Below are 137,307 nucleotides of genomic sequence, written 5' to 3'. Positions count from 1 at the left end.
AGCCCTCGAACGTTCTAACACGACACACGCGCAGATTTTCTTACTCGTCGATCGTGAGCCCGTCAGTTCGTAAAACGGCAGAGTCACCGCCCTGCTTCATCGCTCGGTAAATTCGTCGAATGAAGAACGAACTACAAGGGTGGGCGCGAGTCCCAGTGCGTCGGTAAAGGGCCGAACACGTGCCAAGGCGGACACACGCTACTTGGTCTAAATACAGTTTGTCCCTACAAAGGGGTTGCAGGAGGTATGTGTCCTGTATATTTAGACCCTCTCGGTGCTTCTCGAATGCTCATTTTAATACACAAATCGCATTATAATCCAGTTGTTACAAAGTACAGCGGACTGGACGAAACAAAAATGCAACCTCTCTACATGAGACTTCGCTGCCAGCAGAGCACGCGCTGCAGTCCAGCAGGTTTGGGCCCGCCGGTTTGGAAGTCGAGTGAGATGGCCGGCAGTTTTATTCCGCCTGTGTCCCTCGGGTCGAGTCACGAGAGATCTCGGCTCGGAGTGGTCGGGCGACTCCACTTGGAACTGAGCCCAACCCTCAATCTCCAAAAGACGAGACCAAGTTCTAACAAACTAACAAACAAACAAACAGAGCCCATGGTGCGCGTGGTGGCGTGTCGCTTCATGCGCATCAGCTGCAGCGAAGACGACCACCCGCTCTTTCGACGCTACTACGCCAGGTAGGACTCGTCCGCCCTGAGTCACCTGCGTGTTTTTAGGGACGAAGGGCAGACATTCTGACACGTTCCTCCCTCTCTAAAAGGAGCAACCGGGAGCGCGGCATCAAAGTACGTCGCCGGCACTTTAGTCCCTCGTCTTTTCCTTCTCTAGACACTTAAAAGGAGGAATTATGTGCGTCCGATGACTATCCTATCCTATCGCCAGCTTCTGCGCTGCTTCCCACATTGTTGTCCGGAGCACGTCCAGCGGTGCTACTGCGGCACCTCCATCCACGTGCTCGTGACGTTCGAGTCGGATCCGCCTCCGGCCGCCCAGGGGGAGGCTGCTGGTGTGCGCGAGATTCGAGCCGTCCCGCGTCGTCCCCCTCTGGCCCTCCAGCCTGGCAGACGCACCGGGACGCGAGGTCCAGGACGACACCAACGAGCGGAAGCTGCGTCCTGGGGAGGTTGTGTCGCTGCCTGAGAGTCTGCTCCCGTCTGGCAACCGGAAGACGAAGCCGGCGACATGGATCCGAGCGGACAGAGAAGGCGAGGCGAAGCAGAACACGCAGGTTTGGCTGCTGTACAATTGGTAGTTTTAGAAGGACTCTTGTATTAAGATTGTTGTGTGTTGCGTCATCAAGAACGCAACGCTGTACGTGCTCAACAACCACCGGTTCCCCAAGTGGCTCTACAGCTACGACAGCAGCGTGACCAGGACTCAGCGAGAAATGACCCACCACCTGGTCGTGTACGTCTGCCAAGTTACAGGAACCAGGTCGCAGCATGGAGAAATTGACGCCGTGGTGCTAGCGCGCCAGGAGTCACCTGGCTTCTCCCTCATTTCCTACCGGCGGTCTGGCAACAACGCCAGTGATGCCGGATGTGATCTACCAGCGATCGAAGGAGCATCTGGCAGCACCTTTGATGCTGTCGACGATGATATGTCTGATATGATTTCTTCAACAATGAACGATATGGAAATTGATTCGGGTTCTTCTGAACTGTACGAGACCAAGCCGCCGCATAGTACACACCAACCGCAGTACCAGGTCTTTTCCACCCAGCCGAAGCAGGAGGAAATGCGCCAACGCGTATTTAGTGGGGGGTTCCTCGGTTCTTACCGGCATCAACACGAGGCTGCTGCCAATCCGATTCGACAAGTACTACCTGGACCGAGTAGTCAAGACCGCTATGTGTGGCAGGTGGGGTCAAGTGCACGCACGTGTGGTTTCCTAGACAAGGGGCAGCATCTTCTTATTCTGTGGCGATTTATCCAACGTTTGTCGTTGCGCGATCTCGGATTTGATGCTGATGCCGTGCACAAAGAGGCCCGAACCTTTTGGCTGCGTGCAGCAGCTGCACAATGCGGCCAGTAAGCCACAGCTGCAAGAGCGTTTCGTGATACTGGTGTCGGATTTATACGACGTGCTTGGTGGCGTATTTGGAGAGGTGGCGGCGGATGTAGTCGCAGGGTTACAAGGAAACCAATCCGTCTCACTTCCGGGATTAGTGCATATGGTGCTGTCTGTCGTGTACAGCCTGGCATGTTTCACTGCGCTACGAGTCGAGATGTCGAAACTGCTTCTAAGCCGGGAGACAATAAGTTCCCAGTAAGTTGAGACAGTAAGTTTCTTGTCTGAGGCATTGAATTGTTCGTTCCAGACCTTTGTAGCCCTGGTGCGAGAGGCGATGATCATGCCGATAAACATGCAGCCTGCGATAAAACACGGTCAGCAACAACTTTTCGCGGCAAGCCCAGGATACGACGACTTGGAATGGAATCAGCGGTGGCTTCTGGAGCCCGGTTCGCTGGAAATGGCTCACGTCGCGCCGGGCGCAGCACGAGACTCTCCAGGTATTGCCGATTTCGCTCAAATTTTGTATCGGTACAAACTCAGCTGTATTGACATCGTCATTGCAGACGACATATCGAGTTTGACGCTGCAATCAGCGTACTCCCTTTCAGGCGGTGAAAATGCAACTCCGATGAATTCGTGAGCACGATGGCGCAGTGAGTATGACGTAGAAGCCACGTGTTAAACAGTCGTGTGGTTGATTGCAGTCGCACATGTAACGACTATCGATTAGTTGAAAAGGGTTGAGATGAAGTTAATACTTGTATTTCAAGTTACACAAGACGGTCGGGGAAATATACGAGCGGTGACCTTGTTGCCTTTTCACGCGAAAAGTTTTGGTGGGCCTGCCTACGGCTGGGAGGTTTACAGTGTGCGATGCGATCACAGTGTGATGCAAAAGTGACAGCCTGATGGTGGTGCAATGGCGTCGCACGGTAATGCGAGACAGCTATTTGTTCTATCGATGGGAGTCCGTCGTCAGAGAAGTACAACAGCTTGTTATGTAAGGACGAAGCGCAAAATAGTAGGTAAAGTGCAGTAATCTGCGTTTTCGAATGAATTGAAGCAAGTGAAGTGTTTCACAAATGTTAATAAGTACATGTACACATTCGGCGGGATTGGTGTCTGACGCGTGAGTGTCGGTTCGAATCGTTGCGTCTGGGTAAACGCAACCCAGCAATCTGGTAAACGATTTCGAGCGATATTGTTTGATGGAGCTGCTGGTGCTGCATTTAGTGCAGAAACGTCGAATGTATCGTTTGTGGTGAATGAGATGCATTGCCTTGTGGTTAGCTCAAGTCAAGAACGTGATGAAGCTCGCAGATGAGAAGTTGCTCGTGTGTAGCACGTTGTGGAGATTGCATGCTAAGGTTTGTCTTCCTGCTACTCCAAGACATGATAGACAGGATGCCTACAACGACCAGATTCGCCACCCAAAGGCGCAAGTAGTGCACTTTGTATTGTTGAGCACGACAAAGATTGCGTCTTGGTTCAGTTGAGAAGAGATCACGAGGCAGATACGCGATGGAGATACGAGGCTGTCCTCGTGGTGCTGGTCGCTGGAGCAATCCTCCTGCGGCGATCCTTCCTTTCCGTCTCAGCGGGAGGACGCAGGGTGACTGGGGTTGCTGCGATGCAGTCTGCGGTGTGTACTGTATGGTGCGGGTTGGGCTGCACGCAGAAGGCGGCGTGGCTGCCGAGATGTCTGGCGTTACACAAATGGTATCGTGTCCGTGGCATGAGACGATGGTAAGATCGTTGATGAAGTTAGCGTAAGGAGATGCATCTCATGGTATTTTGGTTGCTGTTCTCTGGATTTCAGATCCAGAGTTTAACTGAATTCTCGAGCACAATATCGAGGCTTGTCTCCTTGGGATTGCATACGCGTGATATCCCTCTATCTTCCTAGTTGGCACCATCCAGAAACGCCCCCTTAGTCAGAACATGTTCGTCTGTCCTGGCATATGATACTTCAATACTTAATAACTGCTGTACGACGGATGCGAACAAGGTGGATGTTGCTTGTGGCGGCCCAGTGCAACATCATCGGTAACTTGCGAATCTATTCGCGTGAATGTTGTCCGAAGAGATACACCAATGTATGCAGTGCATAGTAATGAACAGCATGATAACTGTTAGGCTAGTTGCAAGAAGCGACATTACATCTTGCATTGCTTATCGATCTGGCCTACGTCAAGATCACATGACCAAAACCCCCGATCATATCCGTAAACTACCCAGGAAAAAGTCTACAATTGTGTACACTTGTATCGCGGCTTGACACGGTGACTTTAGCATCTGCCTTTGAGTACTGGTAGGCAGGATGGGCTACGTTACACAACATACAGTGCTTGTTTTTTTCCCTTTTCGACGTATAAGTACTTCTAAGTATTCGACGAAAGATTTCCTACAAAATCCAGAGTTTCCCCGTGCAAGCACGGCATTAGTACAACTTTGATGCGGGTAGTTGGTGTGGTAAGGCGTGGATCCCACTGAAACCAATACTATCGCGTCGATCTTTTGCGGAACGCGTGCTGATACAGATGTGAATCGCAGATTCACGCAGACCAAGGTACTGTGGGGTGTACCGCAAACTGCGAGATAAAGTAAGCGTTTTGTTGAGAAAAGAAACGCATTGAAGATAAATCAGCGACATAAATCCAGCAGTAATTCCAGCAACGCCTGCGGCGAGTATGGTGGACATTCACGGCGAGCTGGCTCGAGTGTGATAGGATGGAGCGAATGGTGAAGAGCAAAACCGGGAGGTGTCGCTTCCACGGACCTCGAGTAGCAGCGGTGAACTGTCGTTGACAATAGGATCATACACCACGTCTTCGTGGCGTAGTGAGCGTAGCCGAATGCGACCGAAGCCAGAAGTCACCATCTCGAATAAGCTTATCACCATGTAAAACTGCGAGTGCAGTAGAAGAGTGACTTCCACGATTTTCCGGGCGATGTCAAGTGTACATGGACTTAAAACAACTTTCTTTTCCATGAGGGGCATCAGAATTTACGCGTGAAGTTGGGGAAAACTTAATCTATTGCACGTTAGCAGACGTATCCGACGCACACGCCGTTGTAAACGGTGTGAGCCCCTCGGGGATGCCGTGAGGTGGACTCATAATTGTTGTTGGCTTTCCAGTAAAAGGAAGAATGAGGCTTCGCAGATCGAGTTGACTCTGCCGTGGAATATGGCTGAGTACTCGTGATGGTTGGTCTCTGGAGCCGCTCGGCTGCTTCCATCGGAGTGTGATCAGCCCGGTGGTTGAATCGCCCGTACCTTTGGACCAGGTCAGCCAGGTAAGAAGCTGGATGTTGGATAGTACCATCGGGGTTGTGATCTGCCAGGTAGCTAACATCCATGCGGTAATTGGTGTGAAACCTTCTGCCACACAGGAAAACCCACTCTTTTGCTGCACACAAAAGCTAGCAAACAGGAAATCGACTGTGTGATGTCTCGCCTAGCGTAAGGGATTTGGTGCGGCGGAAATGAAGCTCGCCGGGAATGTAAAGTCTCTCGATGGAATCAATTGCTATACAGTGACGAAGAGTGCATGCAAAATTGGCTCCGAGTCTAGTAGGAAATGCGGAGCCTGCTATGAAGTCTTCGCTCCGCTGAAGTAAATGGCGCCAAAAGCACGTGAAAGTGTGTTGGGAAGTCGTGATATTTGTGCAACCTGCATGTGACATCGGGCGCCGTAGGAAGTGTCGAAACCGAAGACCAAGTGTGCACGATAAGCCTTCGGTTTAATGCTTCATTATCTGTTTTACCTTAATCGACTGACAAGGACAATATGCAAGTGATCTATCTACAGTGAATGTAGAGGAAGATCGTCGAGTTGATGGGAATTTTGCGTGCATGGATCCAATCGATGTTCCGGGCGTGTGTTTCTGCTCCAATGCAGCTCAACTCCGGCGAATCGTGCAGAAGTACGCGTGGCAGCCGTCACTCAGATCTTACACTGAACAAAGTAGGCCGATTGTTGGCAACCGAGTGACTACTGTGCAATACTAACCCGACTGCTGCAATAAATTTGTTTGGCCGATTCGAATCGGAAGAGCATACGTGTACGTGGTGTGAACCTAGAAATCAAAAAAGAGATATGATGGAGCAACGCTGCTGATTGAGAAAATAGGAGATGTGGCTTGTACGAAGATTTTTCTCTTCAATGCCTACTATTCGTCGGAGCTTTAAAGAATTCCAGTGCGTGGTGTGATAGCAGATGAGGCCACATTTTAAAACTGGTGTGTGAGGACGTACTGCCGAGGACATTTGTTGGTTTCTTGGTTCACTACCAACCTGCTGGGTCAGAGCCTGGCATACGGAAGAATATGTCTTCACTGCGTGAGCTGATAGGGACATCTGATCGACGGCGACTAGCGTTTCAAGAATTTTGAAAGCAAATTTGCGAATTTATGTCATTTTTAAGGCTACCAACGGCGCGGTTGAACTCTTCTCAGCCTTAATACGACTTGATATTAAACTGCTAATGTACTATGATTACCACGATCTCGATACTAGCGAGCGGCGTACGAGCAAGTGCTGTGGTGAAGCGCATGCGAATGTGATGGAAGATTATATCATGTGGAGTTGGGTTGCTGAAAGTCCAGAGGTCGTTCCAGATAACGGCGAGCGTCACGGCAAGGTAATTTTATTGTGAACATTTTCCATGGTGTTCATAGGGACAACGATCATTGGGCGAGGTGATCTGCACATTTCAATCGGACCGAGTACGTCGAGGCTGGTGGTGAGTGTCATGTAGCGAGTGCTCTGTCGGATCGGTTCACGAAGGACTATGCCGAGGATGGGCTGGGGTGGCTTTCAAAGCTGGTGACGATTGCCATCTAGCGAATGCCCTGGTGGCTATTGTGTCCTTGAACGGACTGTGCGACGGAATGCCATAACCGTGGGCAAGTGGTCCTACAAAAGCTGTTGGCGAGTGTCGACTAACAGGCTTGGATGAGTGTCAACAAGCTCGTACTGCTGGTGCGCGTCGACAAGTGTGATCATTGAATCTCCGAAGAGCGAGTTGCCGCGGTTTGGTTGCAATTTCGTTGGACTGTTACTGGCGAGTGTGAGTTGGTGCTATTCTCGTGACAAGCTTACACTGTAAGTGTGTTTCAGGAGAAGAAGTCGCTGTGTCACGGTAAATCAAGCCTGTGGAGTCAACGATGACAGATAGTGCTGTGGTAACTGTGCTCACTGGCAAAACTGCGTTGATGGCGCCGAGTGATACCAAGCATGTTATCAGTTTTAGAAGGACTCTTGTATTAAGATTGTTGTGTGTTGCGTCATCAAGAACGCAACGCTGTACGTGCTCAACAACCACCGGTTCCCCAAGTGGCTCTACAGCTACGACAGCAGCGTGACCAGGACTCAGCGAGAAATGACCCACCACCTGGTCGTGTACGTCTGCCAAGTTACAGGAACCAGGTCGCAGCATGGAGAAATTGACGCCGTGGTGCTAGCGCGCCAGGAGTCACCTGGCTTCTCCCTCGTTTCCTACCGGCGGTCTGGCAACAACGCCAGTGATGCCGGATGTGATCTACCAGCGATCGAAGGAGCATCTGGCAGCACCTTTGATGCTGTTGACGATGATATGTCTGATATGATTTCTTCAACAATGAACGATACGGAAATTGATTCGGGTTCTTCTGAACTGTACGAGACCAAGCCGCCGCATAGTACACACCAACCGCAGTACCAGGTCTTTTCCACCCAGCCGAAGCAGGAGAAAATGCGCCAACGCGTATTTAGTGGGGGGTTCCTCGGTTCTTACCGGCATCAACACGAGGCTGCTGCCAATCCGATTCGACAAGTACTACCTGGAGCGAGTAGTCAAGACCGCTATTTGTGGCAGGTGGGGTCAAGTGCACGCACGTGTGGTTTCCTAGACAAGGGGCAGCATCTTCTTATCCTGTGGCGATTTATCCAACGTTTGTCGTTGCGCGATCTCGGATTTGATGCTGATGCCGTGCACAAAGAGGCCCGAACCTTTTGGCTGCGTGCAGCAGCTGCACAATGCGGCCAGTAAGCCACAGCTGCAAGAGCGTTTCGTGATACTGGTGTCGGATTTATACGACGTGCTTGGTGGTGTATTTGGAGAGGTGGCGGCGGATGTCGTCGCAGGGTTACAAGGAAACCAATCCGTCTCACTTCCGGGATTAGTGGATGAGGTGCTGTCTGTCGTGTACAGGCTGGCATGTTTCACTGCGCTACGAGTCGAGATGTCGAAACAGCTTCTAAGCCGGGAGACAATAAGTTCCCAGTAAGTTGAGACAGTAAGTTTCTTGTCTAGGCATTGAATTGTTCGTTCCGGACGTTTGTAGCCCTGGTGCGAGAGGCGATGGTCATGCCGATAAACATGCAGCCTGCGATAAAATACGGTCAGCAACAACCGTTCGCGGCAAGACCCCAGGATACGACGACTTGGAATGGAATTAGCGGTGGCTTCTGGAGCCCGGTTCGCTGGAAATGGCTCACGTCGCGCCGGGCGCAGCACGAGACTCTCCAAGTATTGCCGATTTCGCTCAAATTTTGTATCGGTACAAACTCAGCTGTATTGGCATCGTCATTGCAGACGACATGTCGAGTTTGACGCTGCAATCAGCGTACTCCATTTCAGGCGGTGAAAATGCAACTCCGATGAATTCGTGAGCACGATGGCGCAGTGAGTATGACGTAGAAGCCACGTGTTAAACAGTCGTGTGGCTGATTGCAGTCGCACATGTAACGACTATCGATTAGTTGAAAAGGGTTGAGATGAAGTTAATACTTGTATTTCAAGTTACACAAGACGGTCGGGGAAATATACGAGCGGTGGCCTTGTTGCCTTTTCACGCGAAAAGTTTTGGTGGGCCTGCCGACGGCTGGGAGGTTTACAGTGTGCGATGCGATCACAGTGTGATGCAAAAGCGACGGCCTGAAGGTGGTGCAATGGCGTCGCACTGTACTCCGAGACAGATATTTGTTCTATCGATGTGTCAGGCCCACCTCTGGCCTGCTGAGCCAGCAAGCCAGAGCGATGCGGTGCAAAGGCTCTGGCTTGCTTGCTCGCGGCCAGAGGCTTGAAGTTCCTGTGGCAGCTACCCGAGAGGGTCAGCCGTCACAGTGAACATGCATTTTGTAGGAAAAACATGAAAAAGAAACATGGAACATGCATTTAGTAGAAAAGAAATGAAAAGAAAACAAAAAGACGCAGGGTAGCACATAGTCATGGAAAACCCCAGAAATACGCAAAGAGAGCCCTGTGCTCGCGTAGGAGCACAGCGAGGCATGCATGTTAGGCTAGCAGTAGCAATTCAGTATTAAATAAACCGTCTACCCCGCACATCGACCACAACTACCGCGCTTCTCGACAGGACCAACACTCGCACCCACTTCAACGACAAACACTCTTCGGGCCAACGCGACATCTGGTAGCACTTGCGGGGGGAAGGCTCGCTGCTGCACGGCACTCAAGGGGAGGCTTTTTCAGCTTGAGGTGTAAGTGTCACGTCAGCGTGACCAACCCAGCTGTTGGGGAGACTTTGGTACATTAATAGGGCAACCTATTATTGTACGCTGACCGTGGGAAATAACTGGAGGGCAGCCGTGGTGCAAATTTGTTTTGCATCTGGCCCCGGTGACAGCCCATTTGCCCAAGTAGCTACTGTTCTCAAAAGACTGCACCGCATATAAATCGAGCACTATAAGTCTCGAAGCCGGTTAGTCAGTTTTTGTTCTTGGTAGCCCGGCACAGCAAAATTTGGCGAAGCGAAGACCAGGACGACAACCGTCACCGCTCGACCTCTCACGCGTCATCGACCTCTCAAGTGTCATCGACCTCTTCAAAGGCATCGAAGAAGTCCAAGACCTCCCACAGCGCATAACTCGGCCAATTTTAGGAAGTAGCGTAGGCTATTTTCTTTAACAGGTTTTCTCTTTTACTTTCTTTTAGTCAGTGCCCCTAAAAGTAGATTGCTCCCACCGGTATCACGTTTTAAGGGTGAACACACAAAGTACGAAGTTTTCGCGTGTTCAAGATGGCGGATCCGGCCCAACTAATGCATAGTATGTTGGCGGCCATGGAGAAGCAGACAGAATTGATCGACGAGCTGCGCAAGTCAAGGCAGCTGTCGCAACTAAAGCTGGATGGGATAAAAATGCCCAGCTACGGGGGGACGCTCAAGGAATCGTTCCAACTATACCGGGAGCAGGTGGAGCAGTACTTTTTAGCTAAGGGCATAGACTGGAAGGATAGTAAGTTGAGTGGACGCATTTTGGCTGTGTTAGCGGGATCGCTGAAGTATGGAGCCGCGCAGTGGTACATCGTCAAGAAGGACGATGTGAAGAGTGTGGAAGACTTCTTTTTGAAGCTGGAGGAAGAGTTCGTGCCTCCGGATCTGCAAGAACGTCTTCGGGACCAGATGAATGACTTGAAGGAGCGTCAGTGTCGAGACTTGCCCGATTATATCAGCAAGTTCAGGCACTTGATTACTCAAGTCAAGGAGATGAGCGAACTGGACAAGATCATGTACTTCTTGCGTGGTCTGCCGTCAAGTATTCGGGAGGAAGTCCAGTATCGCAGGAGTGCAACGTTGACCGACGCTATTACCGTAGCGCTCGACTATGACCGGTCTCACGCGCATCGTGGACGCTCGGAAGGAGCACGCGACAGACCGAGGTACCGATCGTACGACAACAGACGATCGAAGAGCAACAACGATGGACCAGTGCCGATGGAGATCGACAACGTAAGGGTACCGTCGAAGGAGGAATGTATGCGCCGAAACCTGTGTTTCCGGTGCGGGAGTAGCGCCCATCGGGCTCGTCAATGTCCGATACAGCCGCAGCAGACGCAAATGGCTAAGCGGAATGCGCCGAAGTACAACAACTCGGGCAGTAATCAAGGGCGTAAGCCGAGGATGAACATGGTCCTCGAGGATGACGAACAGGTGGATACTGTCGTCATGGATCGCGTGACTATGAGTGTGGCTGACATCCAGGAACAAGCGGATGAGTTACAGGCATTCATGGACAAGGCACGTGCACAAGTGGAAGAGACTGTCACTGCAGCGTCAGAAATGACGGAAGATGCTGGCTCGTGTGGACTACAGCCAGTTGAAGAACCGAGTTTGCATGCGATGCAACCGGAATTGGAGTCTGGTGTGTGCGGATCGCCGCCAGAGCAGGAAGCTGAGTTGCATGAGAAGCAGCCAGTGAAGTTGGTTCAGCAAGGATCGCAACCAACAAGTACAACGGAGACCTTGAAGGTGAACGCAGTGAAGTCCGAACGTACGAGTAACCTTTTCATCAGGAAGGGTCGCATCAATGGCAGAGATGTCCGAATTCTGTTGGACACGGGTGCAAGCACGAACATGATTATGCCAGGTTTGGCTAGTAATGTGCTTCTGTCAAGACGACTTCAAGCTCAGCGCTTTGATGGCACGTTAACACCGGCGACGGATGTCAAACACGTGGAAGCGCCAGTGAGCATGGATGGGTACTTCTTTCCAGCGATCGAGTTCGTGGAATGGAAGTTGCCGGAGTCACACGACGTCATTTTGGGGAAACCGTGGTTTAAGGACTACAACCCTCAAGTGGATTGGCAAAAGGAGGAGGTTGTCATACCTGACCGGATGCAATTCATCGACGTCGATGCACCGTCGTTCTCGCACAACTTGAAGGAAGGCGAGTATGAGCAGGTGTTTCGGGTAAAGATACAACTTGTGCCCGAAATGGAAGGGAATTCCAGAACCGATCTTCAACGTAGTCGGTAAGGAGTTCAAGGATGTGTTTCCGGAGCAATTACCAGACGGATTGCCTCCGATGCGTGAAGTCAACTTTGAAGTGACGTTGAAGAAGGGGGCTCAACCAAGCTCTCGTGCACCGTTCCGCATGTCGAAGATGGAACAGGATGCTTTCGAAGAATTTGTCAAAGACAAGTTGAAGAAAGGATGGATTGAAGTGTCGAACTCGCCGTGGGTTTCGAACATTTTCGCTATCCCGAAGAAGGACCCAGTCACAGGTCAAATGCCGAAAAGGGCTGAATGGTTGCGTAGCGGCAATTTGAAGATTCCGTTGCGTTGGGTGTTCGACTACCGCTATCTCAACAGCGTGACTGTCATTGCCAAGATCCCGTTGCCATTAATCGAGGAGTTGTTCGATAAGATGGTAGGTTGTGTCATCTACACGTTGATCGACCTTGCACAGGGATATCATCAAATGCTGGTGGTGAAGTCAAGTCGTCCGTACACTGCGTTTCGAACACACAAGGAAACGTATCAGTGGTGTGTAGCGCCCATGGGAGTGGCTGGAATGCCAGGGACATGGTCCAGGCTCATGCACAAGCTGTTCGACAAGTACGAATTTGTCGTCGTGTATCTCGATGACATCTGCGTCTTCTCGAAGAGTATGGAGGAGCATGTGGAGCATCTGCGTGCAGTTTGTATGGTACTGCGTCGCGAGAAGCTTTTTGCGCACATGGCAAAGTGTTCGTTTGGTCAGTCCGAAGTGGCTTTCCTAGGACATGTTGTCTCGCAGGCAGGAGTAAGTGTTGACCCGCGTAAAACGGAAGCGATAGCCAAGTATCCGACTCCGACGAATCGAAAGGAGTTGTTGAGTTTCTTGGGTTTGGCAGGATATTATCGCAGATTTATCTGTGATTTTGCCGAGATTGCTCGTCCGTTGAGGGATTTGACGAAGGGAGATGCCCCATGGAATTGGACGAAGCCTGTGGAGGACGCGTATTTGCATCTCAAGCTCGCACTTCAGCAAGCGCCTACGCTGAAGTTGCCGGACTTTGAGCGACCGTTTATCGTGACGACGGACGCGTCAGGACATTGTATTGGTGGAGTTCTGTCACAGAAGTATGATGGAGCAGATCATCCGATTGCCTTCTATTCGAAGAAGTTGGATAAACATGAGCGTGGATGGCCTACGCATGAGAAGGAGCTACTAGCTATCAAAGTGGCTACGGAGAAGTGGAGACACTATCTGCATGGACGCCCATTCGACGTCTACACGGATAACGCAGCGTGTTCGTGGATGTTGCATCACCCACGAGTGTCACCAAAGATGGCTCGCTTTTTGACGCACTTTTCGCAATACACGTTTACTTTGCATCATGTGCGAGGTAAGATGAACGTTGTAGCGGATGCGCTCTCACGGCCTCCACCGGATGGACTGGAAGACGAAGAGGAGAAACAAGCACCTCTTCCGGATGTGACGTATACGGTTCATGACTGCGACGACGAATGCGCGAAGAATGCCGCACCAGTTCATGACCATCGTATTAAGTCTGCAGTGTTGCGCAACTTGTCAACGGATGATACTCACCTGTTACTCGACGATGTCGACTTACGGGGGGAGGGTCGCCCGATTGGCGTAGCACAGCAACAAGTCAACAGCGTCGACTATCATTTTGTAAGTCCGCACTTGGCACCTGAGACGAAAAGAGCGTTTCAGGAAGGATACGAATCAGACCCTGCTTTCAAGCAACAGTGGTCTAATGGAGCTGGAAAGGAGAAGTTCGTCAAGCACAATGGGCTTCTGTTTTTCAAACAGACGAAAGGCGAAACTGTCTACCGACTTTCTGTGCCGAAGGTAAAAGAGCTTCGCACAAATGTCATGATCGAATTTCATGATGGAAAGACGTCCGCGCATCCTGGAAGTCGACGTACGTACCTGAAAGCAGCGCAATGGTACTACTGGCCGACTATGGACCGCGACGTAAGGGAATACGTTCGCACATGTGAGACTTGTGCACGATGGAAGTCCAGTAGCCAGAAGAAGAAAGGACTACTGATGCCGATACCAGTGCCAAAAGAATGCTGGGAAGTGGTGTCAATGGATTTCATCACGGGTTTGCCAGTGTCGGAAGGGTTTGATGCAATACTAGTTGCAGTGGACAAGTTGTCCAAGCGGGCGAAGTATGCACCAACGTATTCGACAGCTGACGCGAAGGACACGGCTAAAGTGTTCTTTGATGCAGTTGTTCGGCATCACGGATTGCCGAAGGTCATCATCAGTGATCGCGACTCGAAGTTCATCTCGGACTTTTGGAAGTCATTGATGAAGTTGATGGGTATCAAACTCAGCATGACAACTGCGCACCGAGCTCAGGCAGATGGCCAGACAGAGCGCCAGAACCTCGTGCTCGAAGATGCATTGAGATGTATGATCTCGTATCACGGTGACGATTGGGTTAAGCACCTAGGGACTATCGAATATGCGCATTCGACCCTCGTCAACGCGTCTACGAAGTTCGCGCCATTCGAACTTGACACAGGACGTAAGGTGTCAAACATTATGGCAGAGGAGATGAAAGACCTGCTGCAATCGGAGAATGATGTGACGCTCGCGGAGTTCGCGAAGAACTTTGCGAAGGAGCGACAGGAGATCGTAGAACGTGCTCAGAACAATTTGGGAGAAGCTCAAGCAAGACAAAAGGAGTACTACGATCGCAAGCGCAGACAAGTTGTCTTTAAAAGAGGTGACTTAGTGCTGCTCGACACGAAGAACTTACCGCTGAAAACCGTAAACAAGAACACGGAATTGAAGAAAGCGAAATTAGCGGCTAAGAAGGTTGGACCGTTCGTGATTGAACGTATGGTGAACGACAACGTGGCGAAGTTGATACTTCCGCGCACGATGAAACGTCTTAATCCGACATTCAACGTGGAGTTACTGACCCATTACCAAACGAATCGTGAGGATTTTCCGAATCGACCGATTCCGAAGGCTGTACCTCTATTCGTGGACGAGGACACTGGAGAAGAACTCTACATTGTGGAGAAGCTGCTCAAGAAACGAACTAGACGTCGCAAACGTCAATGGCTCGTGAAGTGGCATGGGTTGCCGGAGCATGAGGCAACCTGGGAAAGCGAAGCGCAGATCAAGCACGTTTCGCATTGGCGTCAACTCCTGGATGAGTATCGACTCCGCCAACGCGAAGTCAACCAGGGGGAGATGTCAGGCCCACCTCTGGCCTGCTGAGCCAGCAAGCCAGAGCGATGCGGCGCAAAGGCTCTGGCTTGCTTGCTCGCGGCCAGAGGCTTGAAGTTCCTGTGGCAGCTACCCGAGAGGGTCAGCCGTCACAGTGAACATGCATTTTGTAGGAAAAACATGAAAAAGAAACATGGAACATGCATTTAGTAGAAAAGAAATGAAAAGAAAACAAAAAGACGCAGGGTAGCACATAGTCAAGGAAAACCCCAGAAATACGCAAAGAGAGCCCTGTGCTCGCGTAGGAGCACAGCGAGGCATGCATGTTAGGCTAGCAGTAGCAATTCAGTATTAAATAAACCGTCTACCCCGCACATCGACCACAACTACCGCGCTTCTCGACAGGACCAACACTCGCACCCACTTCAACGACAAACACTCTTCGGGCCAACGCGACACGATGGGAGTCCGTCGTCAGAGAAGTACGACAGCTTGTTATGTAAGGACGAAGCGCACAAATAGTGGGTAAAGTGCAGTAATCTGCGTTTCGTATGAATTGGAGCAAGTGAAGTGTTTCACAAATGTTAATAAGTACATGTGCACATTCGGCGGGATTGGTGTCTGACGCGTGAGTGTCGGTTCAAATCGTTGCGTCTGAGTAAACGCAACCCAGTAGTCTGGTAAATGATTTCGAGCGATATTGTTTGATGGAGCTGCTGGTGCTGCATTTAGTGCAGAGATGTCAAATGTTTTGTTTGTGGTGAATGAGATGCATTGCCTTGTGGTTAGTTCAAGTCAAGAACGTGATGAAGCTCGCAGATGAGAAGTTGCTCGTGTGTAGCACGTTGTCGAGATTGCATGCTAAGGTTTGTCTTCCTGCTACTCCAAGACATGATAGACAGGATGCCTACAACGACCAGATTCGCCACCCAAAGGCGCAAGTAGTGCACTTTGTATTGTTGAGCACGACAAAGATTGCGTCTTGGTTCAGTTGAGAAGAGATCACGAGGCAGATACGCGATGGAGATACGAGGCTGTCCTCGTGGTGCTGGTCGCTGGAGCAATCCTCCTGCGGCGATCCTTCCTTTCCGTCTCAGCGGGAGGACGCAGTGTGACTGGGGTTGCTGCGATGCAGTCTGCGGTGTGTGTTGTATGGTGCGGGTTGGGCTGCACGCAGAAGGCGGCGTGGCTGCCGAGATGTCTGGCGTTACACAAATGGTATCGTGTCCGTGGCATGAGACGATGGTAAGATCGTTGATGAAGTTAGCGTAAAGAGATGCATCTCATGGTATTTTGGTTGCTGTTCTCTGGATTTTAGTAAAGGAGGGAGTCACTCTGACCAAAACGACTCCAATTTCTTATACTCAGAACCCAAACAAACTTTGGAAACTTGAAACTAAATTATATTTACTTGAAAACGTGATACACGTGCTATATAAGAACATAACGGAATACTCGACCCCAGCGACTTTTCTCCTTGTTATTGCATACTCGTGATATCCGTTCGGTATCGAGAATAGATCTCTATCCCCCTAGCTGTCATACGATACTTCAATGCTTATTAACCGCTGTTGTGATTGTTGCTTGTGGCGGCCCAGTGCAACATCATCGAATCGTACGGAGATCCGAACTCGCCCGAAAGAACACACCAATGCATGCAGCTGCATACTACTAAAGCGGTTAGACTAATTGCAAGAAGCAGCATTGTATCTTGCATTGCTTATCGATCTGGCCTGATGTATCGGTCAGCAGAATCACACAACCAAAAACGCCGATCACGTCCGTATACAACCCAGGAAAAAGTCTACTTAGGTCATGGACAGAGCTGGACGTACATTTGGGAGACTCACCGTCCGTGCAACGTTCCTCTCTTCTGTCGTTTCCGAAATCAACCAGCTTCACTCAATTTCTCGAAGCTCTCAAACCGCCGCAGGTATCCGAAGTTTTCAGCCAGCCGAAGAACCCTACCTTGGCATTACATATAGTAGGACGTCCAATAGCTTGCGATTAGCGTGGTCTATCAGCACCAAAATGTCAAAGTAGTCGCCGTAAGGCTCTCCATCTTGTTGGGCAGAGCGACAAAAGCTTCGGAGGGGAGTATGTCTTGAACAGTGGAAATCGAGGAATGAGGAATATAATGCCATTCTGGTGCACACTCAAGCTGTGCTCACGCCAAGCTCACGTCGAGCTACAGTCGTAGATTCAGGCGTGAAGCATACTAGTGACGTCGGTAGAAGCGGTAGAAATGCTCTAGGTGGAAATGCAAGGCTACCTGCACGACGGCAAAATGAACCATTGGTTGGACGTGATTTGGGCTTTGAGAAAACAATAATTTCGCGTGTTTTAGTTGCAAGAATTGTTAGACAGCTTGCTTTTCGAGCAACCCTGGCTGTGGCTACTGCTGCACCAATCAATCGGCCAACAAAGCCCTCGAACGTTCTAACACGACACACGCGCAGATATTCTTACTCGTCGATCGTGAGCCCGTCAGTTCGTAAAACGGCAGAGTCACCGTCCTGCTTCATCGCTCGGTAAATTCGTCGAATGAAGAACGAACTACAAGGGTGGGCGCGAGTCCCAGTGCGTCGGTAAAGGGCCGAACACGTGCCAAGGCGGACACACGCTACTTGGTCTAAATACAGTTTGTCCCTACAAAGGGGTTGCAGGGGTTTGTGTCCTGTATATTTAGACCCTCTCGGTGCTTCTCGAATGCTCATTTTAATACACAAATCGCATTATAATCCAGTTGTTACAAAGTACAGCGGACTGGACGAAACAAAAATGCAACCTCTCTACATGAGACTTCGCTGCCAGCAGAGCACGCGCTGCAGTCCAGCAGGTTTGGGCCCGCCGGTTTGGAAGTCGAGTGAGATGGCCGGCAGTTTTATTCCGCCTGTGTCCCTCGGGTCGAGTCACGAGAGATCTCGGCTCGGAGTGGTCGGGCGACTCCACTTGGAACTGAGCCCAACCCTCAATCTCCAAAAGACGAGACCAAGTTCTAACAAACTAACAAACAAACAAACAGAGCCCATGGTGCGCGTGGTGGCGTGTCGCTTCATGCGCATCAGCTGCAGCGAAGACGACCACCCGCTCTTTCGACGCTACTACGCCAGGTAGGACTCGTCCGCCCTGAGTCACCTGCGTGTTTTTAGGGACGAAGGGCAGACATTCTGACACGTTCCTCCTCTCTAAAAGGAGCAACCGGGAGCGCGGCATCAAAGTACGTCGCCGGCACTTTAGTCCCTCGTCTTTTCCTTCTCTAGACACTTAAAAGGAGGAATTTTGTGCGTCCGATGACTATCCTATCCTATCGCCAGCTTCTGCGCTGCTTCCCACATTGTTGTCCGGAGCACGTCCAGCGGTGCTACTGCGGCACCTCCATCCACGTGCTCGTGACGTTCGAGTCGGATCCGCCTCCGGCCGCCCAGGGGAGGCTGCTGGTGTGCGCGAGATTCGAGCCGTCCCGCGTCGTCCCCCTCTGGCCCTCCAGCCTGGCAGACGCACCGGGACGCGAGGTCCAGGACGACACCAACGAGCGGAAGCTGCGTCCTGGGGAGGTTGTGTCGCTGCCTGAGAGTCTGCTCCCGTCTGGCAACCGGAAGACGAAGCCGGCGACATGGATCCGAGCGGACAGAGAAGGCGAGGCGAAGCAGAACGCGCAGGTTTGGCTGCTGTACAATTAGTAGTTTTAGAAGGACTCTTGTATTAAGATTGTTGTGTGTTGCGTCATCAAGAACGCAACGCTGTACGTGCTCAACAACCACCGGTTCCCCAAGTGGCTCTACAGCTACGACAGCAGCGTGACCAGGACTCAGCGAGAAATGACCCACCACCTGGTCGTGTACGTCTGCCAAGTTACAGGAACCAGGTCGCAGCATGGAGAAATTGACGCCGTGGTGCTAGCGCGCCAGGAGTCACTTGGCTTCTCCCTCGTTTCCTACCGGCGGTCTGGCAACAACGCCAGTGATGCCGGATGTGATCTACCAGCGATCGAAGGAGCATCTGGCAGCACCTTTGATGCTGTCGACGATGATATGTCTGATATGATTTCTTCAACAATGAACGATACGGAAATTGATTCGGGTTCTCCTGAACTGTACGAGACCAAGCCGCCGCATAGTACACACCAACTGCAGTACCAGGTCTTTTCCACCCAGCCGAAGCAGGAGGAAATGCGCCAACGCTTGTTCAGTGGGGCTTTCCTCGGTTCTTACCGGCATCAACACGAGGCTGCTGCCAATCCGACTCGACAAGTACTACCTGGACCGAGTAGTCAAGACCGCTATGTGTGGCAGGTGGGGTCAAGTGCACGCACGTGTGGTTTCCTAGACAAGGGGCAGCATCTTCTTATTCTGTGGCGATTTATCCAACGTTTGTCGTTGCGCGATCTCGGATTTGATGCTGATGCCGTGCACAAAGTGGCCCGAACCTTTTGGCTGCGTGCAGCAGCTGCACTTCGCGAGTCGACACCCGGTTCCAGTCGAGAGTTCGAGGGTGTGGTGCGCTTATTCGTCAGGGATATGTTCAAGAGTGGAGCATCGGTTCCGCCAGCACGCCAGCAGCGGATAGTGCCAAGGCACCTTTGAGTCGAAAATGCTCCGTCGTCCGAGTTGTTATTCATCTGTTCTTGCGCGCGCTGTCCTCGAGTACTATCCAACGGCTTCTATTTGCTGCGTGCATGGTGCAAAGTAATGCGGCCAGTAAGCCACAGCTGCAAGAGCGTTTCGTGATACTGGTGTCGGATTTATACGACGTGCTTGGTGGCGTGTTTGGAGAGGTGGCGGCGGATGTAGTCGCAGGGTTACAAGGAAACCAATCCGTCTCACTTCCGGGATAGGCGATGATCATGTCGATAAACATGCAGCCTGCGATAAAATACGGTCAGCAACAACCGTTCGCGGCAAGACCCCAGGATACGACGACTTGGAATGGAATCAGCGGTGGCTCCTGGAGCCCGGTTCGCTGGAAATGGCTCACGTCGCGCCGGGCGCAGCACAAGACTCTCCAGGTATTGCCGATTTCGCTCAAATTTTGTATCGGTACAAACTCAGCTGTATTGACATCGTCATTGCAGACGACATATCGAGTTTGACGCTGCAATCAGCGTACTCCCTTTCAGGCGGTGAAAATGCAACTCCGATGAATTCGTGAGCACGATGGCGCAGTGAGTATGACGTAGAAGCCACGTGTTAAACAGTCGTGTGGTTGATTGCAGTCGCACATGTAACGACTATCGATTAGTTGAAAAGGGTTGAGATGAAGTTAATACTTGTATTCCAAGTTACATAAGACGGTCGGGAAAATGTACGAGCGGTGGGCTTGTTGCCATTTCACGCGAAAAGTTTTGGTGGGCCTGCCTACGGCTGGGAGGTTTACAGTGTGCGATGCGATCACAGTGTGATGCAAAAGTGACAGCCTGAAGGTGGTGCAATGGCGTCGCACTGTAATGCGAGACAGATATTTGTTCTATCGATGGGAGTCCGTCGTCAGAGAAGTACAACAGCTTGTTATGTAAGGACGAAGCGCAAAATAGTGGGTAAAGTGCAGTAATCTGCGTTTCGTATGGATTGAAGCAAGTGAAGTGTTTCACAAATGTTAATAAGTACATGTGCACATTCGGCGGGATTGGTGTCTGACGCGTGAGTGTCGGTTCGAATCGATGCGTCTGGGTAAACGCAACCCAGCAGTCTGGTAAACGATTTCGAGCGATATTGTTTGATGGAGCTGCTGGTGCTGCATTTAGTGCAGAAACGTCGAATGTATCGTTTGTGGTGAATGAGATGCATTGCCTTGCGGTTAGTTCAAGTCAAGAACGTGATGAAGCTCGCAGATGAGAAGTTGCTCGTGTGTAGCACGTTGTGGAGATTGCATGCTAAGGTTTGTCTTCCTGCTACTCCAAGACATGATAGACAGGATGCCTACAACGACCAGATTCGCCACGCAAAGGCGCAAGTAGTGCACTTTGTATTGTTGAGCACGACAAAGATTGCGTCTTGGTTCAGTTGAGAAGAGATCACGAGGCAGATACGCGATGGAGCTACGAGGCTGTCCTCGTGGTGCTGGTCGCTGGAGCAATCCTCCTGCGGCGATCCTTCCTTTCCGTCTCAGCGGGAGGACGCAGGGTGACTGGGGTTGCTGCGATGCAGTCTGCGGTGTGTACTGTATGGTGCGGGTTGGGCTGCACGCAGAAGGCGGCGTGGCTGCCGAGATGTCTGGCGTTACACAAATGGTATCGTGTCCGTGGCATGAGACGATGGTAAGATCGTTGATGAAGTTAGCGTAAGGAGATGCATCTCATGGTATTTTGGTTGCTGTTCTCTGGATTTCAGATCCAGAGTTTAACTGAATTCTCGAGCACAATATCGAGGCTTGTCTCCTTGGGATTGCATACGCGTGATATCCCTCTATCTTCCTAGTTGGCACCATCCAGAAACGCCCCCTTAGTCAGAACATGTTCGTCTGTCCTGGCATATGATACTTCAATACTTAATAACTGCTGTACGACTGATGCGAACAAGGTGGATGTTGCTTGTGGCGGCCCAGTGCAACATCATCGGTAACTTGCGAATCTATTCGCGTGAATGTTGTCCGAAGAGATACACCAATGTATGCAGTGCATAGTAATGAACAGCATGATAACTGTTAGGCTAGTTGCAAGAAGCGACATTACATCTTGCATTGCTTATCGATCTGGCCTACGTCAAGATCACATGACCAAAACCCCCGATCATATCCGTAAACTACCCAGGAAAAAGTCTACAATTGTGTACACTTGTATCGCGGCTTGACACGGTGACTTTAGCATCTGCCTTTGAGTACTGGTAGGCAGGATGGGCTACGTTACACAACATACCGTGTTTTTTTTTCCTTTTCGACGTATAAGTACTTCTAAGTATTCGACGAAAGATTTCCTACAAAATCCAGAGTTTCCCCGTGCAAGCACGGCATTAGTACAACTTTGATGCGGGTAGTTGGTGTGGTAAGGCGTGGATCCCACTGAAACCAATACTATCGCGTCGATCTTTTGCGGAACGCGTGCTGATACAGATGTGAATCGCAGATTCACGCAGACCAAGGTACTGTGGGGTGTACCGCAAACTGCGAGATAAAGTAAGCGTTTTGTTGAGAAAAGAAACGCATTGAAGATAAATCAGCGACATAAATCCAGCAGTAATTCCAGCAACGCCTGCGGCGAGTATGGTGGACATTCACGGCGAGCTGGCTCGAGTGTGATAGGATGGAGCGAATGGTGAAGAGCAAAACCGGGAGGTGTCGCTTCCACGGACCTCGAGTAGCAGCGGTGAACTGTCGTTGACAATAGGATCATACACCACGTCTTCGTGGCGTAGTGAGCGTAGCCGAATGCGACCGAAGCCAGAAGTCACCATCTCGAATAAGCTTATCACCATGTAAAACTGCGAGTGCAGTAGAAGAGTGACTTCCACGATTTTCCGGGCGATGTCAAGTGTACATGGACTTAAAACAACTTTCTTTTCCATGAGGGGCATCAGAATTTACGCGTGAAGTTGGGGAAAACTTAATCTATTGCACGTTAGCAGACGTATCCGACGCACACGCCGTTGTAAACGGTGTGAGCCCCTCGGGGATGCCGTGAGGTGGACTCATAATTGTTGTTGGCTTTCCAGTAAAAGGAAGAATGAGGCTTCGCAGATCGAGTTGACTCTGCCGTGGAATATGGCTGAGTACTCGTGATGGTTGGTCTCTGGAGCCGCTCGGCTGCTTCCATCGGAGTGTGATCAGCCCGGTGGTTGAATCGCCCGTACCTTTGGACCAGGTCAGCCAGGTAAGAAGCTGGATGTTGGATAGTACCATCGGGGTTGTGATCTGCCAGGTAGCTAACTTCCATGCGGTAATTGATGTGAAACCTTCTGCCCCACAGGAAAACCCACTCTTTTGCTGCACACAAAAGCTAGCAAACAGGAAATCGACTGTGTGATGTCTCGCCTAGCGTAAAAGAGTTGGTGCGGCGGAAATGAAGCTCGCCGGGAATGTAAAGTCTCTCGATGGAATCAATTGCTATACAGGGACGAAGAGTGCATGCAAAATTGGCTCCGAGTCTAGTAGGAAATGCGGAGCCTGCTATGAAGTCTTCGCTCCGCTGAAGTAAATGGCACCAAATGCACGTGAAAGTGTGTTGGGAAGTCGTGATATTTGTGCAACCTGCATGTGACATCGGGCGCCGTAGGAAGTGTCGAAACCGAAGACCAAGTGTGCACGATAAGCCTTCGGTTTAATGCTTCATTATCTGTTTTACCTTAATCGACTGACAAGGACAATATGCAAGTGATCTATCTACAGTGAATGTAGAGGAAGATCGTCGAGTTGATGGGAATTTTGCGTGCATGGATCCAATCGATGTTCCGGGCGTGTGTTTCTGCTCCAATGCAGCTCAACTCCGGCGAATCGTGCAGAAGTACGCGTGGCAGCCGTCACTCAGATCTTACACTGAACAAAGTAGGCCGATTGTTGGCAACCGAGTGACTACTGTGCAATACTAACCCGACTGCTGCAATAAATTTGTTTGGCCGATTCGAATCGGAAGAGCATACGTGTACGTGGTGTGAACCTAGAAATCAAAAAAGAGATATGATGGAGCAACGCTGCTGATTGAGAAAAATAGGAGATGTGGCTTGTACGAAGATTTTTCTCTTCAATGCCTACTATTCATCGGAGCTTTAAAGAATTCCAGTGCGTGGTGTGATAGCAGATGAGGCCACATTTTAAAACTGGTGTGTGAGGACGTACTGCCGAGGACATTTGTTGGTTTGTTGGTTCGCTAACAACCTGCTGAGTCAGAGCCTGGCATACGGAAGAATATGTCTTCACTGCGTGAGCTGATAGGGACATCTGATCGACGGCGACTAGCGTTTCAAGAATTTTGAAAGCAAATTTGCGAATTTATGTCATTTTTAAGGCTACCAACGGCGCGTTGAACTCTTCTCAGTCTTAATACGACTCGATATCAAACTGCTAATGTACTATGATTACCACGATCTCGATACTAGCGAGCGGCGTACGAGCAAGTGCTGTGGTGAAGCGCATGCGAATGTGATGGAAGATTATATCATGTGGAGTTGGATTGCTGAAAGTCCAGAGGTCGTTCCAGGTAACGGCGAGCGTCACGGCAAGGTAATTTTATTGTGAACATTTTCCATGGTGTTCGTAGGGACAACGATCATTGGGCGAGGTGATCTGCACATTTCAATCGGACCGAGTACGTCGAGGCTGGTGGTGAGTGTCATGTAGCGAGTGCTCTGTCGGATCGGTCCACGAAGGACTATGCCGAGGATGGGCAGGGGTGGCTTTCAAAGCTGGTGACGATTGCCATCTAGTGAGTGCCCTGGTGGCTATTGTGTCCTTGAACGGACTGTGCGACGGAATGCCATAATCATGGGCAAGTGGTCCTACAAAAGCTGTTGTCGAGTGTCGACTAACAGGCTTTGATGAGTGTCAACAAGCTCGTACTGCTGGTGCGCGTCGACAAGTGCGATCATTGAATCTCCGAAGAGCGAGTTGCCGCGGTTTGGTTGCAATTTCGTTGGACTGTTACTGGCGAGTGTGAGTTGGTGCTATTCTCGTGACAAGCTTACACTGTAAGTGTGTTTCAGGAGAAGAAGTCGCTGTGTCACGGTAAATCAAGCCTGTGGAGTCAACGATGACAGATAGTGTTGTGGTAACTGTGCTCACTGGCAAAACTGCGTTGATGGTGCCGAGTGATACCAAGCATGTTATCAGTTTTAGAAGAACTCTTGTATTAAGATTGTTGTGTGTTGCGTCATCAAGAACGCAACGCTGTACGTGCTCAACAACCACCGGTTCCCCAAGTGGCTCTACAGCTACGACAGCAGCGTGACCAGGACTCAGCGAGAAATGACCCACCACCTGGTCGTGTACGTCTGCCAAGTTACAGGAACCAGGTCGCAGCATGGAGAAATTGACGCCGTGGTGCTAGCGCGCCAGGAGTCACCTGGCTTCTCCCTCATTTCCTACCGGCGGTCTGGCAACAACGCCAGTGATGCCGGATGTGATCTACCAGCGATCGAAGGAGCATCTGGCAGCACCTTTGATGCTGTCGACGATGATATGTCTGATATGATTTCTTCAACAATGAACGATATGGAAATTGATTCGGGTTCTTCTGAACTGTACGAGACCAAGCCGCCGCATAGTACACACCAACCGCAGTACCAGGTCTTTTCCACCCAGCCGAAGCAGGAGGAAATGCGCCAACGCGTATTTAGTGGGGGGTTCCTCGGTTCTTACCGGCATCAACACGAGGCTGCTGCCAATCCGATTCGACAAGTACTACCTGGACCGAGTAGTCAAGACCGCTATTTGTGGCAGGTGGGGTCAAGTGCACGCACGTGTGGTTTCCTAGACAAGGGGCAGCATCTTCTTATCCTGTGGCGATTTATCCAACGTTTGTCGTTGCGCGATCTCGGATTTGATGCTGATGCCGTGCACAAAGAGGCCCGAACCTTTTGGCTGCGTGCAGCAGCTGCACAATGCGGCCAGTAAGCCACAGCTGCAAGAGCGTTTCGTGATACTGGTGTCGGATTTATACGACGTGCTTGGTGGCGTATTTGGAGAGGTGGCGGCGGATGTAGTCGCAGGGTTACAAGGAAACCAATCCGTCTCACTTCCGGAATTAGTGGATGAGGTGCTGTCTGTCGTATACAGGCTGGCATGTTTCACTGCGCTACGAGTTGAGACGTCGAAACTGCTTCTAAGCCGGGAGACAATAAGTTCCCAGTAAGTTGAGACAGTGAGTTTCTTGTCTGAGGCATTGAATTGTTCGTTCCGGACCTTGTGCGAGAGGCGATGATCATGTCGATAAACATGCAGCCTGCGAAAAAACACGGTCAGCAACAACCTTTCGCGGCAAGCCCAGGATACGACGACTTGGAATGGAATCAGCGGTGGCTCCTGGAGCCCGGTTCGCTGTAAATGGCTCACGTCGCGCCGGGCGCAGCACGAGACTCTCCAGGTATTGCCGATTTCGCTCAAATTTTGTATCGGTACAAACTCAGCTGTATTGACATCGTCATTGCAGACGGCATGTCGAGTTTGACGCTGCAATCAGCGTACTCCCTTTCAGGCGGTGAAAATGCAACTCCGATGAATTCGTGAGCACGATGGCGCAGTGAGTATGACGTAGACGCTACGTGTTAAACAGTCGTGTGGTTGATTGCAGTCGCACATGTAACGACTATCGATTAGTTGAAAAGGGTTGAGATGAAGTTAATACTTGTATTTCAAGTTACACAAGACGGTCGGGAAAATGTACGAGCGGTGGGCTTGTTGCCATTTCACGCGAAAAATTTTGGTGGGCCTGCCTACGGCTGGGAGGTTTACAGTGTGCGATGCGATCACAGTGTGATGCAAAAGTGACAGCCTGAAGGTGGTGCAATGGCGTCGCACTGTAATGCGAGACAGATATTTGTTCTATCGATGGGAGTCCGTCGTCAGAGAAGTACAACAGCTTGTTATGTAAGGACGAAGCGCAAAATAGTGGGTAAAGTGCAGTAATCTGCGTTTTCGAATGGATTGAAGCAAGTGAAGTGTTTCACAAATGTTAATAAGTACATGTGCACATTCGGCGGGATTGGTGTCTGACGCGTGAGTGTCGGTTCGAATCGATGCGTCTGGGTAAACGCAACCCAGTAGTCTGGTAAATGATTTCGAGTGATATTGTTTGATGGAGCTGCTGGTGCTGCATTTAGTGCAGAAATGTCAAATGTTTCGTTTGTGGTGAATGAGATGCATTGCCTTGTGGTTAGTTCAAGTCAAGAACGTGATGAAGCTCGCACATGAGAAGTTACTTGTGTGTAGCACGTTGTGGAGATTGCATGCTAAGGTTTGTTTTCCTGCTACTCCAACTAAAACGACCAGATTCGCCACGCAAAGGCGCAAGTAGTGCACTTTGTATTGTTGAGCACGACAAAGACTGCGTCTTGGTTTAGTTGAGAAGAGATCACGAGGCAGATACGCGATGGAGCTACGAGGCTGTCCTCGTGGTGCTGGTCGCTGGAGCAATCCTCCTGCGGCGATCCTTCCTTTCCGTCTCAGCGGGAGGACGCAGGGTGACTGGGGTTGCTGCGATGCAGTCTGCGGTGTGTGTTGTATGGTGCGGGTTGGGCTGCACGCAGAAGGCGGCGTGGCTGCCGAGATGTCTGGCGTTACACAAATGGTATCGTGTCCGTGGCATGAGACGATGGTAAGATCGTTGATGAAGTTAGCGTAAGGAGATGCATCTCATGGTATTTTGGTTGCTGTTCTCTGGATTTCAGATCCAGAGTTTAACTGAATTCTCGAGCCCAATATCGAGGCTTGTCTCCTTGGGATTGCATACGCGTGATATCCCTCTGTCTTCCTAGCTGGTATACGATACTTCAATACTTAATAACTGCTGTACGACTGATGCGAACAAGGTGGATGTTGCTTGTGGCGGCCCAGTGCAACATCATCGGTAACTTGCGAATCTATTCGCGTGAATGTTGTCCGAAGAGATACATCAATGTATGCAGTGCATAGTAATGAACAGCATGATGACTGTTAGGCTAGTTGCAAGAAGCGACATTACATCTTGCATTGCTTATCGATCTGGCCTACGTCAAGATCACATGACCAAAACCCCCGATCATATCCGTAAACTACCCAGGAAAAAGTCTACAATTGTGTACACTTGTATCGCGGCTTGACACGGTGACTTTAGCATCTGCCTTTGAGTACTGGTAGGCAGGATGGGCTACGTTACACAACATACCGTGTTTTTTTTTTCCTTTTCGACGTATAAGTACTTCTAAGTATTCGACGAAAGATTTCCTACAAAATCCAGAGTTTCCCCGTGCAAGCACGGCATTAGTACAACTTTGATGCGGGTAGTTGGTGTGGTAAGGCGTGGATCCCACTGAAACCAATACTATCGCGTCGATCTTTTGCGGAACGCGTGCTGATACAGATGTGAATCGCAGATTCACGCAGACCAAGGTACTGTGGGGTGTACCGCAAACTGCGAGATAAAGTAAGCGTTTTGTTGAGAAAAGAAACGCATCGCAGATAAATCAGCGACATAATTCCAGCAATAATTCCAGCAACGCCTGCGGCGAGTATGGACATTCGCGGCGAGCTGGCTCGAGTGTGATAGGATGGAGCGAATGGTGAAGAGCAAAACCGGGAGGTGTCGCTTCCACGGACCTCGAGTAGCAGCGGTGAACTGTCGTTGACAATAGGATCATACACCACGTCTTCGTGGCGTAGTGAGCGTAGCCGAATGCGACCGAAGCCAGAAGTCACCATCTCGAATAAGCTTATCACCATGTAAAACTGCGAGTGCAGTAGAAGAGTGACTTCCACGATTTTCCGGGCGATGTCAAGTGTACATGGACTTAAAACAACTTTCTTTTCCATGAGGGGCATCGGAATTTACGCGTGAAGTTGGGGAAAACTTAATCTATTGCACGTTAGCAGACGTATCCGACGCGCACGCCGTTGTAAACGGTGTGAGCCCCTCGGGGATGCCGTGAGGTGGGCTCATAATTGTTGTTGGCTTTCCAGTAAAAGGAAGAATGAGGCTTCGCAGATCGAGTTGACTCTGCCGTGGAATATGGCAGCGTACTCGTGATGGTTGGTCTCTGGAGCCGTTCGGCTGCTACCATCGCAGTGTGATCAGCCCGGTAGTTGAATCGCCCGTACCTTTGGACCAGGTCAGCCAGGTAGGATGCTGGCTGCTATGAAGTCTTCGCTCCGCTGAAGTAAATGGCGCCAAAAGCACTGAAAGTGTGTTGGGAAGTCGTGATATTTGTGCAACCTGCATGTGACATCGGGCGCCGTAGGAAGTGTCGAAACCGAAGACCAAGTGTGCACGATAAGCCTTCGGTTTAATGCTTCATTATCTGTTTTACCTTAATCGACTGACAAGGACAATATGCAAGTGATCTATCTACAGTGAATGTAGAGGAAGATCGTCGAGTTGATGGGAATTTTGCGTGCATGGATCCAATCGATGTTCCGGGCGTGTGTTTCTGCTCCAATGCAGCTCAACTCCGGCGAATCGTGCAGAAGTACGCGTGGCAGCCGTCACTCAGATCTTACACTGAACAAAGTAGGCCGATTGTTGGCAACCGAGTGACTACTGTGCAATACTAACCCGACTGCTGCAATAAATTTGTTTGGCCGATTCGAATCGGAAGAGCATACGTGTACGTGGTGTGAACCTAGAAATCAAAAAAGAGATATGATGGAGCAACGCTGCTGATTGAGAAAATAGGAGATGTGGCTTGTACGAAGATTTTTCTCTTCAATGCCTACTATTCATCGGAGCTTTAAAGAATTCCAGTGCGTGGTGTGATAGCAGATGAGGCCACATTTTAAAACTGGTGTGTGAGGACGTACTGCCGAGGACATTTGTTGGTTTGTTGGTTCGCTACCAACCTGCTGAGTCAGAGCCTGGCATACGGAAGAATATGTCTTCACTGCGTGAGCTGATAGGGACATCTGATCGACGGCGACTAGCGTTTCAAGAATTTTGAAAGCAAATTTGCGAATTTATGTCATTTTTAAGGCTACCAACGGCGCGTTGAACTCTTCTCAGTCTTAATACGACTCGATATCAAACTGCTAATGTACTATGATTACCACGATCTCGATACTAGCGAGCGGCGTACGAGCAAGTGCTGTGGTGAAGCGCATGCGAATGTGATGGAAGATTATATCATGTGGAGTTGGATTGCTGAAAGTCCAGAGGTCGTTCCAGGTAACGGCGAGCGTCACGGCAAGGTAATTTTATTGTGAACATTTTCCATGGTGTTCATAGGGACAACGATCATTGGGCGAGGTGATCTGCACATTTCAATCGGACCGAGTACGTCGAGGCTGGTGGTGAGTGTCATGTAGCGAGTGCTCTGTCGGATCGGTTCACGAAGGACTATGCCGAGGATGGGCTGGGGTGGCTTTCAAAGCTGGTGACGATTGCCATCTAGCGAGTGCCCTGGTGGCTATTGTGTCCTTGAACGGACTGTGCGACGGAATGCCATAACCGTGGGCAAGTGGTCCTACAAAAGCTGTTGGCGAGTGTCGACTAACAGGCTTGGATGAGTGTCAACAAGCTCGTACTGCTGGTGCGCGTCGACAAGTGTGATCATTGAATCTCCGAAGAGCGAGTTGCCGCGGTTTGGTTGCAATTTCGTTGGACTGTTACTGGCGAGTGTGAGTTGGTGCTATTCTCGTGACAAGCTTACACTGTAAGTGTGTTTCAGGAGAAGAAGTCGCTGTGTCACGGTAAATCAAGCCTGTGGAGTCAACGATGACAGATAGTGTTGTGGTAACTGTGCTCACTGGCAAAACTGCGTTGATGGTGCCGAGTGATACCAAGCATGTTATCAGTTTTAGAAGAACTCTTGTATTAAGATTTTTGTGTGTTGCGTCATCAAGAACGCAACGCTGTACGTGCTCAACAACCACCGGTTCCCCAAGTGGCTCTACAGCTACGACAGCAGCGTGACCAGGACTCAGCGAGAAATGACCCACCACCTGGTCGTGTACGTCTGCCAAGTTACAGGAACCAGGTCGCAGCATGGAGAAATTGACGCCGTGGTGCTAGCGCGCCAGGAGTCACCTGGCTTCTCCCTCATTTCCTACCGGCGGTCTGGCAACAACGCCAGTGATGCCGGATGTGATCTACCAGCGATCGAAGGAGCATCTGGCAGCACCTTTGATGCTGTCGACGATGATATGTCTGATATGATTTCTTCAACAATGCACGATATGGAAATTGATTTGGGTTCTCCTGAACTGTACGAGACCAAGCCGCCGCATAGTACACACCAACCGCAGTACCAGGTCTTTTCCACCCAGCCGAAGCAGGAGGAAATGCGCCAACGCGTATTTAGTGGGGGGTTTCCTCGGTTCTTACCGGCATCAACACGAGGCTGCTGCCAATCCGATTCGACAAGTACTACCTGGACCGAGTAGTCAAGACCGCTATTTGTGGCAGGTGGGGTCAAGTGCACGTACGTGTGGTTTCCTAGTCAAGGGGCAGCATCTTCTTATTCTGTGGCGATTTATCCAACGTTTGTCGTTGCGCGATCTCGGATTTGATGCTGATGCCGTGCACAAAGAGGCCCGAACCTTTTGGCTGCGTGCAGCAGCTGCACAATGCGGCCAGTAAGCCACAGCTGCAAGAGCGTTTCGTGATACTGGTGTCGGATTTATACGACGTGCTTGGTGGCGTATTTGGAGAGGTGGCGGCGGATGTAGTCGCAGGGTTACAAGGAAACCAATCCGTCTCACTTCCGGGATTAGTGGATGAGGTGCTGTCTGTCGTGTACAGGCTGGCATGTTTCACTGCGCTACGAGTCAAGATGTCGAAACTGCTTCTAAGCCGGGAGACAATAAGTTCCCAGTAAGTTGAGACAGTATGTTTCCTGTCTGAGGCATTGAATTGTTCGTTCCGGACGTTTGTAGCCCTGGTGCGAGAGGCGATGATCATGCCGATAAACATGCAGCCTGCGAAAAAATACGGTCAGCAACAACCTTTCGCGGCAAGCCCAGGATACGACGACTTGGAATGGAATCAGCGGTGGCTCCTGGAGCCCGGTTCGCTGGAAATGGCTCACGTCGCGCCGGGCGCAGCACGAGACTCTCCAGGTATTGCCGATTTCGCTCAAATTTTGTATCGGTACAAACTCAGCTGTATTGACATCGTCATTGCAGACGACATATCGAGTTTGACGCTGCAATCAGCGTACTCCCTTTCAGGCGGTGAAAATGCAACTCCGATGAATTCGTGAGCACGATGGCGCAGTGAGTATGACGTAGAAGCCACGTGTTAAACAGTCGTGTGGTTGATTGCAGTCGCACATGTAACGACTATCGATTAGTTGAAAAGGGTTGAGATGAAGTTAATACTTGTATTTCAAGTTACATAAGACGGTCGGGAAAATGTACGAGCGGTGGGCTTGTTGCCATTTCACGCGAAAAGTTTTGGTGGGCCTGCCGACGGCTGGGAGGTTTACAGTGTGCGATGCGATCACAGTGTGATGCAAAAGTGACAGCCTGAAGGTGGTGCAATGGCGTCGCACTGTAATGCGAGACAGCTATTTGTTCTATCGATGGGAGTCCGTCGTCAGAGAAGTACAACAGCTTGTTATGTAAGGACGAAGCGCAAAATAGTGGGTAAAGTGCAGTAATCTGCGTTTTCGAATGGATTGAAGCAAGTGAAGTGTTTCACAAATGTTAATAAGTACATGTGCACATTCGGCGGGATTGGTGTCTGACGCGTGAGTGTCGGTTCGAATCGATGCGTCTGGGTAAACGCAACCCAGCAATCTGGTAAACGATTTCGAGCGATATTGTTTGATGGAGCTGCTGGTGCTGCATTTAGTGCAGAAACGTCGAATGTATCGTTTGTGGTGAATGAGATGCATTGCCTTGTGGTTAGTTCAAGTCAAGAACGTGATGAAGCTCGCAGATGAGAAGTTGCTCGTGTGTAGCACGTTGTGGAGATTGCATGCTAAGGTTTGTCTTCCTGCTACTCCAAGACATGATAGACAGGATGCCTACAACGACCAGATTCGCCACGCAAAGGCGCAAGTAGTGCACTTTGTATTGTTGAGCACGACAAAGACTGCGTCTAGGTTTGGCTGAGAAGCAGCCACGAGGCAGACGCGATGGAGATACGAGGCTGTCCTCGTGGTGCTGGTCGCTGGAGCAATCCTCCTGCGGCGATCCTTCCTTTCCGTCTCAGCGGGAGGACGCAGTGTGACTGGGGTTGCTGCGATGCAGTCTGCGGTGTGTGTTGTATGGTGCGGGTTGGGCTGCACGCAGAAGGCGGCGTGGCTGCCGAGATGGCTGGCGTTACAAAAAAAGGTATCGTGTCCGTGGCATGAGACGATGGTCAGATCGTTGATGAAGTTAGCGTAAGGAGATGCATCTCATGGTATTTTGGTTGCTGTTCTCTGGATTTTAGTAAAGGAGGGAGTCACTCTGACCAAAACGACTCCAATTTCTTATACTCAGAACCCAAACAAACTTTGGAAACTTGAAACTATGTTATATTTACTTGAAAACGTGATACATGTGCTATATAAGAACATAACGGAATACTCGACCCCAGCGACTTTTTCTCCTTGTTATTGCATACTCGTGATATCCGTTCGGTATCGAGAATAGATCTCTATCCCCCTAGCTGTCATACGATACTTCAATGCTCATTAACCGCTGTGGTGATTGTTGCTTGTGGCGGCCCAGTGCAACATCATCGAATCGTACGGAGATCCGAACTCGCCCGAAAGAACACACCAATGCATGCAGCTGCATACTACTAAAGCGGTTAGACTAATTGCAAGAAGCAGCATTGTATCTTGCATTGCTTATCGATCTGGCCTGATGTATCGGTCAGCAGAATCACACAACCAAAAACCCCGATCACGTCCGTATACAACCCAGGAAAAAGTCTACTTAGGTCATGGACAGAGCTGGACGTACATTTGGGAGACTCACCGTCCGTGCAACGTTCCTCTCTTCTGTCGTTTCCGAAATCAACCAGCTTCACTCAATTTCTCGAAGCTCTCAAACCGCCGCAGGTATCCGAAGTTTTCAGCCAGCCGAAGAACCCTACCTTGGCATTACATATAGTAGGACGTCCAATAGCTTGCGATTAGCGTGGTCTATCAGCACCAAAATGTCAAAGTAGTCGCCGTAAGGCTCTCCATCTTGTTGGGCAGAGCGACAAAAGCTTCGGAGGGGAGTACGTATGTCTTGAACAGTGGAAATCGAGGAATGAGGAATATAATGCCATTCTGGTGCACACTCAAGCTCTGCTCACGCCAAGCTCACGTCGAGCTACAGTCGTAGATTCAGGCGTGAAGCATACTAGTGACGTCGGTAGAAGCGGTAGAAATGCTCTAGGTGGAAATGCAAGGCTACCTGCACGACGGCAAAATGAACCATTGGTTGGACGTGATTTGGGCTTTGAGAAAACAATAATTTCGCGTGTTTTAGTTGCAAGAATTGTTAGACAGCTTGCTTTTCGAGCAACCCTGGCTGTGGCTACTGCTGCACCAATCAATCGGCCAACAAAGCCCTCGAACGTTCTAACACGACACACGCGCAGATTTTCTTACTAGTCGATCGTGAGCCCGTCAGTTAGTAAAACGGCAGAGTCACCGCCCTGCTTCATCGCTCGGTAAATTCGTCGAATGAAGAACGAACTACAAGGGTGCGCGCGAGTCCCAGTGCGTCGGTAAAGGGCCGAACACGTGCCAAGGCGGACACACGCTACTTGGTCTAAATACAGTTTGTCCCTACAAAGGGGTTGCAGGAGGTATGTGTCCTGTATATTTAGACCCTCTCGGTGCTTCTCGAATGCTCATTTTAATACACAAATCGCATTATAATCCAGTTGTTACAAAGTACAGCGGACTGGACGAAACAAAAATGCAACCTCTCTACATGAGACTTCGCTGCCAGCAGAGCACGCGCTGCAGTCCAGCAGGTTTGGGCCCGCCGGTTTGGAAGTCGAGTGAGATGGCCGGCAGTTTTATTCCGCCTGTGTCCCTCGGGTCGAGTCACGAGAGATCTCGGCTCGGAGTGGTCGGGCGACTCCACTTGGAACTGAGCCCAACCCTCAATCTCCAAAAGACGAGACCAAGTTCTAACAAACTAACAAACAAACAAACAGAGCCCATGGTGCGCGTGGTGGCGTGTCGCTTCATGCGCATCAGCTGCAGCGAAGACGACCACCCGCTCTTTCGACGCTACTACGCCAGGTAGGACTCGTCCGCCCTGAGTCACCTGCGTGTTTTTAGGGACGAAGGGCAGACATTCTGACACGTTCCTCCCTCTCTAAAAGGAGCAACCGGGAGCGCGGCATCAAAGTACGTCGCCGGCACTTTAGTCCCTCGTCTTTTCCTTCTCTAGACACTTAAAAGGAGGAATTATGTGCGTCCGATGACTATCCTATCCTATCGCCAGCTTCTGCGCTGCTTCCCACATTGTTGTCCGGAGCACGTCCAGCGGTGCTACTGCGGCACCTCCATCCACGTGCTCGTGACGTTCGAGTCGGATCCGCCTCCGGCCGCCCAGGGGAGGCTGCTGGTGTGCGCGAGATTCGAGCCGTCCCGCGTCGTCCCCCTCTGGCCCTCCAGCCTGGCAGACGCACCGGGACGCGAGGTCCAGGACGACACCAACGAGCGGAAGCTGCGTCCTGGGGAGGTTGTGTCGCTGCCTGAGAGTCTGCTCCCGTCTGGCAACCGGAAGACGAAGCCGGCGACATGGATCCGAGCGGACAGAGAAGGCGAGGCGAAGCAGAACACGCAGGTTTGGCTGCTGTACAATTGGTAGTTTTAGAAGGACTCTTGTATTAAGATTTTTGTGTGTTGCGTCATCAAGAACGCAACGCTGTACGTGCTCAACAACCACCGGTTCCCCAAGTGGCTCTACAGCTACGACAGCAGCGTGACCAGGACTCAGCGAGAAATGACCCACCACCTGGTCGTGTACGTCTGCCAAGTTACAGGAACCAGGTCGCAGCATGGAGAAATTGACGCCGTGGTGCTAGCGCGCCAGGAGTCACCTGGCTTCTCCCTCGTTTCCTACCGGCGGTCTGGCAACAACGCCAGTGATGCCGGATGTGATCTACCAGCGATCGAAGGAGCATCTGGCAGCACCTTTGATGCTGTTGACGATGATATGTCTGATATGATTTCTTCAACAATGAACGATATGGAAATTGATTTGGGTTCTTCTGAACTGTACGAGACCAAGCCGCCGCATAGTACACACCAACTGCAGTACCAGGTCTTTTCCACCCAGCCGAAGCAGGAGGAAATGCGCCAACGCGTATTTAGTGGGGGGTTCCTCGGTTCTTACCGGCATCAACACGAGGCTGCTGCCAATCCGATTCGACAAGTACTACCTGGACCGAGTAGTCAAGACCGCTATTTGTGGCAGGTGGGGTCAAGTGCACGCACGTGTGGTTTCCTAGACAAGGGGCAGCATCTTCTTATTCTGTGGCGGTTTATCCAACGTTTGTCGTTGCGCGATCTCGGATTTGATGCTGATGCCGTGCACAAAGAGGCCCGAACCTTTTGGCTGCGTGCAGCAGCTGCACTTCGCGAGTCGACACCCGGTTCCAGTCAAGAGTTCGAGGGTGTGGTGCGGTTATTCCTCAGGGATATGTTCAAGAGTGGAGCATCGGTTCCGCCAGCACGCCCAGCAGCGGATAGTGCCAAGGCACCTTTGAGTCGAAAATGCTCCGTCGTCCGAGTTGTTATTCATCTGTTCTTGCGCGCGCTGTCCTCGAGTACTATCCAACGGCTTCTATTTGCTGCGTGCATGGTGCAAAGTAATGCGGCCAGTAAGCCACAGCTGCAAGAGCGCTTCGTGATACTGGTGTCGGATTTATACGACGTGCTTGGCGACCTGTTGGGAGAGGTGACGGCGGATGTAGTCGCGGGGCTACAAGGAAACCAATCCGTCTCACTTCCGGGATTAGTGGATGAGGTGCTGTCTGTCGTGTACAGCCTGCCATGTTTCACTGCGCTACGAGTCGAGATGTCGGCGCTGCTTCTAAGCCGGGAGACAGTAAGCTCCCTGTCTGAGGCATTGAATTGTTCGTTCCAGACCTTTGTAGCCCTGGTGCGAGAGGCGATGATCATGCCGATAAACATGCAGCCTGCGAAAAAATACGGTCAGCAACAACCTTTCGCGACAAGCCCAGGATACGACGACTTGGAATGGAATCAGCGGTGGCTCCTGGAGCCTGGTTCGCTGCAAATGGCTCACGTCGCGCCGGGCGCAGCACGAGACTCTCCAAGTATTGCCGATTTCGCTCAAATTATCTACGAACTCGGCTGTATTGACATCATCATTGCAGACGACATGTCGAGTTTGACGGTGCAATCAGCGTACTCCTTTTCAGGCGGTGAAAATGCAACTCCGATGACGTTGGTGCTTGACGGCAGACTACGCGTGTTTCGCGTACTACCAAGCGGCATTTCGTCCATGGCCAGGACCGCCGGGGGCTGGTCTCTCGGTGATTACACGGCTACTTTTTCGGAAGATGCACACTTATTTAACGTGGATTTCTTCGTGTTTGCCGATGCCAAGACGAATAGACAGACGGACCGCCAAGCTAGCCACGGCGTGGTGCAAATGCGCCGCGTTAGTCTATCAATGAAGCTGGAGGAGAATGTCGGCGTCGGCGCAGGTTCCGCTGACCCCGGAGACTTGTTCGCGTTCGTGCATGGGACTGTGTATGGTTCAATCTACAAAATGCAAAGACTAAACCTATCGGAATCTTCAACAGTGGATCGCGCAGCAGTCTGGAGAGAGGCTGAGTGGCTTGCGCTGTGGAAATTGCAGGCAGGATACATCGCCTTGCCTCGAGTTGGATTTGTTTAAGGCCTGTTGAAGTGAAAGCACCCCGTAAAGTCATGTCCAGGGAGTATATCTCTTGACCAGTGTATTGCAGCTCCACAGTTGAACTAAGTACAGCAGAAGTAAAGCGTAACGTTGCTGAATTATTAGTATTATTTCTTGTTGTCGATCAGCTGCCACTAAAGGTCCATTCATCTGTCTTTCCACTGCGGTCCATTTGATCGCCATGGGGGGATTGGCTTTGTGTCAAGCACAAGGACACTTGCTTAACGCAACACATCCGCATGATTGGACGCAGATCACGTTGAGTTGACGAAGCGGACAGATTAACACTACTCAAATCGCGACGTAGCCTGCCTGAACTTCGCACAACGGTGTCCATTTTAACACGTTCCAAACCACGCTCCGGTCTGCACTCGACATCGAGCAAAGTTCCACGCCAGAGCTTGGGCGGGTGTAGGTCGAACCACACACAGTCCCCTGTAAAACGACGAATAAGTCCCTTGGGTGGGCAGGATCCATGGACTTGTCCGCGTCAAAATCCTGCTCCAGGATGAGTGACAGGCTGATCCGACGCACTATCGTCCCTGCGCTCTTTGTTGGGTTTGCTCGCGCGGCTTCAGGGGGTCCAGATGGAATATATGCGGTTTCCTCTTTGAAGGCGAAGAAGCAGAGGTCCAAGCACTGACCGTCATCGGAAGGCATGATCCGGTAGTCACCGATAGACCACCCTCCAGCCGTAGCAATCACTGTCGAGATGCCACTTGGAAGCACGTGAAACCCACGCAAACGGCCGTCCACTACCAGCTCCATGGGCGACATCGCCATGGCGCCGTCGAACGATAGCGCCGTGCGCAGCGACATGCTGCCTCTCTCTACTGTTATATCAACGCAGCCAAACTCACGGATGAGTTGCGCGACTGCAACCAGGTTTAAAGCTGCTCGCGCGTCGCGCTTTGTGCCGTTTTCGAGGGCGTTAAAGTGTAGTGACCCGGGGTCCAGAAGCCACCGATTGTTCCACAGGCTCTGAGATGCGCCACCATTTTCTACATCACCCCAACGCTGCGGCCGAGGGTCTTGCAGCTGCCGCGAAACCAACATTGTCTCGTGCGCTTGCGCTGCGAATACGTAAAAGACACGATTCAATGCATTGGACAGAGCATGCGGCGTCTGTCGATCCAGAAGCAGAGCCGAAACTTCTTCTCGGAGAACACTAAAATGTGACCCGCCGTAAATGAGAGACAAGACATTATCCACGAGCGCTGGTACGGGACTTGACTGCCCTCCTGCCACATCAGCACCAGCACTCGCAAACACCTCGCGCAGTACGACACTAAGGATGTCATACAAGTCCAGAACGAGTGACACAAACCGTTCCTGAAGCCACTGCTTATTTGACGCACCATCCCCCACTTGGCACGCTTCACGGAGAAGCCGCTGAACAGCGCGAGCTGAAATCGCGCGCAGGAACAGATGAACAGTCGCTCGAATGGTGGCTTGGTCGCGAACTGGTTGGGTATTTGTGTCAGGCGCTTGCGCTGCTCTGATATCGAAAACGTTGCTGAGAAACGACGCCACAACTCCCTCGAGATCGGTGCTGAAGCTGATCGACGGTCCGCGGAGTGCGGCTGCTGCACGAAGCCAGTGTGAGTGAATGTGGGTCTCCACCGTGTCAGCGCTGAACTTGACATCGCTTAGCGATACACGCTGGATGAAGCGCCACAGAATAAGTAATTGCTGAGCCTTTTCACGAAAGGAAGGCTCGCGAACGGCAGCCTCCTTCTGCCAGAGATATTCGTCCTTCAAAGCTTCAACTGCTGTGCCTGGATAGACGCCGTCGCGAACCCGACGCGTTGAACCGGTCAGTGGTTGGAGCATGGAATTTGTTCTTCGCGATGGATCTGGCTGCTCCAGCCGCAAATATTGATGTTGCTGCTGTTGACTTATCGCTTGTGGCTGCTGCAACCGCCACTGCTCGTCGTAGCGCTGCTTGACTCTAAGGGCCCGGGTTTTGCTGACGCGGAAGCGTTCACGGGACAGTTCAGGAGCCACGTGATCATATGTATCAACTTCCATGCCGCCGTCCGACATTGAAGAAGCCATTTCGGGCGCGTCAACCTCAACAGCAGCGAATTTGGCGTCCGAGGTCATCTCCACAGCCGGCAGATCGCAGCCCGCGTCGGTCGAGTTGTTTCCCGAGCGTCGATACGAGATGAGACTGAACCCTGGCGACTCGTGACGCGCGAGAACGGCGGCTCCTACCTCTCCGTGCTGGGACCTCTCGCCGGTGAGCTGAAAAACGTAGACGACCAGGTGGTGGGTCATCTCCCGCTGCGTCCTGGTGACGCTGCTGTCGTAGCTATAGAGCCACTTGGGGAACCGGTGGTTGTTGAGCACGTACAGTGTGGCGTTCTGAGTATATAGTGCGTCCGATCCGCCGTCACATGCACAAAAACACATTAGATGCTGTTCCTCCCGGGGTGCAGAGTGGCTTAATTCCGAGCCAAATGGGCACCTTGGTCGTCTGCTTGGACTCGCCCTCTCTGTCGGCTCGGATCCAGAGCGTCTGCTTGTGCTGGCGGCCGCTGGCCAGCAGACTGGCGGGCAGCGCCACCCTCTCGCCGGGCTGCAGTTTGCGCTCGTGGTCCTGATTGCCGTCCTCCTGCTGGGGCGAGTCCGGCAGGTTCGCGGGCCAGAGCGGCACGACCCGCGACGGCTCGAAGCGCGCGCAGACCAGCAGACTCGCCTGACTGGAGGGCGACAACTCTGCGGCGAACGTCACCATCACGTGGACGGAGGAGCCGCAGTAGCAACGCTGCACGTGCTCCGGACAGCAATGCGGGAAGCACCTCAAGAGCTGCGAACGACAGAGTAGAACAAGGTAGAACGGGGAGGTCACTCTGCCTATCAATCTACGCTGCGTCCATGTTAATTGGCGTGCAACAGCGGTGGACGCACCTTGACGCCGCGCTCGCGGTTGCTCCTGCAGAGAGAGAAGAGACCGGGAGATAGGAGGACGGGATCAGCAACATGGAGGTGGGATCTTTTTTTCGGGGCATGGGGTGGGGCGCCCTACCTGGCGTAGTAGCGGCGGAAGAGCGGGTGGTCCGCTTCGCTGCAGCTCAGGCGCATGAATCGGCACGACACGACGCGCACCATTACGCCAGGCGAAGAGGATTCCGAGATGGGACTGGAAGCTACGGGGGACTCGTGGGGCCAGTGGGCCCAGAATAGGCACTGACGGGGGACGTACGAGAAAAAAACTACCACCTCTTTGGCTCGCTGAGTCACGCATCTACCGTCCCACGCGCTGCGTCGCTCGGGCTGGCTGGGCTGGCTCTGCTGGTGAGGTCTCTTGTATGGAGGGAGTCCGTCCGTTGTCAAGCCTGCTCACCACCTATTACATGTACAGTACACTGGTCGGGCCCAAATAGAATCGGAACTGACGCCAGCAACGCCTCAGCTGGACTGTAACCATTCTGCTGTAGCCATTCGGCTGTAACCATAAACCAGACAGTTGCGAGGACCAAAACGGCCTGGGCAAGTCCGCCTGCGACCGAGGCGAGAGACGTTGAACGCAGTTTTGGTCGTTTTGGTCGCCATATGGGGCTCATGAGGGCGAATAAAGGTGGGGGATCCCGGCTGCAACTCATTTTTGTTTCAAACCCTGACCTCGCTATAAGGAACAGCGACTGGGCAGAATGAGAAGCGAGGGGTGCGTTCTAGGTGAAGCCAGTGCGCCAGCATTCCAGCTTCTTTCCCGTGTTCTGCGCTGGTAAGCAATCGGGGCTCGAGAGCATATCTCTGCAAATGAAACCTCGACCGCTACTAAAAACTTGGCCACAGAGCTACAGTAATACTTCTCTAAAGGCCGCTGTGCCGATGGTTGCAAACAAACGTCATCAATGGCGAGTGGAGAGTACAATGTAACGCACCTCAGTTGTAAGGAGACAAGCACGTTGAAGCTCCAAACAAAACGTAGCTATATTTATATAGCCTTCGCTGTTGACTACCAAATGTAGCTATTCCGTACCAAAGGTTCACGAGTTCAACCATAGTATTTGCACTCTCAACGCACGAAAGTAAGTCTTTTGGCATCGACGTTCACTCGATCTCAGACCTTCTCTATCGGCGTGGCCAATGGCTGGTACACTGGGCTATTGGTCGCGTTGTCCTTGGGCGACACGACGATCGAGAGCTGCTTGTCGGCGAGCGGGCACGGCTCCTCTTGGGCGATGACCGAGCGGGTCGGGCGGAAGCGCATGTACACCACGATCTGCGTGATGCTGAGCATGATACCTATGATGTTGATAGACATGATGATCATGTCGTTGTCCACGATCGAGAGCGAGACCCACAACACCGTGTTGAAGAGCATCATGACGCTGATGTTGACGGGCAGCGACGCCGCCGACTTGCTCCTGATCACGTGCCGAACCGTGCCCAGCGGAGACGCGTACATCCAGATATTGACCACCAGACCGGCGTAGCCCAGCGTCTTGCCCACTTGGTAGTCGCTCTGGTCTGTGACGCCGGTGACCCCAATAACGACATACACAGCGATGACGACGCAGAACAACAGTCCCCAAGCGAGAAGCCGGTGAAGCGAGCGGCGGTCGACGGCCCAGCGATAGTAAATAGCCATGAACACGATCGAAGCCACTTCACCGAAGAGCTGCGTCGCCATGAGCGGGAAAATGCTGTCGATCAGGTACCCATACACGACCCTGAACGAGCGACAGTTAGTTCGCTTCTCGAGGCGATCGAGGAGGTGACAGCTACTTACCACAGGTAGTTGTTGACGATCATTGCCACCAGAGGCAGGGCCGGCATTTCGCCCGTGCTCTTGTGCTTGTGGATGTTGATGATGTCGGGCCCCGGGCTCAGGATCATGCCGCACTGCGCAATGGAGGTCGCCACCCGTAGCAGAGTCACCCAGACCCCCATCGTCTCGCTCGAAGCAGGTTCGAAAATGAGGGCCGGCACTCGGCTTCACACACGGCGATGAGTCCATGGAGCAAGAGTCTAAACTCGTTGATGCGAAGGCCCAAGGACGCAAGTCGAGAATCGCGGTCTAAACTTGCTGATGCGAAGGCCCCATCCTCTTTCCCGGCGCGCCTGGGCCATCGGCGTGCGTCCCGCCGGTCGTAACGCTTGTGCACATCGCCCGAATCGATCCCGAGCGGCACGCTGACGTGGTACACGGTGCACAGTGCACCGATACATGCATGTTCAGCGACGCATCAAGCCATGCACAGAGCGAGTGGGCTAAGTCAAAAGTGTCATTAATGTATGTCATCGGAGACGCAGAGGATCTACTATTCGTCTCTGGGCCGCGTCGCCTCTATTGGGGAAGCTAGCGCCTGGTACATGGGGCTCTTGGAGGCCTCCAGCACCCCGTCCTTGGGCGAGATGACGATCGCGATCTCCTTGCCCGAGAACTCCAGCGCCTCCTCCTGAGCGATCGCTGGGTGCTTTGGTCGGAAGCGCATGTATAGCGAGATCTGGATGATGCTCAGCAGGAAGCCGGCGATGTTCAACGACATGATGAGCATGTCGTCGTCCACGATGGAGATGGCGACCCACAGCGCGGTGGTGACGAACATCATGACGCTCAAGTAAATGGGCAGCGAGGCTGCCGACCGCGTGCGCAGCACGTGTCGGACGGTGCCCAGCGGGGACGCGTACATCCAAACGTTGATCACGATGCCGACGTAGCCCAAACTTTTGCCCACTTCGTCGTTGCTTTGGTTCGTGAGGCCTGCGATGCCCAGCACCACGTACAGCGTGATGGCGGCGAATGCTGCAGACCCTGCGGCGAGCAGCTTGTGTAACGCCGGCCGGTCCGTCGCCCAGCGGTAGTAGACCGCCGTGAACACGAAGGCGGAAAGCTCACCGAAAAGCTGTGTCGCCATGAGCGGGAAGATGCTATTGGTGAGGTACCCGTACAATGCCCTGGAGGTAACGAGTCGGTTTAACTTTAATGTAGCTGTGGTGACGGTGCAAAGGGGACTTTCTAGTGGACGCACCACAGGTGGTTGTTGACGATCATCGCTACCAGCGGCAGCGCCGCCATCTCGCCGGTGGTTTTGTGCTTGTGGACGTTGATGATGTCGGGTCCCGGACTGAGGATCATGCCGATCTGCGCGATGGACGTCACGACGCGAAGCGCTGTCACCCAGACCGCCATGGTCGCTGGAAACGTGGTGAGGAGCTCGAAGTGGATTGAAAAGTGGGCAACATGGAATCGCTCAGGTTGGAATCGAGGTCAAGTGGCGTCAGGATTTGCGACCCGAGTAGAATATTGATTGGGCGAAAAGCACATTGAAGCGACTTGTAATCAGTTTTGATAGGACGAGAGCATCTCCAGTTCTAAGTTCACCAACTGAAAAATCCCAAGGAAGTTGTGTCTCAGCCTGCCCTGTGTGATGTTGGCGACGACAGCATCTTGTACACTGGGCTCTGGATGGACAGCAGGTCAGCTTCACACTTGGCGTTTGGCGTGACGACAACAATTGATACCTCACTGGTGTCGCCGTTTTCTAGGCTCTGAACCGAACCTTCGTCGCCTGTTGGGCGGTAGATCATGTAAAACACAATCTGGACGACGCTCAGCAACGATCCGATGGCGTTGAGACCAGCGACGAAGTAGTCGCTGTCCACGAGTCCCGAGACGACCCACAGTGACGTCGACACAAAGAGCATGAGGCTCAGATTGATCGGGATCGAGGCTGCGGACTTGGTCTCCATGACGTGCTTCAGCGTTCCCAGTGGGGACGTGAACATCCACACGTCAATAACGATGCCGACGTATCCGAGGTATGTCCCGACTTCCGAGTAGGACTGGCAGGTAGCTCCTAGCAGTCCGAGGACTGTGTACAGTGAGAGCGCACAATGCATAGCGAACGCCCACGCGTAGAGTTTTCGGAGCTCCTTGCGCTTCTCAGGTACACTCCAGCGGTAGTAGACGGCGTTGTACACGGTCGCAGCAAGCTGGCCGAAAACTTGCGTGGCGAAGAGCGGGAACATGCTGTCCGTCACGTATGCGTAGACCAACCTTCAGAGCGTCGTCAATCAATGCCCTGCTTCTTAATCGGAGCACAATGTATTAATACTGGAACGTACCAGAAATGGCAGTTGACCACCATGGCGACCAGCGGAAGCGCAGCCAGCTCTCCGATCTGCTTGCGTCGGTGGACCCGGGAGATGTCTGGAACAGGGCTCAAGTTGAGCACCACCTGAGCGACGGCGGTCGCCACACCGAGCAGCGTGTACCAGAAGCCCATGGGTGGAAATGAGCTAGCAAGATCGGAAATGAGCACGGTAGCGTTAAACAGCTCACGTAGTTGCGCAATGGGCACTATGACTGAAGTCGTTTGAGGATTTTGTCACCAACCGTAGCAAAGATGTAATCTGCTAAACAGTAAATAAAGCCTTGCTCACCCCTTCTTTTGTGTCCTGTTGTGTACTGAATAGTTTTGTAGCGGCAGTCTGATTGCGCTTTTTCATGATTAGTTGGCTACATTTCGCTAGTCGACCAATCACTGCTTGCGGCTCGTTCAGAAAGTCCGGCTATAAAGGCAATGCAGGGCGTTCAAAGTGCTCTGGTCGTTAGCTAACAGACATACAGCAAAATAAAACGTGTGTTGCCAGATGTGTATCTGTATATCTTCTTCTACTGTAGCGTCGTACATGTACCGGTATCTCTCACACGGTTTTGCCTAGAGCTGGTGACGCGATAGGTTTGTACGCGGGACTCTCAATAGTCACCACCACCCCGGCGTCTTTGGACGTGGGGGACACGACGACCGGCAGCTCCCCATTCGCGCCGTACTGCTGGTCCGGCAGCGCGTTCACACCTCGGCCGGGGTGGTAGATGTGGTATAGCACCATTTGACTGGCGCCGAACGCAACGCCAGCCAGGTTGAGGCTCGTGATGAAGTAGTCGCTGTCGAGCAAACCGGTGATGACCCATAGAACCGAGGACGCGAACATCATGATGCTGAGGTTGATCGGGATGGAGGCGGCCGACTTGGTCTCCACGACGCGCTTGAGAGTGGTCAGCGGGGAGACAAACAGGCAGAGGTTGATGGCGACGCCGGCGTATCCCATCAAGATGCTGCCGTCGTAGTTGGTCTGGCCTGTGACGCCGGCGAGGACCAGCACGAAGTAGAGTGTGACGATGCAGTAGATGACGATCCCAATGACGTACAGCTTGACATTGTCCTTGCGCGCCTGCGGCGGGCTCCACTTGAAGTATATGACGTTAAACACAATCGCAGCGAGCTGACCGAAGCCCTGCGTGGCTGCCACGGGGAAGAGACTGTCGCGCAGAATGCCATAGCACATCCACAAGTGGCAGTTGACCAGCATGGACACCAACGGCGCTACAGACAGCTCTCCTATGCTTTTTCGGCGATGGATCGAGTAGATGTCCGGTCCGAGGCTTAGGTTGAGCATGACTTGCCCGAGAGCAGTCACCACGTCGAGAAGAGTCATCCAGCCGCCCATAGTCGAGATAAAAACCTGTGCGCTGTTGTTCCTGTGGGACTAGAGGTAAAATGGGGAATGGGCAGTCGTTGCCAGCGTCTGCCACTCGAAGGTGGCGGTTGCTGGCCAAGCGTAGGCACGTCACGCTTGAAACCCAAGCATCTCGATTGGATGGAGTTTCGTGATTGGTTCGAACGTCAATTTGAAGGGCATTTTGGACCGGAACAGATGTAATCACAAAGCTTGGGTGGGGCTGTACCATCGATCTCACCGGCGCCGCCATGTTGGTTCTGTTGATGACGAAGGTCATCGACGATGTACAGCGCAAAGCACTAGCAAAATCAGTTCGAAAAGTACCAGAGTGCGGAGTTCATTCACTGAAATCGGAGTAGCAAGGCACCAGTAAGAGCAGAAATCTACTACAACTAACAGAGTATCCTGTATGTTTGTCTGTAAGTCCGTCCGTTCTCTATCTTGGGGGCTTAGCCTGCCGTAGAGCATCGTCGGGGGAGCGCCCTTCCCGCCTGGCGACAGTGTATTAGTAGCCTACCCTATGGCATCCCACCATCCTTTTGACTGGCTAATCTATGCCCGATATTACAAAAATAGCCTTGCGTTATATTTATTCGTGCTGTGATAGGCTGAAATTGCCACCCCGCTAAAATTTCCGTTTTGAATTCGAATTCGGGCGCGGCGGAGCGACGCAGGGCGCGGACGGCGGGCGCCGCTGCGAGCCCCACAGGACGCGAGCGCCGCACAGCGACGACGGTGCGCTGCGTGCGCGATATAGCAACCCGTATATGCGCCCTAAAGTCGATAAAGTTAATAGACGACGACCTTCTGGGCGTGAGCTAAATACATAATATATTATTACTGCTCTGTGATTGGCCGAAATCCTCTCTGTTAGAATATATTGCTATTCGGGGTGCCACACACATTTCGCGATACAGCGCGCGAAATACAAGACGTGCGCTGGACAGGGGTGATCCCGGACCTTCAAGCACCTTCCACAGGACCTTCAAGCACGCAGGATCTTCAAGCATGTTGGACATTCGTGCACCGAACGCGATCGCGTAGTAGTAGAGCGAGCTGGAACAGCGAGCGTAACGGGTTGGGACAAACGGTATATCCAGTAGTGAAGCGAGCTGGCACAGCGAGCGTAACGGGTTACGATGAATGGTCCTTCAAGCGCGACCTGCGGGACCTTCAAGCACCGACCTGGCACAGCGAGCGTAACGGGTTGGGACGAACAGTATGGTAAGTAGTGGAGCGAGCTGGGACAGCGAGCGCAACGGGTTGCAATGAACGGTATGGTAAGTAGTGGCCTAGCGAACTGGCACAGCGAGTGTAACGGGTTGCGATAAATTGTCGATGAAGTACGCCGGACCTTCAAGCACTTCGGACCTGCAAGGCCGCAGGACCTACAAGTACCGAGCGCTATCCGTTGTAGTGGCGCGAGCTGGCACAGCGAGCGTAACGGGTTGTGACGAACGGTATATTCAGTAGTGGAGCGGGTTGGGACGAACGGTATATTCAGTAGTGGAGCAAGCTGGCACAGCGAGCGGAACGGGTTGCGAGCAACGGTATGTTCAGTAGTGGAGCGAGCTGGCACAGCGAGCGTAACGGGTTGAGACGAAAGGATTGCCAAGTAGCGTAACGGGTTGCGCCGAACTGTAAACCCACCGGAGCGATGCGGAGGGGGCTATGACAAATAGTGGAGCGAGCTGGAACCGCGAGCGTAACCGCCTATGACTAACCACACACACCGCCGCGAAGCGGCGGCGATCGGCTAGTCTACCACAACTAACCGAGTATCCTGTAAGTTTGTCTGTAAGTTCGTCGTGTTCCGCCCTTGGGGCATCAGCCTGCCGTAGCGCATTGTCCTACCGCCCTGCATTAGCGCATTAGTAACCTGCCCTATGGCATCTCACCATCTTCCGGACTGGCTTATGTTTGCCCGATATTACAACATAGCCATGCGTGATAATTATAACGCGCTGTGATTGGCCGATTTTGCCTCAGCGCTCACATTTCCTTTTTGAATTCCGCGCGCGGCGGAGCGAGGAAGCGCTCGGACGTCGGGCGCTGCAGCGAGCCCCACAGGACGCGAGCGCCGCACAGGGACTAAGGTACGCTTAGCTACATAGTTTCCTAACTGTAATAGAAGTGTCGGTTTCGGGAGTTCCGCCTGTTGGGATAACTGGTACCTTCAGGGCAGTCGAGGTATTATAGTGTGGGATTAAGGGCGGCCTGGTGCCTACTCCGGTGGGGCCACGGGGAGTTGCAGTGGGTTCCACGACACGGCCATGTAGTCGAGACTCCCCGTTGGCGCACAGATGCCAGGCAGGCCGTCCCGAATCTGCAACATTGCTCTCTTGCTTGCATCCCGGGTTTAATTACCTTGGAGAATGGCATTTGGGTACTGCAGCTCTCCACTATACTGACCGTTACTTTCTCTAAAGTGGGTAGCAATACCCATTTTAAGATGATAAGAAAGACTGCAGCTGGCACCCGCCGCCGACGTAGGATTGCGCGTGCCCTTGCCGCAGCGACCGCTCTTGGGAGCCGCGACCCTGAGGTGCCCACGTCCGCCCGCCAGCGGCGTGGGAAATCTCATACCAATCCGGGGTAAATGGGGCAGATCTCGGCGAAGCCGGTGACCTGCCTCATCTCCGGGCCAGTGGTCGTGTATGGGACCGGCGCTTTAGGTGGACGCACCTATTTGCGCTTCTGTGTCCGCGGCGGGGCGCGTGTATAGGACCCTGGAAATGGCGACGGTGTTCTTAGACTTTATGTCTAACGCGTCATGTGACTCTGTTGCGTGTACGCAGCCCAGAATGGCTCGAACGAAAAGGAAATGGACGCGCGAGGAGATCGAGCAGGCCTTGCGGGACAACGAGCGTATCAACGCAACCCCGGCTGCTCCAGAGGAGCCTGCCGCTAAAAGGCGCCGCCAAGCGCGTCGGAGGGCTAAACGATACAACTTAAACAAGGAATTTCAATCGCTTATCGTGACAGACACGGCCGCTACTGTCACGGCTGTCGAGAGTCATGTTGCGGCCGGAAACACGTCTGTTGGGCCTCCACCAATCCGCAGAGAAGAACCTCCGGTCCAGGCAGCGGCGCCTGTTGATTCTACAGTTGTAGCAACTGATGTCAGCACAACGGAGCAAGTTCCTGGCTCGACCCCGGCGGAGGCAGCGCGTAGGAGGCGCGCTGCAATGACGGCGTCTCAAACAGAACGACGCCGCGCGCGAGACAGAGAGAGAGCCCGAATTAGAAGGGCGAACATGACGGGATCCCAACGCGAGCGTCAAAGACGTAGAGATGCAGAACGCCAAAGGACACGTAGGGCTCTATTAACAGAGGCCGAACGAAGCACAGCGCGCGAGCAAAGCCGTTTACTACAGGCCGCTAGAAGAGCTAACCAAACCGAGCAACAACGGGAGATCATGCAGGAGACCGATCGTCTACAACACGCCCAACAACGCCAGCAAGAAACGCCAGATGAACGTGAAGAACGCCAGGAACGCGAACGCGTTCGCCAGGAAGAACGTCGGGCTAATCTGACGCAAGAAGAAGCGGAAGCAGAGCGAGTGGCTCTTCGGGAGTATCAAGCCACGGTTCGAGACGCTCAAGAGGAGGAGGTGAGAGAGGAACGACGACAACAGGAGCGTATACGGCGCAGCACTCTTCGCAGAGGTCATGCACTCGCAAACCAGGAGGATTTCAGAGTCTCCATGCTCAGCGGCGACAACATCGTTAATGGGCGCCACAGACTGCCTCCAACTACGATCTGCCCTCATTGCAACGCGTGGAAATGGCCTGCAGAGTCCAAAAAGGCTGTTGTTTGGAGGGAGCGGTGCAGCTACCTTCACTACGAGCTGCGCCTCCGCGACTGCACCAGTTGTACACGGATGCCGAGTTTCGGCGCCGCATTCGTGCCTACAACCAAGTTTTGCCTTCACGTCGATTGGGGCTTCCTGTAGCAACCGGTCCAACTTCAGGGACGTGAACCAAGACGAGAGCGTTGCTGGACAACGTGGTGTATACACGTATCGTATTCAAGGAGCCATGGGGCACTACTTGGGCTCTCTACTTCCGCGTATCGATACGTTCACAAACGAGCCCATGCCCCCAAGTTTGCCCAGATCTACATCGTCGATCCAGACATGCAACAGCGAGCGGAGCGTCGCCGAGGTATTTTCGCTGACCTCCACGCCGGGACGCTGCTGGAGATGGAGCAGATGATGGAGGAGTGCAATCCGTTCGCGCAACAATATCTCAACTTCGCGGAGAAGCTGCGCGCCGACCAGGCGGCGGGAAAGGAGGTGGTTGATATGGTGTTCCGGCTGCACGAGAAGAGGTCAAACCCACGAACCCACAACCTACCAACGGTCTCGGAAGTTGGGGCGACTCTTATCGAGGATGGCAACTTGGACAGCCCGCGCGACATCCTTCTGCGTACTAAAGATCACTCGCTGCTTCGGCTCTTCGAGACGCACTCTGTGTATGACCCGTTGCAGTACCCACTACTTCTTCCGCATGGAGAACTGGGTTGGACCTACACAGACGTGTATGCGAACAACGTGGTGCGCAGAAAGAAGCGTGAAATGTCCCTCCGAGAGCATGTAGCCTACCGGTTATTCCAGAAAGTCGGTGACGAGTCGGTACTGCACCAAGGTGGGCGATTATTCCAGCAGTACTGCGTAGATCAACGAGCCAAGTGCGAGCAAGAGCAACTGCGTTGGGTGGCATCCCATCAAGCTGAACTTCGCGCCGATCAGTACAGCGGGGTTCGAGACGCGCTTCTAAGTGAAAACACGGCGGTTCTGCGCGAGGGCGAAGCCCTATTGACGGAGTACAACCGCGAAACTGGGGCGCTCCAGCACCCCGATGAACCGCAGCGTCGCTCGGGACACTTCCTGGACCAAATCGGCAAGCGCATCGTTCTACCAGCTACGCATTCGGGGAGTCCGCGGGCCATGTACAAGTCTTACCAAGATTCCATGGCTATCGTGCGGGAGTACGGGAAACCGGACGTCTTCGTTACTATGACGTGCAACCCTACGTGGGACGAGATCCAGGAAAAGATACCGGAGCCAAACCAAAGCGCACAAGACCGCCCGGACATTGTAGCCCGCGTTTGGCAGCAGAAATTGGCGGCGATGCTGAAAGACTTGGATGAAGGCGTACTGGGACGTGTTCTGGCGAGGATCTACGTGGTGGAGTTCCAGAAGAGGGGCCTCCCACACGCACACATTCTGATTATTCTCGCAGACGAAGACAAGCCGCGTACAAGACAAATCATCGACAAGTTGTGCTCTTCGGAGCTCCCGGACGCCGAGATCAACCCCAGCTGTACGAGACCATCCTCACTTGCATGATGCATGGTCCATGTGGCGCGGCGAACCCCTCCAGCCCCTGCATGAAGGACGGAAAGTGCACGAAGGGATACCCGAAGCCGTTGGTAGAGGTTACCCAAGGAAACGTGAACGGGTTTCCTGTCTGCAGACGTCGCCGCCGGCCACCGGGAGTACTCAAGTTCAAGGGAAGGGAGTACGACAACGCCACCATTAACCAATGGGTGGTCCCGTACAATCCCTACCTTTCGCAGAAGTACAACTGCCATATCAACGTGGAGGTTTGTACGGCCCTCACGGCGGTCAAATATCTGTACAAGTACGTCTACAAGGGGTCCGACAAGGCTGTAATAACTGTGGAAACGGTTGGCGGGGAGTCGAACGGTGCAAGGATGGATCCCAACGAGATTCTTCGGTACCTGAACGCAAGGTATATATCTCCGATAGAGGCATGTATGCGGCTTCTCGACTTCTCCGTTCAAGGCAAGACGCACTCCATCGTACAGCTGACGATCCACCTGGAGAACGAGCAATTTGTGACCTTCCGTTCGAGCGACAACCCGGATCGAGTTCTCACGCGTGGTCGCCACTCGATGTTGACCCGCTTCTTCGAACTGTGCGCGAGTGAGGCCCCGGAGAACCAAGTTGCAAAGACCATGGTGTACCAAGACATTCCGAAGCTATTCCGATGGGATGACAAGGCAAAGAGATGGGTTCGTCGCAAACAATACCAAGCGGCGCTTGGGCGGATGGTTCATGTGACCCCTCGGGACATGGAGAGGTTCTACATGCGTGTACTGCTGTGTCACCGCAGGGACCTCAGTCCTTTGCCAAGCTTCGGACAGTGGATGGTGTTACGTATGCGTCGTACCGCCAGGCCGCACTCAAACTGGGCTACCTTGAAGACGACGCAGAATGGATTGCGTGTATGGAAGAAGCCGCTGCCTTCAAGATGCCGTACCAACTCCGCCAGCTCTTCGCGACGATCATTGTTTATTCTCAAGTTTCGGAGGTTCGCGTACTGTGGAATCGATTCTACGACGTTCTTTCTGAAGACTTCGCGCACACATACCGGGGCTTGGAAGGACAGGAGAAGGAAGACATGATCAGGTTCCACACACTCAAGGACCTTAACGACCTGCTCCAAATCAATGGCTACGTAGTGGCGGACTTTGACCTCCCTCAGCTGGATGACTACCCGCGGCTGGTGCTGGATTCGCTGCTGCGGAACAACCTCATTCGACGCGAACTGGAGGGGTACCAGCACTCTACCCTTCAAGCCATTGTGGACCAAGAAAGCCAGCTGAACGACGGCCAACGAGCTATTTACGACGAAATCATCCAGGCGGCCGAAGCACCAGTTCAAGGCAACAAGCTGTTCTTTATTGACGGCCCGGGAGGTACAGGAAAGTCAACTCTGCTGCGGCATATCCTGGCGAAGGTGCGACTGTCCGGGAAGATCGCGATTGCTGTGGCTTCGAGTGGAATTGCTTCGCTGTTGCTCATGGGTGGGCGCACAGCGCATTCGACGTTCAAGATACCTCTCAAGCTGAACGACAAGTCGACGTGTGCGATTTACAAACAATCGCGCCTCAAGATGTTGATCGAGCGAGCCAGTTTGGTTATCTGGGACGAAGCTCCAATGACTCACAGGCACGCCTTCGAAGCGGTGGACAGGTCTTTGCGTGACATCATGGGTAACGACCAGGAGCCTTTTGGAGGGAAAGTATTTGTACTTTCCGGTGACTTCCGCCAGATTTTGCCGGTGGTAGTGCGCGGCACACCAGCGGAGACCATCGGCGCGTGTCTGAAGTCATCTACGCTATGGCGACACTTCAAGCAGCTGCATCTCACGGAAAACATGCGTGTACAATCGGCAAGTAACGAAAGCACCGCCGCAGAGCTCGCAGCTTTCTCGGAGTTTCTCCTACAAGTGGGAGAGGGTAGACACGAGGTCAACAGGTCCCTGGGCAGGGACTTTGTGAAGATTCCGCGCGATATGCTGATCGACAACATCTACGAAGAAGGAGACGACATTGAAGACGAAGAAATCACACCTGGAGCTGTTCCACGGGGTTTGAAGAACATTATTGATAAGATGTACGCCGACATCAACGATCCCGAGGTTGCTACGGACGAGTACTTCGCCAACAGGACCATCTTGACGACTACCAACGCCGTGGTGCACCGCATCAACCAAGCTGTCTCTGAACGACTCTCCGGGGAGGCCCGCGAGTATCTATCGGTGGATTCAGTGGATGACGACAACGAAGGAAACTTCTTCGAGCCGGAGGTGTTGCATTCGGTGACTATCAACGGTATTCCTCCACACAAACTTACATTGAAGGAAGGCGCCCCAATTATGATGATGAGAAACCTGAACCCCGACTTGGGCCTCTGCAACGGAACGCGACTACGGGTTGTCCAGCTCAAGCCCCACGTTATTCATGCTACCATCATGACTGGCGAGCGCATAGGCCAAAACGTTCTAATTCCAAGGATCGTCTTCGTCAGCGATGGGGACGCGCGCGAGTTCCCCTTCCGCTTGCGACGCAAGCAGTTTCCAGTTGTACCAGCTTTCGCCATGACCATCAACAAAGCCCAAGGCCAAACCGTCCAGAACCTAGGTTTGTATCTGGCGACACCCTGCTTCTCCCACGGACAGCTCTACGTGGCGCTGTCGAGAGTTACATCCAGGTCCAAGTTCAAGGCTTTGATCGAGTATCCGGAGCTGGAGGAAGACGACGGTGCATACACTGACAACATTGTGTACAGGCAGATATTCGAAGATGCTTAGGCGGAGTAGGCATTCAGCAGTACACACTTCATAATTACATAAATACATGTCTTTTGGAAGTGCGTTTCACATTAGCAATGCATCCCTTTGACGAAACCATCGCCCGCCGGAGCGAAGCGGAGGCGGGCATACCATACCCCAACGTCAAGCGTTGTATAAGCAAACCAACCAGCCCGCCGGAGCGGAGGCGGGCGGCCCACACTACTGTGGCCAAACCCACCCACCGCCGCGAAGCGGCGGCGCTCGGCTAGTCTACCACAACTAACCGAGTATCCTGTAAGTTTGTCTGTAAGTTCGTCGTGTTCCGCCCTTGGGGCATCAGCCTGCCGTAGCGCATTGTCCTACCGCCCTGCATTAGCGCATTAGTAACCTGCCCTATGGCATCTCACCATCTTCCGGACTGGCTTATGTTTGCCCGATATTACAACATAGCCATGCGTGATAATTATAACGCGCTGTGATTGGCCGATTTTGCCTCAGCGCTCACATTTCCTTTTGAATTCCGCGCGCGGCGGAGCGAGGAAGCGCTCGGACGTCGGGCGCTGCAGCGAGCCCCACAGGACGCGAGCGCCGCACAGGGACTAAGGTACGCTTAGCTACATAGTTTCCTAACTGTAATAGAAGTGTCGGTTTCGGGAGTTCCGCCTGTTGGGATAACTGGTACCTTCAGGGCAGTCGAGGTATTATAGTGTGGGATTAAGGGCGGCCTGGTGCCTACTCCGGTGGGGCCACGGGGAGTTGCAGTGGGTTCCACGACACGGCCATGTAGTCGAGACTCCCCGTTGGCGCACAGATGCCAGGCAGGCCGTCCCGAATCTGCAACATTGCTCTCTTGCTTGCATCCCGGGTTTAATTACCTTGGAGAATGGCATTTGGGTACTGCAGCTCTCCACTATACTGACCGTTACTTTCTCTAAAGTGGGTAGCAATACCCATTTTAAGATGATAAGAAAGACTGCAGCTGGCACCCGCCGCCGACGTAGGATTGCGCGTGCCCTTGCCGCAGCGACCGCTCTTGGGAGCCGCGACCCTGAGGTGCCCACGTCCGCCCGCCAGCGGCGTGGGAAATCTCATACCAATCCGGGGTAAATGGGGCAGATCTCGGCGAAGCCGGGTGACCTGCCTCATCTCCGGGCCAGTGGTCGTGTATGGGACCGGCGCTTTAGGTGGACGCACCTATTTGCGCTTCTGTGTCCGCGGCGGGGCGCGTGTATAGGACCCTGGAAATGGCGACGGTGTTCTTAGACTTTATGTCTAACGCGTCATGTGACTCTGTTGCGTGTACGCAGCCCAGAATGGCTCGAACGAAAAGGAAATGGACGCGCGAGGAGATCGAGCAGGCCTTGCGGGACAACGAGCGTATCAACGCAACCCCGGCTGCTCCAGAGGAGCCTGCCGCTAAAAGGCGCCGCCAAGCGCGTCGGAGGGCTAAACGATACAACTTAAACAAGGAATTTCAATCGCTTATCGTGACAGACACGGCCGCTACTGTCACGGCTGTCGAGAGTCATGTTGCGGCCGGAAACACGTCTGTTGGGCCTCCACCAATCCGCAGAGAAGAACCTCCGGTCCAGGCAGCGGCGCCTGTTGATTCTACAGTTGTAGCAACTGATGTCAGCACAACGGAGCAAGTTCCTGGCTCGACCCCGGCGGAGGCAGCGCGTAGGAGGCGCGCTGCAATGACGGCGTCTCAAACAGAACGACGCCGCGCGCGAGACAGAGAGAGCCCGAATTAGAAGGGCGAACATGACGGGATCCCAACGCGAGCGTCAAAGACGTAGAGATGCAGAACGCCAAAGGACACGTAGGGCTCTATTAACAGAGGCCGAACGAAGCACAGCGCGCGAGCAAAGCCGTTTACTACAGGCCGCTAGAAGAGCTAACCAAACCGAGCAACAACGGGAGATCATGCAGGAGACCGATCGTCTACAACACGCCCAACAACGCCAGCAAGAAACGCCAGATGAACGTGAAGAACGCCAGGAACGCGAACGCGTTCGCCAGGAAGAACGTCGGGCTAATCTGACGCAAGAAGAAGCGGAAGCAGAGCGAGTGGCTCTTCGGGAGTATCAAGCCACGGTTCGAGACGCTCAAGAGGAGGAGGTGAGAGAGGAACGACGACAACAGGAGCGTATACGGCGCAGCACTCTTCGCAGAGGTCATGCACTCGCAAACCAGGAGGATTTCAGAGTCTCCATGCTCAGCGGCGACAACATCGTTAATGGGCGCCACAGACTGCCTCCAACTACGATCTGCCCTCATTGCAACGCGTGGAAATGGCCTGCAGAGTCCAAAAAAGGCTGTTGTTTGGAGGGAGCGGTGCAGCTACCTTCACTACGAGCTGCGCCTCCGCGACTGCACCAGTTGTACACGGATGCCGAGTTTCGGCGCCGCATTCGTGCCTACAACCAAGTTTTGCCTTCACGTCGATTGGGGCTTCCTGTAGCAACCGGTCCAACTTCAGGGACGTGAACCAAGACGAGAGCGTTGCTGGACAACGTGGTGTATACACGTATCGTATTCAAGGAGCCATGGGGCACTACTTGGGCTCTCTACTTCCGCGTATCGATACGTTCACAAACGAGCCCATGCCCCCCAAGTTTGCCCAGATCTACATCGTCGATCCAGACATGCAACAGCGAGCGGAGCGTCGCCGAGGTATTTTCGCTGACCTCCACGCCGGGACGCTGCTGGAGATGGAGCAGATGATGGAGGAGTGCAATCCGTTCGCGCAACAATATCTCAACTTCGCGGAGAAGCTGCGCGCCGACCAGGCGGCGGGAAAGGAGGTGGTTGATATGGTGTTCCGGCTGCACGAGAAGAGGTCAAACCCACGAACCCACAACCTACCAACGGTCTCGGAAGTTGGGGCGACTCTTATCGAGGATGGCAACTTGGACAGCCCGCGCGACATCCTTCTGCGTACTAAAGATCACTCGCTGCTTCGGCTCTTCGAGACGCACTCTGTGTATGACCCGTTGCAGTACCCACTACTTCTTCCGCATGGAGAACTGGGTTGGACCTACACAGACGTGTATGCGAACAACGTGGTGCGCAGAAAGAAGCGTGAAATGTCCCTCCGAGAGCATGTAGCCTACCGGTTATTCCAGAAAGTCGGTGACGAGTCGGTACTGCACCAAGGTGGGCGATTATTCCAGCAGTACTGCGTAGATCAACGAGCCAAGTGCGAGCAAGAGCAACTGCGTTGGGTGGCATCCCATCAAGCTGAACTTCGCGCCGATCAGTACAGCGGGGTTCGAGACGCGCTTCTAAGTGAAAACACGGCGGTTCTGCGCGAGGGCGAAGCCCTATTGACGGAGTACAACCGCGAAACTGGGGCGCTCCAGCACCCCGATGAACCGCAGCGTCGCTCGGGACACTTCCTGGACCAAATCGGCAAGCGCATCGTTCTACCAGCTACGCATTCGGGGAGTCCGCGGGCCATGTACAAGTCTTACCAAGATTCCATGGCTATCGTGCGGGAGTACGGGAAACCGGACGTCTTCGTTACTATGACGTGCAACCCTACGTGGGACGAGATCCAGGAAAAGATACCGGAGCCAAACCAAAGCGCACAAGACCGCCCGGACATTGTAGCCCGCGTTTGGCAGCAGAAATTGGCGGCGATGCTGAAAGACTTGGATGAAGGCGTACTGGGACGTGTTCTGGCGAGGATCTACGTGGTGGAGTTCCAGAAGAGGGGCCTCCCACACGCACACATTCTGATTATTCTCGCAGACGAAGACAAGCCGCGTACAAGACAAATCATCGACAAGTTGTGCTCTTCGGAGCTCCCGGACGCCGAGATCAACCCCCAGCTGTACGAGACCATCCTCACTTGCATGATGCATGGTCCATGTGGCGCGGCGAACCCCTCCAGCCCCTGCATGAAGGACGGAAAGTGCACGAAGGGATACCCGAAGCCGTTGGTAGAGGTTACCCAAGGAAACGTGAACGGGTTTCCTGTCTGCAGACGTCGCCGCCGGCCACCGGGAGTACTCAAGTTCAAGGGAAGGGAGTACGACAACGCCACCATTAACCAATGGGTGGTCCCGTACAATCCCTACCTTTCGCAGAAGTACAACTGCCATATCAACGTGGAGGTTTGTACGGCCCTCACGGCGGTCAAATATCTGTACAAGTACGTCTACAAGGGGTCCGACAAGGCTGTAATAACTGTGGAAACGGTTGGCGGGGAGTCGAACGGTGCAAGGATGGATCCCAACGAGATTCTTCGGTACCTGAACGCAAGGTATATATCTCCGATAGAGGCATGTATGCGGCTTCTCGACTTCTCCGTTCAAGGCAAGACGCACTCCATCGTACAGCTGACGATCCACCTGGAGAACGAGCAATTTGTGACCTTCCGTTCGAGCGACAACCCGGATCGAGTTCTCACGCGTGGTCGCCACTCGATGTTGACCCGCTTCTTCGAACTGTGCGCGAGTGAGGCCCCGGAGAACCAAGTTGCAAAGACCATGGTGTACCAAGACATTCCGAAGCTATTCCGATGGGATGACAAGGCAAAGAGATGGGTTCGTCGCAAACAATACCAAGCGGCGCTTGGGCGGATGGTTCATGTGACCCCTCGGGACATGGAGAGGTTCTACATGCGTGTACTGCTGTGTCACCGCAGGGACCTCAGTCCTTTGCCAAGCTTCGGACAGTGGATGGTGTTACGTATGCGTCGTACCGCCAGGCCGCACTCAAACTGGGCTACCTTGAAGACGACGCAGAATGGATTGCGTGTATGGAAGAAGCCGCTGCCTTCAATATGCCGTACCAACTCCGCCAGCTCTTCGCGACGATCATTGTTTATTCTCAAGTTTCGGAGGTTCGCGTACTGTGGAATCGATTCTACGACGTTCTTTCTGAAGACTTCGCGCACACATACCGGGGCTTGGAAGGACAGGAGAAGGAAGACATGATCAGGTTCCACACACTCAAGGACCTTAACGACCTGCTCCAAATCAATGGCTACGTAGTGGCGGACTTTGACCTCCCTCAGCTGGATGACTACCCGCGGCTGGTGCTGGATTCGCTGCTGCGGAACAACCTCATTCGACGCGAACTGGAGGGGTACCAGCACTCTACCCTTCAAGCCATTGTGGACCAAGAAAGCCAGCTGAACGACGGCCAACGAGCTATTTACGACGAAATCATCCAGGCGGCCGAAGCACCAGTTCAAGGCAACAAGCTGTTCTTTATTGACGGCCCGGGAGGTACAGGAAAGTCAACTCTGCTGCGGCATATCCTGGCGAAGGTGCGACTGTCCGGGAAGATCGCGATTGCTGTGGCTTCGAGTGGAATTGCTTCGCTGTTGCTCATGGGTGGGCGCACAGCGCATTCGACGTTCAAGATACCTCTCAAGCTGAACGACAAGTCGACGTGTGCGATTTACAAACAATCGCGCCTCAAGATGTTGATCGAGCGAGCCAGTTTGGTTATCTGGGACGAAGCTCCAATGACTCACAGGCACGCCTTCGAAGCGGTGGACAGGTCTTTGCGTGACATCATGGGTAACGACCAGGAGCCTTTTGGAGGAAAGTATTTGTACTTTCCGGTGACTTCCGCCAGATTTTGCCGGTGGTAGTGCGCGGCACACCAGCGGAGACCATCGGCGCGTGTCTGAAGTCATCTACGCTATGGCGACACTTCAAGCAGCTGCATCTCACGGAAAACATGCGTGTACAATCGGCAAGTAACGAAAGCACCGCCGCAGAGCTCGCAGCTTTCTCGGAGTTTCTCCTACAAGTGGGAGAGGGTAGACACGAGGTCAACAGGTCCCTGGGCAGGGACTTTGTGAAGATTCCGCGCGATATGCTGATCGACAACATCTACGAAGAAGGAGACGACATTGAAGACGAAGAAATCACACCTGGAGCTGTTCCACGGGGTTTGAAGAACATTATTGATAAGATGTACGCCGACATCAACGATCCCGAGGTTGCTACGGACGAGTACTTCGCCAACAGGACCATCTTGACGACTACCAACGCCGTGGTGCACCGCATCAACCAAGCTGTCTCTGAACGACTCTCCGGGGAGGCCCGCGAGTATCTATCGGTGGATTCAGTGGATGACGACAACGAAGGAAACTTCTTCGAGCCGGAGGTGTTGCATTCGGTGACTATCAACGGTATTCCTCCACACAAACTTACATTGAAGGAAGGCGCCCCAATTATGATGATGAGAAACCTGAACCCCGACTTGGGCCTCTGCAACGGAACGCGACTACGGGTTGTCCAGCTCAAGCCCCACGTTATTCATGCTACCATCATGACTGGCGAGCGCATAGGCCAAAACGTTCTAATTCCAAGGATCGTCTTCGTCAGCGATGGGGACGCGCGCGAGTTCCCCTTCCGCTTGCGACGCAAGCAGTTTCCAGTTGTACCAGCTTTCGCCATGACCATCAACAAAGCCCAAGGCCAAACCGTCCAGAACCTAGGTTTGTATCTGGCGACACCCTGCTTCTCCCACGGACAGCTCTACGTGGCGCTGTCGAGAGTTACATCCAGGTCCAAGTTCAAGGCTTTGATCGAGTATCCGGAGCTGGAGGAAGACGACGGTGCATACACTGACAACATTGTGTACAGGCAGATATTCGAAGATGCTTAGGCGGAGTAGGCATTCAGCAGTACACACTTCATAATTACATAAATACATGTCTTTTTTGGAAGTGCGTTTCACATTAGCAATGCATCCCTTTGACGAAACCATCGCCCGCCGGAGCGAAGCGGAGGCGGCATACCATACCCCAACGTCAAGCGTTGTATAAGCAAACCAACCAGCCCGCCGGAGCGAAGCGGAGGCGGGCGGCCCACACTACTGTGGCCAAACCCACACCCACCGCCGCGAAGCGGCGGCGCTCGGCTAGTCTACTACAACTAACCGAGTCTCCGGTGTGTTTGTCTGGTGTCCGTCGTATTCCGCCCTTGCGGCATCAGCCTGCCATAGAGCATCGTCCTACCGCCCTGCATTAGCGCATTAGTAGCCTGCCCTATGGCATCTCACCATCTTCCCGACTGCCTTATCTTTGCCCGAAATTACAACGCATAGCCATGCGTGATAATTATAACGCGCTGTGATTGGCCGATTTTGCCTCAGCGCTCACATTTCCTTTTTTGAATCCCGCGCGCGGCGGAGCGAGGAAGCGCTCGGACGTCGGGCGCCGCTGCGAGCCCCACAGGACGCGAGCGCCGCACAGCGACGACGGTGCGCTGCGTACAAGGTATAGCAACCCGTACATGCGCCCTAACCTAAATAGAGGACGACCTTCTGGGCGTGAGCTAAATACATAATATATTATTACTGCTCTGTGATTGGCCGAAACCCTCTCTGTTAGAATACATTGTTATTCGGGGGTGTCACACACATTTCGCGATACAGCGCGCGAAATACAAGACGTGCGCTGGACAGGGGTGAGTCCGGACCTTCAAACGCGACTTGCAGGACCTTCAAGCACATCCCGCCCGACGTTCAAGCATGCTGGACATTCAAGCACCGAACGCGATCGCGTAGTAGTGGAGCGAGCTGGCACAGCGAGCGTAACGGGTTGGGACGAACAGGAAGTCAAGTAGTGAAGCGAGCTGGCACAGCGAGCGTAACGGGTTGGGACGAACAGGAAGTCAAGTAGTGGAGCGAGCTGGCACAGCGAGCGGAACGGGTTGGGACGAACGGTATATCCAGTAGTGAAGCGAGCTGGAACAGCGAGCGTAACGGGTTGCGACCAACATGAAGTCCAGTAGTGGAGCGAGGTGGCACAGCGAGTGTAACGGGCTGTGACAAACGGTATGCCAAGTAGTGAAGCGAGCTGGAACAGCGAGCGGAACAGGTGTTGAGACGAACCGTATGTTCAGTAGTGGAGCGAGCTGGAACAGCGGGCAGAACGGGTTGAGACGAACGGTATGTTCAGTCATAGAGCGAGCAGGAACTGTGAGCGTAACGGGTTGGGGCGAACAATAGGCAACGTAGTGGAGCGAGCTGGAACAGCGAGCATAACGGGTTGGGACGAACGGTATATTCAATAGTGAAGCGAGCTGGAACAGCGAGCGTAACGGGTTGCGACCAACAGGAAGTCAAGTAGTGAAGCGAGCTGGCACAGCGAGCGTAACGGGTTGGGACGAACAGGAAGTCAAGTAGTGAAGCGAGCTGGAACAGAGAGCGGAACGGGTTGAGACGAACGGTATGTTCAGTAGTGGAGCGAGCTGGCACAGCGAGCGCGACGCGTTATGATGAATGGTCCTACAAGCGCGACCTGCCGGACCTTCAAGCACTCCGGAACTTCAACAACGCTGGATCTACAAGCCCGCAGGACCTTCAAGCACCGTGCGCGATCGCGTAGTAGTGGAGCGAGCTGGAACAGCGAGCGTAACGGGTTGGGACGAACGGTATGTCGAGTAGTGGAGCGAGCTGGCACAGCGAGCGTAACGGGTTGCGACCAACAGTAAGTGAAGTAGTGGAGCGAGCTGGCACAGCGAGTGTAACGGGTTACGATGAATGGTCCTTCAAGCGCGACCTGCCGGACCGCCAAGCACGCTCGACCTATCAGCACGTTGAATCTTCAAGCCCGCAGGACCTTCGAGCACGCTGGACCTTCAAGCACCGAACGCGATCGCGTAGTAGTGGAGCGAGCTGGCACAGCGAGCGTAACGGGTTGGGACGAACGGTATATTCAGTAGTGGAGCGAGCTGGAACAGCGAGAGTAACGGGTTGGGACGAACGGTATATTCAGTAGTGGAGCGAGCTGGCACAGCGAGCGTAACGGGTTAGGTCGAAGGGTATATTCAGTAGTGGAGCGAGCTGGCACAGCGAGCGTAACGGGTTGCAACGAACTGTACACCCTCCGGGGCGAAGCGGAGAGGGGCTATGGCAAATAGTGGAGCGAGCTGGAACAGCGAGCGTAACCGGCTCCGACTAACCACACACACACCGCCGCGAAGCGGCGGCGATCGGCTAGTAAATTCTGATTCTAATCGGAATAGAAAAGATCAACAAGATCGGATTAGCTGAAACGCGTTTGTTTGAAGGATAGATCGCTACCACGACTACAAGGTATCAAGTCTACGTGTACTCCGGTATACTCTCCTAATCGATGAGTCACAGCTTAGTTCTCGAGCACGACGCGGTAGCGAGCGTCTCCCGCGCGAACGCGCGCAATTCCCTCGTTTACTTGAGCCATGGGCATCGATTCAACGATCGGGCGCACGTTCTTCTCGGCCGCGAGTTTCAAAGTGTCAGCGACGTCTTCGATGCTGCCGACCAGATTACCGATGATGCGGACGCCAGTTCCGACAAGCAGCATGGGTTTGAAGCGAATGTCGTCGGGAGGGACTCCCAGCACAACGAGGGTGCCGAGCTTGCGCACCAAGCTGATGTAGGTGTTGTATGGGAGGTTTGGCGACGCGACGGTCACCAGAAGCATGTCGACCGACTGAGCAGCCTTCTTCACGTCATCGGGATCACTCAGATTGTAGTACTCAGCGGCACCAAGATCAAGAGCCTCTTGCTTCTTCGTGGAGGATCTCGAAAACGCGACGGGAGTCGCGTCTAGTGCTCGGATGAACTGCAGCGCAAGGTGGCCCAACCCGCCAATTCCCACAACACCAACGCGGTCACCAGCCTTCACGCCTTCGCGCTTCATCGGTGAGTAGACCGCTGCTCCGGCGCACATGAGCGGTGCAGCCACGTCCGACGGCAAGTTCTTCGGAATCGGGAAGGTATAGTTGCTCGACACGCGAACGTAGTCGGCAAATCCTCCGTACGATTGCGTGCCATCCTCGTACTTTGAATTGCTCGTGAAAACAGCACGATTGCAGTAGGCATCAGCTCCCAACGCGCACTCGCGGCATGCTCGGGCTGGGTCCTTGTTCAGGCACGCCCAAGCATTGAAGCCCACGCCGACGCGGTCTCCAGCAACAAGGTGTTTGACAGCAGAGCCAGCTTGAGTCACTTCGCCGACAATTTCGTGCCCGACGACACAAGGGTGCGGGGCGGTGCTGCTGTCGAGCGCCATAATGTCTCCCCCGCAGATGCCGCAGTGTGAGATCTTGATTTCGACGTCATCGTCGCCGATAGGTCGCGAATTGTACTGCCATGGCCTCAGCAGGCCGGACTGCTCGAACGCAGCGTACGCGTTGATGGTACGCGGGCCGAATGTCGTCGACATTCCCCGCTTGGCTAGCGACGCGATGTTGGCCATCTTCAGTTTGGACTCCGTTGGGCGGTGCGAATTGAAAAGTGAGGCAGTTCAGCCTATGCTTTTTGCCAGAGTATCGTTAGAGAAGTCACGCATCTAATCACTTCTGCTGGCACCCGGATGAATGACTGTGTCAATGCCTTGAGCAGGCAGACATCGACTGGATAACTTTGGTGTTTACGGTTGAAGATAACCAGACCTCGGTCGTTAGGCTCTTGATTAGAGGAGGAAACTCCCGGTTTTGCCCACCCTCATCTCAACATCCGCGCATCTACGTTAATTTTTACAATCTCCAAACAAATGAACCCTTTACTCAGCCGGTCAACGCATCAACACAGTGTTCACTCCGTCGCCGTCCATTACACCTCGGACATGCATCTGCATGTTTTGTGTCATCCAGCAAAGAAGAACGGGTTGCCACGCTGCTAGTAACACCGTCGCTTGAGACGAGGTTGCTTTGCGTTATCAATCGCACTACCACCTTCGAGACCTCAGTTTTCAATCGACACCGTCCACTTCAAGGTAAAACCAACTCGTCTCACGAAAAGGCAGCTCAAGATGGTCGACTTCGGCGTCATGGTAGTGGTGCGCATCTGGGTTTGGTGCGGCACGCTGGCTTCGGTTTACTTGCCGTCTCTTGCTGTGCATCGCATTTACCGAGAGCGGAGCGTCGGCACCACGCCCATTGACCCAATTCTCTCAACGCTCGCCAACTCACACGTGTGGAGCCTCTACGGCTTCCTGGATAGAGCGTGGTTCCCGAACTTCCCCGCGTTTGTCATTGGTGATATCGCCTCGCTGTGCTACTTGTTCGTGTACTGGCGGTACGCCGAGGATCGTCGTCGGGTGGGTTCCATCATCGCTGTAGTGCTGGCTTTGTTAGGTGTGCCCACGCTGTTTGTGATCCTCGGTCTCTCGGGTTACACTGGCCAAACGCGAGAGGACGTGTGGAGGACCCATGGATTGTGCTTTTGCGATGTCACCGTTATCTCTATCAACGTCCTCGTGCTCAACAACCTCATCCGCGCGTGCAAACAGAGATCTGCAGCGTCGATCAACGTACTCAACCTCTGTGTGGGAACCTTCTACTCGTTTGGCTGGCTCACATTCGGCCAACTGACTTCGAACTGGATCATTGCTGGGCCCCAAGTGTTTGTTCTTGCGCTTCACTTCTCGGCGTGGACAATGCACATCGTCTTCACTCGCGAAACGAGCTCAGCAACAGCCTCTATCACCACGGACGATGATCCTGTCGTTCTGTCCATTGAGTTCTCTCCTAGACCTAGCAAGAGTTTTCCAGTGTATGAAGCACTACAGTCTCCGCTAGCCCCACTGCGTTAAAAAGATGAAACACAATAATTACAGTGCAGCATGTTGTGCATCAGATCAGCCAAACTTCAATTGACGAACTTCGAGACAGTGCCTCTGCCCACCATTCGATGGAACAGACAACTTGTGCATCAAAAATGGCATCAGGGTAATCTGTATCTGGTGCTATTATAGAAACCTTAGTACTCACTTTCGCGTCGATTTCTCCACCAAACGTCCTGGTCCTCGTACTGCAGCTTTGACCCACGATGGCCGACGGTATTGCTTTCGAATGCCAAGATCTTGGCCTATCACCAAGCTGTGACCTAACAAGGGGCAGCGTATTCCACGAACAAAAATGTGGATTATCAGTTTATGGTCTTTACTACTTCGCCGGGGTCAACGGTGACGCCAGTGCCTTGTACGCGGGGCTCTCGACGACTGCTGCAGGGCTGCCATTAACGATGACAACACTTAAATCCGCGTTGTCTGTGTTCTTCTCCTCGTTTCTTTGATGGGTCGGCTTGTAGACGTTGTACACCACAATCTGGATGAAACTCAGCAGCGTGCCAATAGCGTTGATGCCCCAGACGAAGATGTCGTCGTCCACAATGCCCGACGCGAGCCACAGCGAGGCCGATACGAAGATCATCATGCTCAAGTTGATCGGGATCGACGCCGAGTTCTTGGTCGCGATCACGTGTTTGAGCGTGCCCAGCGGTGACGCGTACATCCAAATGTTGATGACGATCGCGGCGTATCCGACGTAGTCGCCAACCTGGGACTTTGTCTGGTTCGTGACGCCAAGCACACCGATGACCGTGTAGATGGTGAACGCGCAGTGCACGACGAATGCGCGCGAGTAAAGCTTCAGCAGCTCTTTGCGCTTCTCAGGGACACTCCAGCGGAAGTAAACGGCGTTGTAAGTCAGCGCCGCGAGTTGACTGAAAGCTTGCGTAGCAAAGATCGGGAACATGTTATCCGCCAGGTAGCCGTAGAGCATCCTGCAAAGGCACGCGGAATTTCTTGTTAGGAACTGGACTTCACCAAGAAAACCCGCCAGCAAAGCGAGACGTACCAGGCGTGGTTGTTCACTGCCATCGCCACGAGTGGGAGCGCAGCCATCTCGCCCGTGCTTTTGCGGCGGTGGACGTCGTAGATATCTGTCGTGAGACTGAGACTCAAGATGACCTGGGCCACGGCGGTGGCCACGTTCAGCATGTCGACCCAGATGCTCATCGTCTACCGAAGATTGGAAGAAAGTTGTTCTGCTGGTGGAGCCTTGAGGTCGAAATGGTCAATGAGAACGGCATCCTCGCAGTGATGTCGAGGCGGAAGCTAAAGAGGTACATGTGCAATGGTCCGGATATTGACGCAAGATCACTAGCTCAGATTTGGCTGCCCCGTGACTGGAGGCCAGCACCGGAACTCGAGCGACGTGCCGCAGCTCTGTTCGTCGCTAAACGATTTGATTGGAAGGATTGGCTCGACGGCATGCAAATCGAGGCGCTGATTCAGCGGTAGATCGTATGATCAACCAAACGGGCTGATTAGAGCCGAGAAGTGCTGGTTCATAGTCTGGTAAAAGTCCCTGATGTTGCGCCATTGCGTTCATATGGTCCTGGAGTGCTTCAACCAGCGCCACCAGTTGCGAGACACGGTTTGACTCCGCACATCGCGCGACATGGTCTTCAATACCCGTGCATGTACCCGGTATTCAATTAGGAATCGATCGCTAGGACCAAGCTGCGGGTTGGTGCGGACTTCATCAAGTTCTTCATCTTTTTATTCATTTTTTCGCTTCTATTGGATTTTGTTAGTTAAGCCCTCATCGAATCCGTCAAGCTGCGACCGTTATCACCGGCGACGGCATTGGCTTGTAAGCGGGACTCTCGACGAAAACAGAGTTGTAGTTTTCGTCTTTGGGTGATGAAACAACGATCGGGACATTCTTGGGCGACTCGTGGTGCAGGGTGAAGCTCGCTTCCTCGCGCCGACCTGGCTTGTAGATGTAGTACACTATGATCTGAACGCAGCTGAGTAGAACGCCAGCGCCATTGACCCCCGCGACGAAATAGTCATTATCCGCTAGACCCGACCCGACCCACAGCGTAGTGGATACCAGGATCATGACACACATATTGATCGGGATGGACGCAGCGTTCTTGGTGCTCACAACGTGCTTCAACGTGCCAAGCGGGGACGAGAACATCGACAAGCTGAAGGCCACGCCCACGTACCCGAGCATCGTTCCAACCTCACCCTTTGTCTGGCCAAATACGCCGACCAACGCGAGCGCGGAGAAGAGCGAGACCAGGCACCACACCGCGAAAGCCACCGAATACAACTTGCGCAACTGTTTGCGTTTCGGTCCCGAGCTCCAGCGGAAGTAAACAGCGTTGTACACCAAGCCGACGAGCTCGCCGAAGAGCTGGGTGGCGAAGAGCGGGAACATGCTGTCGTTCGCGTAGCCATACATGGTCCTGGGTTAGCATCGTACCAAAAACGTCAGTTTGAGGAGCGTCGTCATGTTCGTGCGCATCAACGTACCACAAGTGACAGTTCACCACCATCGTGATCAGAGGCAGTTCGGCCACTTCGCCGATGTCTTTTTGGCGGTGGACGTTGAGCATGTCCGGTATGGGGCTAAGTTTCAGCAGCACCTCCGACGCCCCCGTCGCCACGTTCAAAAGCGTGACCCACGCGGTCATGGTCGAGCGCGCTCCGGTCTCGGTAGAACCGAACGAATTGTACAATGAATGAAGAAGCTATTGATACCTGTAGTTTCATTCGATAGTTTCGGTGAAGTACCTCGCGTCGTTTGCCCTTGGAGGATCCAATCAAGCGTGATAGGATGGCCCGAGCGCCGATTGGCCAGGCTGGGACTTGACCTCGCGAGAATGGCTTCCCGGTTCATGGGGTCTTGAATCGAGCTCAGTCGTTTACATTTACATTGTATCTTCCACCAGCCAAAGAAACCTCGTTCTGTCGCCGTGACCTCGTGTGAGAACCGCTCATGGCACGTTTGCCGCTTATATTTTCGTGTAGCGATGAAACGAATAAGGCCCTCAATACAGACAAAGCCGGTAGACACAAAAAGCCGGCAGACAAATGAACAACAAGGACTCGCCAGCCAATCATATTCAATCAGTAGACTTCATCGTTGTTTTTGAGTACTTTAGATGAATTTATGTGTGTTTTATGAAACCCTTGGCATTTTTGTCATTTTCATCTGCCGATTGTGGCAGGGTTTCTTGCTTTTTGAATGGCATTCATGAATAGGCCAGTCTCTAGGAGCTATATATCCAACATGATACATGCACAATGACATACAAATTGTATAATATCGTTGTCTGTACATGTATTATCGATTGTAGGAGTTTTTCAAAAAAACATACTAGTATATCATACAGTTTTCGACGTAAGGTACTGTACACTGTGACAGACGCAACTCAATTTAATACATGTATACTACCTCCCATTCGGAAATAGATAACCGTTTCCAATCATATTTCAGCCTACTCAACATAATTCCCCTTCTAAACCGATCGGCTTTGAATTCTGAATCTCCCGCGCTTTCCCCCGCTCACTGGCTACCACACACTGGCCCCCGCACACTGGCTTCTGGATTCAATTCGAAAGTTGGCGGCTGGGGGAGATTACGGATACGGGTAGTGAACGCCAGGCCGTCTGGGAAACCCTACTGCTTCGCAACGTAGGAGGCGTGCTTACACGTGGGGAGATCGTCCGGGTTGCAATGTACTTCCACGTGGGCCGCCAAGTTGTCGAGCGCATTTGGAAGCGTGGAATTAACTCGATGGGAGATCGAGTAGCAGCTGTGGTCAAGTCAAGAAAGAGTGCAAGATGGACCGCTGCCCCGCTGCCACTGCCAACCGCCCGGACGACTCTCGTCCCCCACCTCGCCGACGCCACGCGCTGACGCTGCTGCGCTGAGGCCTGGAACGCCTGATTCGACGGATTCGACAGAGACGATGGAGCTGAACCTGAGGCTGCCGCTGGAGTTCTCCTGGATGGACGAGGAGCGCCCGCCTTTCGTGCCCGGACCGATTCCCCCCGTGTCTCGCATGTACATGCGCTACGTGCCCTACGCCCGACTTGGCGCGCGTCGTGTGCTGGAAGCGATGCGGGATCCGACGACGATGGAGGGCTCGGTTGCTGACGATGAGCGTGAGGCGAAGGCTGAGAGCGACGCTTGGACGGAGGACTCGCGCTTCCCGCTGCCAGCGCCCATGGAGCATATCATGAAGTCTAATGGTGGAAATGATTACCGGCTCGGACATTTGCATAAGGACAAACTGATGCGAACGGACAGTCTTCCAACGTCATTGCCATGCGATGCAACATCTCTCGCCAATGCGAGCGCCTCCCTGCTATCCATTGCAGCAAGTGGGATCCTCGTAGCACCCGAAGTGCCCCTCAAATATGTAGTGAGATCTTAGATCCATTTTTGTGTATGTGGTGCGGCGGAACAAGAACGCCTGCGCCTCTCTGGACTGTGTCTTGCTTAGTGTCAACTCTAGATCTCCAGCACTCCCACAATTTTATAATCAGGAAAATGAACGAGGCGGAGCGCTGCGCAAAAAAAACAAATGGTCATCTATTTCCGAACGAAGGTAGTAGTACTTAAGTACACGTACTCCGTTGATTCGAATAACCGATACCAATCGAAACACCAATTTAGTTGTTATCCCTGTCGTTCTCAGTCTGTATGCTATTGGAAAAAGTTTGGCTTTGTCTTTGATGAGTACTGGGGCACCGTCAGAACCAAGTACGTCGCGCCAGTTTGGCCTAGGACAATGTGACTCTGACCCCCCCTCCCCGTTTTTCGCCTGGCTCAAGACGCAAGTTTTTCTGCGCGCGATATGGGCTATACGATGAAATACTGGTTCTATTAAACGCTTCACTACGCTACACCCTGCCGTTCACTAGCGGGGACGGCGCCGGTTTGTAGTACGCTGGGCTCTCGACGAGCACAGTCGTGTGCGGCTCGCTCTTGGGGCTCATGGCAACGAACGATGCCTCCTTGCCGGTCTCGAGGTGTGCCATGGAGTCGTCGCTCTTGCCTGGCCTGTACATGAAGTAGATGACGATCTGCGTACAGCTCAAAAGGACGCCGACGAAGTTGATAATGGCGACGAAGTAGTCGCTTTCGACTATGCCCGAACCTGTCCACAGGGCCGTGGACACCAGGATCATGGTGCACATGTTGATCGGGATGGAGGCGGACGACTTGGTGCTCACGACGTGCTTGAGCGTGGCCAGGGGCGACGAGAACATGGACAGACTGAAAGCGCAGCCGACGTAGCCGAGCGACGTGCCGACGTCCGACTTGGTCTGACCGAAGACGCCCGACACACCGAGCACTACGTAGAGCGTCACGACGCACCAGACCGCGAAGGCGATGGCGTAGAGCTTGCGCAGTCGTTGGCGCTTCTCCTCGGAGCTCCAGCGGTAGTAAACGATGTTGTACAGGATGCCGACGATCTCTCCGAAGAGCTGGGAGCCGAAGAGCGGGAACCAGCTATCTGTCGCGTACCCATAGGTCATCCTATGGGCAAGAGAGCCCATCACATCAAACCTCAGTTTTGTTATCATGCAGATAAAAGAAGGATAAGGACGCACCAGAGGTGGCAGTTCACAACCATCGTGATCAGCGGCAGCTCGGCCACTTCGCCGATGCTTTTGTTGCGGTGCACGTTGTAGATGTCTGGCACGGGGCTCAGACGCAGGAAGATGTCGGCGACGCCCGTGGCCACGTTCACCAGAGTCACCCAGAAGGTCATGGCGGGCGTGAGTAGTCTCGAGGTCCCCGTAGCGGGTAGAAAGCGAAAGCTAAAGTGAGACCGCGCTTCAAGTCGGGTCGAGTCGCCCCCAGGGGGACAAAAGGGCACACGCAGAGGACCGCGAGCTCCAAGCACGGCGTTTGGACGAGGTCGCGCGCCTAGGCCAATCAGCTGGGCCGTCCCATCACGGCCTCACTCCAAACATGATCGCTACCACGTAGCGGTGCAAAAGACCGGCAGCGGCCACTTGCCCACCACCAGTTCACCGAGCGGTTCGCACCGGAAGTTCCGGAACCGACTCGGTCGACGTGCGCAATGTGTACTGTATCTGAGAACAGCAAGACATCGTACACCGAAGGTGAGGTACATGTACAGTATGTATATAGGTGTTTGGTATTGGACGTGTTAAACGCAGTGTAGCCATTTATATATGGTGTTATCTACATAATTTTAAATAACGCCACACCATTTAGAAGATGGATACATACCCTTCGTGTGGGTCAATGACGTTATCGATAGTATACTGTATACGTGTACTGTGTTGTGTATACCTGTAGTATCCTGGGTGGCAGTGTTGGTCAGATCTGCCTGAAGAAGTCCCTTGGATAGACGTGAGTGACTGCGGTGACTACGGGAAGGGCAATTGACGCCGCATCCGACTCAGATGATCCGAGCGGGGCACGAGCTCCGCAGCCTATCGGGGTGCCACAACGCGAACCAGTGTGTCATATGCGGGGAAATTTGGGGAGCGCTCCGTCGACGAAACGAGAGTGGCAAAATATTTGCGGCTGACGCTCGTGGCGCAGGAGCGCCGCGGTGCGCGTTCCTTTCCGCATGGCAGCCCTATTACCGGGCCAAAACAAGGATAAGACTTTTTTCATCCGTCAAACCGTCGCGTTGTGGCCGGACTCCTCTTGGCCCAACTTCGCCTCTGGTGCAAGCTCACCCGATACCGACGCGCTCCGCGCAGCGATTGGGGAGGCCGGCACGCTTCCCTCGCTGATAAACACCTCGTGACTCGTGCTCTGTCACGCACTCGTCCATTTTCCACCCTGCACCGCGCCGACATTGGTCTGCTTGGTCAGCACGACGCGTCCATGCGACGAGTCAAAACTTCAGAAAATGAGACAGACCCAGGCAATCAGTGTCAATACCGGGGGCTTCGCATACACTTCCCCCTTGTTTCAGCCACACTGGGAATACCCGGTTGCGCGGGATCGCAGCTGAAGCGAATCAGGGCAGATGGGATCGGTGCCGGTGTCCGCTCGAAAAGGGGAGGACAGACCGCCGAAAATGTGGGTTGGAGGGTGTTGCCTCTTCATTCGCTCTTCACTTTGCAATTCGCTTGCCCGCGCGCAAGTCGTCTCCATCCACGAACGAAGGTTCGTCCGACTCTCTCGCTCACACACACACGCACACAATGGTAGACGCTACCATCCTCCTCGTGCTCCGAATCATGACGGCGCTGTCGTCGTTCATGGTCTCATTGAGTCCCGCCTTCTCCATCTACAAGATCTACAAGAACAAGACCGTCGGCAACATCTCCGTCGTCCCTTTCGTCTCACTGCTAGGCAACGCTCACATGTGGGCCATGTATGGCTACTTCTGCGGCAACATATTCCCTGTGGTCGTCTCCTTCGGCTTCGGCGACTTCGCCGCGCTCACCTACATCGCCATCTACTACAAGTTCGCGGACGACCGCAAGTATGTGCTCCAGATCCTCGCCGGCGCCATCTCCGTGCTCGCGGCCATCACCTTGTACGCCATCGTCGCGGCAACTGGTGCCACAGGCCAAGACTACGCCGGTATCAGCCGCGTTCTGGGCTACTTGGGTATCATCGCCGCGATCATTCTGTACGGCGCGCCATTCGAGAAGGCTTTGTTCGTGCTGCGCAACAAGAACGCAGCGCCTATCCAGCTCCCGATGGTCATCTGCGGCGCGACCAACAACGCGCTGTGGGTCATCTACACGCCGCTGGACAGCAACTGGTTCATGTTCATCCCCAACGCGATCTGCGTCGTGCTTGGCTCCGTACTTCTGGTGCTGTACGTGATGTACCGACCGAGCAAGGCAGCCCAGCCCACCATCGATCTGCCCGACGACGACATCGCCATCCAAATCGTCATCTCCCCCAAATCGGAAATGCAGGGCAAGGTGGCGAGCGCGAGTCCGAGCTTTCAGCCGATGCCGTCGCCGCTGCTGCCGCTCAGTCGCGAAAACTCCTTCGAGTTGAGCTCTCCTGCGCGGAGCGGCGGCAGCTCCTTCCAGCAGCTCAGCTCGCCGGCCTTCAGCTCCCGAAGCGGCTCGTTCCACCTCAGTCGCAGCGAGTCGTTCGAGCGCGGCGCCACTGGCGGCGTCCTGCACATCATCCGCGCCCCGCGACAGTAAGCTTAAAAGCTGATAGAGAGAAGCCCAGGCCATTATGTAGACCATTCGACGGGCTCAACTGGTGCTGGCGGTGGCCTCCAAGGCAGTATGGTACTGTATCCCTAACTTATCAAGCATAATTTACTCAGTTCACCTCACGCCTATGGATATCGTCCTCCCCACACTTGCACTGCGCACTGCACGCATACATGTGCATGAACTTCGACGTCCGTCGCTTTCATGTAAGCTGAAGCCCATGTGACACGGCCTCACCACTGGCAGCGGTGGACACTTGGACGCCTGGCCCCGGTTCTGCATTGACACACTACTGAAATACTGGCGTTAAACCCGTCCTTGCATTACCGCTCCAGGCCATTCCTGCGCCCAAACCGCGTATGTCGGCCGCATCTAATCTCGATTCAGGACGTCCTCCGCGCTTTGTCCGTTCTTGTGGTCGAATGCGCAAGGCTTCCGGTGCTGCTCGCGCCTCGAGGACACTACACACGTCGGTGCATACGATTCATCGATACAAGTTCAACCACTCATTCGCCCTGCCCATCTCGACCTTCCTCTCCTTCCGCCACACGTCGGCAAGAGTGCTTCCTGCACTTCGTCTCACTTTGCGATTCGCTCTAAGCCGCACACTCGCTCGTAGTCGCTAGTAAAGCTCGACATGTCAGACTCGGTGGAGTCCGCCTTCCGCGTGATCGCAGCGTGCACGTCGCTCATGATGATCCTGAGCCCGACACCGGCGGTCTACAAGATCTGCAAGACCAAGTCCATTGGCAACACCAACATCGTGTCGCTCGTGTCCGTGTTCGCCAACTGCCACGTGTGGACGCTGCACGGCCTGCTCACCAGCAACTGGTTCCCCGTGTTCTCGACCTTCGTGTCGGGCGACTTCATCTCCATCGTCTACATGTTCGTGTTCCTGCGGTACACGAACGACCGCAAGCAGGCCTGGAAGGTCATCGCCGTGTACGCGGCAGTACTGTCAATCATCACCACGTACGCGGTGCTCGGCGGGCTGGGCGTGTTCACCAGCCTCAGCAGGGGCCAGGTGGACGACATCATGGGCTACCTGGCGGTGTGCGTGACGCTCGTGCTCTACAGCTCGCCGTTCCTCAAGATCAAGGACGTCGTCAAGTACAAGACGGGCGTCTTCATCCCGATTCACATGGTGCTCGCCGGCACCTTCAACAACGCCATGTGGATCACCTACACGCCCATGGCCAAGCTCTGGTTCCTGTTCGTGACCAACATTTGCTGCGCCACGCTCGGCGTCGCGCAGCTCACGGTCTACATGATCTACCACCCGAGCAAGCACCCGCTGGGCTACGGCGCCACGCTCGAGGACCTGCTCGAGAAGGAGAAGGAGGACAACAACGACACATTCTCAATCGCCATCGACCGCGCGAGCGTACAGTCAACCGGCAAGGCCGTCCCGCAGAGTCCGCTGTACCAGATCATGAAGTCGCCACTGGCCCCGCTCCGTCCGTAAGGAGCCTCACTAAATCGTTCTAGTAAGTTAAGGGCAGAATGTAAAGCAGTTGCATCCAACATGTTCAGGTGCATGTAGGTTGTGCTACTTGACCAGAGCGTCGACTACCGAAGCGGGGCGTGCTTGAAGCTGTCGGCTCAGCCGACTCCACTCTTCATCCGTCGCTCGCTCGTCTAATCGCGCGGATATGAAGGACCCACCTCGACGACCGGTCCGGTCTGGCTCAACGTGCAGGTTTAGATGACCTTCGCTGACTGGCCGTCAACACGCATCACCATCTTCAAGCACAGCCCACCGGACTGTCGCACTGCCATTGCCCAACCTGCGTTGTTGTGCGTACAGTACCTGCCTCATCGAGTCCAGTCTCCCGTACGATATCCTAGCACAATGGTGAACGTCGTCGTGGAGACGCTCTTCCGGGTGCTGGCGTCGCTCACGTCCATCAGCGTCACGCTCAGCATGACGCCCTCCATGTATCGCATCTACCAAAAGAGGGACACGGGCATCGCGTCCGTGCTGCCGCTCGTGTGCATGGTGGCCAATGCGCACGTCTGGATGCTGGACGGCGCCGTGGTCAAGAACTGGTTCCCCATGTTCGCCACCTTCCTCACGTCCGACATGATCGCCATCGGCTACGTGACGACGTTCTTCTGCTTCGCACGCGACCGCAAGAAGGCTCTGCGCAGGATCATCACGGGCGCCACCATCCTCGGCCTGATCACCGTGTACGCGATCATCGGCAGTGCCGGCTACACCAACCAGTCGAAGGACGGCGTGGACACGACGCTGGGGATCTTGGGCGTGCTGGCCGGGCTCAGCATGTTCAGCTCGCCGTTCGAGCGCATGATGAAGGTGCTGCACTACAAGTCGGCGGCGTTCATCCCGATCCCGATGGTGGCGGCGGGCGCGCTCAACAACGTCATGTGGATCGTGTACTGCCCCATGATCGGGAGCTGGTTCCTCTTCGGGGGCAACGCGCTGTGTCTGTTGCTCAGCTTGGTCAACATCGCGCTCTACGTCATTTACAACCCGAAGACGCACCCGCTACGCCTCGAGGAGAATGACCCAGACGCGCGCGGGGTCGAGTCCGCCGTGGCGCTCTCGCCGCTGCCGTCTGGCGACGAAATCGGACTCAAGACCAAACAGAACTCGCACAGCCCCGTGTACAACCTGGTGCGCTCGCCCGTCGCAGGGCTTCCGTCGGACGTCAGTAGCAGAGTGTAAAAGTATAGTTTGCGTTACAAGTGTAGTTCGTTTGCATTCGGAAAGGAGCCTATCCTGCTTTGCATTGCTTGCTCAAGTTGGCACATTCTTGTCGCTACATATCAAAGGAAAACTGTAGAGCTGCGGATCCCCGGAATCAACAAGCGGTTGGCTCAAAGGTCCAGCTAGCAGGTGTTCACGTTCTAAGCGGCAGCGTGGCTTCGTCTATTGACCGATTCGCCGTCGTGTAGGCAGCCCCTTGCAGCAAAAATTATACTGCATTGGTCTTAGTTTTACCCAGAGGAAGTTCGCTTACTTCAACTTGAGTGCCGGTACAGTTGTTTTGGTTTGACAGCCTGAAAACTGACACAACGCCACCGCACGATGAACATGAGAAATACACAAAGCCGAAACCAATACTTCAAGTACACGACGCGATTGCAATGACCAGCACGGTGTTTTCCATTGCGTTGTGACATTGAATACTACGTACAGGAGTGGAAGACTTCAATTGAAACAACCTTGAAACAACCCGAAGCAGTGTATAAGCCAATTCGAATGTCGTGACAGGGGATTGTTTAGATCGGAAACACAATCAGCCCGATCTCATTGCGTTGTCGCCACATCTCGTCGCTAAAGGAAAACTGAATGGAAACTACAGAGCAGCGCTTTGATCCCGCTTTGCGGATCACAAGAACCATTAAGTGGTTGGTCCTGGAATTCTTGCCGGTCACCCGGACGAGCAAACAAGCAATATCTTAACAATGCACATGATTCACAAAGCTGAAACCAATATAAACGAGTCGAAGCTCCTTACGACCCGTATTGCTCCTGTAGTCAATAGGAAACTTCACTTGAAACACAAACAGAAGTAGTTGGGCACACTACACCTCAGAGAGCTGGGTGGTTTCCAGGTGTCCGGTCTGGTTCATGTAGGTGAGCTGCACGTTGCCGACGCTGTCGACTTCCATAGCCGTGATGCCGCAGTGGTTGTAGCGCATGCGGCCCCACGTGCCGTCCGGGTCGACTCCGAGCGACTTGCACACGAACCAGCGGATGATGTTAGCGTGGCACACCACGACGCGGAATCTGTCCCTGGCACGAGTCTGCGTCGAGCGCACGCCGAACGTGTTGGCGTAGAGCTTCTGGTCCCCCTCGCTGAGCTCGCGCTCCTCGATCTCCAGATCCTGCGGGATCAAGTGCCGGAAGGTGGTGCGGTACGCCATCTTGAGGCGGGCGCAGTCCGACACCATGTTGTCCAGCTTCTCTCTGGCCAATTGCTGGCGGTTGCCATTCGGCAGCGGGTTACCTGGCCAGGCCTCGCGGAACAGCTTGTTCTCGCGCAACTGCACGCTGCCGGCCGGGAAGGCGTCTGCAATGCGTTCCGCCGTCTCCACGGCGCGACGGACGCCGCTGTGGTAGACCGGGAACTTGGGGAACCTCTTCAGCACCATCCGCTCCGACAGGTACTTGTGGAGGAACCTGCCGGTCGCGCGCGCCTGCTGCACGCCCAAGTCCGTGAGCGGCCCGTGCATGTCCACGGACGGCGTCTGCGAGCTGGCGTAGTGGCCATGGCGCACCAGTATGATGTGCGTCGTGCGGCTCTGGTCCACGAGCGACAAGTCCGTCGTGGGCTCCACAATGTGCGCCTCCGCAGCCACGGCGATGGCCGTCATCCAGTCCATGAGCGTCTGCACGCAGGGGGCTCCGATGCTGCGGACGCTGCCGTTGGCCAGCGTGAGGCTGAACGCCAGGTTCTCCAGCCGCTCCACCGACGCGCCGGCGATGTCCCACGTGCCCTTGAGCGCCCCGTAGCGCTGCTTGCTGTCGATGGTGTAGTACGACAGCTCCTGCCCGCGCAGCACGAAGATGCGCTGGCCACGGCAACCAACAAGAACACGGTCAATCAGAGCCTCAAAGGCAGCTAATGCCAGTCAAGCTTCATCTGTACGTACACTTACATTCTTCCAGGTCTGCAGCCCGGCCTCGCCCTTCTTGGTGAGCTCGCCCTCCATGAGCACGTCGCTGGCGAAGACCTGCACGTGCGCGTCGTGGATCTTGGCCTCGGAGAAGTTGTTGCTCAGGTCGGTGACCACGGACGCGCGCCCCATGGCGGACGGCCGCAGGACGGACGCCATGAGCGACGGCCGCGGGCCCTGCGTGGCGCCCAGCACCTGCGTCGCGTTCAGCTCGTCGCACGTGCTGGGCCGGTAGTGGTCCACCGTCGACTGCCGCGAGTTGAGCGCGTGCGACGGCCGCACCTCGTCCTCGGGCAGCTGCTGCGCGGGCGACACCACCTCCATCGCGTCGGTCTTGTTCGCTGCGCGTGCGTGGGTGGCGGAAAAGTGCAGAGTGCTCTCACTGGGAGTCCCAGCGCTTTGCAGTTGTGCGCCCAGCTTCGCCTCTACAGCTGCAACTCGCTCGTGACGAGGAACCGGCTGGTTGGCCGCATCAGAGGAACTGACTGCCCCACACCTACGTTGCGCGGCCCATCCCGGCGATTACGTTAAGTTGCGCAGATCTCGGGTTCTTCTGGCGACCCGTAAAGCGGGAGCTGCCTGCAGCAAAGCGCTGCTCTCTGTAGTTTCCTTTCGGATTTTTTTTTTCTTTTACAGTTTGCGACGAGACTGTGGGGTTGTTTTCCCGATCTCTAAGCAACTGCATCGGGTTGTTTTCTTCCACTACGTACAAGCGTACCGTAAACCACGGGTTCATTGCAACGCTCCGTGCTGGTCATTGCAATCGAGCCGTGTATTGGTTCGGCGTTGTGAATCATGTTCATCGTAACTACGATTCGTAAGGTGCTGGTTCTTTTGCGTTGAGTTTCAGTCTGTTAAACCAAAACAACTGTACATATTCAAGTTGAAGTGGGCGATCTTAGTTGGGGAAAGCTATGACCAATGCGCTATATTTTTTGCTGCAAGGGTGAACACTCCGTGGACAGTGAGTATGTCAATAACGAGCTAGCTAGCTCCCGTCGCTGCCTACATGACGACGAATCGATCAATAGACGAAGCCGCGTGGTCGCTTAGAACTTGAACACCTGCTTGCTGGTGTAGCCGATCTCCTTGAGCAGGCCCTTGAGCTCGCCCTGGCTCCGGTCCGGGGCCTTGTTGCCCGAGATGGCGTCCATCATCGGGGGCGGGCCGCACACGCCGATCAGGTTCTCGTCCGACGGGCCGGGCAGCAGCTTCTCGATGAGCTCCTTGGTCACGTAGCCCGTGTAGCCCTCCCAGTTGGCGTCGGCCTTGTCCAGCACGTAGTGCACCTGGAACTGCGGGTACATGTACTGCAGCGCGTCCAGCTCGTCGCGGAGGATGATGTCCTTCTCCGTCTGGTTGCAGAAGATGAGCACCACCTGCGTCGAGTCGTCCGGGTTGCGGCAGATCTCCTTGACCACCTGCAGGGCTGGGGTGAGGCCCGAGCCGCCGCACAGGAAGCCGATGCTCTTGTACTGGTTGGGCTTGTACTCGAACTTGACGAACGGGCCCTTCATGGCGAGCTCGTCGCCCACATTCAGGTTCACGATGTGCTTGCTGAGCTTGCCGTTCGGGTAGCCCTTGACCACGAGCTCTAGCTCGCCCTTCTCGGCGTTGGTGTTGGTGGGCGTGTACGGGTGGATCACGGTCTTGCCGTCCACGCTGGCCTTGGCCATGAGGCAGCTAGCCACGGTGATGCCCATCTCGTGCTCCTTGCTCGGCAGTGCGAAAACCAGGCGTTTGGTGTCGTGGGTCACCTCCTCCACCTTGGTCACCTTGAAGGAGCGGAACTCCTTGGGGCTCAGCGCCACCTTGGGCTCCTCGGCGTTGCGCGCGGCGGACGAGAAGCTGGCCAGGCCCAGGGCGGACACCATGGCGGTCACGGAGGCGGCGCTGCCCGTGGGCTGGCGCGAGGCGGAGCGGAGCACGGACGAGAACATGGTAGAGGCAGTTAGTTGGCTCGCGGCGGCAGAATTGCAACTGACGGAGCTTCCTGCACCCCTCATTGAACGGAGACCACCAGCGCGTCCCACCCCGGCTGTCATTGGCCAGTCAGATCGTCTAAAATGGGGGATTGGATGCGGCGCGACAAGCTAAAAGATGTGATTGGCGGACGCGATTGAGGTGATGTCGTAAACCCAACGATGAATCGAGCGATGACTCGCATTCCCAACTTGGGAATCGCAAGGCATGAGTGCGCTCAGTGTCGCAGGGTTTGTTGGCGGACTGGCGCACTGTACAGTTGGTGCACGGCGACCTCACTGCATACAAGTAAGAGCAACGGCAGCGATTATTAGTGAAAACGGAGACTCGACTACGCCTACTGGCTCAGTCGAACGAGAAGGAGTCAGCGGCGGTCCAGTCCACGGCGCCACCTTGCGAGCGACCGAGCGAGATACGGCCGACCTTCGTCGCCTTGGCGTGCCGGCGGTGCGAAACCTTCGTCGATGTGCGGCGCTTGGCGGCGTCTTTGCCACGCTGGCCCACCTGCTTTTCAGCGTGTTCGTTAGTCCCCATGGCAGCAGCAGGTCAAAGCGATCAGCGTACCTTTTGTAGGTGTGGCTTCTTAGCGGCACCTTGGCTTGCCACCACCGACTTTTTCACCGGGTTTGTACTGCTTGATCGAGATGCCACAGGGTCTTCGTCGCAGCCGACTGGAGAATTGAGTGAGCCTTGACTTGGTATTCCATCCTCGGCAGGGTCTGATTCAGCGCCAACTGAGGGGTGCATGTCGTTGACAGGATCCTCCACTTCCGGAATGCTTCTTTCCGTAGGCCTGCCTGGCGGATGCATCACTACTGCCACTGGCTTTCCTGCTTTCTGCGCTGGTGTCCGCCTCTTCAAACGAGAGCGGCGTGCTCCACTAGTACCGTTGCTGTCGTGCTGTAAGACGGAGGTTAGCGGTGCAGCCTTAGCTGTTTTGGTGGATGTTGAGCCAGTTGCATTGGTAGTGAGGTCCGCTAAGTTGTTGTTTGCTTGAGGTGACACAGCCGCCTGGTTTAATCCAACCACGAGTGTGCGTCGAGCAGATTTGGCTGCTTGCTTCGGCACTGTCTTTGCCTTCTGCTTTGGTTTTGACGTGCACAGTTTTTCCGAGATTGCCTACACAGCATATAATGAACGTGAGCCACCAGAGATTCTTGAGTTTTGTCTCGCCTGCACGTACCTCGCCGACAATGTCTTCATTGCTCCGGATCTCTAGTCGTGGCGGGTTGGAGTCGGCCCCATCAGCGAGCTCACGCGAGGGGCTTTCGTTTTGTTCGACCTCGAGGCCCGTCGCAGATACACGTAGTGGTTTCTCCATGCCGTCTTCGCCTCCCTTGTGAGATTTGTTCGACGAGGCAACTGTGCTCTTTGCTTTCTTCTCCGCCTCACGCGCTTTCAGTTTCTTAAGTTTCGTGTTGTATTGCCGCTCCTGCATGGATTCGTTTCGTGAAAGAAAGCGATGCCAAGTGAGGTTTTATCAGTCATGATTGATGGGTCGACCGAATATTGACAACTTACCTTCTGTCGCAAAATCTTGTCGTGCTTATTGCGGGCATCAATAGCTAAGTCTTCGTATCGCTGGTTCAGCTACAGAAAAACACTTACGTCAGTGAGCCTGCGCGCATACTATCATCGCAAGTCATATGTCACCATTTTCGCCTCGATAGCGACTGCTGCATTGAATTCATCTGTGTGTTTTGTTCTCCAGCTCTCGATCTGCAATAGTACGCTACATTAAAATGCATTTTACAGGTTTTCGGCTTTCTAAGTAGCACGTACCTCTTTGTTCAGCAGCTCAATCAGGATCTCAGCATCGCTTACCACGAAGGTGTCGAGGAACTTTTCGCGTATTTCATCGATGCGGTTTTTCACTGCAGTTTGTGCAACTACAATGGTACTTTTGAGTGTAGTTATCGTCTTGCGTGCTTGCTGTGCTTCGCACTCAAGTGCAGTGCAAGATGAACACAATTCCTCGGCCTCCATTTCTTGAGCAGTACGCAGTCGTTGAACGTGCTCAAGGTTGCGTAACTCCTGCCCCAATGCTTCTTGCGTACTGAGCACTTCACCATCAATAAGCTCCTGGGTGGCAGCAGATTTTGCCACTTGCTCCTTCTTTTCGTCGATCCGCTCCTTCCATTCCTCGAGCACTTTTGTCTTCTGAGCGATCTTCTTGTTGACAGCGACCACCTTTTTGTTACGGGACGTGATAGCACGCTCCGTTGACTTCACTTGTTTTCCAGCATTCTTGATTTGGGTTTCAAAAGCATTCATCTCTGATTTGTGATCCTCTCGATATTGTTGATATGCTTTTGAGGACACGGCATTAGTACAATAACAGTCTCAATCGCTTATCAATATTTTAAAGAACGCACCGGCTTCGTCGGCTGCGCGAGCTTTTGCCACCTCTTGATGCTCGCTTTGGAGGTGTACGCGCTGACGCTCCAGCCAAGTCAACTGTTCATCTTTTGCCTAGTCCAAATTAATGTAAGTAAGACTGCGACGTGAGGTTTGGCAGTGAGTATTACCTTGATGCTCGACTGTGTGATGGTCAGCATATTCTTCTCTTGCTTCCTCCGCAACGCTATCTCCCGCCTGAAGAATTTTGCGCTGTTCACCTCTTCCTGGACAACATAAACTGCCGTGTTAAGTCCTCAGTGCGGACTACTTAGCCGGATGTTGCCTACGTTGAGATGCTGCAGCGTAGATTGCAAATCCTCTGCCAAATGGAGAACTTCCTCATCCGCAGGGCATGTCGCCTAAACCACAGACATACCCGCGTCAGTGTATACACGGACTAACCTGCGATTGCATTAGCGTACCCCGTTACTTTCAAGCAGTCTCTGAAGTCCTCGTTGCTCACTGCACACCAGGATATCGATTAAACCCTCCTTATCGAGCAAGGTTTATAAGTTAGCGTACTTCTTTGCATCTTCATTCGCAACCGCAAGCTGGCGATGCTCTTCGTGAGCCATGTCACGATAATTTAGCCAAATCTACGACGGGGCAATTAGAGCTAGTCAAATCCAAAAAGATGCATAGAATGACGTACTGTCTCGAGGTCTTCAACTACAGCATTTTCGCTTCGCAAAGCAGCGTTGACCCTTTCAATTAATGCTTCTTCGCGTAGAGCGTTCTGACTAACAGCGTTTAGGCGCTTGTATTCTCCGGCATACTCAGCTTGGTCGTTCTACAACAGCAGTTGAAAATGTAGCACTCTGCTTCAGGCTGCAGGCAAACAGGCTCTGTTACCTCCAAATTCCACTGAGCGGAGCGAATATCTTCGCACAGCAGATGAAGAGTGCTGCGGGCTGCAATAGTAACAGCTTGTAAGCTACAATAGTCATTAGCGGCATCATTTCTCCAGCTTCACACCTTCGTCCAAGCGCAGTTCCTTTCCTGCCAATCCTCCCAGTTCTCGCGTCGTTTGATCTTCAAGCGCCATGCATTGCTGCTCCAGAGCCGCGCGCTTGTCTACCAGCCCGAGCAGAATGTCCTTCAGCACTCCACACTTCTCGGCCGTAGCTTCGAGCTCGTTCGCCCCGATCGCGTCGCACATGCCAGGCCCATCTTGAGCGTGGCCAACCCCCAACAGCGTCCGCAGCGACGCCAGCTTCTCTCTGTGCAGTCGACTTCTCTCTCTGAGCAGCGCCAGACCAGAATGTTACCACACCTCCTACATATAAGCAGACAAGGACCGGACGCACTGCAGCTGCCCGTTCGTCGTGAGCAGGTGCTCGTGGCTCTCTTGCAAGCCGCTGAGCAGCTCGTTGCGCTGGCTCAGCAGCGCCTCGAGCTTTGCTGCCTCCATCTGCAGGATCTTCTCCTTCTTCGCCACTCTGCATACAAGCACCAAGTCAGGCCAACGCGTATCCAAACGTGATTTTCGCCCAGCGCTCGTTTCCTACAAGCTCAGCGACATCGGGACGAGCGTCTTCGCGTCCTGCGACGCCGGCGTGCCCTCCAGGGCGTCTGTTGTGGCCAAGACCATCCGCTCTTCCTGCTGCCTTTCCTCTTGGACCTGCGTGGCGCGCCGCGAATGCGGAAGTGACCGAGTGCGGTGCGGAAATTGCGCACAGGAGTGATGGTCCTCTCTTCAACTAGAACTGCATACATAGATCAAGATATTCCTGCCCCATACAAAATGCCAGTCAGTCACGACGGCCTCACCCCAGGGTTCCGTCGTGAGCTCAAAGCACCGATGAGTTCATCAAGCGTTCGGTCAAGCCGACAAGCCCGCCGAGAATGATCCCGCGCATCTTGTGGCACATGGGGGCGGGCGTCCTGCGGCGGAAGCTGTCGCCGCAAGCCCCGGGGGCGCTGCTCCGGTACCCCGGCGTCTGGAAGACGCGCGCGTCGCTGATGGACTGCAACTTCACGGGCACGCTGCCGGAGAACGCGTACTACCGCAGCATGGAGCTGGCTATCTGGTACGGCTGCGGCGTGCAGGGCATTCTGCACGCCTGCGCGCGCAACCGCTGGTACTTCGTGTTCGGGTCGCAGGGCATCCGCCACTTCAAGGACATCAAGCTCTTCCAGCGCTACGAGGTGCACACGCGCAACGTGTACTGGGACGACGACTGGCTCTTCCTGCTGGCGCAGTTCAAGTGCCCCGACACGGGGGAGGTCTTCGCCGAGGGCCTGTCGCGCTGTATGCTGCGCCACGGCAGGGACCGCGTGGACTCGAGGCTGTTGTATGAGGAAATGGGCGTGGACGGCCTGCCCCACCAGCACGAGATGCCCGAAGTCATCCGCAAGTTCCTGCAGTGGGACGCCGCAACGGAGGTCGACATGAAGGCGACAGCGGAAGCCAATGCCATGGCCTACGACTCCAGCCGTAAACCGGGTTTCCTGTCGGTTCACTCGATGAACCTGCCATTCCAGGGCCATGTTCACGGACATGGCTACCACGTCAAGGAAGACTCCACGTGAAGAGGTAGGACGACAAGGTGATGTATTGCAGTCTTGGTGCGCTCACGCTGCGTGGGCTCTTTATGGCGAAGAGACTGCTAGGGGAACTGAAGCTGTTGCTGTAAAGTGATACTAGTACGAATGATCGTTAATCTGCTGTGCGACACTTCGCGTGGTAAGCATCGGCATCGACTATCAAGCTTTAGTCTCCGCTTCGTCAGAAACGTTGCCAGCATAACATTGTATATAATGCGTTTTACTACAGGTATTGGTTTAGACACGGCTGCTGGTGTTTGAGGGCGCCTCACCAATTGGTGAGCAAACCGCATTGTAGACTGGGCTCTGGGCGGTCGTTTTGTTCTTGACATTGACATCACGGTCGTCTGGAAACGGTGAAATCGCGATGGAAAGAGAAATGGGCTCCACTCCCGTGGGGTTGGCACCAAGGGCGTCAGGGTCATTCTCCTCGAGGCGTAGCGGGTGGGTCTTCGGGTTGTAGATAACGTACAAAATCAAATTCACCGCATTGACCGACAAGCACATGACGTTGCCGGCGAACAGGAACCAGCTCCCGATCATGGGGCAGTACACGATCCACATGACGTTGTTGAGCGCGCCCGCCGCCACCATCGGGATCGGGATGAACGCCGCCGACTTGTAGTGCAGCACCTTCATCATGCGCTCGAACGGCGAGCTGAACATGCTGAGCCCGGCCAGTACGCCCAAGATCCCCAGCGTCGTGTCCACGCCGTCCTTCGACTGGTTGGTGTAGCCGGCACTGCCGATGATCGCGTACACGGTGATCAGGCCGAGGATGGTGGCGCCCGTGATGATCCTGCGCAGAGCCTTCTTGCGGTCGCGTGCGAAACAGAAGAACGTCGTCACGTAGCCGAGGGCGATCATGTCGGACGTGAGGAAGGTGGCGAACATGGGGAACCAGTTTTTGACCACAGCGCCGTCCAGCATCCAAACGTGTCCATTAGCCACCATGCACACGAGCGGCAGCACGGACGCGATGCCCGTGTCCCTCTTTTGGTAGATGCGATACATGGAGGGCGTCATGCTGAGCGTGACGCAGATGGAAGTAATCGATGCCAGCACCCGGAAGAGCGTTTCCACGACGAAGCTGACCATATTACTGTTGTTGTTGGATGCTTAGCTGGAACTTGGTCTTAGAAGAACGCTGGTGAGAAGCGAGGCATGGAACAGTGCAGCGTCGGAAGCAGTGCGCGACGCAAGTCAAGTTTGAAAGTGAGCGGGATCCTTGGCGACTTTGACGTGAGACAGTCCGTCCGGATACTGTCCCGATATCGATCGTGCAAAGCCACGCTCGACGCGATTGGCGGCCAGTCACAAGCAAGACCGCGGTGGTCATCTCAACCTGGACATTGAGCCGGCGATGCAGCGAATAAACTCACTGCAATTTTCCCCTCGTGTACATCTAATCTTGCGGGTTGATGCGAGTTGAGTTGGCCGGTCTCCACAAGCCGCGCATGCCAACGAGCATGACGCTCTGAAAACTGCAAAAATCGACTGGTGAAATTCCTCCACACATCGACAAGTTATCTGGTACAGTTCACAAGCCTTTGGCCGTTGCATCGACCATTGTTGCTCTGGACAGTGACTTGGTGAGAACAACCAATAGTGATCACAGTGTTCAAGCTCAAGGCTATTTAAATTTTAGTTGTGTTGTTCCGTACGGTGGCTACATGTATACGATCCCTTCCGATGAGGATCACGTCAGGTTTTACAAGAGAAGTTAATCACCTAGAATGGTCATGGCGAGGTCGTCGTCAACGTCGGCGCATTGGCTGCTCCACTTGGACGGGTAAGATAGCGGTGGCTGCGAGCTGTCGAAAGTGTCGAAGCCCAAGTCGTCGCCCTGCTCCATGGCTTCGAACACCGCCACGATCAAGGGGCTGGTCTCCTCCGCTCGCTGCAGACAGCGGCCGCAGAAGGCCAGCTTGGACCGAACGACTTTGCGGCGAAACGGGAGAGCGAAGCGCATCTGGCGGTAGCCTGTGCAGCTTGCACAAACACGTTCATCACAGGCACTGCACTGTCGCTCAGCTCTGTGAGGCCAGCGACCGAAAGAGCGGAAGCACTCGGCGCAGCAGCCGCCAGCTTTCGTGTTGGCCAGTGTAGGTTCACTGGAACTCAGCAGCCACGCGAGCTTCTTGCGCTCGGCGCAACGAACAAGGCGGTGCATACTGTGCATCTTCGCCAACGCGCCGCCAAGCACCACACCGTCGCGAGAGGTGGAGCCTAACATGAACACTTCCATCACATCCGGGGACGGTTGGCGATACACGTAGCAGAACGAGATGATGGCTTGTGGTCTGCCGTTCTTACCGAATCCTCCGAATCCGGGCACTTCGACAGACTGCAGCAGTTCGTAGCCTACCCGCTCACCATTGTCGAGCTCGGTGACACCTGTGGACTCGATGTACACGGTCTCCATAGCGCGTGAGCTGAAGATCTTCCCAGTCGCTACTTTGGCTGCCGTGGCGCCTCTGCGCAGTCCACGCCACCTTAGAGTACACGAACGCAGCGGGTCTACGTAACTTGGCGATTCCAACGGCGCTGCTAACAACTTCTCGTCCACCAGGTTGTCACCCAGATACGACGCTCGCAATCGGGTGGCGTCTTCTGTTGAGCTTTGCAGCCCGAACATGACTGACTCGAGGTCGCCTGGGAATGTGCCGACCATCAGCGTTGCTGGGAGCAGCTTGGCACTTTCGTCAACGTACTCATTTGCTGCGATGCGAGATCCGAGCTTGCGCTTGCTGCCAAGTCGCCAGCGTGCTCGGCGTTCCTTATACATGGTGAGGTCTCGCACACGTGCTATCTTCTTCCAGCGCGTGGGGTCAATAGCACTCGGATGGCGCGAACAGCCGATGTAGTGTCCCGACATGTGAACAGCTTCCTGCACGAAAGAATCGCTCATGCTGAGCAAGGCTGCGGTCTCTTCAGGCGATAGAGCATCCGGTTGGTCTGGTAGATCTTCCCCCTTCATGGGCATTGACGGACTGGTGCTGGTAGCTGCAGAACTCAAGTGTTTGCGCGTATTGCGTGCGTCCGGCAGCGCAAATGGATGAATGGGGTGGAATGTCCGACTAATGTGCTCGGCGTTCCACCTCGCGGCGCTGGAAACTGAGAGCGGAGATTGGGTTGTGTGCATGTTACTGCTCGCTTCCAGCGCTTGGCAGGTGGCAGATGGCAGCCACCCGAAGCCTCGGGTTCCTCTTTTCACCCACCCGACGAGCTCCGCGCTGGCTGGTGTGACGCAGCTTTAGAGCCGTGGACAGCCTCGAGGGGTTCAGATGGTCCCAGTCACTGATTGACGGCCAGGCCTCGGGAAGCCCAGCACCGGCCAGCTTCCGGCTACCGGACACCTTGGCGTGGTTGATTTCGAAGCGGTGTCCCACGTGGCGACTTCCGTCCACTGCAGTGGGGCCGGCGCGGTCAAGTTCTGCATCTTAGTCCAGTCTGCTGCCACAACAACGGCGGCACGCACGTGCACTTGGTCCCATTCGGGCCGCGGCTGCTGACCCCATGCAAGTTTGGCAAGTGATAAAATCCCGCATCGGATCCCACGCGCACAGCTCGCTGCGACTTGCAGTGCAACGAGGGAAAATGTGGAGGCGAGTGGCGGCTTTGTGGTGGCGAGGCGCAAACGACGCATGAATACGGGCATTAATCCTGCCTGAACACAGCCATTTCAAGAGCGCCACGCTAGAGGTGTCGACGCTGAAACCGGTCGATATTCGAATGATTTGAGGAGTGTGAAATGGGAGCTCTGCTCCGAAGCAGCGATCTGTACGAAGTGAGTACACCTGCACACACGCAGAACGGAACTCCTGTACTTCGCCTCGCTGTCGTCTCGGTGGCTACGGTGCCAGGTGGCACCACACAACAGTGTTGTGACAACACCGTCCGTCTTAATTTCCAACGATAGCACAAAATTCGTAACGCCGGAGTCCAAGTAACCTGACTTCTAGTGTGCTTTCGGTCGAACCTCCATCTTCACGTCAAACTAACAAATATTAATACGCTGAATACTGCGTCCCTTACTTCTGCAGTGAGTGCTTTCCGGTAGCAAGCTTGGCTGCTCATTGAATCCTCGACGTGCCGAGGATCGGATGTCGATGTGCCTTATGGAAGTGCACGCTGGCGTCGTCCATAGCTGCGCATATCAGCAGCACGAACGCCATGTCCACGCCGATGGCCGTCTCCACGTGGTAGGCGTTGCCTCCGAACGACGCCATGTGGTTGCTCGCCGGGCGATAGACCTTGGCGATAGGTTCCCGTCGGCCCCCTCGCCCCCGCTCGAGATACAGCACGGCCGCGCGCTGCCGCCACATTCCGTGGCATCCAACGCGGCTCTTGCCGCCCGTGTGCGGGTCGTCGACCTCGGCGAGCAGCGGCTCGCCCCTGCCGGGCACGAACTTGACCAGCAGCGTGGTCAGCACCTTGGCCTGCGGCTGGCGGCGCTTGCCCAGACACACGTCGTAGCCGGCGGCGCTCGGGTGGTCTCTGCGCGTGAGGTGGGCCACGGGGATGCCGTACTCGTCCACGAGCCACTTGGTGCGGCCGTCCGCGACCTCGCCGTCGACGGCCGGCAGCACGCGGAACAGCGCGCGCCCCGAGTCCACCTCGCGCACAGCGTAGCCGTTGATGTCCAAGGCGTGCGTCCAGAAGTTGTCGGTCAGCTCGAGCGTCGTCACGCGGCGCCGGCAGAAGCGCGGGTTCACCACGAACGGGAACTTCCACTGCGCGGCCAGCGGCGTCGCCAGGAACTTCTGCATGGACAGCGCCGCCCCCATTGCTGTCGGGAGGCTCTTCAGTGGGCTGTCGGACCGAGCAGTGCCAGCATTTCGGCCAGCAACGCGACGAAAATTCAGCCGCGATAGGCGAAAGAATACCTGTACGAACAGATACGTTCGCGGATGTGATATGGAGCTGGAGAGTGGTTAAAGAGGTAAGAGGGCGTAAATCGCAGTAAATAGTACCTGTGAAAGTACATAACTGTGTGCGCGGCTGGTCCTGTCTACTCGCTGCCAGACTGCTGAAAGAGGCGCCATGCGGACGCCTGCAGCTCATGGCGCATCGTACTGTAGTGCTGTTGTACATGTAATAGATGTGTACCGCTACTAAACAAATCTACGAGATCTACTCTACGTGATAGTACCCATGTTTTGGTACACGCAGTCGGTTGCTGTAGACTATGAGCGTTCGAGCGAGAAACTGCTACAGCCCGTAAAATATCCATACTCTCTGACAGCCTGAAGCTTCTGAGCCTGGTCACCACGAAACTCACGGCCATGGAAATGATACCATTTCCATAATCTCTTTAGGAGAGACTCTGCGACAGTATTGCAGTGGCAGTATAGCAGCAGCAACACAGAGGTCAGGAATTGGGGGCTTAAATATCATACAACTTTTTACACGGTGTTACCTTGAGATTTCATACACCCCCACTTGTGCGCACTCCTAAAGCAGTCAGACTGCTAAAGCTACCGTCATAGGTACCAAAACTCTGGTACTGTCTCGTAGATTTAGTAATTTACCACGTAGCTTTAGTAGATTGTCACGTAGCTTTAGTAAGTCTCCTGTGGTAGACACGCAGCGGCACCGCTAGCGTCCGCGAGGGTTGAAGAGCCAGTCCGTCGAGGTCTCGCTGGAGACTTCGACCCGTTGCAGCGGCGGCAAAGCGTCCGCCGCGATGCCTGCGCTCTCATCTCCGCAGACACATATCATGTCGGAAGGCTGTGGCCAGCGCGGCACTTGCTCGACGAGATCACGTTGAAGTTGCCCTTGACCCTACAGTCACGCACACTTAGATCGATGCATCGAGCGAGCGACTGCGACTGCAACCGCAGTTGAAGTGTCTGTGCTCACGACCGCAGAGAGATCTAGCGCTGCGCTCGCTGGCGGGTGGCGCTAGTAAACAGCCGGCGCCCGCCAGAAAAGTGCAGAGCAACCGCAGCTGAGCGTGGAGCGGCGCCGCGCGCACGTCCAGGACGGAAGCTCCGGCAACGGCTTGCAGCAACAGGATGTGTCCGCAGAGAGCGCTGGTGCTGGCGCTGCCGGTTCGACGACCGTCGTGCGCTCGGAGCTGGCGAAGCCAAGTGACGAGCTCTCGGTGGTCCCGCCCAGACTTAACGCGTTGCGATTGGTCCAAATAAATTTGGCATCCATTTCGCCCAATGGACGCACTTCTCGCCAGCTATTGGCGGTAACCCGCACCCGGAATATCTTTGCCCGCACGGGGCGGTTTCGCCGAGATTCTGGACGGGTGAGCGCATCGAGAAGCATCCGACGCCGCCCGGGGCCGTTATTCCACCGCAGCGCCCGCCGCAAGATCGACAGGGCAGGGGGAAGGCCCCGGCGCTGCCTGCGTTGCGTGCCTGGTGTCGCGTCGCCGGTCGGGGCTGTCGGGTTGCAAGTGGCGCGACGCCACAACCGCGCGCCGATTGGTCGAGTCCGCGCTAAGTGCGACGGGCGTTGCAGCTGCGGGGATTTCTGCCAAAAAATTCGGCGGAGGTCGGAGCGACCATCACTCCTGGCTACACTAGATCTCAGTATGTATGAGGCGCGTTTCACCCCGCCGGCTCCGCCCTGCGCGGCCGGCTCGCGCCCCCCTTTGCCCTCGCCAGAATCCGATTTCCAAGCTCAAGCGCAAGCGTCAGCAGCTCTCTCTCTCTCTTCTCTCCCCCGCCAACCATGGACCGTGACTCCCTCGTGTTCCTCGCCAAGCTGGCCGAGCAGGCCGAGCGCTACGACGAGATGGTGGACCACATGAAGGCCGTGGCCAACAACCACAACGTGGAGCTCACCGTGGAGGAGCGCAACCTGCTGTCGGTGGCCTACAAGAACGTGATCGGCTCGCGCCGCGCGTCGTGGCGCGTGATCTCGTCCATCGAGAACAAGGGCGACTCGGAGCGCAGCGAGCACATCAAGGCCTACCGCCAGAAGATCGAGGGCGAGCTCGTGGACATCTGCAACGACATCCTGACCATCATCGAGAACAACCTGATCCCCAACTCGTCGAGCGAGGAGGGCAAGGTCTTCTACTACAAGATGAAGGGCGACTACCACCGCTACCTGGCCGAGTTCCAGGTGGACGACGAGCGCAAGGAGTCGTCGGACAAGGCCCTGGAGAGCTACAAGCAGGCCTCGACCATCGCCATGGCCGAGCTGCCCCCCACGCACCCGATCCGCCTGGGCCTGGCGCTCAACTTCTCGGTCTTCTACTACGAGATCCTGAACTCGCCCGACCGCGCCTGCAACCTGGCCAAGCAGGCTTTCGACGACGCCATCGCCGAGCTGGACACGCTCTCGGAGGAGAGCTACAAGGACAGCACGCTGATCATGCAGCTGCTGCGCGACAACCTCACGCTCTGGACCTCGGACCAGGAGCCCGACAACGCCGACGCCAACCAGGGCGACATGAACGTGCAGGACGTGGAGTAAGCGCTCCCCCCGTCCCGGCGTCGCAAGCCTTAGGCGAGCTAGCTAAGCTGCGCGCGCGTGGCGGGGCCACGGGCCGAAGGAGAAGCGGACGCAGCGGAGCGCGGGGGACCGAGAGGCCGCAGCCCAAGAGGTTTTGTTGGCCTCCTCCCCCGCCTGCTCACTCCACGCTGCGGCCGCCAGCTCTGCGCCCTGCAGCGCGCCAGCCGTCCAGTGCTTAATATTGGTAGATAGAACCCACGAGAATCTCAAACGAACTGTCTTCCCTGTTTCAACGCCGTGTGCTCTTGTCGCCAAGAGCTCTGCATGGGCCGCCGTGAAGGTGGCGGCGGGTGGCCCATTCTGGGCGCGAGTCAAAACGCATGGTCGACGTGTCGGAAGGGAAAGTGAGATCTTTTGGCGCGTGTCTCAGCGCACGCCACCGATTCGCTAAAAATAGACCGAATTTTGGCGACTCGCCGACGAGCGCCACTAAAACGAGGAGCCTCCGGTTTGTGACGGCAACGTTTGACAAGCTCAATTTGCCGCTGCAGGAACGTAAGGCTATGTGTGATTGAGTGTTGAGGAATTGGCCGGGCACCTCCAAGTAGCATGCTCGATACGTGCTCTCAGAGCATCATGCTCTATACTAAGTATGCATTTGCCGATTCAGCCATTCATGCCAAGTTTGTTTGGAGCGGACACAGCACATGTGTACAGCAGCCAGGACCAGCTTGAAGTCTACACAACGTCTAATTGAGCGCACGGGCATGCGATCGGCGTTGTTACACTGGACCGCTGCTGTATTGCACGTCGGCCACAAGAACCTGTTCCCTCCATTGCCATGGGAAAGTAATAGTTTTAATAGATTGGTTTGATAAAGCCTCATCACGTTGAAGCGCTCAACTTGAGTAGAACAGCACCAGTTGATCGATTCCTCGCCACAAAAGGCAACAAGTGTCTTACGCTTCATGTTGCAAGCTGTCCTTGCCGGCAAGAGGCTACATCATCTGCTGCTCCGCCTCGTGGCCCCAGGTCGCGATCAGATGTACCGAGCAAGCTGTCAATCGCGTAAAGCTCCCCTGACGAAATGAGAATAAAACCCATGGGCTAGGTTCTCGAACTTCTCGACAACAGCTAGACATGACGTGTTCGTAAGAGCAAGCATCGCTATGTAGTGATCCACTCCCACTTCAAGAGTAATAACGCCTTGAGTTGCGTCATCGATGGCCGAAGAACGTCATCGAACTCGTGAACTTTGGGGCATTCTCGTTGGATCTGTTTCCAACGCCACTCGTCTGTACATGCTTGACGACGGTAAACAGCATACATAACGCTACAGATGTACATACTAAGTCCTGGCATGACCACGATGACCGTCATCTTTCAGCCAGCTTGCCGCTTTACGGAATTTTGAGTTTGATTTCAGCTGTTCATACAGTAAAACACAGTTGATTGCCAAAATATTCTTGCCCCATGATGCAAACACTGCGGGCTTCCCTCTATTAAAAAACAGCGGACTTCCCTCTCACCGAAACCGGGAATATCATTCGCATTGATGAGTGCTCTTTGTTTTGGTGTGAGGGCGGCGTTTCTTGACTGAAATGGCATGTTCCATGATTCGGGTTTTTGGTGGCACTTTCGGTAAATAACACGGGGACGACAGCGTCGTTGCGTTGGAGCGTATCCGGAGTTGAATCTGCGTGTTGGTTCTTCAACAACAGTGGTCGTGTTGGCGTGTGTCCACCAGACTGCAGCGGCGAAGACCGCGATAGTTGGTAAACGCAATCTCGCCCACTTATCGGCCAGACAACGGCGTCGACCGCCGATAGCAATCGTACTACAGCGGTGTTAGCAAAGATATGAAGCCTTGGCCTGCATCAATTTGATCCGCCGGTACGAATAGCCTATTCGGAATAGGTAACTTGCACTACATGTATGTTCGGAAAACAATGAATGTTCAGACGTGCAATCGCGGACGATGAGTATGAAATCTAAGATGCTTTCCAGCATTTACAATTATCACGGTTGGTTTCATTCATTACTAGTTGGTCGGTACGCTACCGAAACTTCACACTAGACTGCGTCGATAATATTCCTGAACACTGAAGTACACTTAGCTCGTTCAAGCGCCCAACTCCTCGAAGTGGGCCTGGCAGTAGTTCTGCGTGCGCTCATAGGCCGGCTTGGAGCAGTTGGGCACCTGACAGCGCTTGCCGCCACCGTGCGCCCAGCAGAAGCCGTTCGACACGGCGATGGTGTCGCAGCTCTCGAAGGAGCACACGGTGCCGCCGCCGTGCGACCAACACACGCCCTTGGACTTGGCGCGATTGATGCAGTCGGGTACCTTACACTTCACCGATCCGCCGTGCTTCCAGCAGCGTTTAGCATGTTTAGCACGGCTGGTGCAACCTTCGACGGTGCAGAACTTGCTGCCCTTGCGGACGGGTGCAGCAGCCTCGGAAGTCGACGGCGCTACTACCGTACGCTTCCGTTTGGAAACGGTGGTGCCGGTAATGGATCCGCGCTTCTTCGAGCTTGGGTCCTCGGTATCTGATTCCGAATCGGACGACGACAGAATGAACGACAGTGCAGCTTTATCCCTGGCGTCGTCGACGGCGTTGTTGGCGAAGCTGCTCGAGTTTTCGGGGATCTGTTGCTGCTGTTCCAGGATGGAGCTCATGGTGAATCGCGAGGCGGGGGACACGGTCGGACCAACGGCGAAATTGTGGAATGGTGTCAAGGCGCTCGGGGTGATAACACTGCTCGGGTTCCTCAAGGTGCTCGGCGGGTGCGCCAGCGTTAGCTTGTCGCGCACATCCATCGCGGCAAGAGGAGGGGCTGCTCGATCCTGTGATGGCGAAGACAGGAACGGACAGGCGGCTGAGCTTCTCTCTTGCAGAAAAGCGAGAGGCGATCGGTTCTCGTGAGTCGGCTGTGAAGGGTCCAACACCTCAACGCTATAAGCTACGGCAAAATGGAAAGTGACTTTGGTGCGGGGCTTCTTGACCAGTGACGGATTGGTGCGGAAGACCAAGTCTGACCTAGCTCGGATTATGTAAGGAGATTCACCGAAAGCCCCACAGCAGAAAGGGGTTACGGGTGGAAAGCTCGGTGTCCATGTGCTCGGGCGACAGGTGCTGCCCGCAAGCAGCTCGAGCTCAGCCCAACAAGCTCCCAGCGCGAAGCTCGAAGCTCGGGGGTGACAAGGGCGGGCTGGATCAACGTGCGCGGAAAACAGCTTGCAGGCACTTACGCGTCTCGGGGCGGAGGCACTTGGACCGAGACTCGTCGACGCGTTGTCTCTCGAGATGGCGATGATCGTGTCCATCAAGTCACCGCTACTTGACGGACGGGTGGTAAGAATGGTCACTTCGTGTCCAGGTCAAGCAGGCAGTCCGCGGTCGCGGCGCATCGTGACGCCATGCCAAAGCATGCCTGCTATCCTGTGACCTCGGACCGTTCAAGTGCTGTCGGTGCTTGTCCACATATGGCCCCGAAGCTGATTGACGAGCACATCGATCACTACAGTATTGTGTTTTTTGGGATCGCGTCTTGTCGTTACGATTTTCCCGGAAACGAAGCCCCAAGTACAAGTAGGTACAATGCCACGTACCGAGATCACCAAAGCGTGCGATTCGTATCTTTGCTTGCTGTGCCGCCGCCAAGTTCTCCACCGGGCCGCGTTTCGAGATGCAAGTTGAGGCTTTGCCTGGCATACGTTGAAGCGCGCAGCATAAAAATCGGGAGTGACTGTGATCACCTATGATAGCCAACGTTTGAACGACTTGATTCCGGAACGCTTTGGGTACGAATAGGAGGGGCAGAGTTGAGATGGGAGTCGACCAAGAGCTTCGCGCCATGGAGGTGCCGCCATTACGGTGGTCGGCATGGTAGCAGAGCAGCTCTCGACAGGTATCTTGGCGGTGGTCACTTGCATCCTTGTTTCCAATCCACCGCTGCGAGCTTCGCGCAAGCCGACGAGGTTCGACTTGGGTCTCACTTGTGCTTTTCTGCTGTGCCATCCGCCCGCACCTGGACAGGACGTGCTGACGGTTGTCGTCGTGCCGGGGTTTACGGCCATCTCGATGAGTCTTGGCCAAATGCAGCTGGGCGGCCAGCGAGGAGCGCTGAGCGCCCTCTGGTCACCCGACGAGGAGTTGAAACAGTCCCCGTCCGACGCAGCTCGGTCTGTGCCTGTCTTCAACATGACACCCCGACAGCAGCCGGCCTCGCTTGCTTGGCTGAGGCGTCTGTCGGGCTACAGTACATCTACCAGAACAAGTAAGACAGTATGCACAGTGTTTTCATGCCGTCGACAAAAGACGCTAGTGCGGCGATGCGATGTCGTCGCGCGCTGATCGTTGGGGATGAAGCAACAGCTCGCTTCACGCCAAGCTCAAATTATAAGCAGGTAAGGTGGCAGCAGCGACCTGTGATCGCCTGGTACATGTATCTGCCGCGCGCGGGGCCTTCTCTATCGCGTAGAACAGGGATGGCAAAACAAATTAAATATTTTTATCCGTGAAAAAAAATATTTTTTCACTTTTATTCGTGTAAGTACGAAAATAAAACACTTCGGTTTTGTATCTGACACAATCTGACAACCGCGCTCTATTAGGTGGGGCCCTATATTTGCAGACGAGCGACGCGGTCATCTCGCCGTCCTTGCACACGCGGAAGGTGGGGAAGCAGTCCACGTCAATCTCCTTGCAGACGCTCTCCAGCTCCTCGGTGCTCACCTTTAGGAACTTGACGGCCAGGAACTCGTTCTCCGTCAGCTGCGTCACCTTGGGGGGTCACCATCTTGCAGCCACCGCACCGCGGCGCCGAGAACTGCACGGTGGTCGGCTGCTTCTCGCCGATGGCATGGTCGGCTCCGCCACCTTTGAAGCTGAAGTAGCCCTGCGGCGGCAGCCCACTCGTCAGTATGCGATGAGGCCAGTATTCAGGTAGTTACTGTGTTATACGGTGCTCCAGGCGATCCGTTTCAGCGGGGTTTGATGTATAAAAATGGTAAAACTTCATAAAAACGAAATAAAAATATTTTTTGATATTTTTATTTCGGAAGAATCCTTACATATATTTTTTGGCATCCCTGCCTAGAATGCTGCAGCTGTCTTGGCCGCAAAGCCTGACTCACGGACGGGCGCGGACTCCTCCAAGCAGCCCGGTGATGACTGCGAGTGCAAGGTCGGACCTCTCCACCGAGCCTTTCCGCTTCAACGGGTGAGTATATGTATTACATATAAAGAGGCGGCATATCGCCGAGCGGCTTGGCGTCGAAGTTGTCGTCCCGGGGCGAGCCTTGCGGTTGTCGCATTTGACACGGCAAAAAGCGACATAGTCCCCGCGTCTTTGAACCGCGGCGCGTTCCTGCATCCCAGCAGGAGTGCAAAGCGGAAGCGGGTCGGACTAAGGTTTTCGGTGCGAGGTGATTAGATGAGCAGAGAGAGCCTCCGAGCCAACCCAACGCGACGCCGCGGTGCTGGCGTTGACTCAGCGAAGTCTTTGTCGCCAAATGACCCTGGTATGCGTGGCCGAGCACCGACATCGCCACGTTGCACGAAGACCAGAAGTATTTCGTCACTACCGGCTGCAGACGGCATCCAAAGTCTCCTCTCTGCTGTGAAGCGCTCATACCTAGGCGAGTCAAGGAAATGGTCTTTGGCGGACAGCTTCATGTAGAGGTGTAGAGATAACACCGCAGATTACGCTGTTGCAGCGTAAATTATGGTATCACTGTACCTGTCTGCTTCGACGTGTCGGGTTCTGCACCCCTCTCTTGCGATGCCAGCGAGGGTGATTGCTCTGCGCTCGCAATCGCTGCGTCGCAAGACATCAACTCGTTCTCGGCGCAGATGGAGCTGTCATCGCGCAGTGGTTGTTGCAGTTCCCTGCCAGCCCATTCATTGCGCTATCTCGGCGAAGTTGTGCTGCATGGACTAGCCTGCCATATGACGCAACACGCAACGCGAGGAGAATTGCGACTCGTTCGTCTCGCTCTCGCCTCGCCGAGTAGGGCACATCCGCAGCTCTGCTCTTCTCGGTCTCGATTCTGCAGCTCCGCGCTTCGCCAAATGCCCCGCCGTTCGGTTCTCTGCACTACAGGTGGTCCTCGAGAGCGTCCCCCTAAGGTCCTCACGGCGCGACAGACGTATTACAGTCGATCCGCTGAGCCCGCCTCGCAGATCTGCGCCACGGTGGTCGATCCGTGCGGTTCGCTCCAAACGAGCCATGCATCCACGCCGCTCTCTGGTTGCAAATGCTGCAGCCGCTCCAGAAGAAGGCAGGGAACACGGCGTCGCTGAGACTGAAAGTGTAGAGCAGCTTCTCGTGTTGTGCTCGGGCATGGACGGCAGCAGAGCTCCTCCCCACCGACATCAACGAAGGTTCTGGTGTGTGTTACATGTATCCCGAGGACAAAGCACTAACATGCCGTGGGAAGCGATGTAGTACATGTATATGTAATACGTGGACTATACAACCTTTATAACCTACAGCGTGCTCCAATGCGTCTCACCTCCGAAGGAAAACGTTGTTGACTCATCTCGGACCGCATGAAGGGCATTCATTACGTGTACTATACTAAAGTTATGGACCACATAGGGCTCGACGATGAACATTAATCGTGTAGAGCATTGAAATTAAAATTATAATGCAGGACACTCGCGTACGGTGAATGAGAGGCAGCGCGCCTCGCTTGTGTTGTGGTTGTACATTTACTATCTACGCTATCACGGCTCTGATGCTGCGAGCGTTGGTTCTAACTGGTCTTGGACTCGCCGAACTCTCCATAATGCGCCTGGCAGTAGTTCTGCGTGCGCTCATAGGCCGGCTTGGAGCAGTTGGGCACCTGGCAGCGCTTGCCGCCACCGTGCGCCCAGCAGAAGCCGTTCGACACGGCGATGGTGTCGCAGCTCTCGAAGGAGCACACGGTGCCGCCGCCGTGCGACCAACACACTCCCTTGGACTTGGCGCGGTTATTGCACTCGGACACTTTGCAGCGCACCCAGCCGCCGTGCTTCCAGCAGCGCTTGGCGTGCTTAGCACGGCTGGTGCAGCCTTCGACGGTGCAGAACTTGCTGCCCTTCTTGGACGGCGCTGGCCTGGCAGCAGCAGCAACAGTAGCAGTAGTCGGGATCGACGTCAAGGGGGACACGGCTGCGCCGGTCACGCTGCGTCTGCGCTTGGCGATGGTGGGCTCGTTGACCGAGTTGCGCTTCCGGGACTTCGGTTCGTCCGACTCGGACTCGGAGCCGGACGACGACAGGATGAAGGACAGCGCCGCCTTGTGGGCCGCGTCCTGGTTGGCGGCGCTGCTGGCGTTTTCGGCGGCGTCGAAGTCCTGGTTCATCATGGCGAGGCTCGGCAACCGAAAGCTGGGGGGAGGCAGTGGCAGTGAAGGACCAACGGCGAAGGTGGGGAGCGGGGTGGCGGCCGGCAGCGACCGGAACGGGAACAATGGGCTCTGATATGTCACGAAGGACGCGTCGGGCATCACCATGGAGGAGGAGAGGAGGGCGTGGATCTCGAGCTATGAGAAGGCTAGCCTGCAAAGACACGCCTTGGAAGCTCGGGGCCGAATTGAAAAGTGATTTTCGTGTAGGGGGCCCGCCCAGCTGAGTCCTTGACAACTGGTGTCTGGGTGGCTCAGACTATGTCACGGATGCACCGAAAGGCTCGAGCGAGAGTGAGAGGGGAGCTTTGTCTACCTCCTGTGTCTCGGGTCGCGCCACCTGGCGAGAGCAACCGCGAGCGGAACCTGGTGCCGCCTGCCCCGAAAACAGCAGCCGAGGCACTCACGCGACGGGGCTCGGGGCGGCGGCACTGCCAGTTGTCGAGTTGACGCTTTGACGCTTTGAGGTCAAGGCACAAACGTGTACATGTACGCCTACTTGTACATACATGTACTGTGCAAGTACTGTAGTAGGTCGTGCTTTTCTTCCCTGTCCGCGTTCGAGTTGGACGGCGTCAGCACCGAGATGTCGTACCGCGGTACTGCAGTTAAACGCAGCGGACGACGAGTTCAGAGTTTGTCGGCGGTGTTTAATCGCCGCGAAAGAGCTCGGATTCGGTCCGCCTTGAAGCGTCCCCATGTACAGTAGTCACACCTTGACGCGTCTACGCTTGCAGCGTACATCGGCACTCGGTCGCCACCTCGTTCCGAGAGGATGCGAGGCGGGGTTTTGCTCGATAATAACCCATTCAACAACGCAAGCGCAGCGCTGCGGAAGCGAGAGCTTCCCTCAAGCTTTTCGAGGCCATTGCACAAGCGTGCGTGCTGGTAATGTTTGCTCTGCGCATGTACCTGCAGGACGGACGCAAAGAACTTCGGTGGGTCGCTCTGGGCGCGCCTCTTTTGAGCGCGTTTGGGCGTTTGTCCCCTGTCTGCTTGGGGCAGCCGACCGCTCTGATCTCGCGTCCTCGCCGAGATCGAGCGAGGGCTTGCCCCGAACTCGTCTGCTTTCCAGCATCACTATTTTCTTACAGAAACTTGGCAGTCGCGGACCCGTGGTTGTCGTCGCGCCGGGATTACCGTACGGGTTGCTTCACGTGAAGATGCTCCATCTTCGGCTCGGCTTGGCGGGGAATCGGGGTCATGTTAATACATGCAAACCATGAACAGTAACGCGGACTTTCGCGGATCTCGCATTACGAGCGCAGATATCTAGTGACCCCATCTTGCTCGCCATCTTCCGTTAATGCAGACCCTCACTCAACGCCAAACCTGCCCATTTCGCCCATGACCAGCAAGTGTTGACATCGTGCGCACGACGAGGCAAGCCTACCCTCTGCAACGCTGCAGACGCGTTTCAAATCGCGAGCAGCTTGACAACACGGCGACAGGCTCGCGAGAGAGGCTCGCTCGGTGCAGGCGCACGCTGCAGGATGTCGACCAGCGTCCACTTCGCCATTTCATAGGCGGAAGCCAAGCGCCGAAGGATTTGGTACATGTACATATATGGCCTCGACCAACGCGTGCATGTACCAAATGCAGGTTCCTTTGAGGCGGATGGCGGGGGAGGAGGGGAGGCACCCGTGGGATGTGCGCAGATCTGACTCAGCCCCTTTGAGTCAACAAGCCACATGGCCTATCCACGGATATGAACGCGATGAACACTGTAATACCAAGTCGATAGGCGATACAGTGTGCATATTGGCGGCAGCACTGTGCGTAGGTATCGGTCTGCAGGCATTGCCTGGCAAGCAGCGGCGTCCAATTGTGGCCCGACAAGGAGATGCACGTTCGGCACGGACAGACATCCTGATCCCGGGATGGTATCTCCCCCGTTAGCCAGTGATGCCATCACGGCCCGCGTGACCCGAAGAGGTCTGGCCAAGTTGACCGCCAACGGTTGGCCCAACAGGTTCAAACTCGTCCCGTTTGCTCCGGTCTTTTACGAGCTGATATCCTCTACATGCCCTGCGCTGCGCCAAGTCAGGCATGGCGGCGGCGTCGGCGCGTTGGATATGTGAAGATGGAGGAGCAGGCGTCGTCGGACAATGCTGCAGCTTGCACGGTGCACGAACGCACCAAGCGAACCCACTGATTCTTCACGTGTTGCATCTCCTCGGCGCCGATGCTGCTCCTGTCGATAGGTATCATCACGCGAGGTGATCTCATGCTCCCGCAGGTGGCGCGCCACCGCCTGACATCTTGTTGTCTTCGCTTTTCATCAGCTGGAGGGTGACAGCGCTCGCTCTCACTTGCCTGTACCCGCAAAACTGTGTGACGTGGCACGGGAATCGCGCTCGGAATTCCGGTCCGTGTCGCGAATGAGGCAAAGCAGGATAACACTCAGCTGGCTGGACACATCGCATTATGGCCCCCGCTCCATTTACATGTAGTAAATCGGCCATTGATGACGGGCAGATTTCAGGCGTGGCACTTCTACATCTTGGTGCCATTTTCACCGGACAGACACGCGAATCGCAACTCGCGCGTGTCTGCATCAGTCAGCACAATTCCCTCGCGAGCGATGCATTGACGTCGATGGGGTTAGTAAAGTCTTTGTGTTGGGGGTCTTGGCCACTGAGTACCTAGACCTGTTGATCTAAGCCAGAGCTGCAGCGGAATTCGACGGTCACTTTGCTAGGCACGCTGGAATGACCTCAGCGTTAAACCTCAACTGAGGCTATTTTGTGATTGTTCTCGCCACAGAAGCAAATGCAGGTACTGTATATTAGATTAATATCATAGCCGTGTAGAGGCATCGACAGCCATCAGAAGTTGTGGTATGGCGCGGAAAGTGTGGTTCCAGCTAGTGGGCGCAACAACTCGCGGCGCGTACGCGGATACTCAGACAGCTTCAGTGCAATCCGATAGTGCCAACGATATTGATGATCTCCGCAAGGCGATTCGAGAAAAGTATCGTCATGATAGACCGGATATCCTAGAGGTGTTGTAGCGGATCAACTGCGAGTCTACACCAACAGAGCAGCGTATGACGACAAGGATGAGACCCTTTGGATCCGCGATTGTCGTTGAATGATCTTGCCACGGAAGACACGCTCATCGTGGAAGTGCCGCAGCGAGAGAGTGGCGGAGCTATTGTGTCAGCGGTGTCACCGGATGAGAACGAAAGACGCTTCCAGACGTTCAACGCACCCATCGTGTATTCCGAGTTGGACCATGAAGGAGGCGTTCCTCCAACGTCCAGGACTCTGCGAGAAGCCACTGTTGAAGCATTTGCAAGTCTTCTTGACCGACTACCAGTGATATTTGTCCGCCCCCCCCCCCCCCCCCCCCCTTTGTCGGGAAAGACGGCCATATGCGATCTACTCTACAACCGGATTCTTCGCTCCAAGCCAGACGCATTAGTTGCTCATGTGTCTGCAAATTTGATGCCTGCTTCCATCAACTTTTGTGAGTACTTCAAGTCAATCTATGACTGCGACATTCAGGCATTCAGCGCATTCAAGCTTGACCGAGTGGTATTGATTGATGAAGCTCAAATCACATACGATGATGAATTGCTGTGGCTAGGCTATCTCAAACGCACGTTGGATGGAGGATTCCCTGGTATGCGCTTCGTTCTCTTCTCGTCGTATGGCAGCTTTGATGTATACCGCGAGTGCGAACGCGCTGGAACTCCGACCCTCATCCCACCTGAGAATACTTTTGGATTGAGTGTGACACAATCGAAGCCTGGCCTGCAGCTGTCGCGTGTGGAGCTGGAAGAAATGGTTCGCCACATCATTGGAGCTTTAGTCTGCGACCTCATCTGGATCCTGTGCTCGGGTCATATCGGAATTGCTCAAGCGATGCTCAGGTATTTACGTGACAAGTTTGGTTCGAAATCGTCAGGGTCATCAATGCTGAAGATGTCGAGATGGAACTTCGGTCAGTGGGGCTACTGCAATACATTCTCTCCAGCTATCGGGGTATTCCAACTGCTGATGCTTTCCACCGAGTGATATCGGCTCATGGTCTGTTGGAGGAGCCAACACAGAAAATGAATGAAGTCTTGATGATGTTGCTTCTGGCAAGGTTACGCTCGTTTCAGATGGGCAGCTAACTCCTAGAAGTCGGGTTGCCGTGGAATTGTTGACCAAGTTCGGGTTCCTGTATGAAGATCAGGCGAATCAGCTCCAGTTCGCATCGAACATGCACTTGAAGATCTGGCTCTATTCAAACCGAACGGACCCAATCGGGTACAGGGTATCCGATATCTCGCATGGCGATTTTGTTGCTGCTTGTGTGAAGCGAATGAGTGCTGCACGACTGCATCATTTTTCAACTGAAAATACCGGCAATGTTACTCGGGAGCGCCAGATTCAAATGGAGCTATACGGGGCCACGGTGTCATGTTTGCCTCGAGATGTGCTGGTCACTTCAGAATGGCGCACAAACGATGGGAAAAGATTTATTGACTTGGTGATTCGTGGCTCGAGCATCCTTTAGTTCTGGGAGTTGCTTGTGAATGGTGATGATGCTGTCGGCCATTCGAAACGATTTGAAACTGGGTGCAAGTATCATGGGAGTCTTAGCGGAAGTTCCACGTATGTGCTCATTGACTTTCGTCAGAGTAAGAACGTTCGGCATCAGAAGCACGGATCTCTGTATGTGTCGTTTGTGGATTCTTACACCAAAGCGCTGATTTACGGCCTTGGTAATCCCGTAGTCAGTGTCGAACTGGCAAGCTAATCTCGAATGGTGTCTCCGTATCAATCACTCGAATGATAAGATCTTCAGTCGCGCACCATGGCGTCTGGCGCTCTTTAAATCAGCCCAAAGCGAATTTCCGAAAATTCTTTCATGCCTCATCTCGAAGTATTGCTTTCCACGAGAGCGTAGGATAGTTTCTCAAAATGTTTACTCTTAGTAGTATAATCGTAAGCCATTTCGCCCCAATTCGATGTCATCGTCATTTCGGAGTCATTCATCTTGTTCTACACGTAGAAACTCTTAATAGAGCGAGCAAAAGCTCTGAACGGAAGCTCAAATGTACATTTGCTGACCGAGTTTGCTCTTCTTTCAAGGAATGGAATGGTTTCAAGCAATGAATTTGGCCGATAGTTTGGACCGTTTGGAATTAGCGCATGTCGAAGTTTTCTGGAGCCGCCAAATATCAACACTGCTTCGTACCATGAATTACTTCGGACAGAAGGCGTGGGTGACGCGACTACTGCCGCTAAGATTATCGCTGAGAGGAAAATAGTCGATTCTCGATCATGAAGGTGCATTAAATCGACTGTTTTTATACATGAAATGCAAGACCGCCAAGATTCTGAGCTGTATGCATTGCGATGACGTTGGATTTGTTTTGTAACTCGATCTACCTTGGCCGTTGTGCAAATGCACATCCAGCTGCGTTATTCCAGTTCCAAGAGAACACTTTTTAGTGCAGGTCACAAATTTATTCTTCAGTAGCCAATCCCTTACTGGTATCGCAATCGAGAATCCATTTAATCGACTTGCCTTTGTATTTATTTCCCTCAGTTCAGTGTCATGGTTATATCCGAGTCCTTCAACTTTTCTTCTAGAAACTCTTGAATCTCTCGTGACTTTCCTTATGCTGGATACTCATCCTTCGAGCGCTAACGCTGGCTCGAGGCATCGTTTGCACCGGCTGAAAAGCCCGCCCTTGGGGTTCGGAGCCGCGGGGTTCTTGCATTCATGGCACTTGGCAGCTCTCCGGCGCTTTTTGATTCCGAGCGAGGCGTTGACCGCCTGCTCGGTTCTTCCAGCTGATACGTGGAAGCGTAGGTAGACCTCATTACATAATATCATCATGTACCAGCGGAGCTCTACGGGCGGTCGAACTCATCGCAGTCGCCGGCATTCGCTCGTGTCGACAGGTTCGTCATGTTCGGCGTCTCCGCCTTTCAGTTCGCTCCGTCCACCTCGTCTGGACGTGGCGACGCAGCTCCGCGTTCAGCAGGCCGAGTAGATCGTAACCATGAAAACTACCCCCCCCCCCCCCCCCCACCAAAATAAATAAAAATGTAAGAAGAAGAAATCGTTTTCACCAACGGTAAGGTTTTACAAATGCCTTCCCGACTACTGCTAGGGTCGGTCAAAAGCTGTAAACGACACTATTGCACATTTTCTTTCAGACTCGACTCGGGAAATTCCTCCAAATGTAAATTCCACTTGGTGGAACCGAGTCGCAGAATGCAATCCATGATTGAAAATGGTAGGCTTGCTAGTTGGAGAGCTCGCGCAATGCGGTAGTCGCTTGAAATCAGTGTGTAAAGATGTCGGGAGTCGACGTGAAAGTGAAGGGTTTTCCTACTACGTAAAAGAGATCGCCGGGCTCAATCTGGAGATCCGTTGGTGGGTTAACGAAAACGCACGGGTGAGGGAGCACCACACCACGTTCAGGTCGCCAGAGCCCGATGCAAGTGCAATTTGCCTAGGAGGATAAGTGTTGTCAAGTTAATCCCCAAGGAAAGTTTTTAGCGTGAAGTAGTATATTCATTGGAAAGATCAGAACGCACCATGTCAAGAAATTTGCGGAAACACTCGCCGTACTTGAGGGCTATCAGCTCGTCGGGCGCCTCCACTTGAAACAATCGCCGCCCCCTACAATTCAAGCGAGTGGATTAACTGTCAGCTCAGAGCAACGAATTAATTCGATTTGAACGTACTCGAGATCATTGACGCTGCCACTGATGAGTATGTGGAGGAATTGCGTGAGCCACGGTTTTCGGTAGCACTCGCTCATGAGTGAGTCGAGCATTGAATTCATGAACACGCGGCCAGAGGCTATAAACTCCTCGAGAATTAACGCTGCGTCCACGTTGCCCTCACTTTCGTCCAATGCGCTCCAGACGGAGTCGTGTCTTGGAATGACGCTATGATTCCGTGGAGAGCGGTGCGAGACGTTGCGGTGTACTAGCGCTGGCAACCCAAAGGCAGAGCTAGTGCGTCGTTCGTTGGCCAGAGAGCTCAGCAACTTCACATTGGAAGATTTATCCAGCTCGACAACGAGATTAGGCATCCGAGTGCGTTGGCTAATCTCCACGATATATCGCACAACGGTGATAGCGTCGGCGTCCACCATGTTCGGGTCGGAGTATTGAGCTTCGGACGCCTGTGTGAGGATCAACACGGATATCGCCCAGCGGATGTTGGTTTTCTTGAGATCTCCAAAGTTTACAGGCGAGCCTTGGGCGAAATATACATCGAGAAACCCGCGAATACGCTCGTACTCACGTTCATCGATACAGTTCGGTGCCAGGAAAATAATGGCCGGCGAAGGAGTGAAGTCGTCGGGCATCGGCGCCTCCCTGATTGTTTTGATGAAATGATACGTGTCGGATGGGAACCCGCAGACCACAATGTGATCGGTGACGTCTTCAGGCACTCCTAGAGAAGCAAATCGCTCGTACTCGGACAGTTCGCCAGGGAGAAGCTCGTGACTAGAGAGCTCGCGTTTTTCGGCCAAACCCAGCGCAGCTTCGACGTCATAATCTTCAGCGACGGTGAAACTATTGATGATCTTCTCGCGAATCTGTTCGATCTCGTTGCCAAGCGCTGGTTTGATTTTCTTCATCTCTTCCAAGCTGTTGCTGGCCATTGACTTGGCTTTGCGCCGAATGCCCTTACGATACGATAAAATCTGCTCCGGCGGGATCTTCGTGACACCTTCAACTGCAGTTAACCCCTTAGCAATGGCGTACACCTTGCAGCACAAGTTCGGGTCCGCCGTGGCGCCAAGCTTGAACTCCATGTCCATGAAGCGCACGCCGTCGTCTGTCAGCATCGCGAGAGGGATAATTGACGCCTTGTCATACAGGAAGCGGATGAGATCGCCAAACGTAAGACCGGAAAACGTGCGCGGGATGTCCACAAGGAAAATGCCGTGCATGTAGCCGTGCAAGTACTGTCGCTGCCACTGCATAGACGAGTGGTGGCTGTCCAAGTCGCTGTTGCACTGTGCCAGCAGATTATGTAAGAGTGTTGGGAGGCCCCACACCTGGCAGCTTCGCCCCAGAATGGAAAACTTGAGCATTCCGATGACCACAACGTCACTCGCGCCCATTTTCAGCAGCGTGGCGGCATTCTGTGAATTAATTACTTGCGCGTATATCGGACAGGTTGGGTTTCCGCGCCGCAGCGCGATCGTGATAAGTGCGCAGCATTGATCAGCGTACTGTGGACGTGCCGATTGTCGATTCACAAGCACGTAGCAAGCGCTGGCGTCACAGAGCACAGCTCGCGTCAAGTCTTCGTCCAGCATGGGTGACCCCACAATGTACTGGACCTTGCTGTCGTAGTCGTTGAGCACTTTGTTGATTTCAGGAGTAGGTTGCGACGCGTTCAGGATCACCACTCGCTCGTTCCAGTTGAGGTTGCTGGGGTGGAAGAATTCCCCAAAGAAAATGGGGAGTGTGTCCGCGTTCACGTAGCCCGTAATGATCACGTGCGGGTGCAGTTTGGCCTCCGAGTAGGCTGACGAGTAGTCCGTGTGCGATGTGATCGTCGCCTGGATGCGGTTCACTTGAATCGGCACGACGATGAAGGTGAATAGGATGACGAAGGCTATCACTAACTTGCCAGTTGTCGACACGGGGGAGATATCGCCGTAGCCCAGCGTCGAGATGCTGACCACCACGAAGTAGAGCAGGTTCGGGAACGATAGATCAAGGCACTTGCAAACTCGAGGCTCGTCGTCGCACGGCACCAGACAAGCCTCAGTAGCCTGAACGACGCCGGCTGTAGTGAACACGATCGACACGATCGTAAGCATCGCCGCCGATGCCTGCTGATGAAGAGATGAACTGGCGAATTGGACAAGTCGAAATATACGAATGAAGCGGAGCGGGCGTAACATCCGCGAGATCTGGAGAAGCGTGCTCGTGGAGGTGATGCCGGGGATATGAGCTGCAAGGAGGTCGAACCACGACGGTAGCACCACAGCGAACTCCACCATTGGGAAGAAACCAACGATATACTCGAGTCGGTCGAACGACGCGTACAGATGCAGGATGTATCTATTACAGTAACATACCAGCAAGAAAGAGTAAGTATCTGCAAACACTTGCAGGTAAAATGTACAACCAACGACTCACTCGAGCGTGAACACCAAATTGATGCTGAAGTCAACCTCTGCAAAGCAACAAAATGTTAGTTTTAAGAGTCTTTTTTAACGATGCACGCCAATTGTTCCTCGCTTACGCTGCATCCAAGGATCAAGGACGATCCGCAGCCCCGTCCAGTTGAGACTCACGTGGAAAAGAGCTTGGAACGTGCTCAGAACCGCCATGATGGCATTGAAAACGTTGCCAACTACCGAGTTTTCGAGGTTTCGCTGCACCCACTCGCGCAGTGGCTCCCCCGTGAATCGCTTGACCAGGTACATCCGAGGCTTCCTGATCGAACGGGCCCGCACCAGTTTGCCGGAAGTGGCATGGCGCAAATGTTTAGGGATGTTCTTCTCGGTCAAGGGAGGCGATGAATTCGACATGGCAGGCGGCTTTTCTTCTTGACGGCGACTTTACAAGTTGCGCTACAAGTTGCGATCCAAAACCACCGCACCGCTAATGATATTAGCGTGTAAGAGTGTTGACATTTCCACCAACAGAGCAAAACTGCCGACCAAATCGATCGACCCACGGTGGTAAATGTTACCAGCTGTCCTATTCGACTCAATTGCTGCCATCACGACGAGGGCACTCTCTTCCCTTGCAACTGTCATTTAAGTGCTACAGCATAGCACAACATTCACGGGCTAGGCTGTGTTAGTACGCACAAATGCAGCATGTTATTACACTGAGGAAACGAAACTAGACTGAAGATGCCTTCGACAAGCATCTAGATGAAGTCTTATCTTCCAGCCAGGAAAGCCTAGTCGTCAATTGTCATCACGAGCGGCGCGTCAGTGTAAATTTGTGCCGTCACTGCCGTCACCTTGAGCGTGTTGGCTTTCGGCTCTGAGCTGATGTAGATTTCGAATGTGGCAGGCAGACAGTTAATCGCCGACGAACAGAAGCCATAGTATTCTGTGGGCATATCTGCATCGAAGCTGCAGCCATCCACGGTGAAGTGATAGTCGGTCGCCGACTGGAGCTTGAAGTCAAAGCTGGAACCCGCCTTGCTGCCTTCCGCCGCCACGGGTTTCTTCTGCAAGGCAGTGATGTTTTTGCCGCAGCCGAACTCGTTGATAGCTGCACCATAATTGCTTACGTTGCCCCACGCCGCGTAGAGCAAGTGGCTGTCGTCACCAGTGATGGCGACGGTAGACCAACCGCCGTTGGAGTCTTCAGCAGCAGATATGGCCAGTGGTGCAAGCCCGAAGAGAGTCACGGCGATCGCACTGATGGAGGGCATGGCGAACTGTTGTAGGCTTGAAAGCGACAGGAGTTGCTGGATATGTGGGGAAAGGAGCGATTTCTAAACTAAGGAGCTGCTTTCCGTATTGGCATCAATTCGTTCCCATGATGGACTTCAATACGAGCACAAGGACTGCTGCCAAACAGTATAGACCATCCCAATTTAAGCTCCTTTGAAGCCAGTAGTGAGGTTGATCATCTAAATTGTCGTTATACATTAGCTTGAAGTTATCCGAAGAGTTTACGTTGTCAACTTGTAATCATAGATTCGTGGCTCGGCTGACAGAATCATTTAGATCATCTCGACTTCGGTTGTTACTCTCTACCACTCCATTTCTGCCTTGCCATTGAGGGCCTAGCAGAAAATAACTTGCTGGCTCATGTGGTGCGTGGCTGGAGCGAATCCGAAAGTAAACGGTTTGGTTCAATACGCAGACATGTGAACTGAATTTCGATTCTTCAAGCCATATTGATTGTTGATCCGAATGAAAACTCAATCTCTACCTTTGCATAAGAGAAACATGGGATATAATGCTTACGGCTTCGCTGTGAAGTAAGATCAGGTGGCGATTCCAAGAGCCTTTACCCTGAACAATTTATAAAGTATCGTCAAATCTCGCTCGGAGTTACACCTTTCGAGCCTACATGTACATACACTTAAATATGTAGTGCCGCAAGCCTCGGAAGTTTCTCAAAATGCAGAATTCTCAGGCGATGCAGAACAAGCCATGACTGAAAACGGTACTTTGTTAATTTTAATTACCTCAAAAGGTACTCGTGTTTCTTGAAGAACAAGCGGAATCAGTGTGTGGAAGTCGTTGAGGAAGCGACCAGTTTTCCAGTAGAAGGCCGGAGTAGAAGGCTGTCAGACTCGATGTGGAGGTGGATGAAGATGGAAGGATGAGGGAGCACTACGCCACGTTGGTGTACTGTAGTTGGCAAGAAGTTCCAGTATCTTCAATCAAGAACTATGCTTCGAAGTCAGGGCTGCCGATTATATGTACCCCCGTAAATAATGGCATCCATTTTAAACGTGCAGACCCGATGAAAACAAAAAAAAAGCTTGAACTGCTCAAGAAAGGTGGATACTCTTTAAGGTTGTAGAAAGGTGCAAGTGACGCAAACGGCTAAGCCATTTTCTGCAAGTACTGCGAGGCAGTAGTAATTAACTTTTGACCTAGCGTGTTTATCCACAATAAATTATGAGTGAACAATGATACTTTCTCTTCATAAATAATGGCGCGTTCTGGACATCCAGTAAATTATGGGATAATATTTATGGCCATTATTTCAACCTCAATTTATTTCTCGGCTACCTTGTTCGAAGTAGGGAAATTAAGCATTAACGGTACTTGAGGGTAATCAGCTCGTCCGATGTCTCCACTTGAAACAATCGTCGTTCTCTACATTTCAATCGGGTAGATTAGCTGCCAGCTCAGATCAACGAACGGGTCAAACCCCAGGTGATTTCTTCCTACGATTACAAAATCGAAATTCGTTCGATATACATACATGGCTTCAGCTGGCTTATCCAGATACAACCTACTTATTCTTATCGTGTGCGCGCGCACCTCGTTTTAATGAGGTGCTTCATTTTTTTTTGCGGTATTACATTTTCATGTGCAGTAGGCTATGCTGCTCGAGGTTATGTCTGTAAAGCTGTTCGTGGTAACACGTAGCCGTGCGCATCGGATGAGTCGACGCGACGCTCGTTACAGCGGATCTGAAGGGCAACATCCTCAAAATGAATGCAAGACGGTACAGAGACTGATTTCAATTTCAACATTTTGCGTGGTGATAGGCTGCTTGGGTGACGTCTGAACTCCTGAATCGTAGATACTTGCGTCGTTGGTTCCAGAAGCAAAATACGGCGTGTCCAGCAAGCCAAGCAGGCGAAACAAGTTGGACATAGTCATCGTTATAAGCCATGCGTTGCCCTCGATCAAGATGCCTCGCCCGAGCAGTCGAAGTTCGAAGTTCACAAGTGACTATCTAAAAGCGTAGTTCGCTACGCGCAAACTTGTATATCGGTGGAAGAATGTCCAAACCGTTTCTCCAGGATCCAGGAGAATCTATGGCCGCGTTCTTGTGTCCGCCTGTTTGAAAGACTCGCGCCGCCCGCCCATTGTTTCGTAGGCACACATTTTTTGTAGGTTCCATGTCTAATTACGGGACGGCCCGTCTTGAAGCCCCGTGTCGTTTTTACAGCCAGCGCTCCAGGCTCCAGTCAAATATTGAAGAGCTCAATCCGTCACAAGTCGCAGATCTCATGGCGCCGCCCGCTCCGCCGCCCACGCCGCCGTCCGCCCCGCCGCGCGCGAGCGTGCGCGTGTACGTTGGGGGTCTCCCGGCAGACGCGCGCGTCCAGGAGCTGCGCGAGCGCTTCGGGCGCTTCGTGGGCGCCGCGGCGAGCTGCCGCCTGACGGACGTGCAGCTGCCGCAGCCCAAGGCCGCCGGGCCGTTCGCCGGCGCGCCGCGCGGCTTCGCGTACCTGACGCTGCAGGGCGCGGGCGCGGAGGAGCAGAGCGAGAAGCTGCAGAAGACGTTTAACCGCACCAAGTGGCGCGGCTGCGTGCTGAAGGCGCAGGCGGCCAGGCCGCGCGTCGAGCAGCGGCTGCAGCTCGAGCGACGCGAGCAGCAGAGCAGGACGCAGCAGGCGCGCGCGCGCCGGGAGCAGCAGCAGCTGCTGATCAACACGCCCGCGGCGGCGGACGAGCTGCAGCCCCTGAAGGTGGCGGTCGAGTTCAAAGGCAGGAGGACGACCAGGTTCCCACAGCTGCACGAGCAGGAAGAGAAGGAGAAGGAAGAGAAGGAGAAGGAGGAGAAGGAACAGGTGCAGGAGGAGAAGGAACAGGTGAAGGAGGAGAAGGAACAGGTGCAGGAGGAGAAGCAGCAGGTGGAGCAGGAGACGGACGTGGAGACGTCTGAAGAGGAGCAGGAGCAGGAGGAGAGTGAGGGTGAGGAGAGTGAGGAGGAGGAGGAGGAGGACGTGGACGTGCTTGGGGAGGAGGACGTGGAGGCCTTTGTGCGGCAGATGGAGGAGGAGGCTGCGAACGGGGTGGGGACTGGGGAGGAGGACGTGGGGGAGAAGAAGGAGCTGACGAAGGAGGAGGCGAACGCGCGTCGGTTGGCGGCGTTGGAGGCCAAGCAGCAGCGGAAGAAGGAGGAGAAGGTGGCGATCCCGGCGGCGGGCGAGCCCGTGGCGAACAAGAAGATCACGTTCGATGACAGCGGCAATGAGCAGGAGCCGGAGGAGGTGGCGGAGGAAGGCGCAGGCGTGATTTCTAACTGGATGGACTCGAGTGATGACGAAGAGGACGCGGAGGCGGGGCGTGCAGGGCGCAAGACGTTCGACTTTACGGACGCCGGCGACGCGGACGCTGAAGCGGAGGCGGCGGATGCGGAGGCACAGGCGGCGTTCGCGCTGCGACCGGAGTTTGTCGGCGAGAAGGGTAAGAAGCTGTTCGAGATGCAGAAGCGCTTCGGAGGCGACTCGCGGTTCCGCCTGGACGCGCGTTTCCTGGAAGAGGAGGCCAACGAGTACGGCGGAAACGATGTGGACGAGGAGGAGGAACAGGAGGTCGACGAGGAGGCTACTGCTGAGCTGCAGAACTTCTTAGACGAGGAGAACCCCGAGGAAGCCGCGCGGCATGCACGCGAGATGCGCGAAGAGGAGGCGGCTGCGCTGCGCGTGGTGGCCAAGCTGTTTCCGGATGTCGATGTGACGAGGTTGCAGCGACGAATGCAGGAACAACGCGCGCCGAAGGACCCGCTGAAAGAAGCTGCATGGATGGGAGAGCTGAAGCGCTACGATCCGCGCGACGCTCACGCGTGCCGCGAATTCGAGATCCCGATGACGACTGGCTTATCTGGAGCTCAGAAGAGCGAGGAGGAAGCAATTGCTGCCCCCAAACGGGAGGAGAAGGAGATTCCTACTGGTGGTGATCGTTTCTTCGCCACCACCGGCGACTTGAGCAATCTTTTCTCGCGTGTGCGTAAGAACTCGGAAGACGGTGAAGAAGGTGAAGCTGCGCTCGATGGTGTGTTCGGCTTTGGTGCTGCTGCTAATGAGACTAGCTCGGAAGTCCCGTTCAAGCTCAGCTCTCTGTTTTCCTTCCCTGTCGGGGAGGACAAACCTTTGGCTGCTATGGGTGAACAGCTTCTCGAAGACGAGCAGGAAGAGGCTGCGCCAGGCTGGGCATTCTCCCACCCCACAGATGACCATGAAGACGAAGCTATGGCTACAGACAGTGAAGCCGGCGATGATGTCCAGGAGGAAGAAGATACGGCAGCGCAGACCAAGAAGCGCGTCAAGAAGAGCCTGGAGGACTTCCTGGCATTCGGTAGGACTTTCATCGGTGGCGAAGCAGTGGAAGACTGGCCCGAGCGAAGGAAGAAGCTCACATTGGACTACAAGCGGAAGCGGCGTGATGCCGTCAAGATGAAGAAGCGCCAGAACAAGCAGCAGAACAAGGCCAGCAAGGCCAAGACAGAGGCCGCCGGATCGGGAACTTCCAAGTGGAAGAAAGCCAGGCTCTAATTGGAATAAATACGGGCGAAACATCGTTCGCTCAAATTGCACTTCACGTATTGCAACTGTTGCAGCAGTTCTGAGAGATGTTACGTTCATTTGCCTGACACTACCATGTACATGGTGGCCTTGGCAACTGCGGTTGGATTGCGTGGCGAGGCAATCGTCCTGGTAGTAGATTCGGTTCTTCGTGATGATGAGGTGGTTGTTCCTGCTGAGATCGAACCCGTCCGTGTTTTTGGCGACTACATCTCCGGCACTAGAATCGAGCGTAGGTGCGGAGATGGTGGTGTAGTTGGAATTCCAGATACTGAAAGTGCGGTACGGCATAGGAACCTACGAAGAAAAACGTACCTGAGTGAGCAGCTTACCATAGGCGCAAACGTGGAAATGTGATTTTGGCATTGTGTTGCAAGTCCGTCAAATTCAGTGTGACGCCAGCGAGTCGACGATGATGGAGCTGCACTCTTTCAGTTATACTAGTGACGATGTGTTCGTTCAAAACTGGTGATGAACCGGTAACAGGTTTTTAGGTCAGTTTACGTTGATGCCGATTGACCGAGTATTCTCGATAATATCAAACATCTATTGTAAAAAAGTACGAGGAAAGAAGGTGACCCAGTTCCGACAAAGGGGGTGAAGCACTTGCATTTCCCAAATATATGATTTTGCATTAGAACCGGCCGTTTGCGTGGTGCGTATTGGCAATGGTGTGCCCGCCGCATTTGATTCTTTTGGCCTGCATCTTGCTGTAAATAGTCCAAGGTCAGTGCCTAACGAACGTTCTGTTGGACATCCTGTATCTAAGAGTCGGGTGCTCGAGAGTATGCGTTGTTTGTTTAATGTACCCTAGTTTCATGCATGGACGATAACTAGACCGGAAAATTGGACGATAAGGACGGTAGTAGCGCCATTAAAAAATGTCTCCTACCACGAATCTCACGAGACAATAATAATCTCAGAGTAGGTGTGATGAAGATAGCGTGAGGCTTCACAGGTAAGGTCAGAAGCGCCACGGATAAATTCACAATCAGTTTTGTTTGTCGTGCATGCATGTATCGCGTGCGTGCTTTCACTGACACGGGTGAGTTATAGCTGAATAGGATATCTCCTTTGTCAGAGTTGTCGAGCCAATGTCGCGCAAGGGCTCGTCGCTGGTTGGGATGTGGGAGGCAACGCAGGTGGAGCTACGCGGGACCTACTCGACCGGCAGAGTAATCGACCTGGCCAAATACATTCGCAGCGCCGGTTGGATGCGAGTGGTTGTGGTTGTCATCGGGGCCCTAGTGCCATGTCTGGTAGTCACGCTACTTATCGACTTTCTGCCGCTTTCCAATCCGTCGGAGGGGATCAAGGCCAACAAACTGTTCTTGTTGCGGGAATATTACTGCTTCGTGGTGATGACGCTTCTCGCTATTCACCAATTTCGCACGGGGGTGCGGACGGTGTTATCGTACCCTACGAGGCGACTTATTCGAGACACTCTGGTGGTAGCGGCGCTCACAGTTGGCGGTCTATATGGCGCCATCGTGTGGGTTGGCTTCCCACTGCCATTTACAACACTGCTGCTTGTGCCTGTGTGGTTAACGCTGACGGTAATTCCAATGGGGGTCCAGTGGGCGAGAGATCTCCTGAAAAACCCGAAGGCGGTAACGATGCTCATCAATATGGTCAAGTTGTGGTTGTGCGACTTTCTGCTGGTCTTCATCTACCCACCCTATTATTACGTCTTCACCACCCTAACGGGGAAGGCTCAGACGGGATTTACGCTGCTGCTTCCACTGATCAAACTGCTCATGAGGAACCTGTTCGCTCGAGCTGTCGGACACCTCGGTGATGAGACCCCAGTTCTCGTGATTTTCAATGCCGATGTTTTTGGCTCGTTGTTCGTTGCATATTGCATGCAGTGCTCACCTTCAATTTGGTCAACAATAGTACTCATGGTGGTGGATATTTGTATGATGGGATTGTCGCTGCGTGATATTGAGCACGCGCGCAACGGTTTGGGTGAACTTGAACGGAAAGTCGATGGCGGGTACATGTGGAGTAGTTACCATGGCACGGTCGGTCATATCAGTCTGGGCAGCCGCATGCCCACTACACTCGAGCGAGCGAGCATTCTCCTGGAGGCGCAACAGCATGCAGACGGACCACGCTCAACCCGATCACTTGAGCTCAAGCAGGTGGTATCAGATGGCGAGCATGGGCAAGAAGGACCAACATTACTCATCAAGAACGCTAAAAGAGAGTTCTTCAGGCATGAAATTCTCAGATCTCTTGGGTCAAGCGCTCGTATACATCCAGGTGCTGAGCAAAGAAGCAAAACGGTTAAAGAGAATATTCGATGGACAGGAAGTCGTACGATGAGCGTCCAGGAGAGGCTGAATTACACACGAAAAGTACGACGCTTGCTATACATGGCGGAGTTCCTTCTCCTTCTCAACTACGTCGAGGTTGCCATACCGCTCGTCTTCTGTACGTATGACCGTCATCATCGGGAATCCCGATGTGTTGAGGTATGTCGTACATAGTATTTATCTAATTGCTCGCTTTGCTACTTGTTTCCCACCCGAAGCCAGCTATCTGGTCGCCACTTATCACCTTCCTAATCGCGAGTATTATGCGATCTACGACGGCATCGTCGAAGGCCAACTCATGCAAACGCTCACGAATGTCCTTTTCTATTGCTTGCTTCAATTTGTATCACTACTGCTCTTGGTCTTCATGCTCAAGCGTATGCTGGGCCTGTCGCCAGTCCACCAGATCGCTTTTGTGCTGGAAAAGCAAGTCGACTACGTGCAGATGTGCCTGGTCTTCTGGTTATTCTACAATGTTCAGAGCTCACTGAAGCACTTGGGTAGGTCGGACTATCTTTCGGTGGACACCACTAAAGGGAAAATCCTAACCGTTCCATTTACAGGCTATGACTACAGCTTCCAGTTCGCTTGGCTATCAAATTCACCGGAATCGGCAACAAACGGGAATGCATCTTCGTAGTATAGGACCGAGGCATCATCCCAATGATGAAAGCTCGATATCTCTTGCGGCAACTTGCCGCAAGAGAGACAGCCGGCAAGAGGTCCTTCGATCGTAAGAGCGCCAGTGGCAAGCCCAAAGGCGAAAAACGGCGCAATTGACATTTTAGTTTACTCAAGTACATTGTTTACGTTCACCATCGCCAACAATACAGACAGAACAAATACCTTGTCCGGGACTTTTACTCTAACGCGTTTTGTGCCATTACACATCTCCTGTGGCTCGCACGGTCCGCATTGGATCATTTTGGCCTGCATCTTACGAACGCTCTGTTGGTCATGCTGTATCCAAGGTGTCGGGTGCTTGAGAGTATGCGTTGTTTGTTTGACCTGCCGGTATATCTCTGGCGTCGTCTACATATCTTCCCAGCCTTCGCGAAGCCCAAGCTTTGCAGGTGGTATCATTTTTTTTTCCTAAGACCAGGCAGATACTCAGTAATTTGTTACTGTATGTTTCCCCCGAAAAGCGGACCCCGCTTTTCCTGTGCTGTGCTCGTCCGTTTTGCTATCGTTTTTGTTCAAAGTCCCTAATGGCGATCGGTACTCCAAGTTGAAGTTCGTGTGGCATGTACCCGAGCTCATTCGTGTTCTCGATACCCTTGGGGGGCTCCAGAACGTTGAGGTGTGTACAACAACTACGCGAAGATACGAAACCTTCTGTAAAGCTAAGTAGCGGCCTGTCGATACAGGTAAGCAAGGGACCGAAAGGATTGGTGATGTTACATCGACAACTAAAACAAAGTGACCATGCAGAACGGCAAACATCGGGCCTCCAAATCCGAACAGACAACCTCGTCATCTGTTCCTTCCGCCTTCCTCATCAGAGCAACTGATTTCTCTAGCGGCGCTTACACAAAACTTGAGCATCAACCCTGCAACTGACGCTGGAGCTTCTCCTCCTTCAGTGTCTGTGTGAAGATCGAGGTCGTCACTTCATCCTCATTCATCAGAACAATCAGACGCATCGTCGTCGCCGGATAGTCGTCAATGAATTTTAGGCACTCTGCCACGATCTCTTGGGCTGCAAGGTACTTCGGATAGCGACCAGGGCCCGTCGAGATCGCCGGCATAGTGATCGACGTCACTCCAAGACCATCAGCTACCATGAGCGCGCTTCGAACGGTTCGCCTTAAATCCAATTGATGACTCTGAGTAGGCCAGCGGTGGTGTCTGACGTCTGGGCCGACTGCGTTGATAATGAATCTACTGGAAAGCTTTCCTGCCGTCGTCCACATCGCACACCCAACGTGCATTTCTCCGTGATAGTAGACCCACTCAGTGCTCTGCCGCTGGATATCCAGGCCACCTTTGCGGATGATGGTCGCTGCTAAACCGCTCTCGTGTTGCAGCAAACTGTTTGCATCATTCACGATCGCTTCAGTGCTCCAGTCCGTCGGGTCGCCGCGCATCACCAGAAGCCTCGGCTTCTCACCGTTGCCAACTTCTTTGCATGGTTTTCTTCGCGTGCTATCGAAAGCAACAGTAGGCGCATACAGGCGGCCCAAATGGCTCGTAACTAAGCGTCCCTCAATACTTGGACGTCCCTCCGTTCGGCTTGCAGCCGAAAGTCGAGACACGGGCAAAGGGGTTCGTCTTTGGCGTGGTACATCGTCCATCTTACCCCACGGCTTCCCTCTTGTACTGTTTGGCATTAGGCACTGCTTCTTCCACGGGCGCTGCGGCTCCCAGTCTCTTTTAGTCTTCTTGTACGCGCCTGCAGTCGCCAATAAAGTCCGATCGGCGAGACTCCGCCCGAGTCCTGGGATTTTGTCGTCTGGTATCGCCACAGCGGCGAGCGCTGCCGCCGTCTTCGCTTCGACGTCCTCGTCGCTGTCGAAGTTGAACCCGTCGTCGTCACTCCCCGCGGCCTCATCCAGATCCATCCGCAGGCGCTTGGCCCGGGGCTTGGCTTTGAACGTGAACTTCATCCGCGCAATCGCTCTTTTCCCCATATCGCGGAGGCCGCGGGAGATAATCCGTTCCCATCAAGTTGAAGTGAGCGAGTGACCCAACCAAACGGCCAGAAACCATCAATCAGTCTGTCCAACCGTCCACAGCATTGCACGATTACTATAGCGGCCGCGCACCTTCACGCACAACCTGCCGGCCTCGACTGACGCGCAATTGGCTGAAAACCCAAAAAGACATTTTCCATTGGCTTTTTGACGACGACAGAGGTCCTATAATACTAGTTGTATAGTCGCGCTTACATGGTGAGCTCCATGATGGCGTTGACGATGTCGTTGTCGTTGGAGCGCAGGGCGGCCACGGCCTTGGCCTTGCTCACGCCAGCCTGGCTCATGACCAGCTGGATGTCCTTGGCGTCGATGCCCGAGTCGTCCACGTCCTCGTCGTCCTCCTCGGCGGCGGCGGCGGCGGCCGGGGCGGCGGCGTCGGCCGCGGGGGCCTCAGCGGCGGGGGCCTTGAACTGCTGGGCGGCCAGCGACTGGGCCTGCGCGTTCAGGTCCTCGATCTTGGCCTCGCCGAAGATGACGTAGGTCTCGCTGACCGTGCTCTTGAACACGTCCGGCTTGGAGATGACGAACAGCACGTTCTTGTTCTTCTTGATGGTCACGCGGATGATGCCGCCCACGGGCTTCATGCCGAGCTTCTGCATGGCCTTGCGCGACTTCTTCTCCGAGCGGTTGTGCTTGCCCTTCTCGGCGTCGGCGGCGTCCGGGGCCTCCTCGAGGGCCGGGATCTCGTCGTCCGAGTCGACCTCCTCGTGGTGGTGGTGGTCGTGCTCGTGGTCGTGGTCGTGGGCGTGGTCGTGCTCGGGGTGCGCCATGGTGATCCGAAGGGGTTGCTGACTCTTTGGGGATTGACCTGCTATAGGCACGGGAGCAAGGCTCAGGCTCGCGCTGGGCCAGTCGTCGGCCATTCGCACTTAGAAGAGGTTATTGCGGACATAGGAGACACACAAACCTGAACCAAACATTTCAGAACAGGCGTAGGTGGACGTTCAACGACGCAGCTGGAGGACACTAACGCGCCTGGGTGTTTTTCGACGTGTTTCTTGTTTCCTTCGCTGTTATTAGTCCGCTGGGTGTGTATGCGTGCATCCACAAAGGTTGTCGACGGCGCAGTACGAGCTATCGATGCTGTACCTGGGCTGTGTTGCAGCGATGTGCATGCTGTCGGTAGTTCTCCTTGTAGATGCCAGCACCTGCTCCTGCTCCTGCTCCAACCGCTTCCCCTGCTTTGCCTGCTTTTCCCGCCCCCGTGCCTGCCTGTCTACTGTCCCGCTTACGCGTCGATGGGGACGATGTCCGTGACGCGCAGCACGGTGACCTGGCGGCGGAAGCCGTTCCAGCGGCGGTAGTTCTTTCGGCGCTTCTTCTTGAACACGTCGATCTTGGCGTCCAGCGTCTGCTCCTCCACGCGCGCGCGCACCTTGGCGCCCTCCACGAGCGGCCGCCCCACGATCGTCTGGTTCACGTTGCCCAGCAGCAGCACCTGCAGCGCACCAATATAACCACTGAGTTAACCAGCTACTTAATGAGTTAACCTCCAAAGCTCCTCCGCGCACCTCGTCGATGTCCATGATCTCGCCCACCTTGGCGTCCTTGATCTTCTCGGCCACGACCACGTCGCCCTGCGTCACCTTGTACTGCGTGCCGGCCAGCTTGACCACGGCGAAGTAGTCCTCGGGCTTGATGGCGTCGGCGGTCACCGGGTGGTCCACCACCGAGAACTTGGGCGTCTCAGCGGACGAGGACGCGAAGGCGCGAGAAGACGCAGACGCAGACGTCGACACCAGCGGCGATCGCCTCGCGCACGCGCGCAGGCTGCGGGCCAGAGCTAGAGACGCCATCCTGTCGCTCCTATCTAAGTGGGGACTGCGCTTATCGGGCGCATCGTGTGGCCGGCAGTCTTGGTGCGCAGCGATTGGCCGACGCCCGCGGCGAAAATCCGTGATTGGCCAGAGCTTGACTTTCGGCCGAAACTTGGTGTGGCGGAACATCAACCCACGCCAAGCGGCGGGCCCAGTCAGCCTAGCCTCCCCCTGCCTGCGCCGTTAAAGCCAAGCGAAGGCGACGACGCCGAGCAGCAAGCAGTGCGCACGCAGCTGCCCGCCCGCCTATATTAACACTGTGGGGGCGCCGGGAGAGAGCGCGCGCCGCACCACCCGTCAGCCACCGAGCGTGACGCCAGCATGAAGACGGACAAGCCCAGCCAGCGCAAGAAGCCGCCGCAGCTCTTCGACGCCGTGGACGCGCGGATACAGATCCCCGTGGCCACGCGCATGAAGATGCAGATGAACCTCAAGATGAACTCCTCCTCTTCTGCTTCCTCCTCTTCCTCCTCCTCGGAGGACGCGCGCCTGCTGCGCAGCGGCATCGACCAGTACCGGTCGCTGCAGCACCTCACCACATCCGCCGCCAGGGCGCGCGGCTCGGCCGAGCGCGCCGCCGAGCGCGGCGTGGCGCTCATGGAGCGCCGGCAGTTCGGCGCCGCCGTGCCGTACCTCACAGAGGCGCTGGACGCCGACGGGGGCGGCGTGGGCAGCGTCAAGCTGCTGCACCAGCGCGGGCTGTGCCACCTGGCCGCGCACAAGTTCAAACCGGCCATCGAGGACCTGTCGCGCGTCATGCAGCTCACGCCCAAGAGCGCCGAGCTCTACGCCAAGCGGGGCAAGGCCTACGCCGCCCTGGGCGAGCACCACGCCGCGCTGCTGGACTACAATGAAGCCATCAGCCTTGCTGCTACTCAAGGGTTACTTCACGACCGCGGCAGGAGTGATGGTCCCACTTCAACGTCCCAGCTGCAGTTGCGCGCGCTGTACCTGGCGCGCGCCCAGGTGTACAAGGCCATGAACAACATCTCGCACGCGCTGGAGGACCTGGGCCAGGCCGAGAGCTCCGCGGGCGGCCACCGCGACGCCGAGCTCTTCCACGCGCGCGCGCAGCTGTACCTGCAGTGCCACCAGGACGTGCTGGCGCTCCCAGACTTGGACAGGTTTCTGGAGCTGCAGGAGGAGGCGGAGGAGAGCAGGCACTTCGACGCGTCGGGCGGCGTCGGCGGCCTCGCGGGCTTCGGCGCCCCGCCGGAGATGGAGGCCGAGCCCCGCGCCAGGATGCTGGACGTGCTGCTGGAGCGAGCCAAGCTGCTGCAGCGCCTGGCGCAGGAGGAGGACGCCAGGGAACGCAAGGACGCGGAGCTCGCGGCGGTGGAACAGGGGCAGGCAGCAAACAAGACGCCCAAGACGGGAGCCAAGTTGGCCTACACGGCCGTGCCGCCCAAGCCCGAGCCGTACCGGGGCTTGGAGAGCCGACGGCTGGAGAAGCGCGCGCTGCAGGATTATTCCAGGGCCATCGAGCTGGAGGCCAGCAATGTGGAGACGTTCCGGTTACGAGGGGAGGCATTCGTGCATCTGGCCAGGTATGATGAAGCGCTGGCGGACTTTGCCAGCGCGCTGGAACTGGACCCGCATGACTTTCAGGTGAGTATGGCTCGCGCGAAGCTGTTCCGACAGCGAGGAGACCTGAAAGGCGCCGTGCAGGAAGTCACGACGGTGCTGAGAGTGAACGGATTTTTCATTAATGGGCTAAAGCTGCGAGCGCAGTTGTATGAGGAGCTGGGCGCTATCCAGGACGCGGAGAAGGACTACTCGTCGATTATTCACGCACACTTTGACAAACCCGGGATTGAAGATGCTGCTGCTTCCGGTAAAGTTACGATGGAGCTGGCTTCAGGTGGGACGCTAAATCTAGGGGGTCATGGAGGAAAATCTTCCAATACGTCTGGGAAAAGTGGCAAAGCTGGCGGGGGTGGGAAGATCACTAGCGAAGTTGCGGCACAAGCACTATTGTGTCGGGCACGATTGCGGTTGGCAAGTGAGCAGTTTGACGCGGCGGAGGAGGATTACTTGGCGATCTTGAAATCGTTTGCCAATAACATGGAGGCGCAGTTGGAGTTGCAGGAAACCCGTGAACGCAAGGTTGCTTTCGAGGAGCGACAGCAGCGCGAGGCTGTAGCCTGGCTCGAGCAAAACGCTGACGAAATGGATGGCGGCGGTGTATTGAATGCCAACCATACCACGTCCGGGAAGAACAAGAAAAAGAAAAAAAAGAAAAAGAAAAAACCGAGCATTGGCAGCGCTACGAATGCCAGCTTGAACGGCAAACCGCAGCCCCCGGCTGGTTACATGTTGCTGGAAGATGAGGAGGAATTGCTTCAGCAACAGCAGCTGGAAGAGCAGCAGCGGATACAGCAGCAACGTGAGCTGGAACAGAAACAGAAACAGCGCGGTGAAAGGAAGGACACGAAAAAGGAGCAGCCTTTGTCTCCTTCGCGTGGAAAAGATGCACCGGAACCTGAGCAAGAAGGCCAAGGTGCAGAGGCTAAAACCCTTGTGGAAGGTGAGGCGTTTGAGCAGGACGACACGGGGTCAGCGGCAGCAATGCTGTCGGAAGAGAACGTGACATCGGATAAAATTGACAAGGATCACGAGGTCCCGCCAGCTGAAGAGAAACAAGCTGATGGTATGGCCCAAGAGATTGACGAGAAGCGCGGTCAAAATGCAGCTCCCGTTGTTACGACTCCCCCATCGATAGTGGTGGCGAATGTTATGACGCGAGACGAAGCCTGGGAAAGTATGTGGGACGAGGAAGCTGACGAACCGTTGGAAGCAGGAGCCGTTAGGATACAAATCCGAGCGCAGTCTAGTGATATCGTGGAAGATCACATGATTGAGAGCGCATCCTCAATAGCTGACGCTGCTTCTTCAGGCGAGCTTGAAAGAAGCTCGGTGATTGAGGATACTGCCGATTTGGAAGATACCCCTGTTAACGGCGACGACGAAGCTAACGATGAGGCTTCTGGAAGTAGCGACGACGGGAAGGACAGCCAGGGCAAGGCCAAGGCTGTGCTTGTGGACGAAAAATACCTGAAGAAGCGTGAAAAGCAGTTGAAGAAGTTGCGAGCAAGTCTGCAGCGTGCATCCGATGAACGTGACAAGAGCGCAATCGACGAGGCGCTGGCTCGTGCAGAGCGTAAGCAGATGAGTGATGCGCTGCAGGAGGATATTCAGCGAGCTCGTGATGTTCTGGCCAATATGGCTGCAGAAGCCCAACGGTTGCACGAAGCTTTGCCTCCAGCTGCGCCTACATCAAAGCCTACGTCAGAATCGGACCACGGACGAATGCATTTACACACAGTGACTCCAACGACGTCCCTATCGAATGCTAGCCCCGGTGCCTCTAAGCCTCCGTCACTCGTGATTCGGCCTATCGCTTACGGCCAGGCGCTACAAGTTGCAGAGCAGCACCAGCAACAAATTCGTGCTCATCAAAAGCTACTGGAGGAGAAGGATGCTGAAATTGCAGAGCTCAAGAAGCTTTTGGCGCAAAAAGAGCAGGCCCCCACCGACCCTGTTCCGCAAGAGGACGCTCGGAGCGTGGAGACACGGGCTCATGCAAAGGCTGCTGCCTTAGCACGTCGTGTGGCGCGCTTGCGAACTCAGTTCCCAACCCAGGGTGCTGCGGCTCGTCAGGCCGATGCGTTGATTGAATGGATGGGCCCAAGTGATGCTGCAGACCGTGTCCGGCAACAGGTTCTGTCTTTTGTGCAGAGGATAATAACCGCGCATTTCCCGTTGGCAGCAGCGCCGTTGTTCTTCGCTACCGGATCCTACCCTATGAAGACGTATCTTCCCGGTTCAGACCTTGACATTTGCCTGCTGGTACCACAAGAACTGGAGTCGTCGTGGTACTACATTGTTACACAGGCGTTATGTCTTGCTGGAGGCAGTGGCGGGGCAGGAACTGTGCTAGATGTGGGAAATCCGGGTGGTTCTGTGGATGGAAGTGGCAACAGCTCACCTTCTGGGCCTGCTAGTGGTGGTGTTGGAAGCGTCGGTGGCGCATTGCTGTTGACAAACACGGTGCGCAATGTGACGTTCATCAACGCCGACGTTCGGGTAGTTAAGTGTACGGTGGACAACATCCCTGTGGACTTTACGGCGAATCGTGTAGGAGCGTTAGGCGCGGTCCGGTTGCTAGACGCCATGGCGGTTCGTGTTGGGCGGCAGCACTTGTTCAAGAAGAGCCTCATCCTCATCAAGGCTTGGTGCACGCATGAGTCCAGCCCATTCATGCAGGCGGCGTCGGTGGAGTCTGGTGGACTGGGACCGTCGGTGGTTCCGGGCAGCGCACCGTCAAGTGTGATGGGTGCAAGCCTCGGTGCTCTCTCTACGTATGCGGTGAATACCATCGCGATGGCGCTGTTTAACCAGTATGGCGACGCTCTTACCCACCCGTTGCAGGCGCTGTATTTGTTCCTGGACCGGTTGGCCGAATTTCCTTGGCACGAGTCTGCATTGACGCTTCATGGTGCTGTGCCACTGAGTCGTTTGGCGACGACGCCTCTGAATGGGACTACTCCGTCGAAGTCAAAGCCGAAGACTGCAAAACTGGACGGCGGTGACGTTGAGGCCATCCGAGACACATTGTCCGATCAGTTCGGAGCATTTGATGCGGCTCTGAGAAGCAAGGTTGCTCCAACCGGTTTGTTCCCGATCCGAGCTTGTAACATTGTGGACCCGCTTGACGACAAGAACAATTTGGCGCGCAGTGTGTCGGCTGAAGGTTTCCCCGTCATGAAGCGTGCTTTTCGCCTTGCAAGGAACCAGTTGGCAGCGATGCTAGCGCCTCGTTCGTCTCATAAGGATGACGATGCTGAGTTGCTGAGCGAGGAGACAGGGAGCGATGTTGGCATGGCGTTTTTCTCGCGGTGTTGGCAATTGTATGGGCGTGGTGACGGGTGGCGACCGGATTTGTTGATTCACCCAAGGCAGGTTTGGCACGGCAAGGCTGCCTCAACGTCGAGTTCTGGCTCAACAAAGAAGAGCAAGGTTTCGCCTCGACCTCGTGCAGCTTCGTCGTCTCCTGTTCAACAAAATAGCGACGAGGACGAAGATCGGCGCTGGGAGTCATTGTTGCCGAAGTTGGACGCTGGCGCTGTGAATGCGTTGTTGCTGCAGCACCAACAACTACAGCAACAAGCGGCTGCAGCGGCGGCGTATCACGGCGCGATGATAGCGTATCAGCAGCCGTACTATCAGCAGCAGCAGCATGGACCTCCCATGAACTCTCCTGGAGGCCCAGGCCCGGTGGCGGTGACGAACGGAGTTGCTGCAGGGGTTGCGCCTGGACCTGGTCCTGCAGCTACGGAACAGGGCCCGTACTACCAGCCAGCGCTACGTCGACCTTACGGAAGCCCTGGTGGTAATAGTCAACGCTGCAAGTCGCCGCCGCCGAGAACCGTCGGTTCTCAAAATGGGAAGACCGCGATGGGAGGTCGGAGGTTCGACTCGACATCGCCGCAGCGCACGTAAGCTAGCAACGCTCGTAGTAAGATATATAGACAATAGGTAGCAGGGAGATGCAGGTTGAGCGAACGATGCTTCGCCCGTATTTATTCCAACTAGAGCCTGGCTTTCTTCCACTTGGACGCTCCTGATCCCGTGGCCTCTGTCTTGGCCTTTTTGGCCTCGGTCAAATGACTCATTGGAACTGTACACCTGTAGTCACCCGCTGACAGTGTTGGGCTGTAGGAGGGTGAGGTCACCAGGCCGATTAAAACATGGTGGTGGATGCGCCGGGTTCTACTTCCGGTTGTCCACGATGTCGTCTTGAGGCTCTACTTCGGTAACCTGACATTGAGCGCACGACTATTCTATCTGAGCGCAATATCGCCGCTGGCGCAACCCCGGTTGCCTGGCTATCGAGACTGCTACGCATTGCTTCTTCGAGTGTGACCGTCCAGGGGTTGTGGCAGAAGATATGGGAACCATGAACTCCAGCTTTCGATGCTCCCTCGGGTGGAAGCTGCTGATCTTCCCGTCCGACCGCGATGTCCATGACGAATGGCGCCATCTTCGTGAGATTCTTCTCATTTTATGGCGTATCCACCCAGCCATGGTGTTCCACGCGCTATAGCGACTCCGGAACGATATCTATTTCCATTCCCACGGGGTGCGTGCGATCAGCCCAAACATTCCCCGTAGCTGCTCATTTCGGCATCACCTCTATCGCCGATCAACCGAGTTTAATCTTGATAGTGACGAGATCAGGACAGTCTTGCGCCGCCTGGGGTTCCCTGAACCTGTTGACGACGACGTTCAACTCGCAGTTACGCGTGTAGGGATACCTCAGCCTTAGGTTTGATTTAGTTTCGCTTAGCCACTGGCTAATAGCCAGCACTACGGCAAGTCTACCTCCCAATTAATCAACTTCATTCTTCTACTTTTGGCCTTGTCCTGCTGCTTCCGTTTGTAGACCAGTGGTCTACAAGCGGACGGGTTCACTGGTCTAAGACCAGTGAGTGCGTTGGAGGCAAAGTACTTGGTCGCTTGCACCTGTCCTCGTTGTCGTCGGTGTGGTGACCACATCGGTGACGAAACATCGTGCGAACGGACGGATAATGGGAAGCATGATGCGTTCATCGGTGTGCCGCCGGGTATGGCTGTCTCCTCGACTGGATACGATTTCTCTTGTCGCTAGGGTTGAACAGGGGAAGCCATACTACTTTGCTGCTGCTACAAGATAATTATCTTTTTAATTAAGGAAGGGGATGAACCGTGAAGTTCTCAAATACCATCTTAGTTGTGCCACCTCCCGCATGGACCCGGATGTCCACCATTGTCACCGCTAGCTAAACTATTTCTTAGGTAAGTAGTTCTTATCACTCTTTAGTGGAGTTCGACACCTAGACACCATCATCATAACTTTGCTAAAAAGCTCTTTGAAAAAGTGGGAACTGTTTGACTACGGCGTATTATCACCTGCAGAAATGCACCATATTGTCTAGGCAACTCTGTCCGCTATGAAATGTGCACCAAAACAGCAATGGGATCGCATTAACTGCTCAGTTCTCCAGGACGACGCGGTAGCGCGCACGACCCTGGCGAACCATGTCGAGGCCCTCGTTCACCTTGGTCATGGGAAGCTTCTGGATGACTGGGCGTACGTTCTTCTCCGACGCGACCTTGAGCATGTCCTTGACGTCCTGGATGCTACCGATAAAGCTGCCCATCCACTTGATGCCCTTGCCCACCACGAAGAAGGGCAGGAACTTGGCCTCTCCGTTCGGCACAGCCAGCTGAACCAGCGTGCCCCGTTTGCGGATCAGACCCAAGTACATGTTGTACGGCATGTCAGGGGCATCAGCCGTCAGCAGAAGCATATCAACCGACTCGGCAGCCTTCTTCTGGTCTTCGGGGTTGCTGAGGTCGTAGAACTCTTCGGCACCGAGACCACGAATCTCTTTCTCCTTCGACGACGAGCGCGAGAAGGCCACCGGGGTGGCTCCCAGAGCACGAATGAACTGGATGGCAAGGTGACCCAAGCCGCCAATGCCGATAACTCCAACGCGGTCGCCGGCCTTGACGTTCTCACGGTTCAGCGGGCCAAATACCGTTACACCCGCACACAGCAGCGGAGCCGCCTCAGCCGACGGGATGTTGTCCGGGATCTTGAAGGCGAACTCACTGTCGAGACGAATGTACTCAGCGTAGCCGCCGTACGTCGGCGTGCCATCCTTGTACGAATGGTTGTACGTGAACACGATGTCCTTGCAGTAGGCATCGGCTCCGTCCGCGCACTCCCGGCACTCGTGGCCCTGCTTGTTCAGGCAGGCCAACACCTGGCAGCCCACGCCAACGCGGTCACCCACTGCCAGGTTATTAACATTGGGCCCCGCCATCGTCACCTCACCGATGATCTCGTGGCCAGCCACCACCGGGTAGTTCGCTGGACCCCAGCCGCTGTCCAAGGTATGCACGTCAGTGCCGCAGATGCCGCAGTGGGAGATCTTGACTTCGATGTCCTGGTCGCCAAGCGGACGCGAGGTGTACTGCCACGGTTTGCACGCGCCGGTCGAGTCGAACGCAGCGTAAGCGTTGATGGTCTTCGGGGCAGTTGACATGGCTGTCGTCGGAGGAAGTGGGGTAGAAGTGGGTTGTGCTGAAGCAGGCTAATCGAGGAATGAGGACTGTGCTGTTGGCGAGGTATCAACGAACAAGCACTGTAGCTGCGCCATACCTGATCTCGTTTGTGCAGCGTAAGCTTACGCTATAAACGCATTCTCGTAATCGAGTGGAGAATCGTGTTGGGCTTTGAAAACCTGTATTACATGTCCAGCTTGGCCAGCATAATCGACACCGTTGACGATGCCCGCATTCCACTGTTTCGCCAGCGGGTTACTTTATCAGATGACGATGTTTTGCTGATTATGGAGTGAAGTATTTTGGGATTAGATTTCTGGGCTCGAGCTGTTCGAGTCGAGCATGTCTCCATGGCCCTCTTTTGTTTTGCTTTCAACTGCGCTGAAATACGTTAATGGACAGGCACATTGTATCATCGATCGCAATCCAAGGCGTCATGGTTTCTAGTATGGCGCTATGGTGGCAAACTCTGCATTGGTTCTGGCCACGCATTGATTTAACTACAACTGCTAGATCAGACGATTTATCCCTCCAGGTAGCACTCAAAGCCGATATAGCCCTCGTTGCCCTTGGCAGGGTCCCAGAAAAACTCATAACTACGCATCGGGTTAATCGGCCTGCTGAACGGACGAACAAGCTAACCAAATCTGCAGTACCACTACGCAACACTCCCTCAGCCGTTTCACGTGTAAAGCTGTTTGAGGCCATGACCACGCCGCCGAAAGCCTTCTTCGCATCAAACACCGTCACGAGGCGGTTCTTGCACGAATAGCCAAAGCTAACGCCGTCGAGTACTGACATCCGCCAAATCGTGCGTGGAGAGGCGCTGCATGGCGTAAGTGGATATCTCGAAGTTGTCCCCACTACATATGCCGGCGAACTGGCCATTCCGTGGCAAACTCACCCCCACTCGCCCCGCTGGGAACACAATCTTCACCGCCTCGACGAGTTCGTCCAGGAAGCGAAGCGGTTCTCAAAAGAGCCCCCGTTTTGTCCGCTCGAAGATTAGTGCACGACTACAAGAACTGACCGACCAAGTATCCATTCCCAGCGTGGATTTCAACACCGTCGAACCCCGCGGTCTGGGCTCATTTAGCACTGGAACGGCACTTGTCAATGACCCTGGGGATCTCATCCAACGTCAATGCTCGCGCGCACTCGAAACCAACGTGGTTGCCGTTCACGTTGCGAGTTTGAGCGCCTTCCAGTTTCGTTGAAGGACACGAGACCACCGCGTTCTCAGAGTGGAAAGACGGCTGGGACTAGCACCCCATGTGCCAGGGCTGGAGGAAGATCTTGCCGCCCTTGGCGTAAACGCGCTGGGCGACCCCACACCAAGCCTCCTCCTGCTCGTCGTTGTAGATCCGAACCAACCGGAAGCCTGCTCAGCGATGACACACGCTTCCGAGACGATCAATCCGGCCATGGCGCGCTGTTCATACTAAACTGAGTTGCTCTCTGTCACCACGTGTGTTCTTAGGTCGAAGCGTGCTCGACCGGCCAGTCCGAACACGACGCGGTTCTCGAGCGTAAGACCCTTGGCAAGCTGCAAAGGGGTGAAGAGAGAGAGAGAGAGAGAGAGAGTGAGTGAGAGAGAGTGTGTGTGTCTGCATTGGATTCCATAGGTGGGCGAGCATCAGAGGAGTTGCGAGTCGTAACTGGATTGTAAATTGAAAAATAAATGTCGTTTCCCAAATAACTCCACGACTAAATGCTCACAAACGTAGAGAGATTATGAAGATCGTTGATAAGCTATCGCTATCCTCACGATTAACGTCCTAGATACTTGGGATAGATTACAGGTCTCACAGTGAAATACCCTAGGTGATGCGAAATTACTGTTCTTGGCTACGCTTCAATTCCGTTTGATAATTACTCTGTGAACCATTGAGAAGAAGAAGCCTAGAACTTGTTACTCTTTAGAGGTACATGGGAGGCGTAAGTTTCCGCAGTCGCGTGGGTACGAGAGAAACTGGAAGTCTGCCTCATTTGGTAGGAGGGATGACCGTCGTGCCGGCCGCACCCCAGTTGCCGACCGTGATGTCTTCCAGCACCACGTAGATCCTCTCCGCAGGCACCTTGAGCTGCTCGGACACGGTCTTGGTGAGAGCCGCAATGGTCTTGGGGTTGCGCTCCGCGCCGATGCGGCCGATGCAGCGAGCGTGAACGTAGGCTGCCGGCTGATTCGATGAAGCGAATTTGATGTTAGAGTTCAGTGACATGGAGAAACTGCGTGCGGAGACCTACCTCTTCGTTGAGCTGCAAGAACATGGGCACTTCCAGGTTCAACTCCACCATCATGAAGACAGCCGGGAAGCCGAAGGACTCCTCGAGTGTCTTGGCGACAGCGGCACTCGCGGCAGCCTTGTCGACGCTGGACTTGAGGACGTTGCTGGTGATGGAGGCGTACGGCATGTTATCTGGGGTGAGGTGTTGCTGGCGTAAAGCGAATTGAGAAATGACAACTCGTGGCACATGTACCATTTAAAGGAGGCGGTAACGAGGGTCCTGCGGAGTTTGCGAAGCATTCTTGTTTACGGTGGCGCGGACAAGTGCAGATGTTGAAGCATTCGTCCTTGCCATGATTACGATGCGTTGCCTGATTGTGGACTATTCTACCACCAATGAAACCACATTCGTAAGCGTACATAGATTTTTTATATGAATACACTATAGTCCACGGCGGGAACAACGAGTCCGTGCGCATGTACAATCCCGCGACTGTCATTTCCAGCTCAGCCAGCACTGCGTTCAACGTATATTGAAAGCCGAATGCAGTTGGTCAGGTCAATCTACAAGCGAAGTGCTCGCACCATCGATGGCAGATCGAGATTATCTAGTCGATATAATATCGGCTCGGATCATCGAAGTGTGCTGATAATGGGGAGAGCTGGCGCAATGCCCTCGATGTATAGTATCCTTCCTACTTGGACTAGTCGTTACAGTAATGTGCATCGAACCATCCCAGGTTAAATAAACTAGCAAACCTTGGCAACGTAAGTTCTGTCTAAACTTTAGTTACTTGACAAGAAGGCGAGTTCCGTTTTGGATTATCAATACTTCAAAGTCGCACATAAGGGTTGACAACCTCAACGTCTGACAGAAGAGGAAGAAGAATACTAGAACTTGTTCCTCTTTAAAGATTCATGGGAGGCTGTTCGAGTAAGTTTCCGCAGTCGCGTGGGTACGAGAGAACCTGGAAAATATGCCCTACTTGGTAGGGGGGACAACCGTCGTGCCGGCCGCACCCAAGTTGCCGACCGTGGCGAGAATTACAAGAGGAGTTGGACGGGAAATTCATCCGCAGTATATGTCCTAACTCACCCGTCATAACCTCCTAACTAGCTACGAATTTGTTGTTCGAGGTCATTAGTTCGTTAATCGAAACCGTGCTCAAGGAAAACTGCACACAACCGCAAAATATCCGTATAAAACGCAGCAAAAAATTGTCAAATATGCAACGCACCCAAACGTAAGGTTGTCTAACTCCACCAACATCTTCCTATCCTTCGCTAGCTTTAGGTTACCTTCGCCAAACTCTTGGTATATTTTGTTATACACTAACAAACAGTTTGCAACGCTAGCGTGTGTTATACAGCCCCTGTTTGTGCAAAAACTATTATTTCATTTCGACTCAGACGTAGTGATGCTCCTCAGTTTGCTGCTGTGGTAGACTGCGATCTACTTTCCATTTCTGAAGCACGCAGGCACTCAGGACTTCAGAACATTCTTACGCACGTGCTGACAAGGACACAAGTGCGGTTGTCAAGATTTCCGAGCGGGCGCTTCACGAAAACCTGGCTATCGATACGGCAATGCCAATACATTCATTGTCCACACCAATAGGCTACTAACAAACATACGCACATTTACGTCGAAATCAGTCGGTAATACTGTAGCTTGGGCCAACTAAAACTGCCACAGCTGACATGTATTTCGTGATGGTGGCGAGTCGCTACTTTTCTAACCAGCTATGCTAAGCGCGCTATCCATCACAACGGAGGCTTCCTCCACATCGCCGAGACGCGCCACCAGCGCGCTCAACATGTCCACTTCGTAGAGGACACTGGCGAACCGGCTCTCCGTCTCTCCCCACTCGAAGAGCACGGAGCCAGGAATCACGAGTCGCTGTCCGAGTAGTCTCGAAGCAAACGGAGGCCAGGTCTCTTCCGTGTCACTGGCATGGGAGTTGGAGAGTGCGCTGCGTAGCATCGATTCTGTGATGGTGGTGTAACCTTTCACATCCGCGATAATAACATGCTCTGACCGGTTGCACAACTTCACAAGTACGATCTCCAGGTTAGGGTGGCGCTGCGAGAGGCTTCTCCAGTCCTCCAACATCACCTCTACGCCGAACCCGTGGTTCGACGCGACGTCAGACGTCATGACCGTCTGCAGGAAGTTCTTCTGCACGTGGTCATCGGACAGAGCTTGTGTATCGAGGCCGCGGCGAAAAAGGCTGAAGTACTCCACTAAAAGGTTCCACGGCGTCTTTGGCTCGCGATTGGGAGTTGATGCGACGACCTTCGCTTTCTTCTGGAGCTCCTGGACCTCTTCTTGCAGCGCATCGATCTGCTTTGCCAACAAAGCCGCCTTGCCCTCGATTTTCTTCCTGTACCGACGTTGAGTGAGGCGGCGGCGCCGACGCTGGAGCAGAAGAACCCTTTCCGCCGTGCTGAGGTTATTCCACAGCTCGTCGCGCTGTTGGCCATGCGGTCGATCTCTAGCTGGGAGAGACTGGGCTCTCGAACCATCATCTACAGAAGGCGGTTGTTTGCCGTAGTTGGTTTTTCGCCATGACGAGTTTGGCTCTGTGGAGATATAATCCCTCTCTCCAGAAGTCTTGTTGGCTGCGTAACACGATGGCGGTGGCGGTGGCCTCCGCGTTACCACTGCGCCAATAACGCTGTTGCTGAGTTGGTGGATGTTGGGCGGGAAAAGCAAACCGTTGTTCATTGGACTTGGACTGGATCCCGAAGAGCTTGTTGCGCTTGGTTAATGCGACGCCGATTGTGATATGAGCTATCGAGAAATATGGCATAGGTACAGCGAGGTCGCCATCGCGTAAGGTGACTCGAAGATGTGTCATCACCCGTTGCGATATGTGGCTACGCTCTTGTACAATCCGGATGGAGGACGTTAATTGAGGCTTCGTGGCTGTGCGCCAAGGACCGTGACTCAAGGTGTGCAAGACGACAGGAGCCAGAGACTCAGCATATCGCGCACAGGATCACGCCAAGCTCCGCCCATTCTCACACTGCCACGCACCTTTTCTTTTCCCACCTACTATGTCCAACCAAGTACAGTACATCATATGGTACACGTACGACGAGTGATCATTTTTCTTTGTAGGATAGGGTAGAACGGTCTGTTTGTACACCGTCATAATGATCTTGTCATCAAGGTTTGCGTTATGGAACACCCATGGCGCGTGATACGCGTCGAATGTGTTTGAGTACTGTACGTTGAAGGTGAGATTGCTAAGAGTACATCACATACCACCAACTTGGTGGCACCAACAGACTTGTAGGAAACGTCAAGGCGATACTGGGCGTGTTATCACAGTACGAGTTGGATCAGCGCCGAGCCGAGATTGGCAGGGGCGCTACCTAACTCGTCTCGAGCATTCATGTACAGCCCATGTTTGGAGTCGGAAGGACTCAAATCTAGCAGGAGGGCTTAATCTAAATCGCCCCCTCTTTCCTTTGAGAACCATGAACAGCCCGCAGACTCAGCCCTATGGTCCTGGTTGATCCTACAGTTCCCTGATCGACGCTGGGTCGGTCCTATGCGGGGTTGAACGACCGATAGATCTACGTTTGGCAGGAACTCTGCCACTTACTATGGACGTCATCCTTGAGCTGGACAATTCCAGGAGGCCCAGACCGCGATCGCGTACGCGCTGTGGTCTAGGGCTGGGAGACCCTGCCAGGAGACCTCTTGCCAGAAGACCTCCTGCCAGAGTGAACTACTGCTGCCAGAGTTGGCAGCAGAAGTTCACACTGACCAATAGCGGTTGCAGACGATGACGCCCGTTCCACGAGCCAAACGTGTTTGGACATGTTTCACCAGGTTTGGCATTCTTACCTGGTATTATTTGATTTCGTTTTCAGTGTGTTTGTCCCTAACCGCAAACAAGAAAAATGATTACTTCGATGGGTCACACACGACGAAATAATCAGTGTGAGAATGGGCGGAGCTTGGCGTGATCCTGTGCGCGATATGCTGAGTCTCTGGCTCCTGTCGTCTTGCACACCTTGAGTCACGGTCCTTGGCGCACAGCCACGAAGCCTCAATTAACGTCCTCCATCCGGAGCGTAGCCACATATCGCAACGGGTGATGACACATCTTCGAGTCACCTTACGCGATGGCGACCTCGCTGTACCTATGCCATATTTCTCGATAGCTCATATCACAATCGGCGTCGCATTAACCAAGCGCAACAAGCTCTTCGGGATCCAGTCCAAGTCCAATGAACAACGGTTTGCTTTTCCCGCCCAACATCCACCAACTCAGCAACAGCGTTATTGGCGCAGTGGTAACGCGGAGGCCACCGCCACCGCCATCGTGTTACGCAGCCAACAAGACTTCTGGAGAGAGGGATTATATCTCCACACAGCCAAACTCGTCATGGCGAAAAACCAACTACGGCAAACAACCGCCTTCTGTAGATGATGGTTCGAGAGCCCAGTCTCTCCCAGCTAGAGATCGACCGCATGGCCAACAGCGCGACGAGCTGTGGAATAACCTCAGCACGGCGGAAAGGGTTCTTCTGCTCCAGCGTCGGCGCCGCCGCCTCACTCAACGTCGGTACAGGAAGAAAATCGAGGGCAAGGCGGCTTTGTTGGCAAAGCAGATCGATGCGCTGCAAGAAGAGGTCCAGGAGCTCCAGAAGAAAGCGAAGGTCGTCGCATCAACTCCCAATCGCGAGCCAAAGACGCCGTGGAACCTTTTAGTGGAGTACTTCAGCCTTTTTCGCCGCGGCCTCGATACACAAGCTCTGTCCGATGACCACGTGCAGAAGAACTTCCTGCAGACGGTCATGACGTTCGACGTCGCGTCGAACCACGGGTTCGGCGTAGAGGTGATGTTGGAGGACTGGAGAAGCCTCTCGCAGCGCCACCCTAACCTGGAGATCGTACTTGTGAAGTTGTGCAACCGGTCAGAGCATGTTATTATCGCGGATGTGAAAGGTTACACCACCATCACAGAATCGATGCTACGCAGCGCACTCTCCAACTCCCATGCCAGTGACACGGAAGAGACCTGGGCTCCGTTTGCTTCGAGACTACTCGGA

At 54.1% G+C, this 137,307-nt stretch overlaps 30 protein-coding genes across 30 annotated transcripts in view; 10 read left to right on the top strand and 20 right to left on the bottom strand.

The window, feature by feature from the left end:
- Nucleotides 1-606: 606 nt before the first annotated feature.
- Nucleotides 607-2,047, top strand: IUM83_19557 (uncharacterized protein; the record flags this gene model as incomplete). Its single annotated transcript, XM_067944609.1, has 5 exons — nt 607-689; nt 773-797; nt 895-1,018; nt 1,077-1,240; nt 1,313-2,047. 5 exons carry the CDS (start codon nt 607-609, stop codon nt 2,045-2,047), a joined length of 1,131 nt encoding a protein of 376 aa, XP_067784722.1.
- A 16,398-nt stretch (nt 2,048-18,445) lies between these two features.
- IUM83_19556 (uncharacterized protein) lies at nt 18,446-25,493 on the top strand (the record flags this gene model as incomplete). Its single annotated transcript, XM_067944608.1, has 3 exons — nt 18,446-18,616; nt 18,689-19,249; nt 24,759-25,493. 3 exons carry the CDS (start codon nt 18,446-18,448, stop codon nt 25,491-25,493), a joined length of 1,467 nt encoding a protein of 488 aa, XP_067784738.1.
- Nucleotides 25,494-35,123: 9,630 nt separating this feature from the next.
- IUM83_19555 (uncharacterized protein) lies at nt 35,124-37,379 on the top strand (the record flags this gene model as incomplete). Its single annotated transcript, XM_067944607.1, has 2 exons — nt 35,124-35,294; nt 35,367-37,379. The coding sequence occupies 2 exons, from the start codon at nt 35,124-35,126 to the stop codon at nt 37,377-37,379; spliced, it is 2,184 nt and encodes a 727-aa protein (XP_067784723.1).
- Nucleotides 37,380-37,691: 312 nt separating this feature from the next.
- On the bottom strand, nt 37,692-40,514 carry IUM83_19554 (uncharacterized protein; the record flags this gene model as incomplete). The annotated part of the gene is made up of 4 exons (XM_067944606.1): nt 37,692-39,767; nt 39,871-40,212; nt 40,314-40,338; nt 40,432-40,514. 4 exons carry the CDS (start codon nt 40,512-40,514, stop codon nt 37,692-37,694), a joined length of 2,526 nt encoding a protein of 841 aa, XP_067784739.1.
- Nucleotides 40,515-41,469: 955 nt separating this feature from the next.
- Nucleotides 41,470-42,302, bottom strand: IUM83_19553 (MtN3-like protein; the record flags this gene model as incomplete). Its single annotated transcript, XM_067944605.1, has 2 exons — nt 41,470-42,082; nt 42,142-42,302. The coding sequence occupies 2 exons, from the start codon at nt 42,300-42,302 to the stop codon at nt 41,470-41,472; spliced, it is 774 nt and encodes a 257-aa protein (XP_067784741.1).
- Nucleotides 42,303-42,673: 371 nt separating this feature from the next.
- On the bottom strand, nt 42,674-43,545 carry IUM83_19552 (MtN3-like protein; the record flags this gene model as incomplete). The annotated part of the gene is made up of 2 exons (XM_067944604.1): nt 42,674-43,310; nt 43,385-43,545. 2 exons carry the CDS (start codon nt 43,543-43,545, stop codon nt 42,674-42,676), a joined length of 798 nt encoding a protein of 265 aa, XP_067784740.1.
- Nucleotides 43,546-43,766: 221 nt separating this feature from the next.
- Nucleotides 43,767-44,384, bottom strand: IUM83_19551 (MtN3-like protein; the record flags this gene model as incomplete). The annotated part of the gene is made up of 1 exon (XM_067944603.1): nt 43,767-44,384. One exon carries the CDS (start codon nt 44,382-44,384, stop codon nt 43,767-43,769), a length of 618 nt encoding a protein of 205 aa, XP_067784743.1.
- Nucleotides 44,385-45,062: 678 nt separating this feature from the next.
- Nucleotides 45,063-45,704, bottom strand: IUM83_19550 (MtN3-like protein; the record flags this gene model as incomplete). The annotated part of the gene is made up of 1 exon (XM_067944602.1): nt 45,063-45,704. One exon carries the CDS (start codon nt 45,702-45,704, stop codon nt 45,063-45,065), a length of 642 nt encoding a protein of 213 aa, XP_067784742.1.
- A 19,057-nt stretch (nt 45,705-64,761) lies between these two features.
- Nucleotides 64,762-65,544, top strand: IUM83_19549 (MtN3-like protein; the record flags this gene model as incomplete). Its single annotated transcript, XM_067944601.1, has 1 exon — nt 64,762-65,544. The coding sequence occupies one exon, from the start codon at nt 64,762-64,764 to the stop codon at nt 65,542-65,544; it is 783 nt and encodes a 260-aa protein (XP_067784713.1).
- Nucleotides 65,545-65,896: 352 nt separating this feature from the next.
- On the bottom strand, nt 65,897-66,514 carry IUM83_19548 (MtN3-like protein; the record flags this gene model as incomplete). Its single annotated transcript, XM_067944600.1, has 1 exon — nt 65,897-66,514. One exon carries the CDS (start codon nt 66,512-66,514, stop codon nt 65,897-65,899), a length of 618 nt encoding a protein of 205 aa, XP_067784714.1.
- Nucleotides 66,515-67,351: 837 nt separating this feature from the next.
- On the bottom strand, nt 67,352-67,990 carry IUM83_19547 (Bidirectional sugar transporter SWEET15; the record flags this gene model as incomplete). Its single annotated transcript, XM_067944599.1, has 1 exon — nt 67,352-67,990. The coding sequence occupies one exon, from the start codon at nt 67,988-67,990 to the stop codon at nt 67,352-67,354; it is 639 nt and encodes a 212-aa protein (XP_067784721.1).
- Nucleotides 67,991-70,440: 2,450 nt separating this feature from the next.
- On the bottom strand, nt 70,441-71,315 carry IUM83_19546 (Bidirectional sugar transporter SWEET15; the record flags this gene model as incomplete). The annotated part of the gene is made up of 2 exons (XM_067944598.1): nt 70,441-71,080; nt 71,155-71,315. The coding sequence occupies 2 exons, from the start codon at nt 71,313-71,315 to the stop codon at nt 70,441-70,443; spliced, it is 801 nt and encodes a 266-aa protein (XP_067784711.1).
- Nucleotides 71,316-75,571: 4,256 nt separating this feature from the next.
- Nucleotides 75,572-76,408, top strand: IUM83_19545 (MtN3-like protein; the record flags this gene model as incomplete). The annotated part of the gene is made up of 1 exon (XM_067944597.1): nt 75,572-76,408. The coding sequence occupies one exon, from the start codon at nt 75,572-75,574 to the stop codon at nt 76,406-76,408; it is 837 nt and encodes a 278-aa protein (XP_067784719.1).
- An 863-nt stretch (nt 76,409-77,271) lies between these two features.
- On the bottom strand, nt 77,272-78,690 carry IUM83_19544 (phosphoglycerate mutase; the record flags this gene model as incomplete). Its single annotated transcript, XM_067944596.1, has 2 exons — nt 77,272-78,261; nt 78,349-78,690. 2 exons carry the CDS (start codon nt 78,688-78,690, stop codon nt 77,272-77,274), a joined length of 1,332 nt encoding a protein of 443 aa, XP_067784720.1.
- A 725-nt stretch (nt 78,691-79,415) lies between these two features.
- On the bottom strand, nt 79,416-80,306 carry IUM83_19543 (putative NADH-cytochrome b5 reductase; the record flags this gene model as incomplete). The annotated part of the gene is made up of 1 exon (XM_067944595.1): nt 79,416-80,306. The coding sequence occupies one exon, from the start codon at nt 80,304-80,306 to the stop codon at nt 79,416-79,418; it is 891 nt and encodes a 296-aa protein (XP_067784717.1).
- Nucleotides 80,307-80,694: 388 nt separating this feature from the next.
- Nucleotides 80,695-84,340, bottom strand: IUM83_19542 (Arogenate dehydratase/prephenate dehydratase 1; the record flags this gene model as incomplete). The annotated part of the gene is made up of 17 exons (XM_067944594.1): nt 80,695-80,853; nt 80,914-81,083; nt 81,237-81,468; nt 81,533-81,781; nt 81,871-81,939; nt 82,003-82,068; nt 82,132-82,658; nt 82,725-82,821; nt 82,878-82,973; nt 83,037-83,108; nt 83,172-83,211; nt 83,272-83,345; nt 83,402-83,539; nt 83,602-83,660; nt 83,725-83,990; nt 84,057-84,188; nt 84,258-84,340. 17 exons carry the CDS (start codon nt 84,338-84,340, stop codon nt 80,695-80,697), a joined length of 2,529 nt encoding a protein of 842 aa, XP_067784718.1.
- A 254-nt stretch (nt 84,341-84,594) lies between these two features.
- IUM83_19541 (Rab11 family GTPase) lies at nt 84,595-85,281 on the top strand (the record flags this gene model as incomplete). The annotated part of the gene is made up of 1 exon (XM_067944593.1): nt 84,595-85,281. One exon carries the CDS (start codon nt 84,595-84,597, stop codon nt 85,279-85,281), a length of 687 nt encoding a protein of 228 aa, XP_067784715.1.
- A 1,738-nt stretch (nt 85,282-87,019) lies between these two features.
- On the bottom strand, nt 87,020-87,721 carry IUM83_19540 (uncharacterized protein; the record flags this gene model as incomplete). Its single annotated transcript, XM_067944592.1, has 1 exon — nt 87,020-87,721. One exon carries the CDS (start codon nt 87,719-87,721, stop codon nt 87,020-87,022), a length of 702 nt encoding a protein of 233 aa, XP_067784716.1.
- A 1,651-nt stretch (nt 87,722-89,372) lies between these two features.
- On the bottom strand, nt 89,373-90,086 carry IUM83_19539 (Tubby C-terminal-like domain; the record flags this gene model as incomplete). The annotated part of the gene is made up of 1 exon (XM_067944591.1): nt 89,373-90,086. The coding sequence occupies one exon, from the start codon at nt 90,084-90,086 to the stop codon at nt 89,373-89,375; it is 714 nt and encodes a 237-aa protein (XP_067784704.1).
- A 1,900-nt stretch (nt 90,087-91,986) lies between these two features.
- Nucleotides 91,987-92,736, top strand: IUM83_19538 (14-3-3-like protein; the record flags this gene model as incomplete). The annotated part of the gene is made up of 1 exon (XM_067944590.1): nt 91,987-92,736. The coding sequence occupies one exon, from the start codon at nt 91,987-91,989 to the stop codon at nt 92,734-92,736; it is 750 nt and encodes a 249-aa protein (XP_067784731.1).
- A 6,742-nt stretch (nt 92,737-99,478) lies between these two features.
- On the bottom strand, nt 99,479-100,219 carry IUM83_19537 (WRKY transcription factor 19; the record flags this gene model as incomplete). The annotated part of the gene is made up of 1 exon (XM_067944589.1): nt 99,479-100,219. One exon carries the CDS (start codon nt 100,217-100,219, stop codon nt 99,479-99,481), a length of 741 nt encoding a protein of 246 aa, XP_067784735.1.
- Nucleotides 100,220-106,403: 6,184 nt separating this feature from the next.
- Nucleotides 106,404-109,526, bottom strand: IUM83_19536 (Calcium-activated potassium channel subunit alpha-1; the record flags this gene model as incomplete). The annotated part of the gene is made up of 5 exons (XM_067944588.1): nt 106,404-106,574; nt 106,660-106,744; nt 106,810-109,158; nt 109,237-109,273; nt 109,343-109,526. 5 exons carry the CDS (start codon nt 109,524-109,526, stop codon nt 106,404-106,406), a joined length of 2,826 nt encoding a protein of 941 aa, XP_067784730.1.
- A 485-nt stretch (nt 109,527-110,011) lies between these two features.
- IUM83_19535 (protease inhibitor EpiC2B) lies at nt 110,012-110,494 on the bottom strand (the record flags this gene model as incomplete). Its single annotated transcript, XM_067944587.1, has 1 exon — nt 110,012-110,494. One exon carries the CDS (start codon nt 110,492-110,494, stop codon nt 110,012-110,014), a length of 483 nt encoding a protein of 160 aa, XP_067784729.1.
- Nucleotides 110,495-112,765: 2,271 nt separating this feature from the next.
- On the top strand, nt 112,766-115,036 carry IUM83_19534 (uncharacterized protein; the record flags this gene model as incomplete). The annotated part of the gene is made up of 1 exon (XM_067944586.1): nt 112,766-115,036. The coding sequence occupies one exon, from the start codon at nt 112,766-112,768 to the stop codon at nt 115,034-115,036; it is 2,271 nt and encodes a 756-aa protein (XP_067784734.1).
- Nucleotides 115,037-120,268: 5,232 nt separating this feature from the next.
- IUM83_19533 (Nascent polypeptide-associated complex subunit alpha-like protein) lies at nt 120,269-120,850 on the bottom strand (the record flags this gene model as incomplete). Its single annotated transcript, XM_067944585.1, has 1 exon — nt 120,269-120,850. One exon carries the CDS (start codon nt 120,848-120,850, stop codon nt 120,269-120,271), a length of 582 nt encoding a protein of 193 aa, XP_067784728.1.
- Nucleotides 120,851-121,308: 458 nt separating this feature from the next.
- On the bottom strand, nt 121,309-121,876 carry IUM83_19532 (Ribosomal protein L21; the record flags this gene model as incomplete). Its single annotated transcript, XM_067944584.1, has 2 exons — nt 121,309-121,518; nt 121,592-121,876. 2 exons carry the CDS (start codon nt 121,874-121,876, stop codon nt 121,309-121,311), a joined length of 495 nt encoding a protein of 164 aa, XP_067784733.1.
- Nucleotides 121,877-122,218: 342 nt separating this feature from the next.
- Nucleotides 122,219-126,966, top strand: IUM83_19531 (DNA polymerase sigma; the record flags this gene model as incomplete). The annotated part of the gene is made up of 2 exons (XM_067944583.1): nt 122,219-126,772; nt 126,856-126,966. 2 exons carry the CDS (start codon nt 122,219-122,221, stop codon nt 126,964-126,966), a joined length of 4,665 nt encoding a protein of 1,554 aa, XP_067784732.1.
- A 5,028-nt stretch (nt 126,967-131,994) lies between these two features.
- On the bottom strand, nt 131,995-132,424 carry IUM83_19530 (Macrophage migration inhibitory factor; the record flags this gene model as incomplete). The annotated part of the gene is made up of 2 exons (XM_067944582.1): nt 131,995-132,189; nt 132,257-132,424. The coding sequence occupies 2 exons, from the start codon at nt 132,422-132,424 to the stop codon at nt 131,995-131,997; spliced, it is 363 nt and encodes a 120-aa protein (XP_067784705.1).
- A 1,548-nt stretch (nt 132,425-133,972) lies between these two features.
- On the bottom strand, nt 133,973-134,701 carry IUM83_19529 (uncharacterized protein; the record flags this gene model as incomplete). Its single annotated transcript, XM_067944581.1, has 1 exon — nt 133,973-134,701. One exon carries the CDS (start codon nt 134,699-134,701, stop codon nt 133,973-133,975), a length of 729 nt encoding a protein of 242 aa, XP_067784727.1.
- Nucleotides 134,702-136,746: 2,045 nt separating this feature from the next.
- IUM83_19528 (uncharacterized protein) overlaps nt 136,747-137,307 on the top strand; it is a gene marked incomplete at both ends in the record, with an annotated part of 729 nt that continues 168 nt past the window's right edge. Inside the window, one exon of the mRNA XM_067944580.1 lies at nt 136,747-137,307. This exon is cut by the window's right edge and continues 168 nt beyond it. Coding sequence (XP_067784706.1) covers nt 136,747-137,307 — 561 coding nt within the window.

The sequence above is a fragment of the Phytophthora cinnamomi genome, assembly GCF_018691715.1.
Source record: "Phytophthora cinnamomi strain GKB4 chromosome Unknown Contig86, whole genome shotgun sequence".
NCBI classification, from domain to species: domain Eukaryota; phylum Oomycota; class Peronosporomycetes; order Peronosporales; family Peronosporaceae; genus Phytophthora; species Phytophthora cinnamomi.
This window is presented reverse-complemented; position numbering and strand designations above follow the sequence as displayed.